The 129111-nt window shown below is 40.7% G+C and overlaps 2 protein-coding genes and 1 long non-coding RNA gene across 3 annotated transcripts; all 3 read right to left on the reverse strand.

Annotated features, from left to right (window-relative positions):
- Positions 1-29215: 29215 nt before the first annotated feature.
- Positions 29216-33561, reverse strand: LOC124267786. Its single transcript, XR_006896126.1, has 3 exons — positions 33450-33561; positions 31108-31110; positions 29216-29227 (listed from the first exon to the last, which is right to left on the reverse strand). It is a non-coding gene; the product is annotated as an uncharacterized LOC124267786 (long non-coding RNA).
- Positions 33562-44020: 10459 nt separating this feature from the next.
- On the reverse strand, positions 44021-57114 carry LOC124267787 (phospholipase A and acyltransferase 2-like). Its single transcript, XM_046702766.1, has 7 exons — positions 57075-57114; positions 55267-55435; positions 54441-54521; positions 46147-46206; positions 45630-45807; positions 44660-44789; positions 44021-44122 (listed from the first exon to the last, which is right to left on the reverse strand). Exons 2-7 carry the CDS (start codon positions 55376-55378, stop codon positions 44075-44077), a joined length of 609 nt encoding a protein of 202 aa, XP_046558722.1. The 5' UTR covers positions 55379-55435; positions 57075-57114; the 3' UTR covers positions 44021-44074.
- A 2506-nt stretch (positions 57115-59620) lies between these two features.
- Positions 59621-102889, reverse strand: LOC124267788 (phospholipase A and acyltransferase 1-like). The gene is made up of 4 exons (XM_046702767.1): positions 102621-102889; positions 101976-102118; positions 101549-101698; positions 59621-59925 (listed from the first exon to the last, which is right to left on the reverse strand). The coding sequence occupies exons 1-4, from the start codon at positions 102829-102831 to the stop codon at positions 59809-59811; spliced, it is 621 nt and encodes a 206-aa protein (XP_046558723.1). The 5' UTR covers positions 102832-102889; the 3' UTR covers positions 59621-59808.
- Positions 102890-129111: the final 26222 nt, after the last annotated feature.

The raw sequence follows: 129111 nt of genomic DNA on the forward strand, positions 1-129111 counted from the left end.
ACAGCTGGTGGACGTGGAGATGATGACATCTTCTCTGCACAGTAAGTTGACCAGGAATTTTGATTTTCCTGTGTATTTGTCCACTGTTGAATAGCAAAGAAACTTCTTCAAGCCATTGTTTCTGTTCCTAATCAATGTCACCCGTTGAAATTGAAAGTGTTGCTGCACGAGGTTTGGATGGTAACGGTTTGTTGTTCGGGAAGTTGGCTGGTGCTACATTAGTGTATGATTCAGGCAGTGGTGCATTCTTCCTTGATTTCATATCGACTTCTGGTAGATGATGAAACTCTCTATCTAATCCAGGGTTCTCGTGAGTGATATGATTTGTAAGAGACAAGGCACTGCCATGAAATGCTGACTTGGCAAAAGTTGATGATAGGTTGTGATCTATGTTGTAAAAATGGGCTTTAAGGTGTGATGGGCAAACAACTCCTTGCTGCTCATATCTTGCAATCATCTGGTTTGCAAGGTTCGTTGACACTTGTAGAACTCTGTCATATAATACACACAGTCCTCTTATCAAACGAATATCCACCAAGTCTCGTTTCCGACTTTTAGTGTGAATGAGAAGTCATAAGTATAATGGTAGTGCAGTTTCTCCGTCTGGATCATGACGACGTGTGCCATGCGACATCTTCTCCTTTCTCTCTCTTTGCAGGCAGTAGAATATCAGCATTTGGGAAATGAAAGATGCGGCTTCTGATATACCAGTTGTATTTTACTTTTCATTTGTGAAGCAAGTGCAACCAAGTATCATTTGTATGAGAGTCAGTAGTGTCAATGGGTCCTGATGAAACTGATTTGATTTTAATGGGTTTTCTGATTTATTTGACTCTAAATCCTTTGTGATAATGTCTCTTCTAATAATTTTAGCTGCCGGCAAGATAGTCACAGCATCGCTATCAGATAACAAGGTATCACCAATGTTAAAGGATAGGTGTATTTGCCTCATATCTGTGTTCTTCTACATATGAAATTAATTCTGCAAAATCTATTAAATATGGTCTGATTTCATTCTGTCGTTGGTTGTTTTTGGCTTTCTGGGATGATCTGTATTTTGTACATAGATCTGTGTAGCAATGTTTATGATACACAACATCAAGTGTAATTACATCACATTCAGATAACTTGCATATCAGTTTCTATCCTGAAGTTCAAGCGAATGTTACAATTGTTTGAGCCACAGGGTCATTTCTATCTGTTGGTAAGTCACAAATGAAAAACACAGATTCATCAGAACTGTGGATTGTGTCAGTGGATAATTCATTTTCATTTTCCGAATTATCTTAACTTATTCTCAGTTGTCAGTTAGAGCAGATGTCTGTACAGTACAGTACAGTACTGTACAAACATCTGCTCTAACTTGTATATATATGCTCCTTCATCCTTATTCTGTTCATCACTTGTTTGATAACGGTGTTAGAACCTACACTCTCAAGGCAATTAAAGAAGTTATTCATCCGTTTATCGTTATCCTTCCTTACTGCTCCAACTTCTAAATGCCTCTCAGAGAAGTTATTCTCAGTTTCATTTTTACAGGTGTTGTTGTTAGATGTTCATGTTCTACTAATTTATGTTCCCTTTTCATAGCTCGCTCAACTGTTCTATCCCCACACTTGTCAAACCAGTGCTTGTGCCATTTAGCTTGATTTTCTTCCAAAGTTTTCTGGATTCCATTCCCATCTAATCTTGGCAGTTCAATATTCTGTGGTAATGAATGCAACTCTAAAAGTTTTGTCAAATTAATTTCAAGTTTTCTGAAGCCAGCACCTTTCATGTTTTGTCTTGTAACATTGGATGGATCAACTACTTTGCAGTTATCTTCTATCAGACAAAATGCACAAATTAACCAATTTGTTTGTAACTTGCTAGTATCTGACGGACTAACGGTTGGTAAGCATGTACTACAGGCAATGGCTTCAGTATGTGATTAAGTTCAAATGTGTCACAAGATAATTAACCTTTCTCACTCAAAATTACACCCAAAAACATCAGAAACCTTCATTGACATTTCATGCAGAAAACACACAAGGGAGGCCACTCTTATTCTATTACTATTCAAGATTATGAAGGGAGGTAATTTTCATATAAGGGAGGTAAGTATGAAAAATGGTGATTTTATGATGCTTCGGTCACCCGCGGTTCAACTTTAGCAATTTCATTAGTCAATAAAATAAAAAAACTGAGTAAATATGGCCTGCCTCCTGATCATTTTATGTTTAGAATACTATAGGCCATCTATGTGCAAAATATGAGCGTTCCTGCCACCAAGTATCAATTTTGCCAATAATTGTTACCAAGCCGCTCCACAAATAGTGTCAGAATTTAAATACAAAATGAAATGTGTGAGAAACTGCCGATCAAAAGGTAGTATTCATATTTATAACTAAATTTTACATTCTACACGGAATTTCTTCAATTGTCAGAGATGTGTAATAACTTGAGCTAAAGGCCTACCAGTGGGTCGGCTGGTTGAAGGTGTATCTCCGATTCTTTTAACATTGAGGTCGGTGGTAGAATGAGAACTATTTGTTAAATTTGAATGCGGCAATAGTTCAAGAATTGCCGTCGGAAATAACATACGGGCTGATATATAAAGTGAGTTTTCATTATTTCATAGATGCTATGACACCCGAGACTTACACGGTCTCGTGCTCTGTCGTAGGCAAACGCCGTGACAACATACCGATTTTTCATGGCGTTTTCCGGCAGTTTTGAAGAACTGACCTTGTTGTTGTATTCAGATCCAATGTGACATTTAAAAAGGCTCTATCAAAAGTAATATAACTTATTTGATTAAGAGTCAATATATGCTTTCTATCAGTAACCTTATATGTAATGTTATATGAACAGTCTAACATTGAGGAAAAGGGATTCTCACAATAGAACAAGCCTTTTAATGGTCTGGGTACTGTAGTAGGGACCTTTTCTGTCACCAGCTTGAAAAGAAGATGGCAAACTGCTTTATTTTTCTATTTTTAAAAAAAAATTTTTTTAGCCCGCCCGCCCCTCATCAGCACCAGTTTGGAGATGAAAAACATAAAAATGTAGATGGCCTAACCTGAGCAGACGTGTCGTGTAGAAGACTAGAATTATGGCGGGGAAGAATGAAATTGAGACTTTCGACGACTGGCTTAAAGATAATGGCTTTACCGATAGTGCAATGTCTAAATCAGTATCAGAAGACTTCCGCGAACCATCCGAATTAGCAGCACTTGATAAAACAGACACTGACTGTTTGAGTTCGGGGCTCGCACAACGAAAGTTACTTGAGCATGTCATCATAACACTGAGAGACGAAAAGGTGAAGATGGACTGTAACCTTTGACAACGAGGGACCTAGCAGCAAACGTGCAACTCAGCCAACTACTCGACTGGATAGGTTCGTCAAGTTTGTTGAAGGGTGTTCTTCATCAAAATAGGGACTAACTTACACCAACGACTAGGGTACAAGGTGAGAAAGCACTCTTTAGAAGAGACTATGTAACAAGGACAAAATCAGCAATAGACGTCTTTCAAGAGCAATTTAGACTGTCTGAGAACTGCGAAATTCTATCTTTTAAGAAAAGCTCACAATCATGGTAAACCTAATCCGGAGGAGGTAACACCTGCACAATGGAATTCGGCCAACGCTAGAATGTCAAAACCGTTTAAAGACAATTACTTGAACTTGATCAGTTGAATTGAATTACACAGCATTCATCGGCGACTATCTGCATCAGCACACACAGCACAGTCAGTAATGCTGTTTGACCACATTCATAGATGTAACCAGAGTGACAACAACACCAGTTGGTCTCTGAGTTCCACTCTATATTCTATTATTTAGAAAAACGTGAAAGTATACGGATAACTAACTCAAAGAACGCCCAACAAGTGGTGGTGTAGAAATATGTATTACCTTTTAAAACTCTTCCAGAAAATTCGTAAATTGCAGATATTCCCATGTTCGTATGTGCTGCCAGGGACCAAATCCAGAAGACATCAACGGTCCAGCACCGAACTACTGTTCGAACCCACACGATCACGACAGGCAGTAGCAATTATAATTCAATCCACTTACATAGGCTACTGGCAAGTGGGAACAGGAAGTACAGGGCGATCATGACCGCGACTTCCTTCTGTCACGTATCCGCAACGGCTTCAGAGTAATCAACACAGGCGCAGAACTACAGGAGTCAAGTGGATATTATATCATTTCCAAAACTTAACCGACTGCCATAGGAAGTTTTGGTGTTGTACCTAAATCAGACTGTGGAGATGTGTGCATCATCCATGACTGCAGTCGTCCTGCTGGCAGGAGTGTAAATGACTACATCACTACTAAACATGCTGTAAATGACAGCCTAGACAAAGCAGTATCTCTCCTACCTGAGAACGGTTTCATCGCCAAGACAGACCTCTGTAATGCCTATAGGAGTGTACCAATACACCCAGATTGTTACACAGCTCTAGGGTTAGCATGGCAATTCGATGGAGACTCTAATATCACGTATCTCATGGACACTAACCTACCTTTTGGCGCTGCGAAGAGCCCCAAAATCTTTCAGAGACTCTCATCAGGTGTTACATGCATGATGCAAAGAAAAGGTTTTATATGTGTAATTGTCTACTTCTATGATTTTCTTATAATATCCCAGAACGAGTCACAGTGCCCAGCTGCTGTTGATTGCCTCAAGAACCTTCTAAAGAGTCATGGCTTTACTATAAACTATAAAATGTTTGTTCCGCCATCACAGAAAGTAATCCTTCTTGGAATCGAAATTGACAGCCTTAAACATAATCTCTCATTGCCAAAACGTAAACTCGATGAACTTAAAGCTTGTACATTATCTTTCATGACCTTGAAACCGCGTCAAAGCACCAGTTAGGGAAATTGAAACTCAACCTGGCCACCATGGCTATAACGGGTGGGCATACATTCCTTCGGCATCTCATCGACTTGTGCAATTCGGTTAAACACAAACATCACCACGATGCGTTAGTTGCGGTGGTGAAAGTGGACATAAAATGATGGCCTCAGTCCTGCAAGACTTTCAATGGTATTACCCTGTATAATCGAAAGTGAACCTGTTCGCTATGACACCTTCTCAACAGACGCATGCGAAATTGGCGGCAACAGACATTTCGAAAGAGACTGGTTTTATGTGTCGTGGCATCGTGATTAACCCGACATTGCATCAGAACACATAAATATAAAAGAGCTTGCAGCAGTGGGCGTGGCGGTGGAAAGGTGGACGTGGTGATAGCGAGGCAAACATATGGTAGTATTCACAGACAATACTTCGACAATGTACAGTATCAGTAAGGGCACTGGTAATAAAAATGTCATGGATCTTATCCATAGAATGTGTTCTGGCTATCCACTACCTTTAGCTTTTACGTTACAGCCAGACCCGTTCAGATTCAGTGATAATGTTTCACGTCTGCATCTCAGGTCTAATATGCAGTAGTTGTGTGAATATTGTAGTGGTTGCCCCTCTCATTATATGTCTGCAAATACTTTAGCCTTCTTACAGGCCCAGTGGACAAAGACCTCCAGCAGCTCGACCTGGAGGCCGCCGGATACAAGCAGTCACTACCAAACCTACTCGTCCCAGCAAGTAGACTCACTGTCTCCCGGTACTGTGCGTTTCTACCAAGGTCTTTAAGTTCTACCAGTATCCCAGGATACCTCAATATAGTCTGGTTTATCAATCTCAAAGCAGGCGTTAACAACCCCATGTTGGACTGGTCTATTAAACAGGTGATCCAGCGAGTAAAGAAACTACCCATAACTCCATCCATTCTCACAGCTAAGACAAGCTGGACCCTTAGCATCCCATTTAATGTTGCTTTCTGGAGTGCATGTACAAGCGCGTTCTTCCCTTCATTCCTTAAATCAACTCTATTGCCGAGCAGGGAGCTGCCAACAGATAGACAACTGCTCATCCGTGACGTCAGCTGGGAAGCAAAACTCTGTGCTACTCACAGTCTGACACACCAAGACAGTGCACCCTCACTATACCACTTTGTTCCGCGCCAAGTTCCCCACTCTGTCCGGAGTCGGCGCTATGTGCTCTCCAGAAGTTACAGACAGGTATACTGGCCGATCGCCACCTGTTCTCTTATAGAGTCAACGATCAAATTCAGTGCTTAACGAAGGATAGCTTCATAAAACTCTCAGGTGTGTGGTAGTCTCTTGTGGCTATAATGCAAATTCATACAGTGGTCACTCTTTTAGGCGGGGAGGATGTACATTTGCCTTCCACGTAGGAATGCCCCCATGTCAGAAGTGTCATTCAAAGAAAGTTCTCCCTATCGTTCTGGCAGCATCAGAAATATCCAAATAATACAGCGTTGGGGGGTTGGCAGATGCATGAAGTTTAATGTAATATGTCATGTTTTATCAATCAGTTAAAATTGACCTTACCCCCAACACTTGTCATTCAACCAGTGTTAAGTACCAAATAAATATATATATTTGGATTTAACTCGGTAACCACCGGTGGTGCCCGGAGCTGCTGAACGGCGCTCGAGAGATGCTTGCGCTGCACGATTTTTTTTTCTCGGTGTCACTCCCTCAATTGCAAGCTTAGCCTACTTACGGATCCAACCACCATCCCAGTGTTTTAAAAGAACTCTTATCTTAAATTATAAATTTTACTTCTTTTTTTTTAAATGCATACATTACCACCATTGTCTTTTTCATTCAGCCTGTGTTAAAAGAGCATAATAAGAAATTTAAAGTGATTGACGCATCTCACGTTGCATCTGCTCTTCGTTAGTGGTAATAGAAAATAGTCTTCTGTAACATTGATACAGCGAGTCAACTGATGACATACACAGGGACGATGTAATCATTCCATGTAAAGTTTCATGACAACGTTAACAGTTAACAGTTATCGATTTATTCTATTGTTGCACAATTTTATTGTTGCAGGTATATGACTGAACAGACACCTCGCTGAAACGCCCTGTATTGTGTAAACTTCACATTCAAACTTTCCATAAGTTTAGAACATTTCCTGTTATGTGTTCTGGAATGCGGTGGCAAAATATATTTCTAATAACATTCAGACAATCTTTGACATTTCTTATAATTCAAGGCATTGTGGGAGGTGTGTGTGTGTGTGTGTGTGTGTGTGTGTGTGTGTGTGTGTGTGTGTGTAATACTGCTGGAATATTGCTAAAAGCGGCGTAAAACTAAACTCACTCACTCCCTTCAGACATTGTAAGTCGTCGTACTTCCTGTGCGACGTAAAACTAAACTCACTCACGTCGTCATTCCTACGTGCGAATAGATGGCATTGAATTTACAATATACTTAATTCCTCACAAGCTGATTCAAGAGTACATGAACACAATCAACACATACAAGATGCATACACCTTTATTGCATCTACATAAGCTACATAAAGTTAATAGCGTTATATGTTGAAAAGAAGACACGCTTAAAACAAGATTTACTGAAGAAGTTAAAACACTGACTTGATGACATTTGTACATGTTTACCTCTTAGTCATATAATCTAAGAGTGGCATAGATGATCCCTACCCTAAAGCTAACTGCAGCTGTAGCTAACTGGTAAATTCGTACAAGAGTATAAATATATTTACGAAGACAATCAGTTGCTATGGAATACAGTTCAAAGTTTAGCTCCCTCTTTCTGGCAATTTCAGGCCAAATACATCAATGTCCCTTTTGAGAGAATTAAAGACCATTGTCAATCAATCTTTATTTCATACTGAAAGGCCACAGGCCTGTAGTACATTGTTTAATCATGTGCGGGTAGTAGAGCATTCTTTCGGAGAATAAAAGCTTTATGGATATATATGGACAATCTTTCTATATGTGTTTTACTGGAATTATTCATCAATGATATAAACTTATGCATTTCAGGATGTACATAATAATATTTCTTTATATATCTATTTCTTAACGCTAAGTATGCTGGGCAAACACATAAAAAGTGAAACTCATCTTCGACCTCGTGTAAGTTGCACATTTGGCAGATTCTACTTTCTTTCTCAATACCTTGGTATCTCCCAGTTTCAACATATAAATCATGCGCGGAGCAGCGGAATCTCGCCAATGAAGATTTATATTTCCTTATGGTCAAGACTGAAAGATAATGTTCTGCATATATGGAATCTTTTATCATTTTGTAGTAAAACATTTATTAGATAATGAGAGACTAGTTAACCAATTTTGAAGGAATATATCTTTAAGTCTTTGTTTAACTGTACAGACAAAGTGAGAATGAGATTCTACAAATTGTTCATGCCAGGCATTGCCGAAGCCGATAGATGATAATAACTGTTTTATGTCTGTTACCCAATTACGTTTCCCATGGCTATCATATAGTATCATCATTTCATAACATTTTCTTGGCAATCTGTGTGAGGGCTTTGTTAATAATTTCAACCAATATCTAATAATTTTTACATTTGATTCTATGTACAATGGATATCTTCCACATTCTCCGTAGACCATACAAGTTGACGTGGCTGTTTTTACGCCCAGAAATTTCTTGCATGCATACAAATTGACTTTTTCTATGACATCAAAAGTTTTAAAACCTCATACTTCTGCACCATATAACAAAATTGGGTATATTTTGGCGTCAAATATTTTGAAAAAAGACTTGTAAGACAAGTCGCCTAAAATATGTATATATTTTATTATACCTAATAATATTTTCTTTGCTTGTATAGCTGCCTGTGATGTGTGTACTGCCCATGAAAGATGATTGGTAAAATGAACGCCTAAGTATTTATCTGAAGTGGTTGTTTCAGTCTATTTCCTTGAAGAACCATTTTTCATTATTGGCTAGCTTACCTCCATTTTTAAAAACAACTATCTTTGTTTTAGCCTGGTTTACAGTTAGTTTCCATTTATCACAATAATTCTCTAGTTCAATAATTTCTCTTTGTAGGCCTTTAATTGTGCTTGAAAACATTATGATGTCATCGGCAAATAGTAACAGGAATATTTGCATTATATCTGGATGTAATTGGATACCGTTTGAACAGTTTTCTTGGATTTGGGTTGCTAGTTCATTTATGAAAAATGTAAATAGAAAATGGCTTAATATACAGCCTTGTCTGACTCCTAATTGGCTCGGGAATGTATCTGATAATTCATTATTACTCCTTACACAAATTTTCACATTTGCATATATGCTCCGCAGTAATTTTCCCATTTTGCGACTGACACCATGCTTGTCTAAGAGATTCCATAGTTTGTTCCTGTTTATTGAATCGAACGCCTTGGAAAAATCTGCAAATAAGGCATATAATTTTTGTCCCTTTTGATTAAGATATTTCTGAATAATAGAATGTAAAACAAATATGTTATCAATAGTAGTGTATCCCTTCCTAAAGTCAGCTTGTGATTCTGTTATCTTGTCTAGAGTATCTGCCCATTTAACTAACCTCTTATTAATGGTAGATATAAATATTTTGCTAAATATGCTTAATAAAGTTATGCCCCTATAATGTTCAGGATTGTTTACGTCTCCGTTCTTATGTATAGGAACTATTATGCCAGTGGACCAGGATTTTGGGAAGTATCCCTTTTCCAAGATGATATTAAATATCAGTTCTAAGAGTGGCAATAGTAAATCTGTAGAGTGTCTAAAAAATTCAGAGATGGTAGAGTCTATACCAGAAGATTTATTAGCTTTTAAGTTTGGGAAACTATGAAGTATTTCTTCCTTAGTAATTGGTGAGTCAAGAATATCTTCTACGAAGCTTGGACTAAAATCAGAACAATCAGAATTGTTCACTTCTGTGTCAGACTGGTCATGTAATGCACTGTCATTATCCGAGTGGGAGAACAGGTCACTGAAATAATTGTACCAATCTTCAATTTGTATATTATTTCGCGAATACGCTTGTCCGTTTATTTGTTTCAGCATAGGCCAGAATGTTTTTGAATCATTTATACAATTCTCTAATTTTTGTTGTTTTACCTTAAAATATTCATTTCGCTTTTGTCTACAAAGTGCATGGTATGCATTCCTACTGCTGTGATATTTTTCTAAAGTGTCTGCGTCTTTCGATTTCCTAAATTTGTTTAAATATTTACATCTTTCTTTTTAAGTTTCCTGCATTCAGTATCGTGCCATGGATTTTCATATTGTCTACTGGTGTGATATATTTTTTCATGTCGCTAGCAGCTATGCAAAGAGCTTCAGTTATCAAATCAACACTTCTATCGATATCAGTAAATGCTGAATCAGAGACTCACTAAGTAGTCCTTGTACATTGTCTGAAAGAATATTTTTGTCTAAAAAGTGGTCTAATTTATGCTGTTCCCAAATAAATCTAAAGGATTTCTTTTCATTGTATTGGGGTACCCATATGAGTGAAGCGCACGTAAACACAAAGTAAGAGGTAGATGGTCAGATTCTGTGCGGGACGGGATTGAAAAGTCACGAACACTGTCAAACAGTGATGACGACGCTATAGCATAGTCTACTAAACCCGTGCCATTAGCACCAATATAAGTAGAATCACCTACTTCAGCATCCGATCCACATCGACCATTCATTATGTGGATATTTAATACAGAGCACAAATTGAGAAGGCACTTCCCAAAATTATTTACAATTTTATCAGTAGAAAATCTCTTAATGTTAAAATAGTCTATAAGAAAATCCCACATTGAGCTTTCTCCACCTTCTGTGTATTCAATAATGTCATCTTCAACAAAGTCTAGGTCTGTACCTGTACGGGCGTTAAAATCCCCTCCGCACAAAAATATGTACATCTTGCATATTAGACAGTAAGTCCAGTAAATTATCTTGAAATAAAGTGATACCATTTTACAAAGTAGACCAGCTTTGTTGTAATACGTGGATCCCTGTGGATGTATATAGGCACAGGCATATAACACATCAATTTCCAGTTTAAAGAGAATCTTATCAAAGATGAGAAAAACACAATTTTCCGTAATTTTAGACCACAAAATGTACTTCGTCAAATGATGTTTTATCATCACCACTATCCCACCAGAGAGTCTGCCACCTATAGAGATCCTTTCTGCCCGGTTTGTTAATTATGTCATAGTCTGGAAACACATGTTCAATATTATCATCAGAGGTCCATGTTTCAGTTAGACCAACAATGTCAAACTGCCTTATAAATTTTACAAAATCAATATCTCCTAACTTGCTTGATATACCTGCGATGTTCCAGAAAATAAAGTTAACATCATTTTTAATGTCAGTTGCTTTATCAGTCTCATTGGGATTTTTGTGATGCGTCGTAAAATTACCCTGGCCTAACCCCTATCTCCTCTGCCCCCTGTCCGGAGGGTGCGGACTTGACCTCAGTCGCCGACGCTTGCGCTGTTCCCCGGGAGCTCTAACCCTGTCTGTGGGTGTTGACTGGTCATCACGATTAGAATTCTCCTTGGGCTCCCTGACAAGTTTATTCCCCCTATAATAGTATCTTGTGTCAGGGTTCTCCGCCCGTAGACGATGTAGCTCCTGTCGTTGGTATTTGGTCAAGTCGTTGGCTATGCCGTAGCCATCCTCTCGTAGCACCTCCCGCATCTTTAAAGAGTGCCATTTATCTTCCCAATGGCACATCCTGACGATTTTGGGTCTGACCTTATCCTGTTTTGGGGGAGATAGTCTGTGGGCTCTTTCAATATCTCTGGGGGTGAGGGGCTGTAATTTCCTAACTTCTCTTGCCTTGTTGAGAATCTCGAGAACTTTTTCCTTACTCTCTGTGTAGGTTTCCCGTGTCAAATCAAAGTCATAAAACATATGCTCAATCACACAACCAACACAAACAGGCAGATTAATGGTCATGAATAGATTTGTCACTATGTTTGTTGTGGCGCCCATACAACATTCAAGCACCTTAAACAAACTAATCATGGAGTAAGGATCATGGCACGTTTCGGCTTTATCAGTCCCAAAGGATTCTTAAGAAACAATGCACAAGACGGCAAAGGGACAAGTCGGAAACGACAAAAGCTCACTTTCTAGCAAGTACAGTTATAACACATATGACAGATCTATAACATTGTTGTGCCATCGATATGCCATGTATCGCACTGTGTGTGCTGACTTCTGGGAGAAACAAATTGCCAGAACGAGAGGTTCTCATTTTACGGGAATGTCAAATCTTCAAGCATAGCTGTATGGTATCAACAAAGTTACTGTGTATACAATAAAGTTGATAAATAAAGGTACATAGACGTACATCAAGATTCCCAATAATACGAGGGGGGTATCAAATAGTTCCAATTATCACCGCGAAGTTACTGAGCAATCAGGATAAGATTTTGACTGTAACATCAGTGATCCTTATCTAGTTAATGGACCAAGAACCATCTACTTCACTATATTCAGTCTTGTGCTAGTTGATCATACACACCAGTACCTCCAAGTATGAAGAAGACTGAGGCGCGCAGTGTAATTAAGTTCTTGCACTTGAAGGACTGCACTGCACTACAAATTCACGATGAGATGAAATCTGTTTATGGTGATGATAGCCCATCCTATGACACTGCTGTAACATTGAAAAGGAATTTCAAAATTGGTCACATTTCCCTCACAGATGAGCCAAGAAGTGGATACCCCCACTTACTGATGATTTGGACACCGTGAACAAAGTCGAGGCGCTGGTTCAGGAAGATCGACGTGTAACAATACCAATGGCTATACATGAGACCGACTGGAGTTATGGCAGTGCATGGAACATCATCCATAAGCAGCTGCACATGTTTAAAGTGTTAGCACGCTGGGATCCTCGCTTACTGACTCATCTTCAAAGACAGACTCGACGGGACATGTCACGACGGGCATTGGGGCTTCTGGAGCAGGGTGAAGAGGATTTCTGCAGATGTCTTGTAACAATGGACGAATGTTGGATCTATTTGTATGATCCTGAGACAAAAGAGATGAGTAGATAGTGGAAACATGCCACGTCACACCTCCGAAAAAAGCCAAGATGCATGAAATCAGGGGACTTGTATTCAGCCGGTCTGCGCAAGGTCAAGAAACGGTGGCAGAAATGTGTAGCTCGGGATGGTGACTATGTAGAGAAATCATAAGGACAAAAAAGCAAAATAAAATTTGTACCCTGAATAAGTCTTGGTGGTAATTAGAACTTTTTGATATCCCCTCGTACACAGTTGTGATGGAACTTCTATGTGTCGAATTCACAGTTGTCTCGAAATCACCTTAGCTTCTCCACATTACATACATTAACGTAACATGGAACCTGCTCGACTAAATTAATAAAATAGAATGTATAATGAAGAACAATATCATAGTTAGTGTTTGACTTAATAATATCGTCACATCGGCAATATGTCAGCCATATCATGACAAGATCCAATATGACATTCATGATGAATAAATGTATAATGTAAAACCTGTCGTCAAGGGACAGTAAAACAGCCAGAGTATCAGAGTTAAAACTAGTATTTCATATTAAAATGCACACTATAAAACGACAAAACACAATAAAATAATAGGCTATAGATCGCCAGCAACTGAAGGTAAATCACCGAAAATGTACAAAAGTGATACAATTTGATTCCATATTTCTTGATAAACTGAATACATCTCAATACTCCTACTTTTAAAATGTGGGTCAATGCGTGGTTGGCCGATCGCTTCCATCTGAGAATTTTAGTCCGAAATGCCAATACAAACACCGCAAAGACAACGACTGCCAAAAGCATAAATATCAGATTAACCTGAAAGGAAAGGAAAACGTGGGATTGCTTTCTACAATAATTCCATTTATAAAAACCTTGGAAACAAAATAAAACTTATTAAATCATGGGTTTTGCTAGATGAAACATTCATATTATTGAACATGCTAGCTGTTCTGAAAACTAATATGATACGAGGCCAAGCATCATGTTTGGCTCCTCGATTATGTCCTGAATTGGCTACCAGCATAAGAGACTGGCCTGTGTGATAATATAATTATAATGGTCTAATGTAATATAAACGTAATTAAATCATTGACCTGATTGTCAAACTACTGTGCTTAGTTGAAGGCAAATGACTTCGGCAAAGGAACTGTTGGACAAATACAAACCTGATCACTTTCTTCTGTGTCATACCGGCACCATGAAGCGAAGTGTTCACAGTTCTTATGGAGTAAGTTATATCCACCCTCTCCAACTTTGGATAATGCTCTGTTTACTATCTCAGATGGTTCCAGTGGGCTGTAAACAACAGAACAACATCGAGACCACCTGGAATGTAATTTCTTAGCAACAATGGATAAGATGAAAAAGACAACAAGTATGTTCCCGCAACAGTTTACTGTTACCGTACCCTTGTAAAACTTCACACGGAATGTCAAAACAAAAAGATGTTGGGATCTTTAAAATTATTTTAGAGACAAAACGCTACGAAACTTGTGTCCAGAGTTGGTCTAGAAATGAATGCTACTTTTTATCTACAACAAAACTTACAGTACTTGTTTGTCTTGTACATTTATGCTGACCACGTCCGTGACTCCAACAACGTCGAAAACAGTATCTTGGCGAACGATCCCTTTATTGAACAATGCTCCACTCAATGTGAATAAGTGATACAGGCCACTTTCCATTGAACCATTGACTCCAGACAAGTGCACAAGTTTACCTGCACCTACGTAAAACATTGACAATGTTTACCATTAGATAATAGAAGTCTTCTGTGTCAAATATACAACCTCCTTAATAACCAAGATCATATCAACTGGTAACTACGAGTAAATACATAATCTACATGTTTGAAGAAAACGTTATATATTTAAGTATTTTTGACCACATGATCCCCTTTAAATGCATTTTTTTAATTTCATAGGCTGAGATATACAAATTCTATCCCGGATCTTCACATGTAGAGCTTATGGGTATATTAATGCTAAATTCATAACTTTACTCTTAACCTGAACTACGATGATTTTCTTGGTCATAACGTCAGGCATAGTAATTTCCCTTTGAATAACTAAAATAACATGGGTCGATGCTAATGAATCACTGTATTTCCTACGTTATACGTGATGAATATAGATCGCTTATATCCCTCGTATACCTATAAGCACAGCATTAAACAAAAAAGCAAGCATACAACCGCAAGACTTTCTTCTAATAACTTGATACACTACACTTACCAACATATATGCCACAGTGATAGTACAATCCTCGACGAATATGCAACATGTCGCCTGGTTTTAGACTTTCAAGTACGGCCATGAAGCGGTGCCAATGTTCCAATGAGTGATTCAGGTCCCTTCCCATTGTAGCATTGTCTCCAGCCAACTGCCCGACTTCATGACAATTATTATCATTAGAAACATATGCAGTCTTTTTGAAAACAATGGAATGCCAAGAAGTCTTCTGTGTCCACTATACAACCTCCTTAATAACCCAGATCATATCAACTGGTAACCACGAGTAAATACATAATCTACAAGTTTGAAGAAAACGTTATATATTTAAGTATTTTTGACCACATGATCCCCTTTAAATGCATTTTTTGAATTTCATAGGTTGAGGAATACATATTCTATCCCGGATCTTCATATGTAGAGCTTATGGGTATAATAATGCTAAATTCATAACTTAATTCTTAACCTGAACTACGATGATTTTCTTGGTCATAACGTCAGGCATAGTAATTTCCCTTTGAATAACTAAAATTACATGGGTCGATGCTAATGAATCACTGTATTTCCTAAGTTATACGTGATGAATATAGATCGCTTATATCCCTCGTATACTTATAAGCACAGCATTAAACAAAAAAGCAAGCATACAACCGCAAGACTTTCTTACACTACACTTACCAACATATATGCCACAGAGATAGTACAATCCTAGACCAATATGCAACATGTCCCTTGGTTTTAGTCTTCCAAGTACGGCCATGAAGCGGTGCCAACGTTCCAATGAGTGATTCAGGTCCCTTCCAGCCAACTGCCCGACTTCATGACAATTATTATCATTAGAAACATATGCAGTCTTTTTGAAAACAATGGAATGCCAAATAGTCTACCTCTTTATCTACCGTGAAGCTGAGGTAATGGAAATTATTACTGCATCTTTCAGTATTTGTATCTACGGGTAAGTGTAGGATGTACAGGCTTGATGATAACGTTCAACGTTTAAGTGTTTCAGAATTGTTCAAACGTTGAGACATTGATAGTTTCTGACTCGTAAACATATATGACGTCAGGCATGAGCTACTAATTTTTACCTTGAATACCCAGCATGTCGCCTGATTCCCAAAAGGGGTATAGCGTCTTGTTGTGGTGCCAAATTTCTTTTGGAATTGAGTGATTCAGGTAACTTTCCATTGGATCATCGATTTCTTCGTTACCTAATAATACATAACAAAGATATTTTTATTGATTGTGACTAAATACATTTGCAGTCTTTCTAGAAACAACGGAATGCCTAATATGCCACACGATATTTACGGAGCGTAGTTTGGGAATTGCACGTGGACTTGGTGGTCACGATGTTACATGGTCAGTCTCAGCTTCAAAAGCCGCTACGTCCCCTCACCCTGACTTACTCGTGCAGGTTTTGCAAACTCACATTATCCGGAGCTGTTATGTTGTGGTGATGTTGAATCCAGTCCTGGACCAAAGGACAACGTTCCTCTCGAAAATTCTAAGTCGGAAATTATATCTGTTCTCACTCGAGAAATACAACCAGTCAAGGAAGAGGTACATCAAAGCGTGAGTCAGCTTAAGTGTGAAGTGAGCAATGTCCAGGAAAACCTGAAGTCAGTGTCTGCAGTCGTAAATGGACTAAAAGATGATGTTGTTAAACTAAATGAAGACCAACATGTTCTGCGCTGAGACTTAGACGCTTTAGACGAACAACTGCAGGATAAGCACTCTTTTAATTCGTCAAAGGTTGAGGAGCTTGACAAACGAATAGAGACATTAGAGATCTACAGCCGCAGGGATAATGTTATCCTCTTTGGAATTCCAGAGGATGGACGAGGGGATTCCTATAGCGAGAGTAAATCAAAGGTGGTTCAGTTGTTCAGGTCTGTGTGTGGAGATGGAGATAACTCTATACAAGCAGGCGACATAAAAAGATCTCGCAGATTAGGTGGTGACGACAGCTCCAAACCCAGACCTATCATAATTTCATTCTGGGACACGGAGACAAAGATATGGGCACTGAACAAAAGAGAGGATTTAAGATCAAGGAACATTGGCATTGCAAACGATCTCACTCCTAACCAGAGAGAAACTCTTCGTGACCTATCAGCGAACGATAAACGAGGCTATTACAAGAATGGAAAACTCGTAATCGTCCATGAACATTCCACACATGAAACTCAACAACGTGGAGAAAAGGATAACGGTAGACAAACCGTTCGTTTAATAGGACCGATCCCAGACCAAAGTGGCCATAGGGACGCGGGCGAGCTCGTCCAAACACACCCCCAATCTCTACGGACACTCGACAACACGTTTATATCTCCACGTGGAATATTTCTGGTATAAAAAATAAAGAAAACGATATATGTTTTCTTGACTTTGTTAAGATTTTTGATATTTTTCATCTGTCAGAAGGCACCCATGAAGGGCCACCTCCTCGTGGTGGGTGCTGGGTAACGCTAAGCGCCCTTCAACCCCCCGTTGTGGACCCGGGGGCATATTTGGTCCACCAACCCGTTTGCCTTGGGTTGCGCCCCTGTGTCGGTGGAGGAAGGGATTCTGGTGGTTGAGGGCACTGGTTCCAGGAACAGTGTTCCTCTGTCCAACACACCACTTCGGCCCTGACTTCACCTAGACGGGTGGTTGAATTGGCCCGGTTCAACCAATCGGCTGGTCACGCCAAGCCCTGTGCATGGAGTATGTATTTATATAATTGCACAAATTTGATTTGGAATTGTTTCAAGTTTGGTCTTGGCTCTCGTTGTTCATTTAACACTTTAAGATTTTGAAATTTGATCTTATGAGCTTTGCCTAGAGTCTTATGCCCAGAAGGCGGTGGCTCATGGGCCAATCCGGTGGTCTGATTAATTTTCAATTAGTCTTCTGCTGGAGTATACCATCTCAGTATCCTTGGTGCTGCCAGTCGGAGACCCACTGGTATATAGCATTGTCCTTGTGATAATCCGTGGGGGGTTGGGACCTGAGATGGTGAATCTTTCTACTATTAACCATGGCTCAACCCAAAAAACATAAACGAGCACTGGATGAGTGTTTGTCCTCTGATGAGGACAGTTTGATAAACCGATTACCGGATACATGGAGTAGATTTTTGGTTGTTTCTTCTACTGATGGTGAACCACTAAAACTAAATCCATTTGCCACATCAAAAGCAATTTATGGACTTGTTGGTGATGTCCAAACTGTTAAAAAGATAAGATCTGGGTTTCTCCTCATAGAGTGTAAAACGGCCAAACAATCAGCTACCCTCTTAGCCACAAAACAGCTTGTGAATACTGCAGTTTTGGTTTCACCCCACAAGTCTCTGAACAGCAGCAAAGGTAGAGACAGAGACCGCTGGCTTGCCGACATGAGTGAAACAGAAATCGTCACAGAATTACAAAATCAAGGAGTGACTCATGTTAAACGGTTCATGTTTAAAAAGAATGGAGAAACTTTAAATACAAGCACCTATTTAATTTCTTTTTCACAACCCCAACATCCTAAGTCTATAAGAGCTGGTTATTGTAACATCGCAGTGGAACAATACATTCCAAATCCACTTCGTTGTTACAAATGTCAAAAGTTTGGGCACGGTGCCCAATCCTGCAGGAATCGTGCGACATGTTACAGATGTGGTGAAGAAGCTCATGAAGGTTCTGACTGTTCGTCTTCTCCAAAATGTGTTAACTGTCATGGAGATCATATGTCTTCATCAAAGTTATGTCAAATCTGGAAACGTGAATATGAAATTGTCAAATTCAAAATTCAAAAGAATGTAACCTACCAGGAGGCAAAACGTTTAGTAAATGCAGCCTCCCCTCCATCGTCAGGTATGACATACTCTGCAGCTGTTGCTCGCCCCCCTGCTAAATCCGTTATGTCTGTTGCATGTCAGACAGATATCACCTGGGCTAAAGCTGACAAATACACAGTAATCACATCAGCTTCTACTGTTGACGAGAATCATGCAACATCTGCGTGTCAGACTGAACCACGAACAATGTCTCCTGTTGTGGAAAATCCTAGCCATAAAGTTGATCACAGGCAAAAATCTGACAGAGTACAAAAGGGCTCACGTGACCCTGTACAAATCTATAACAAGTTTCAAATTTTAGAAGACATGGACGTCTCCCCTCATCCACGTGCGCGAAATAGAAGCAGTTCGCCTCGGAAGGGGAAAAGTAGATCCCCAGTATTACCACCCGCTATAACATGAATTATAACCCCTTAATCCAATGGAATTGCAGAGGACTTAGGACCAATTTTAATGAAGTACAATTACTAGCACAAGACTTTACACCATCAGCATTTAGTTTTCAAGAAACATACTTAAAACAAACTGATAAGTTCGAATTGCGTCATTACCAGTCTTACCATTCTTTTTCACCTCCAGGCGACAAAGCCACTGGTGGATCTTCCATTTTGGTTAGAAATGGCATTATCCACAGCCTTGTACCTGTTAAAACCAATCTTCAGGCTGTTGCTGTTCGTCTTACTTTACATATAACCATTTCTCTCTGTTCTTTGTATATCTCTCCATCTTCAACTCTTCACCAGTCCGATCTTCAAGATTTATTTGACCAACTACCTAAACCCTGTATCATAATGGGTGACCTCAATGGACATAACCCACTGTGGGGAAGTACTGATACCAACAACAAAGGGAAAAGTCTTGAAGATTTTATCTCTCATAATAATTTATGCATATTCAACGACGGCTCTAACACATATTTACATCCTGCAACGGGTACATATTCTTCTTTAGATTTGTCACTCACTGATTCAAATGTTTATAATGAATTTCAATGGTCAGTCCATAATGATCTTTGTGGGAGTGACCATTTTGCAACAGTGCTTACAGCAATTAACCCTACCGATGATCCTCCTTTAACAAGATGGAACTTTTCCAAGGCCAATTGGCCCTTATTTCAGGCTACGTGCCTCGAAGAACTAATACCTGACCTTTTCATGGATGTTCCTGATCCAATTAAAATGTTTTCTGACAAACTAAAACATATAGCTGATGACATTATTCCTAAGTCCTCTGTAAACCCACACATACGTAAACCATGGTTTAATGACGAATGCAAACAAGCTAGGAAAAGTAGGAAGAAAGCAGAGAAATATTTTCGCTGCCATCCTACAGTACACAACTTAAATAATGTAAAAATCAGTTATGCTAAAGCTCGACGAACGTTGAAGCACATTAAGCGTCATACTTGGAAAAATTACGTTTCCAAAATAAATTCCCGTACTCCTATGTTAAGGGTATGGAATATGATCCAAAAAAACCAAAGGCAAGGGTTCCAAATCTAGTGGTATTCAACATCTCAAAGATGATAATGACATCCTAACTGCAAAATGTGATATTGCAAATAAGTTGGGGGAAACTTTGGCTAAACATTCGTCTTCCTCAAATTATAATACAAAATTTCAGGCTTATCAAACACAACAAGAAAAGAAAAAAAGTGAATTTTCAATCTGATAATGGTGAAGATTATAATGAGGTCTTTTCATTACATGAACTTCACACTGCTTTATCACAAGCTCATGATACTGCAACGGGACCTGATGCTATCCATTACCAACTTTTACAACACTTGCCTGAATCTTGCCTGGAAACTTTACTTAACATTTTTGACCATATTTGGATAACGGGATATTTCCCTCCTTCATGGCGAAACGCCATAGTTGTTCCTATCCCAAAGCCTGGCAGGGATCATACAGATCCTTCTAATTATCGACCTATTTCCTTAACTAGCTGTGTTTGTAAAACCATGGAGCGAATGGTCAATAATCGCTTAGTTTGGTTTTTAGAAACCAACAATCTGATCACTGATATCCAATGTGGTTTCCGTAGAAACCGTAGTACAGTTGACCACTTGGTTCGTTTGGAATCATTTGTTAAAAATTCTTTTATTAACAAACAACATGCTGTATCCATCTTTTTTGATCTTGAAAAAGCTTATGACACCACTTGGAAGCATGGTATTTTAAAAGATTTACAAGCCTTTGGGTTGAGAGGTCGCTTGCCTCAATTTATAACTAATTTTTTATCCGACAGACAGTTTCAAGTTCGTGTGGGATCAACCTTGTCAGATTTCTTTAATCAAGACCAAGGTGTTCCACAGGGCAGTATTTTGTCTGTGACTTTATTTAGCATTAAGATAAATAGCCTTTCAAAGGTTTTAAGTGATTCAGTTGATGGATCACTATTTGTGGATGATTTTAATGTTTCTTGTAGAGGTAGAAATATGCATACAATAGAGAGACAATTACAACTTTGTCTCAATAAAATCGACAAATGGTCACTTGAAAACGGGTTTAAATTTTCTATAGCAAAAACTAATTGTATACATTTCTGCAGAAAATATAAACCTCATAAAGATCCAGAATTATTTTTAAATGGCACCCCTATTAAAGTTGTAAAGGAGGCCAAGTTCTTGGGTCTTATTTTCGACTCACACTTAACTTTTCTGCCACACATTAAATCACTTAAAGCCAAATGCCTGAAGGCACTTGATCTGTTAAAAGTCGTTTCCAATTCTAAGTGGGGAGGGATCAAGCTACCCTCCTACATCTATATCGATCACTGGTACGTTCCAAACTTGATTATGGTTCCATCGTTTATGGTGGAGCCTGCAAAAGCAACCTAACACTATTAGATTCTGTCCACCACCAAGGTCTGAGACTTTGTCTTGGCTCTTTTAGAACTTCACCTGTTGACAGCCTCTACGTCGAGGCAGATGAGCCATCTCTTGCACAACGCCGTATCAAATTATCATTACAGTATATTACCAAACTGTTTTCTAACAAATCTAACCCTGCATATAACTGCGTCTTTAATCCCCTCTATGAGGATTTATACAACAAAAAACCTTCTCTTGTTCCGCCTCTTGGGCACAGAATTAAGCCATTCCTGTCCGCTGCCGGCATTGAGCTGGGAAATATAGCTCCTTCCCGTCTTCTTTCTTCTCCTCCTTGGCAACTGGTTAGGCCTGAAGTTGACCTTACTTTGACACAGTTTAAGAAATCTGAAACTAATGAATTACAATATAAACAAGAATATAATCAACTAAAAACTAAATATAATACACACAAATCCTTATTTACAGATGGGTCCAAGGACGGTGGTGCGGTGTCATGTGCCACGGTCATTGGATCAAGAACAATATCTTCTAGAATACCAGGTATCAGCTCCATTTTTACAGCAGAAGCAAACGCCATATTAACGGCTCTTAAATATATTAAATGACATCCCAAACATAAACAATATATCATCTTTTCTGACTCTCTTTCTTGCCTTCAGGCTATTAAAAATCTTTCTTGTAAGCATCCACTTTTATTAGAAATTATTGAATTGTATAATGAACTTGCTACTGGCCAATGCGACATCGTCTTTTGTTGGTTACCCAGCCACGTTGGCATTTCTGGGAACACAATGGCTGATCTTGCTGCTAAGGCAGCACTCAACAAATCTGTGACACCACTTCTTATTCCTTACTCTGATTACAAAGCTTGCATTAGAACTTACATCCGTGATCTGATGCAGAAGAAGTGGGACACTCAAGTAGGTATTAATAAACTACATGAAATAAAACCTTATATTGGTTACACTCACTTGGGTTGTCAGTCCAGATTTGAAGAGGTCATTATGCGACGATGTCGCATTGGCCATACAAGGTATACTCACAACTACTTGTTGAAAGGTGAAGATCCTCCGTTTTGTATCCCTTGTGATGAGAAAGTCACAGTCAAGCATCTCCTGCTTGACTGTGTCGAATTCTCCATCATAAGGGATAAATATTTTAATGTTAAAACTGTTAAGGATCTTTTTAACACTGTTCATGTTCATTTAATTCTTGGTTTTTTAAAAGAAATTGATTTGATCACTGATTTTTGATTAATATGCTCTGTAAGTAGATGTATTTTAATGATTGGTAGTTTAGATTGTTAACTTAGATTGTTAGTGGCTGTGCCCTCAAAGGGGGTTGACGTAGCGTAAAATTATTGTCCTCCTGAGAGGGTACGTAAGTCCCAAAACATTTCAAGTAAATTTCAGCCTACCAGGTTTTTAATCGTAGTATTTTTGTCATTTTAATGTATGGCTAAATCTCAGTATAAACGCCAATGGCTGAAGGGATGGTATAAATCCAGCTAGGGTCCATGCAGGTAGCAAAAGTAATGTAAGCCCCCATGGGCCTTAGTATGGTGATCTACCTTCAGTTGTTGGCGATCTATAGCCCATTTTACATTGTATTGTCTTCTTTTAATTGGAATATTTTAGCTAGTTTTATTTGCTAGTTTTATATTGATATCTGTGATTATCTAGTATTTTTACTGTCCTTCGATATGGCAAATATTTTATAATAACTATATATATTCTATTACAATGTAGTGAATGTTCTCGTCACGATATGGCTGAAATATTGCCGATGTGACGTTAAATAATAACTCACTCACTCACTCACCTATGTGGGGACTTTAATGGAAGAACCGGCATAATAGATGACTTCACTGATGATAACTTTAAGTATATTGCACCTGATTTTGAAGAAGTGAATGATTACGTATCTGATCATTTTAAGGAACGACGGTTCTCTTGTGACAACGGTGTAAATGTATTTGGCAAATACCTGATCGAGCTATGTAGACTCCATAACTTGCACATATTCAATCGCCGCTGTGGAAGCGATAAAGGTGTTGGTGATTTTACTTTTATTAGTAATAACGGTTGCAGCGTTATTGATTATGTCATTGGATCAGAACCAATTAATAGAGAAATACTATCTTTCGACATCCTTTCAAAACCTGATTCTGAACACCTGCCAATTATATTCTCATTACCGACCAATACAGGGTAGGGTTATATTGCCGAAACAGCACGGCTACTTCTGATTCATGCTTTACCAAGTACACGTGGAAGCACGATTTTGAAGATATTTATGTGTCAATGCTCGAAAGCTCATCTGACTCTTTGAATGATGCACCGTATATTTCTTTATTTGATATTGAACAAGGGGTTAACATGTTTAATGACGTATTATTGAGGTCAGCTACAGGCCCTTATCAGCAAAGACTATGCTTGTTTGATTGATTTTTCAAAAGCGTTCGATTCCGTTAACAGACAAAAGCTCTGGCCCCGATTTCTGGAAACAAACTTAAGTTTTTACTCAAATTTTAAACTGAGTTGGACAATTTGAAACAGATGAATTTTAAACTCAACTGCATTTTTGAAATGAAAAAGCCCAAACTACTTAAGTAATCTATCCACCAAACTCAAATTATCAACTATGTTTGAGTTTAATATCGATTTTAGTTCATTCTGGGAAATGCATTTTCTCAAATTTGAGTAAAAACTCTAACTTAAGTCGAAACTCAGACTTAAGTTTGTTTCGAAAAATCGGGGCCTGGTATCTATTTAAAAAGAATGGACTAGGTTAAAAAATGGATAAAGTGTTGCGATCTGTGTACCAAAACGTGAAAGCATGTGTGCGTACATCGAATAACGTAAACACAGAAGTATTTGAATGTCCTCTAGGGGAACGGCAAGGTTGTGTTCTTAGTCCATTTCTGTTCTCATTTTTCATTAAATAATTGGTCGATGAAATCACGTCCACTTGTACAAATGGCGTTCAAGTATTCTCTGACCTACTCGAGCTGTTTCTTCTTTTATTTGCTGATGACGTTGTTCTGTTTTCTGATACGGTAACAGGAGTCCCAAAACTTATTGATATTTTAGAGAATTACTGCGAAACATGGAGTCTCCAAGTAAATTTAAACAAGACAAGTATTTTTGTATTTAAACATGGGGGCAGACTTTCTAGAACAGAAAAGTGGACCTACAAACTTGCTCCAACTAAAGTTTCATCATCATACAGATACCTTGGCATGCTATTTACAAGAAATATCTGACTCTGAAAGCTAAGAAGGCTCTTATAACCGTTCAGTGTAGCTTGTTTAAGTTTGAATATCTCTCGTATGAACTATATTTTAATTTTTGACCGTAAATTCCTGCCAATTCTATTATATGGTTCTGAGGAATAGGGTATTCATAGATTTAAAGGCATTGAAAAAAAATCAATTGCAAGCTTGTAAACGTTTTCTGAGCATCCACAGATCAACACCCAGTGATATTGTATTAGGTGAATGCGGAAGGTACCCAGTCTATATCTTGGCACTGAAACGTTCTATCTTATATTGGTTGAAAGTCATCTCAATGCGCCCTCACCGCTACCCCTTAAAAGCCTATAAGATGCCACGGTATATTCGTTGAAAATGCTAGCGAGGCTAGAAATAAGCACAACTAGGCTACGCTAATCAAAAAGACATTGTTTCAACTTGGTCTTGGATATGCATGGGCCGGACAGGGAGTTGGGGATGCTACAGCTTTTTATCCATTGTTCAACAACGATGTAAGGATTGCTTCCTATGGAAGCGTAGTAGGGCCACGGGGAAATTTTTTTTTGGTCTTACTATCTCCTACGTAGTACTTAATATCTCCTACGTAGGACTTAGTATCTCCTACATAGGACTTACTATCTCCTACGTAGGACTTAGTATCTCCTACGTAGGACTTAATATCTGCTACGTAGGACTTAATATCTCCTACGTAGGACTTAGTATCTCCTACTTACGACTTACTATCTCCTACGTAGGACTTAATATTTCCTGTAGGAGATGATCGATATACGTTTATCTGAAACGGTCGACTTAAATCCCCAGACACGCACACAATCTCCTGTTTCACTGTTTCAGTCACTGTAAGAGTCTACAGTCATTCATTTCATTCACTATTAGAGTCTACAGTTATGTGTTTCATTTACTGTTAGAGTCTACTATCATGTGTTTCAATTTACTAGTAGAGCCTACTGTTTCCTTCACTCTTAGAGTCATGTGTTTAACTAATTGTTGCACATTAGTACTGTGTTGGACCGACTGTTATACTTTACTGCCTTGCGTTCAGTTTGCTCTACTATTATGCGTTCTAGTTAGTTCACCGTTATATGTTGCACTTTGTTACATTTTACTATTATGCATTGGATATTTCAGAGGTCGTTGCACATGAATCATATCTGCGTGTACAGACGTGTCTTAGACTATCGGTGGCAATCTATGTGTACGTATCCCCTTATATTTATACAAATAACTATAATGACAATTCTTTGCCTTTTTGAATTTCGTATTGTTTTACGACGCATATGCAACGGGTTAATTAGTTTTCAACAGGAGATTGGCGTGCTTCGTTTGGCGAGCTGTTTCTTCACTCATTCTCATTCTTGTTTGCACTGGATCACGTCGTTTTCTCGCATGCAGTCCTCGAACGAATCCGTGTCCTTGCAGTGAAACAGGGCGACCCATCGCGTCTGTTCCAGTAAATCTTTAAGCGCCGAGTTGAATTTTTTTGTGTCAAAACCCAAACTCTGTGTTTCGTGTGTCGGCTCGAGAAGGCCAGGTACGGCAGCGCATCTCGTTTTTTAAACATCTCCTTGTTGGCGCTGCAGTCATCCAGGTTGAACAGCGTCGATTCTCCTTTCAGTTTGCCATGGTAAGCGCGTAACCAGTCCTGCAGACGAATTCCAGGATCGATTTTGTACACGTCCAGGTCCGTCATCACCCACGGTCTCTCCATGTATGTCTTGTTCACCTGTAAAGTTTGGCATAGAATGACGATGTGGTCGAACATGTCACAATAGCAGCCTTCCAGCATCCCGTCTGATCGCACACGATGGCGCAGTAGGGGATCGCTAGGTAAATCAATAAATGGCTTGCACGAATCTTCCATTGTCTATATCGAGTTGCACGGCCATAATCACGTACAAATATAAGTTTAACTTGCCAGAAGGATTTTGAGCTTTTTAGCAATTTGGATGGTGATCCCCTCGCTGCCGTTGTCGATGTGACGACCGCTGCCGTGCAGCCTGTCGTCGTCCGTGGATCGCATGTCCAGCCACAGCACGTAATGCTTATTCAGGTATTTACCGAGCATCACGTAAGTGAAACCTAGGTCTTTGGTGACGTCGTTGGCTTCAGACGAGTGTCGCTTGATGGCTGGTGTTTTTTTTATCTCATCCCACTGCTGATGAGCTCGCATGATTTGGCTGAACAGCTGGTTGGGCAAACCTTCGATGGTCACTTCCACTTACATGATCTCGGGATTCCAAGTGAGATTGCTGTTTCTTTGAAATGGCTCGTACTCCGTCATGGGAATGATCAAGATGCCTTTCATCGATCGAGCCGGCACGTTCAGGTTGATGTTCCACAGCGTGTCGCTCTTGTCCTTGACGATCGTCCGATGACATAACACGTGGTCGTACAGGATGGACAGATTTCCCGAGCACTGTTGGCGAATCTGCTGGGATAGTTCCGGGCTCGTGACCATGTCGAACTCCAGCGAGATGTTGTCGACGACGTAGCTGGCCACCGTGAAGATGACTTTGCCGTAGTTGTTGAACATGAGTTCATATCCCAGCTGTTCGCCTAGCGCAGCCTGGTAAAACGGCATGTGCCCCTCGAGCAGCTCGAAGTCGAGCGGTATGCATAACCAATTCCCGTACGCCTCGGCGACGGCTTTTTCTCCAGCCGTTATATTGCCGAGCTGGTCTTGCGTGAAACCATACCCCACACGGATTTCACGGTCTTTATCCCGACAAAGTTCTTGATACGCCATGTCATCGCGTTCGTTCGAGGTTCTCCACAGGTCCATGTAACAGTAAAACACATCGCTATCACTGATGCTCAGCACCTCATTCCCCGCTGATTTTGATAGTGGTTTTCTTGACGATTTGTCGGTCGTGGACTCCAACTTGATGTGAAAAGCCAGTTGAGTCATACCGGGGACTATGACGTCGTTCATGCCCAAGTTGGAGAATCGAACCAGCAGCGTTTGGTTTTGATCGATCGTGCTCGGATTGTTGGTGATTGACACCGATTGACGCACGGCTTTGAGACCCAGGGGTTCTCTCGATCTTCGGAAAGGATCTAGCTTTCAGCCGTATTTCGACATTGTTTTACATTGAAACTATGTATGTTATAAGTTTAATATAAAAAAAATGGCAGATGATATTCAGATGGACGGTTTGGACGTCCAGCCTCTCTGCTGAACGATGACGATGCAGCACAGGACACCTCTTGTATGGGGGATACCGTTGGCAACGAACTTTGAAAGCAGGCCGTGGACGATTATTACGATGCTTTAATGCGCTATAAAAATTACGTCAAACCATAGGGTCGCGACTATCCGAAAGTCAAAATCGACACCAAAGGGACACTGCTATTGAAAACCAAACCAGAGGTCGATCTCATGAACAAACACACGAGAAAACCACTCGCCTTGTCAACGCTCGCCAGTCGCCGTGGTGGCAATCAATTGATTTGCAACGAATTTAACCTGCGAGATTATGGCGGCGGACAACCCCAAAACCTTCCACCGAAGGTCGTCCAAGATCTGCAAAACACACGGACCGAACTCGTTGGTGCTGGCGCCGATCCCATAGAAGTATTCGAGCGTGCCAAAGAAGTGTCGGGCGAAATCGAAAAAATATTGATCACGTACTCAAACGAACCCTTGCCCGGTTTCGAATTTCCTCTAGGGAACTATGGGGTCTAGACGAAACCTTGAAAAATGTGCGTGGAGAACTCGTGAACAACATGGGTAAACTAAACGAAATCGACAAGCACATCGCTCATGAGAAAATAAAACTCATGTTCGTGGACGACAATTACGACGAAGCCATGAAAACAAACATAAAGAAAAGATTGCGCAACGGACCTGATTGGAAGCCACTTCCTCCAACCGAGATGCTTCTGATCACAGATCAGCCGTGTTCGCAAAACCATTGATGCAGTCTTGAATGAGGATACCACATTGGCCGACAGGATCCGAATTCTGTTCCGGGAACAAGGGATCACCATCGCCAGCGTTCTCACGGTTTTGGGCTTCATCATATCGACCCTTGTCGTAGGATCAGAAAACATTTGAAATTGCTCGGCGAAGCCTAGCTAAACTGGCCGGCAAAGCAGCGTAAGCGCTGCCTGGCATCTTGGGCAGCATTGTTTCCTGGTTGTTAGGCTTCTTTTCGAAAACCGTCACGTGGCTCAGTCAAAACCTGTTGGCTTTCATTGTGGCCATGGCGGGTCTGGTGTACATCGCCGCTAAGGAATTTTGAACCAAATGAGGCACAGTCCAACCGCGATTTCCCCGACCACCAGCGCCATTTTGCAATCGATGTGTTGCTGATTTTCGACCATGGCGTGTACGGATTGGTGCGGTGTGGGTGGAATGCTGGGCTCCGGCGATGGTGGTGACGTCACGATCCCCGTTTCACCGGTACTTGAGGGGGGGTGCGACGTGACTCACGTTGATATCAGGGTTGACAACCAATTTTTGATCGCTGGTCGCGATTACGTTTTCGTTGATATAGCTCACAACTTTGTGGATCCTCAGTTGCATGTCCCTCGGAGCCATGTACAACTCTACGTCAAACACGTAGTCGACTTTCGACAGGGCGTTTTGCAACACGTTTTCATAGCATTTGATGGCACTCGACTGATCGACCAGTCTGGCAATGGCATCCTCGAAGTTGGCCACGAATTGTTTCTGCGCATCGTAAGCCATCACTTTACCCACGATGCTGAAACGCGTTTGCGCTAGCGCAGCCAGCAGTGCCCACACGTACGTTCGAATTGAATCGTTCAGTCTGACAACACCAGGATGAGACAACCCTTTCGACGTATCCAGCATATATACTTTCCAATCGTCTTCAGCATATTGAGGCTGCTCCACCTTTTGAACAGTGAAAGCAACACCGCCTTCAAAATTCATACGATCATCTCGCCATTCATTACTCGGCAGAGCAAAGTCCTGTCGGAGCCAACCACTTTTCAGTAAACAATCACTGACTTCATTCACGGATTTCGCTCCTCTGCACAGAATGCCCAACCTGTGGTTCGTACCCGGTCTACGCCAATCCGTGTTCGGATCGATTTTGAAATTACCGCAAATCCGTTTGTAAGCTCACCGATCGTACGTATTGTTTACCACATTCCACGCCTTGTCCTGCGGAATCGGGGCTCTGATTCCTTTCAAAATGCATCTAATCTAGTAGTACACGTGAAACAGGAACACAGACTGACTCAGCGGACCACGACAAGTGTTGTTCAACGTCACACCGCGGCCCCTCGTTGCACACCCCACGGCAAAATTGAATTGATTCTGCCAGAACTGCATGAGGTTGTGGAACCAAGCGTGTACAGTTTTCACATTCGTGACTGAAAGCTTATACTTGTTAAATACATCGATAAATCAAGCTCAAAAAGTGGGAACCATCTGCATCAACCACAATACTCGGTTGAGTGAGATCGGTAGCACTTATTATATTATCGCTTTTAGAATACGCCAATCCGTGTTTGGTTCGATTTTGAAATTACCGCAAATCCGTTTGTAAGCTTGCCGATCATACGTATTGTTTACGGCATTCCACGCCTTGTCCTGCGGAATCAGGGCTCTGATTTCTTTCAAAATGCGTCTAATCTGGTAGTACACATGAAAAAAGAACACAGACTGACCCAGCGGACCACGACGAGTGTCGTTCAATGTCACACCGAATCTCAACATCACGCTCCGCTCTCCCCACGTTTTCACGGTTAACAAAGATCACCATCTGACGAAAGTCGTGAACAACGGAACACTGCTCGTGGCTTACGTCCCGACGCATAGTACACACCACGCTCGTAATAGATGTCTATCTCACTGAAATTTGGTATGTTCCCCCCCACCAGTAGTATACACAATAGCACAACAGGATTAGGGACTTCCCAAGACCTTAATTTGTAAAACCACATTCAGTCAGCGTTCATGTATGAGCGCTGGTGTGACATACATAAACATGTCAGGCCAGCGCTCATGTAGGAACGCCAGCATGACAAACAAATCTGACCAGTCCAGCGCTCATACATGAACGCTTGTGTGACATACATACTATGTCAGTAGAACGCTCATACATGAATGCTGGGCTAACTATGTCAGTCCAGCGTTCATATACTCTGCAAAAAAAGAAACGCACAGGTGATAATGAAATTTAAAATTAACTTTATTTTATTTCTATGCAAACAAAACCCGGTTACTTTAACCAAACATAATGTATACTTGTTCATATCCATTAAGTATCGCTCAAACACACCATTTCATGAAATATTGTTGTTTGATGATGGTTTTTGAAAATATCATGAAATTTTCACGTGTAAATGACACTTCGAACGATATGCACGTGAAAGTTGCTTCACCTATGCACCAGTGTGTAGGGTATATGAGGAAGGCAGTTTAACGTGTTCAATTCACTTTCAACGCCAGTTTACTGACGAATTCAACATGCCACGACTGAGCGAAGCTGACCGGAACATCGCCATCGGACGTCTTGAGGCTGGCGAATCTCAGTCATCAGTTGCAAGACACTTCAACATGCATCACACAACAATTTCCCGTTTATGGAGGCGCTACAATCAACTGGGCTCGACCTGCGACCGACCTCGGAGTGGTAGACCACGGGTAACCAATGCTGCACAGGACCGCTACATCCGGGTGTTCCATTTACGTAACCCGGGCCGTCCCAGCAACACAAACAGCAGAGAACGTCCCAGGTCTTCGCCGCGTCTCCGCCCAGACCATCAGAAATCGCCTCAGACAGCACGGGATACGCCCTCGACGACCTCACGTAGGATGCACACTACGACCTCATCATCGCCTGGCACGTGTTCGATGGTGCAGGAACGTCCAGAGATGGAATTGGAGACATTGGCAGCGAATTTGGTTCAGCGACGAATCTCGTTTCCAACTTCAAAGACACGATGGTAGGACGAGGGTCTATAGACGGAGAAACGAACGTTACGCCCGTAATTGTGTAGTTGAAGCGGACAGATTTGGAGGGGGAAGTGTGATGGTATGGGGGGCCATTTCTTACAACGGGAGAAGTGACGTCCGTGGTAACCTGACTGCAATTCGTTACAGGGATGAAATTCTGCAACGTCATCTTTTACCTGTCATCAACCCTCAACGTCACGTTTTCCAACAGGACAACGCCAGACCGCACGTGGCTCGCATCACGATGGACTACCTGACGAATCAGAACATCACAGTTCTTCCCTGGCCTTCAAAATCCCCCCGATTTGAACCCAATAGAGCATTTGTGGGACCAGCTTGGGAAACGCGTTCGACGTCGTCAGCCTCAACCCCAAACGTTGCAACAACTGTCTCAAGCCTTGCAGGAGGAATGGAGGAGGATCCCCCAAGCACGGATTCAAAGACTGATCATGTCCATGGACAGGAGGTGCCAAGCTGTGTTGCAAGCTCGAGGTGGTCACAACAGGTACTGACCTCCACGCCATCTGTACGCCCGGTGCAATGGTTTCAGAGACAAATGATAGCTGCATGTTGTAAAGCTGACTCTTGACAACATCCATGTGAAATTTTACGTTCGTGCGATCATTAGTTAAAGTTTTATTTGGAAACAAAATAAAGTGTTTACATTCCTGAGTTTTCACCTGTGCGTTTCTTTTTTTTGCAGAGTATACATGAACCCTGGAGTAGTATACACAATAGCGGAACGGGACTTCCAAAGGCCATAATTTTCCCGAGCCTTTTTCCCGACCGACCCTCACTCAAAAGGCAATATTTCAGAAACTATTGCACTGATTTTCATCAAATTTTAGCATGCACCTCAGTAGTAGTATACACACTGGATGTACGATTATAGGGACTTCGCAAAGGCTCAATTTATAAATTGAGCCTTTGGGAGGACCTGTAATAGATAGATGCTCATGCTGTTGATCACTGGAATTTCCGGACGAGACTCGAGTATTTACAGACCGACGCAATAAAGCTGGAATATTTGGTGTATTCTCTTTTTGCCTGCACTTTAATTGGCTTTAAGCGGATTAGGATTAACAGTCCAGTGCCTGCACAATTATAGTCTGTTCAAGTAAGTGGAGTTCACTACCGGCACCTTGAAGAAAGAATTGACCTTGAGAAACATAGACTCTTGACTAGTCTCACCACTTGTTTATGTTGATACCGTTTCTCATCTTATAATATAAATGCACAGTGCACATAAATACTTTTTCCTGGTTTGACATATAACGCTTATTTTGTGTATTTGCTGATTTAAAATTTCATCATATTTGTCAGATAATTCATTTTCGCATATTTGTATACATGCAATATTAGTAAAATTAAAAATGTCACCATATTTTCAAATGACTCATATTCGTAAGTATGCGGGTGCTATATGCAGTGAACAAAATGTGATCAACTTTACTGTTTACCGGTATCCTCCCATATGTTACACATGCCAGCTGTTACACACCCCAATACACATAAGGTCACAGACCACTGCACACACCTATTACCTATTAGTGAAGAATGGGACAGTCCATACTCGTTTCAGACATAGAAAGAGAATTGATTATCATTACATATCATTTTATAGCATTTTATACGCATTTGTTTGCAAATCCATGTATATGAAGTTCATCATTCTTCGATGTCTTTTATCATTTATTTCTAAACCACTGATTGAACTCAGCACATAGATTTCACATAACAAGAGTCTCAACCAAGCTTAATCAAATGTCTGTCATGTTGTGGACTTGTTGTGGAGGAATCCTTCAAAAAGAACTTGTGATCTGCCTCACAGCGATGTGACATACTTTGTATACCAGCCATGGTTAATGTGCAAGTTGTTGTTATTTGTTTTATTTAACGTCGCAGGCACAACTAAAGTATTTCGGCGACAGGGTAGTACACTTATTTTAAGAAATGAGGGGGAACCAAAAATAGAAATTTTGAAAGAGCGGTGTTACTACCCAAAAAGACCAAACACACACACACACACACACACACACACACACACACACACACACACACACACACACACACACACACACACACACACACACACACCACCCCCGAAAAAAAAAAAATTAAAAAAATAAATAAATAAATAAAAAACAGCAACTGAGTATTACTGAAAATTTGAATGAGAGGTCGAATTGAAAAGGTAAAAAGTATAGGGATTTGGAATTTAATATAGATGGTGTGTAATAAATGGTTATTGTTATTGTTATTGTTTTTTGTTTTGCTTTGTGAACCAACCCATGTTTAAAAACATATTTATTAGGTGAATAATGGTAAACATACAAAAGAATAAAAAATGAAGTTGATAAAAAGAGAGAACTGATTTGAAAGTTAAAAGAACATACTTATAACACAATGTGCAAGGGTCATCCCATTTATAGTAAATGATGTATTTTCTCTGTATAATTGAGTTAACTCTACTACTTAGTTAATCCTGCCTTGAGGCGAAGAAATCATCTCCAGAAAAAAAACTGAATGTTAATATTAAAAGCTAACTATAAAAACATCTTTAATCAAACAAACATTCCTTGAGCAAAAAAACATCAAAACTGCTTGCTCTTAATCCCTTTGATCCACTTGACAGTTCAGCTGCTTTACTATACAGAGCAGTTTGGGCTGGTCCATTATTGTTGTAGGTATAGCAGTAATTAACCCCCAACCTGACTGTGTAACAACTGGCAATATCAGTGTGTGTAATAACTGGCATATGTAACAAATGGGAGACAACCTGTTTACCTGCAAGTGCTGGCATACTTACATTTCTACTACAGACTATAGCTTCAATCCCCATTGTTGCGAGGACTAGTACGGTCCAGTAATTTTAATCCTTAAACAATAAGTGCAGGCAAAAATACTAAACTGTTTTATTCAGATTCTCATACGTATTGTAAATAATGACGGTTTATTACATTACAAGGTCGTTCTTCTTATACCATTGGTTCAAGATGTATGGCTCCAAACCCTAGCTGATATGCCGCAAGGCGACTGATGTCATCAATGGCCGACTACGTCACCACCACCTGGATCGAAGGTAGTCTCCCGTAGGGGGTGTCGCGATACGCGAATGTATGGATGCATCGATACATTTTTACTGACGATACGATACGCGATACATGCTTGCTTGTATCGATTCCTATTTTAAAACTTTATCGATTCAAATTTTTATGCTATATACATCTCCTTCAAAGTCTTGATAGTAAAATTATACGAGACCGCTCCGATAAATAGATGTAGATGGCTATACTTAAAAAATAGGTTGGAAACTAACAGCTTTTGTGATTGGCTAGACTATTTTGATGGACCAATCAGCGAGCGCGTACGTTGCCGGTAAGGTAATGCTATGAAAAGGCGCGAAAATTATGTATCGTGATACGTATCGTATCGTGACCTTAAAATCGTGATACGTATCGTATCGTGAGATTGGTGTATCGTGACACTCCTAGTCTCCCGATGACATCATGGAACCATTACCTGACCCTCGGCCAAAAAAAACAACAACAATTTGGAGGGTTGGCATGGGCGAGTTAAGAAACTTGTCGGGAAAGCCCATCCTAATGTATTCGAGCTGATTCGCTTCTTGTTGGATGGTTCAGTACATGGCAGGGCAACGCCTCCAACCCAAAAAGAAACGGTACCAGGACCGGCAAAGAAAGCTGGATGACCTGAAAACCAGGCTGGACTCCCAAGACCTCGCCGTCTTCGACTACGCTGTCAGAGCATCTTATGCTCTTAAACTTGCTTACATATTGTGACTTGTACATTGTTAAATGAGTATATGGTTAGAATATGTGTCCATTTAGTATTTCCAATCTATAAAATTAATCTAGTCATCTGTATATATGTGTAATAAGTAAGAATATTTTGTCCAGTTTTTAATCAATGTAACATAACATGATATACATCAAATATATTTTAACATAAAAGTGGCGATCTGCGGGTGTGTGTGCTTATATATGTATGTTGCGTAAATATGTACAATATGTGAACAATTGAATATCAGTATCCTTGAATAAAATATCTTAACTTAATAGTAGTTTGGTTTTCAGCTTGTTCGAGATAATGCCTTCGTCCTCATCGAGGGAGCTTAAACAAACCCTCATTCCCCTATTGTTCGTGTTAATTGGGAAAGGACCACCATTCGCATGAAGGCGAAAACGAAATTCGCTCAATGTTTATACACGACGAAAAAATTCGCCTTCGTGCGAATGAACCAAAGAGAATACCCCGAATATTGCTGAGCGCGGCGTTCAACAACAAACCAACCAACCAAGCGTCACGCAATCCCGCCTATTTCCTGCTGTGTTTCATCACATGAAACAATAATTAATACGATGCCTTTCAAAGCAAGACGATATAATCCCGTCCACCAATTCCGTGGCAGACTCTTTTGTTTTGACATTGTCAAATTATTTGTGCATCCTACTCTCAACTTCTACGTCTCAGCTTGTAAAATGCCACTCAAACAAGTCATTCTACTCTAGTTGGCTTGTTTTAACATGCATATTCTTGTCGGGCTATCTCGAACAAACAGGGTGGTGTGCAAACAGAGTTGTAGCCGGTATCAGTGGTTGGTTGGATTGGCGTTTGTTTTATACGTTTTCAGGAAGTTGATAAACACTTTCCTCGTTCCTGTTACTTAAATATGCACAGTATAGTCCGTTCTATGACTTGCAGCATAGTGAAAAGCGTGAGATAATGTGCGACATTTGTCAATGCGAAACATATGTTATATTTGGGATTACACTTTCTTAGAAAAGTACATATTTTTATTACTTTGGTCGAGTTCTATCCAGGACCACCTAATCGCCAGACTCAACCCAACAAAAGTACTAGAATCTGTACTTTAATAAGAAAGTGTAATCCCAAATATAACATATGTCAATGCGTCTGTGTGTGCTAACAATTTCAGCAAGTATTTGTGAGGAACGAATAGACTTTAATATATTGAAATAAAGTATACGGACCCGAATTCCAAATAAGGAGAACAAGGTTAAAATTTGTATCAACTGTTATTTGATAGGTCACTCAGATGCACTATCTGCTTATGATAAAATGATAATCTGGTGCAATTCAATAATTGCATAAAAGACTTCACAGAATATTTGAACGTCCACAATGTTTCGTTGTTGTTGTTGTTGTTGTTGTTGTTGTTGTTGTTGCTGTTCAATATATACATTTCTTGTCCAACCGGACATATACTGTGCTCCCTTAACTAAGCTTGTACTTTAAGTAATGTATTCATCAGATGTGTTAGCAGGGATTTCTTCTACGATACATTAATTTCGAAGAAATTACGCTAGAGCAATATCGACCAGAGGCACTAATATCATGTTCTGTGTTTCTTTTCATGGTGATGCTGGGGCCAATGAGACTTGGATAAGAAAGCAAACGTCGGAATGGTCAATGTCGTTCTTGATGTAAAATCCTTGTACGCCCAAACGACCTTGCGCAAAATACGAAATAAGATATGATGGTATTTTTAGAAAGCAGTATCCTTGTTTCATAGAGAGCTGTTGACTTGGCCCTCTCATCGCCCATATGCATATCACATGTACGATGCCTATTGTTTGTCCTTTTGTCTATTCTTGGTGTTTTGATTGGCATTTTTATAATCAAAAGATAGTTTTACTGGTGAGGGAGATTCACTTTCAGGGCATTCATATAGAAATAGTTGTCACGAGTATATAATTGACAAAACTATACGAGTAATATAAGTGTATGAGTATGGTTTTACGCCACTGTTTACAATATTCCAGCAATGTCACGGCGGAGGACACTAGAAATCGGCTTCACATACGGCATCCGTGTGGGGAATCGAACCAGGGCCTTCGGTGTGACGAGAGGACGCACAAACCACTAGGCTGCTCCATCGCCCCCGAACCTATACGAAGGTGACGCTTACATGTTTCTCTCAAAAATTAAGCCATGTATGCAGGTATTAGTAAATTATTAGGGCTGGCTATAGATATAGATAAAAGAGATCGATAGTCGTTAGCTAAATATCAATAGATTATCAAAAACATATCTGAGATATTTAAATAACCATACTGCTAAACAAGAGTGAAAGAAAGTAAAATATTTCACATCACTTTTGAATGATGGCATGTTTTGCCTGGATTTTGACAAAAAGAAGACCATGCATACAAACTTGACCTTGTATGTTATGTGAGTAAATTAAAGCTTATTTCTATCACAAAGGTTAACGTACGATATTATCGACTACACAAATTTCATATCGATAATTATTATCCATTTCCTATCGACGATATTTTCGATTATCGATAGCTTTAGCCAGCCCTAACTTGAACAAACTCATTTGTTCGGTAATAGCGGCAAGTTCGGTAATGCCCCACACCCCTCAGTCCGTTATTTAACTTCCAATTACACCAGGAAGTAAATCAGTAATTTCGAACTACCGTTTCGCCAACATAAAGAGAGTACATAACACCTTTGTTTCAGTCTCTGACAGTCTTGCATCCGAAATCGCTTTTAGACGAGATAAACCAACACTTACCTTGAGATTTACTACAATCTCCTACCAACTACAGTTCTCCACTGTTGACCCACCCTTGTATACGGCGTTATGTCAACTGCGCATAAAATTTCCGGGAATTTGACAGCGTTGGCTCGACCTATCGCAATTCATGCATATTCAGTAGGTTGATAACAGGAAAACAGTTACTAGATGATAACATTGAATGCAATAGCGAGGTTTTCTGTGCAATACAGACCTACAATGACCAAGTCTAACCCGGAACAAGATAGCCCTTAAAAGAGACAGGTCATGTGAATATACGAACCATTTGTTGGTTGCAACAAATAAATTCAAATAGAAACAAATGAAACTTCTTGTTGAGTAATAGGATCATAAAGCCCTTCTGATCTCTGAGTAGACAAATAAACATCACTATCCTTATCTGAAAGACAAGACCCATCTTGATCTGCACCAAGTAAAGACATAAAATGACTAACCCACTGCTGATTCGTTATAAACTGAGTAATACCACTGGAAGAATTACACTTTTTCAGAATCCTCCATAATAACTCAGAATCCTTACTAGCAACTACCAACTTCTTGAAATAGGCTTCCTTCTTAACTCTGAAAACATGTTTAAAACAATTTCTAAGACACCTGAAAATATCCAGACTTTGATTAAAATCTTTAAGAGCTCTAAGGGCCTTGTACTCATCATGTTTTAACTCCTCTATTTCTTGATCCCACCATGGGGGCTGCTCCCTGTCATAATCAACTTTACACAAAGGAGGGTACTTTTAGTGTGGGCTGCAGCATGATGAAGCAACTTTACAAACATCAAGAGTCATCAGCACATGTATTCAATAGGTGTAACAAATCAGGAAGAGATTCAGCAAATAAATATGAATCATAAGTTTACAAATACCGACATACAAGCATAGATATTCTGAATCACATTATACTTTTCCTACTCTGTAATTATTGTGTGCCAAATCACGATATATACAAACATTTTCCTTCCTATCACTGGCGTCAACATAAAACCTCCTACCTGATACAGTTACTCACAGTAGGCCTTCCTCTTACTCTGAGTTATGTCATCCTGACATCGAATTTCCAATTAATCGTTGTCGCGAACTATCGCATTACAAAAATACCCGCTAGTAGGCTGGTAGCAGGACAATAGTAACTCCATGCCATAAACTTGCCTGTATGTCAACCTGACGCACATAGCGTGACTTCCATTGTTAGCTTGCATCCACAGCCTTGAAACGATCATCTGTCACGCTCAACAAAATAGTTCATCAAAGGGAGAATGACTGACTGAGTTTGGTTTTACACCGCTTTTAGCAAGATTCCAGAAACATCACGGCGGGGGACACCAGAAATGGGCTTCACACATTGCACCCATGTGGGGATTCGAACCCGGGTCTTCGGCGTGACGAGCCAACGCTTTAACCATTAGGCAACCCACCGCCCCCATCAAAGGGAGAAGTTACATGGGCATGTGTATGACCAACTTGTGACAGAGGAATAACTTGTGCTTAAACAAATAGATTCAAGCAATACAATATGAAAATATGCCCTCCGAACTACCTAAGGTGTTCACGAAACAGCACTTAGTAAATAAAAACGACAAAACCCTTTCCACATTCATAAGAAATATCTGCTTTAAGCAGATTGTGACTATATCCAGTCTAAGTAAACTTAGGCTTAGTATTATTCGTTACACTGCTATACTCAGTATTATTCATTACACTGCTATTACGAATAATATTGAGCCTAAGTTTACTTAGACTGAGACTATATCATGAGCAGATATTTGTTTCAGCACTATTACAGTGTAACACATGTACAAATTCAGAATGTGGAAATGGGCGACACGATTAATGTGACATTGTCAGTTGTTATTCACTGGTCGGGAGGATGACACAGGTAGATGTACCATCTATGTTTTGTTCTGAGCCCGAAGGATTTGATGATTGCGAACACAGTAAATTGTGTTTACATACATACATACATACATACATACATACATACATACATACATACATACATACATACATACATACATACATACATACATACATACATACATACATACATACATACATACATACATACATACATACATACATACATACATACATACATACATACATACATACAATTTGTATAGCGCCGATATCCAGCTCAGATCAGCTGCTCAAAGGCACTTTGTTTTTCTCTCGTTCACTGGATGTCAATCTCAACGGCACATCTTATTATCAATCTCAACTCCCTGGGGTCATACAACTCTTGCAGCCACTAGGCACACATGGTTTTTATGGCATTCCCATCCTTACGAGGTACCCATGCACAGCTGGGTGGACTGGGACACATAGTCACAGTACTTTGTCCAAGTTTACTGCACGTTGCTGTACCCGCAAGTGGGTGTTTGCGCGTGTTCATGTGGCCACTATCTGTGGTAGTGTCGCGTCCCGCTGTCGCCCCGGAGTTAGTTAAGTACAACACCAGATGTTATCAGTTAACATTGTAAGTTGTTGTTCACTGGTCACGGGATGGGTTGTTCTATGTTTGTTTATGTTCTCTGAGACTGAGAGTACATCACCGTACTGAGGGACTGTTTGAACTGGATGTACCAGGGTTAAGCAATTAGCCAATACCGACAATCGCTACATTTTCAGATGACATAGAATCTAGCAGACGACAAAAAATAGAGTTACCTCCCTTCCACCGATTTGCATTTCGCAAAGCATCATACGTGACTCAATTATTCGAGATAAAGAATAACTAACACGAAGTACCAAATGAATTATCATAGTTACCAGCGGGTAACATAGAAAACGTGTAAGTAAGTGTGGTACACTGAAAATAATAAAAGTGTGCTCAGCCAATCAGAAAACGACGTTTATATGTGAGGTAAGACAGGAGATATTGTGGAAGTTGTTCAGGAACCGGTGCTAATTAAAAGTGTTACTTATCAATGATGAGTTAATGATCATCAGAAACTTGTGTTTAATAGAATGTTCGGTAAATATATACATATAGACTGCTGTTGAATATTAATTGTTAGCCTACACGTAGATCGAGTCCTCAATTTTGATGTCACTTCTTTTGTTTGCTAGCATGGTTCGAAGCCAGTATATCCTCCAACTATGTGGCTTCTCCCGATGCATGACAAAACACCGAGGTCGAGATAAACAGGTCGAAACGAAACAAAGCTTCTACATTATTCGTGCTACGGGTTATTTCCAGGAGGGGCGTTCGGGTAGCCTTGTGGTTAAAGCGTCCGGTCGTCACGCTGAAGACCGGGTTCGATTCCCACATGGGTCCAAAGTGTGAAGCCCATTTTGGGTGTCCCCGCCGTGATATTGCTGGAATAGTGCTAAAGGGGCGTAAAACAATACTCACTCACACGCTCTCTATTCACAGGAACGTGGAAAAAGTCCGTCAGTGTTATTGTCATTTCAAGCATACACACGTGATGAGCGAAGGGGCGGCAAAGACCTCAGTCATGTTACCACTCGTCCAAAGGAAAATATGCATGTTTTGTTAACTTCTCATTTCAAAAAGTGTTCTGTTAATAAAACCCGTTAAATATGTTCTGAAGGTGGCAAAATATACTGCTCCTTAGATCCCACTAACATACCAGTCTTCTAGCCAATCCTTTACTTGGTGGCATTTGTTGGCACATACTCTGCTGCATCCACCATCTTTCCTCTTACGTAAATTTTATGATATCGAACTTTAAATATCAGTAGCATCCCTAAAGTTGGTTCCAGGATACTTGAACACAATCAACACAAAATAATTGTTTGCATATTTATTTCACACATACGATGTATACAAAATTGTTGAAAAGAAAGATTTTCTTACATTCAAATCACTGAAAAATGAAAAATATTTACTGAATCGCATCATATACTAAACAAAATTAATCTATCAAAGTTTGTACAAAATAGGCATAGTAATGGTCATGAATGTATTTTTCCAAAACAGTTGTTGTGGCGGCCACATAGATTTCTAACAAAATCATAATATATTACTGCAAGGAAGCATGTTTCAGCTTCACTGGTCCAGGGGATTAGGATGACTGAATGTACATGATTCACAACGAACAAACAGGAAATGACCTAACCTGACTTTGACTTTCCGGCAGGTACCGTTATAACGCCATTCATCTGTATTCAGTACTTTAAAGGCCACAGGCCTGTATTACATTACACAATATTTACAACTGAGCAGCAGAAAAGCATGTGCTAAATATTTACAGATTACAGATTTAAAACAGATTTTTCTAGGTTAAATTAAATAGATATACATTGACAGGTTCCGTAGTTCAGTAGCATTTTCATTTCTTAATAATATGGGTCACGATATGGCTGATATATTGCCGATGTGACTTTAAACCTTAACTCACTCACTCGCTCACCCTATCAACAACACGTTCGTAGCTCAAGACACTCATAAGCCTATGATGAACTATAGAGCCACGACAGGTCGCAAAGATACGAACGCTTTGTTGGTCGGGACTATGGTCATTTATATTTCATTTGGATGGTTATAATAAAAAGATGGTAAATATTCCTTTCTAATGACATGGCCACCACATTGTTATGTCATTGCCATCTACAGCATTACTGGAGTTCCATGGTGGAGAAAACGCTCTTGTCCTGTGTGTATAGGCTACTGTGGAACAAATTTACAGAAACGAGGCGAAAACAAAATATAGTTTACTTGGCGTTTACCCGATGTGCCGTAAAACTGTGTGGCAAATAGGTGGCGGTGGAGTGGTTAGTAGTTAAAACGTTAGCTTGTCCGGTCCGAAAGCCCGGTCTCGATTCCCAAAATGGGTGGAATGCGTGAATCCCATTTCTGGTGTCCACCGTCGTGACATTGCTTGAATATTGTGGCATAAAACCCAACTCGATCACTCATTCAAGAAGTTTAATATTGAAGAAATAAACATCAGTTGAAATCACATCATGACATGTGACGTCACAGGGAAAGTGCCTGTCCACAGTAATGCAATGGAATGTATACTGAAAAACAATAAGACTTTTCGTAAAAAACAATAAATAATACCCATATGTCCTGAAGGTCCGCAAAATTTAAGAATATATTATGTAATTTTCATATCGTCTTGATTGTTCTAAGCATTGTAATAATACAGTGATCAATGTTATCTACAGACAATGGCGCCACAGTACTTCAAGTAATAACTTTGGCATCAGTAACTACTACAACGGTCATATGATTGTGTGTGCAATAATCTAATAATCCAGCAAGCGCTATGGTTATATTTCCCACATTAGTGAACAAGGTGTATGTTTTCATTTCAATGAATTTTGTAAATAGCTTCTTTGGTTTAAAATGGTTCTGCCATGGAGTCATGAGACCTCGTCAAATCGTCGACCAGTCCACAGTTTCCTTGACCAACATATTCGGTTTCACTCGTAACCATTTTATGATAAGAACTTAAGTTTTGGGTATGTTTTTCTCTTTCCTCCTTTCCGCCACTTCCAAACAAGGCAGCCAATGCTACCCCTGCCCCTGTCACAGCGGCTCTCCTACCTCAGCCACTGCATCAAACAGACCCTGAACCTAAAGAAAAGGAAAACTATTGATACTTGATTTGTTTTCTACATTTGTAATGTGCTTCCGAAATCCCAGACACTTCTATTATAATCCTACATCAAATGTTTCTGAACGTGCTCGCTGTTCTGAAAGGTAATGGTACGACTCCGAGGGTAGTCGTGTGGCATCTCTTCTTTGAGAAGAGTGAGTGGATTGCGTTTTCAGCAGTTTTCCAGCAATATTACGCCTGAGAATACCAGAACTGGGGTACACAAGGTGTATCCAAACCAGGACCTAATGAAAAACTTGTTCATCTTGAAAAAGATATTTGCAGATACGTCATCATTGCAAAAAACGATACGCGAACAGAATACATTGTTACAATACCTTCTCGACCTGGGTATCAGAAGTGCAGACTGTTATTCGTTTATATGTAAATTTCATACCTCAACATCCCTTTACATCAATACTTTCCAAATCAAAATGTATTTTGTTTGGTTGAGCTGATCGCCATGTCCATTTAGTGGAAGAGAAATGAAATGAAACAGTTGGATAAATACAAACCTGATCACTTTCTTCTTTGCCATACCGGCACCATGTAGCAAAGTGTTCGCAGTTGTTAAAGAGGATGTTATACCCAACTTTTCCAATTTTGGATAATGCTCTTTGTACTATCTCAGATGGTTCAAAGTATCTGGAAACAACAAAACAACAATATGATCAATTTGAACAACTTTATATAAACCATTCTCCAGGATTTGAAAATCCGGTTTATCTGGTCAAGAATCAATTATACACATGTCACACCTTCTTACAGCGGGAAATGAAATGAGTTCTACATTGAAAAACAGTAGAGAATGAATGAAGAGTATCCGGCCGTCGAACCATCCGTGCCCTCACTGAACCAGTGAGCTCGTCACCGTGTATTGATCCGATCCATCGTAATATATTGGCCCTAGAACAATGAAATCGTAACATTCTTGTATGAAAAGGTCTCCTACTTGTCTGCAACAATTATCATGTCTCCTTCTTTCCTGAAAATTAATCGCTTAATTTCAAACATAAGTTTTATTTATACGAAATGTATAACCGTCACAGATATATACAGACAACAAAATAGTTACATATGTGAATAATATTCTGAAACTATGAAAATGACATATACAACTCCTACTCATTGCTTGCACGAAGTCAGCCTATGGTGTCAAGAGGCCACGCCCCCTTATACTTTCTGTTATTCAACATGCTGAATGTGTTTTATTTCTGTTCTATTTTATACTTTGTTACCGTACATATTCGATGCGTTGCAGACACGCAAGAGACCTTTTGATACATGAATGTTTCGCTTTCATTGTCCTATGAACAATATATTACGTTGGGCCGATAGTCGATGACGTAACAAACGGTGACGTCAAGAGGTCACGTCTTTGTGTGACGGTCACGTCCTCCTAACGTCACAGGTTCAATGAGGTTATGGATGGCTCGATGGTTGGATACTCCTAGTTATTCTCTGCTAACAACAAACAAAACTTACTTTAATTTCTCGTCCTTTGAGTTGTTTTGGCACACTTCGCTCAATCCAACAACGTCCCAAAACGCATCTTTGCGAATAATTCCATTGTCAAACTGTGCTCCACTTATACTGACTGAGCTAAACAGACCACTTTGCGTTGGACCATCGACTCCAGACAAGTGCACGACTTCCTTGTCACCTAAACAGGACATGACAAATATCTTAATAGTAATTATTACCAGACCAATATTGTCAGAAATAACGGAATTACCGATAAACAACCTCTTTATTAACTTCATGATATGATATACTGTTAAAGGTATCTACAGGTTAAAGTGATATCTACTTGTTTAAATATTTAAGCACTTCGGAGATTGAATGTTTACACCTTGACACATGAGTTTGAGACTCGCAAATCGTGGACATTGTTTCTCTGTTACTCGACGGCATATTTCCTACATTATGACGACTTTCGGTTAACAATCGAGTCTGGAAATCAGCATCCAGACAGTGATTGGCATTATGATGATGTACTAACCAAGACAGCACGGATTATAGCCCGATTCCGTTGGTCGCCTCTTAAGACAAGCATGGGTTGCTGATGATCAATGATAACTCGGATCTGCACAGGTAGGATACATGCATCGTGATATCCATTCAATGACGGAAAAGTAAATGTACTGTTGGAAATAGAAAAAAACTGTTTTTAGGCTGTTACTCTGTATCCCTAAAATTTACACAATTGCAAATACCATATGTCGAAATAACCCACTTCGGCCTAACTGGGCGTTCAGTGGGATGTGTAATACGATATCCAGAAAAGCACGTTTACTCGTAAAATCGGGCAAAACTTAGATAAAATACGAATAGCCGCTGTAAACAATAGATCAGACTATAGATGGCAATTAGGTCGCTCAGGTTGGTATGACGTCGGACATGCATAAGGGGTCATCTCAAAGATATCTTGTGCTTTTTCATGTGTGTTGACTGTGCCTCATCTATTGATAAACATCTTACGTTTCCTTCTTTCATGAAGTTTATGTTGAAATATGTAAAAGCGTATGATACCCGAAAACCATCTAAACGCATCGTAGTACATTGGTGGCATGTCCACCCGAAGATCGACATGGATGGATATTTTTTGTAAATTGTTATGACGTGCCATGTACCTCCCCAGTATAATTGCCCTAAAGGATTATCTTATCTTAACTGATATCTCTATCTCCCAGCCCGACTCCAGGTTTTGCTTTTGAGACCAGCCCTCCTATCTGTTTCTTTTTATAGTGACAGTGAGACTCCATGGTAGCTACATCCTTGATAGTTTCACAATAAAAGTTATTATTTCTTTACGTCAGCTATCGTTTATAATGAATCTACGCCTAATTTCAAATTGGCAATTTAAAAAGTGTCTTTTGTAATACAATATCGCCGCACACTAATTTGCATAAAGCCATGGTCTGTTCCAAATAAGTCTTTTTGAACTTTGAAACTTTGAACTTTGAAAAACTGCATTGCTCATTTCTGCACTAATTTCCCCTCAGTAAAGTCCTTTTCTCCGTTTCCTACATCTCTACCACAGAGACTGTAGTTAGGCCGAACTTAGTTCACAGATATTTCAAACTTTCACATATCAACTACATAAATTGTAGAGATAAATGAGAAAATACAGGGTTTTCTCTTTTCCGACAGTACTATAGATTCGCATTTTCAATTTGCAGATCTCAAAACGCCAGTCATGTTTTGTTGTGAATCCCTATACTTATTTTGAACACTAACAATTCCATGGATGAATGCTCATGATTTCAATCACTGGATTATCTGAGCCAGCCGTAGTTACTTACAGACCGCTGTCATATACCTCGAATATTGCTGACACAGCATTCAACATTCAACAAGAAATAAACACAAGATTTTGCATTAACATTTTGTTGCACTACACTTACCGACGTACACAGCCCAGTGACTGAACACTCCTCGCTTAAACTGCAACATGTCACCTGGTTCCAAGTTGTCAAGTACTGTCTGGTTGTGTTGTTGTAGTTGTTGTAGGGTCGTCATTTTTCTTTACTCTTTAACTATGCAGTTAGTGAACTGTGTCTCCAAACATATATTTTTCTGAAACCCCAAAGGAAAATGCAGAATAATATTCTTCTCACACTAGCATGCAAATTTAAAGAAACAATCGAGGAGTCCCACAACCAACGACAAGAAAATGAATTTGTCCATTAAGATCACTTTGGGAACATTACAGTGTCAAGTAACAAAAAAAGCGAAACTGCAACTGATTTGATTATATTGCTGAGTAAGACTGCGGCCATCAACGCATTTCCTATGTCGTACGATCTCGAACGGAAATGTCATTTCCAAATACCTGTGTTTAAGTGTAGGTGACTGAAAATACATTTCTATGTGTGTCAACTAGTCATCATCATTAGGCTCATAGAGACTGATAACACGTTTTCTTGGGAGGAAATTGGAACGTTGGAAAAATGTTTTACAGATATATTCTAGGGACATGAATATAAGCTTCAAAATCGTAAACATGCAGTGCATCACATTTCCCAAGGGACATATGCCCCTGAGGTATCACCTTACTGCAATTCACTGCAGAGCTAAATGTTGCATCGTGCTGTGATACTGTCGTAATGTAGCATCGTACTGTAATAGTGTTGCAATGTTGCATCGTGCTGTAATAGTGTTGTAATATTGCATCGTGCTGTAACAGTGTTGTAATGTTGCATCGTGCAATAATACTGTTGTAATGTTGCATCGTGCAATAATACTGTTGTAATATTTCATCGTACTGTAATAGTGATGTAATGTTGAATCGTGCGGTAACAGTGTTGTAATGTTGCATCGTGCTGTAATAGTGTTGTAATGTGGCATCGTTCTGTAATTGTGTTGTAATGTTGCATCGTGCTGTAAAAGAGTTGTAATGTCGCATCGTACTGTAATAGTAGTATATTTTTGTTTCCCGCTGTCATTCCCTTAGTTTGTTACGTACAACGAAACACCCGAGGGTGGGTTTGATATTTAGCATTCCAAGACGCGAATTTCCCAGGAATCCTAACCAGCTTTTCTTATTGTGACACAGGTTGCAACAAGTCCATATAAACCGAATGATGACCCGACCTATTTTAAGTATCTTGTTGAACGTCTGATTACAGCAACATCACTGCAATTTCACTACACACACCCTGAAGCGGACAATCCTGTGATTGTTCTTGAGCGCTTTGTTCTACGTCCGCGTTTAAGGCTGCACACAACCAAACAAACAGCCGAGACGTGAAGGCGCCTGAATCAAAAACATGTGTTGGACATACAACCAAAAATCTCAACCGTCTGTTAACAACACTATTATAAGTAATGTCAAGATGTTAACGGACATCCCAGACCATGCTGCTCGTGGTCGTTACAGGCAACAGTGGTGGTTACAGGCAACAGATTTAAAAATATATTCTGTAACATTTTAGAGCAAGTAAACTGATAGCAAATGCAAGACATGCACAGGGGCAATTGTTTGACCCTCTGTAAGATTTGAGAGCAATAAAGTGTCGTAGTGTTGTTAAGTCAGTCGCCATGACGTTGCAGGGTTGTTATGTCTGTCATCAAGATGTCATAGTGTTGTTGTGTCGGTCAGGATGACGTCATAGTGTTGTTATGTCGGGCGTCATGATGTCATAGTGTTGTTATGTTGATCATCATGACATCATAGTGTTGTTATGTCGGGCGTCATGATGTCATAGTGTTGTTATGTTGGTCACCATGATGTCATAGTGTTATTATGTCGGTCATCATAACGTCATGGTGTTGTTATGTCGTCATTATGATGTCATAGTGTTGTTATGTCGGTCGTCATGATGTCATAGTGTTGTTGTGCTGGTCATCATGACGTCATAGTGTTGTTATGTCGGTCGTCATGATGTCATAGTGTTGTTATGTTGGTTATCATGATGTCATAGTGTTATTATGTCGGTCATCATGACGTCATAGTGTTGTTATGTCGTCATTACGATGTCATAGTGTTGTTATGTGAGTCATCATGACGTCATAGTGTTGTTATGTCGTCATTACGATGTCATAGTGTTGTTATGTTGGTCATCATGACGCCATAGTGTGGTTATGTCGGTCGTCGTGACGTCATAGTGTTGTTATGTCGGTCATCAGGACGTTATGGTCTTGTTATGTTGGTCACCATGACGTCATGGTGTTGTAATGTCAGTCGTCATGACGTCATATTGAAGATATGTCAGTCGTCATGATGTCGTAGTGTTGTTTAGTCAGTCGTTATGATGGTGTTACTACGTGTTTTGTTGTCGGAAATACACACAGATATTTAAGCGATAGCAAATAGCACCTCGGCGCAAGGCTGATAACGATGGCGATCAGATTCATTTAACTGATTAACCGAGGGGCGAGTTGGTATTTGACTTATACGTCGAGGTTAAAGACTGCACACGTTTAATAAATAAACGTTTATTGCATCTACACCCAGTCTCTTAAAATGTTAGATTCAAACCTGATCATTTACAACAGTACGTAAATATATTCATATGGTGTGTTTATGTGAATTTCATTACAATGGAACTCATCTTTTCTATTTCAGATTGAGGAGTGTGGAGTGTGTAGACCAGTCGACCATTGCTAATACCACCAGTCCTTTAATATTTTTCTTATTTCACAGACTAGAGGACAGGCAGAACCAAATAATGATCACGATGAGCAGCACGGGCTGGACAAAGAAGTATTCAAGGGTGTCCTCCCATTTGTTAGACAGCCAGTGTTAGACAGCTTAAAACAACACACTTTTCAGCTGAATGCACAGCTAAGTAATTACCTGTTACCGAAGATAGATAATGGAATAATAAACTATGCAGAATGATAAAATATCATAAGATAATCATTTTAATGATTTAGCGATGATGTCAATGAGACTTTAAAACAATTATTATCTGTATAAAACTGATAAGTAAATCGTCATTGAAAACATATTTTAATCACATTAATGAAGTCATAAATAGCACATGAGTATTCTATAGTTCATCATCACTGGAAAAACATCGCAGCCCTTGATGGAATCAGGAAATTCTCTCTCGACGGCTCGGATGGCAGCTACCTCAAAGTCAGTCTCTCTTCTTGTTGGGGCCAGGGGGACGGTTCAAGTTCTCCAACACCTTTCCCTTGAGGAGATTAAACATTCTTGTGCACTTTGTAGCTTGTCGATCAGGCAACATAACATGAACAAGGGGATAAGACACAGAACCAACTCAGACACGGATGATGTAGACTTGATTCCACATCTCTGGCCAGGCAGGTAATGTCCCATCAATGTAGATAATCTCAGAACATTGCAGGGCTTGTAACTGTTCTAGGCTGAAGAAGGCGAGCAGCTTGTGAAGAAGAAAAGGGCGGCCATCTGTTGTCTCTGTCCATCTTCTTTTCAGTCCTACTTCAAAACGTGAGTGGGGAAGTACAGGTCGTGTCTTACGCCGATGTCTGTACAGGGAACTATAAATGCCTGAGACGGACGGAAACACAGGAATCTGATCTTTATTTTCTTCCTCTAACTCCTCGTCATAAATGATATGCATCTGCATGGTCTCGTCTCTTGCTCGTTTTCTCACTGTACTCGGAAACTTGACTTTGCCCGTGTTTACTGCAGGATGGCTGTGCTCAGTCTGATTCTTCAGATAGTGACTGAACTGACTGAATTTGGTTTTACGCCGCTTTTAGCAATATTCCAGCAACATCACGGGGAGGGACACCAGAAATGGGCTTCATACATTGTACCCATGTTGGGATTCGAACCCGGGTTTTCGGCGTGAGGATCTTCAGATAGTGGGGCGGTGGGGTAGCCTAATGGTTAAAGCGTTGGCTCGTCACGCCGAAGACCCGGGTTCGAATCCCCAAAAGCCCATTTCTGGTGTCCCCTGCCGTGATGTTGCTGGAATATTGCTAAAAGCGGCGTAAAACCAAACTCAGTCAGTCAGTCAGTCTTCAGGTAGTCTCCAGCAGTGGTACATCTGCCAGTGCAGATCTTGACAACACATTTCCAGTGAGTTTTGTCTGTCTAATTCTGTTTTTGCCTCATAGATAGCCATCCAGAAGTATTTGTTAAGTCCCTCTCTGCGATGTGACATATTCCACTTTGTGTAACCCAATTATGCTGATTTGTCATCAAGGTGTATGCTGAATTATTTAATACCTACCTTCTAGTTGTGACAATGTACTCTTTAATACTTCCAAGCCAAATCACGAAATATACCATCACTTACCTTTCTCGCCTTTGAGTTCCTATTACACCCACATATCAACTGCAGCTCGTGACTATTGAGTTATCTCTGTTCGTAGTGTTAGGTCATCACAATATAAAATTTCCGAGAAACCACTGTGATGGACCGAACTATTGAACGTTTTAAGTGTTGCGTCCTACGCCCCCGGTTAAAGATTACGCACAATCAACAAGCCACCATGACATATTTGCCTTTTAAGGTAAATATGTTTTGGGGCATATACCCAAGAATCCCCATGGTGTCATAACAAGAGTACAGTATGAAATTAAAAGAAACTGACGAATCCTATGCTAAGTTGCATCTAGTCTTTGTTAGTGGTAACATACAACAGTTCTCTGTAACACTGTCACAGAGAGATAACTGATAACGAGTGCATGACGTACACAGGGGCGATGTAATCATTCTGTGTGAGGTTGCAGGGCAACAGAGGTTAACAGTTACGGATTAATTCTGTTGTTGCACAATTCTACTGTTGTGGGCATAGGGGTTAACGGGTGCCTCACTGAAAAGTCCTATATGATGTAAACTTCACATTCGAAATTTCCATGTGATTGGGGTATTTCGCGAAATGTGTTCTGGAATACAAAATATATGTCCCCTAATATTCTACCAAAGCCATGAATCAGTCTTTTACATTAATTACATTTCCTGGCACTTTGAGTCGTTGTCACCTCGTTTACGTACACGCTCCTATGTCTTTCCAGCGTGTGAAAGAGAAGATATTCAGATTAGGATATACTTAATTCCTCTCAAGCTGGTGGGGCGGTGGGGTAGCTCTCGTCACGCCGAAGATTGGGTCCGAATCACATGGGCTGGTTCGAGAGTACATTGACACAATCAACACATACAAGATGTATACACATTTATTACATCTATACATGGCACACAAAATAATAACCGTGATATGTTGAAAGGAGAACACGTTTAAAACAAGATTTACTTAAATATTTAAAATACTGATTTTATGCGATTTGTACATGTTTACCTCCTACATTTATAATCTAAGAGAATGACATCGATGATCCCTAAACTAACTGCAGCTGTAGCTAAATGGTATGTATAAATATGTTTACGAAGACTTACACAGACAAACAGTTTCTGCCGAATATACTGTTCACTATGGAATCCGAGAAGGGACAATGTCGTGTTGTCGCATTGTCGCGTTATCGCGTCATACCCTCTCAAAAACAAGCGAAATGAGGCAAAATTTACCAAAGCGTGACAATGCGACAACGCGACAATGTCACTTCCAGCATCCCATAGTTCACAGATTTCCATAATCTATAAACCTGCACGATATATGATGTCATCACAATGAGAAACAATACATGCTGAACTCAAAGTTCGGCTCCTTCCTCTGACAATTGCAGGCCAAATGTATCAATGTCCATATTGAGATACCTAGAGAACATGGTCAAATACGGTCAAACGAGTAGTGGGTCCTTACGTATTTGTGGTAAATTATGGCGTAATCGAAGCTGTCTGACAACCCAGAGAAACCCATCTTACACCATGGCTATCAGATGTCTAGTAATCAGATGATGAGCCTAAAACTAAATGAAAACATGTGATTTGTTTTCTACAATACTTCCATTTAAAAGATTCTTGGAAACAAAACAAACTTATTAAATCATGTCTTTGGCAAAATGAAACATGCATATTATTGAAAATGCTAGCTGTTCTGAAAACTAGTGTACGTGATACGAGGCCAAGCATGATGTATGGCTCCTAGCCTTAATAAAGAACTTGTATGTCCTGCAAATGAGACAAATAATCGTAGTCTAATGTAATCTAAACGTAATAAAACTTTTGACCTGCTTGTCAAACTACTGTGCTTGGTGCAAGGGAAATGACTTCGGCAAAGGAACTGATTGATAACTGCAAACCTGATCACTTTCTTCTGTGCCATACCGGCACCTTCGCGGTTCTTAAAGAGTACCTTATACCTAACTTCTCCAACTGTGGATTATGCTCTTTTCACTATCCTATAATGTTCATATGGTCTGGAGGGGCGGTGGGGTAGTCTAGTGGTTAAAGCGTTGGCTCGTCACGCCGAAGACCCGGGTTCGAATCCCCACATAGGTACAATGAGTAAACCCCATTTCTGGTGTCTCCCGCCGTGAAATTGTTGGAATATTGCTACAAAGCAGCGTTAAACCAAACTCAGTCAGTCATATGGTCTGGAAACAACAGAACAACAAGATGATCATTTGGAATTCAATTGGTATCAATGGAGAAGATGAAAAGGCATCAACAACTGGATATGAACCATTGTCCAGGATTTCAAAATGAAGCGTTCTCTTAGGGTCGTTGTTGGGAGTAACTTTCACTTCCGACAGTAACAATAATTGGTTTCTCTGGTCAAGAATCAATTATCTAGGCGTGACACCGTCCTACAACTGGAACAAACAATGAGTGCTGAATTGAAAAACAAACAGACTTAACTTTACCTTTGTGTCCTTTGAGTTGTATTTGTAGTGCTATCTCCAGCGACTAACCAACAATTATCTTTGCGGACGATGCAATTATCAGACTTAACTCCCAGATATTGTGCATGGGTGCTTCAGGTCACTTCCACCTGCACCATCGGCTCCAGACAAGTGCACGACTTCCGAGTTACCTAAATAACACACGAGTAATATGTATATATTATTTATAACGGAATGCAATTTTGTCAGAAATATACGAATGCTCGATATACAGCATCTTTATTCATTTCTTGATATGATTTGTCGTTAAAGTACTGGTGTTCATGAATTCATCTTTTAGTAAAGGTATCTGCAAGTAAATATAGGATCTACATGTTTAAACGTTTATTGTGTCCCAGAGATTGGATATTTACACCTGGACACATATGGTTCTGAAACTCACAAATCGTGGAGCTATTGTTTCTCTGTTGTTCAACGGCATATTTCCTACTTTATGACGACATTCTGTAAACAATCGAGTCGGGACCAGACCATCCAGTGATTGGCATTATGAGGATGTATTAACCAAGTCAGCAGGCATGACCACCCGATCCCGTTAGTCGCCTCTTAAGGCAAGCATGGGTTGCTGAAGATCAGTTCTTACCCGGATCTTCACAGGTAGGACATATGTATTATGATATCCATTCAATGGCGAAATACTAGATTAGCATCTTCATTGTGCAGATCTCAAAACGTCAAGCATGGTGTAATGTAAATCTATATTCTTATTTTGAATACAAGCAAGTCCATGGATCGATGCTCGTGGATTGTCTGAGCAAGCCGTAGTTATTTACAGACCACTGAAATATAACTCGAATATTGCTGACACAGCATTCAACATGAAACAAGCAGAATAACAGAAGAGTTTACATCAATAGTCTGTCACACTACACTTACCAACATACACAGCCCAGTGACTGTACACTCCTCGCTTAAACTGCAACCGGTCACCTAGCTCCAAGTTGTCAAGTACTGTCTGGTTGTGCCTCTGTAGTTCAAGGGACGCCATTTGTATTACTCTTTATCTATACCTATTAGTGAACTGTGTCTCCAGTTATTTATTTTTCTGAAACGCCAAGAAAAAATGCAGAATATTATTATTCTCACACTAGCATGCAAACACAACGTCATAATCGAGGAGCCCCACAACCAATCACTAGAAGATGAATGTGCCCATTACGATAAATGGAGACATTACAAGGTCAAATCACAAAAAACAGGCGAAAACGCAACTGATTTCATTATAAATATTGCTAATATCACATAAATACCCAGCTTGACTTTGTCAGTTTCAACATATTTCCTTTGCCTTACACCCATACAGTCTGGTTCCATTTCCAAACACTGATGTTCAAGTGAAGGTAAATGAAAATACATTTCTATGTAGGAGAACCAGTCATCATCACGTTAGGCACACCATGCATCACATTTACTGAGTGAGTGAGTGAGTTTAGTTTTACGCCGCACTCAGTTATATTCCAGCTATATGGCGGAGGTCTGTAAATAATAGTCTGGACATATGTCAACCAAGTCAGCGAGCCTGACCACCCGATCCCGTTAGTCGCCCAGTAACAAGGATGGGTTACTGAAGTCACATTCTAACCCGGACCTTCACGGGTAACGTTTACTGAGGGACATATACTATAGGTATTACTTCACTACGATTCACTGAACAGCTTATTTCTATTAACAATAATGACCACAACGTATGCATGAATACATATAAAAGGATGTATTAGATACATGTGTGTCGGGACCATTTATCTGTATAAATACACCACGACTGAGAATAAAGTTATGAACCTTTTGATAAGAAGGGTCGAGTTTCTCACGGTGTCTTGACACTTGTAAGTAACAGTGATCGAAGCAGTGATTTCCTATTGTATGAATTCCCGGATATATTACTCAATGTACGTGAACCTGTGAACTAGCATGCTTGCATATTATTAAAAACCGGAATATTTATGACGTGAATCTATTTTGTACATGTTGTCATTCGAGCATGTCTTATCAAGTCTAAACTGAAAGTGAAAGACATTGTGTTTGCATTGGTCTATTGTCACAATAGTGTGTGTAGCCCGTATTGAAAACAGCTGAACTGTGTTCGAATATTCTGTTAAACAAACAATGTTTGAACTGTATCATACATTCTTCTGTATTTGTGATTAAGCGAGTGAGTTTAATTTTACGCCGCTTTGATATATTCCATCAATATCACGGCGGGATACCATTATCAAAACTTGTGGATTGATCCAATCAGCCTGAGACCCCTGTTTTTGAAGGCTTACATTTAGGGCTGCATCGATTCACCCAGCCCTCGATTCGATTTTCGATATTGGACCATCGATTCGATCATTTTCGATTCAATTCTCCATACAAGTAAAAACATTCGATTTCTTTTGACTCTCAGAGTTCGAGTGAGTCTGCTTGTTTAGCGTGAAATCCATCGTCAACTTGGCGATGTCTATTAACAATTCTAAAAAACAATTAACCCGGCGTCAACTGATCACGTTTCGCCTTATTACAGCGCTCGAATCTGTTTGAGTTAGAATAAAAAATACGTTCTGACTGTGTAAATAATAATTTTGATACGTATTCAAATATCGAATCAAATCGAAATAGTGATAATTGTTATCGAAAATAGAAACTAAAGTGTCAGATTCGATTTTCGATGAACCGAACCGAATCGTTGCAATCAAACTTACATTCCACATTAACACACATGTCATCGTTTCCCAATTGCGTAGATCGATGCTCATGCTGTTGATAACCGGATTGTCTGGTCCTGATAATTGACAGACCGTCGCCATATAGCTGGAATATTGCTGAGTGCGGTGCTAAATAACAAACACCTCTTATTACACAGTGAGAATTCTCAAATCAATATTAAAGTCACTCACAACCAATTTGCAGCAGTTGTGGTGTTAATAATGTTACCTGTCTCCCTGAGATGTGCCGATCTTTGTTATCTTTCCCGGGGGCGGTGGGGTAGCCTAATGGTTAAAGCGTTGGCTCGTCACGCCGAAGACCCGGGTTCGAATCCCCACATGGGCACAATGTGTGAAGCCCATTTCTGGTGTCCCCCGCCGTGATGTTGCTGGAATATTGCTAAAAGCGGCGTAAAACCAAACTCAGTCAGTCAGTGTTATCTTTCCCACGGCCCCAACACAACTGTTGTAAGCCAGTCAGCGTTAGCGGTGCGACAAGATGGGGAATCCCCGTGGTATTGCCCAACTAAGGCTAAAAATAGACACACCGTGTCCACACCTGAGAATTACGTGGTAGCCACAATATTCATTCGGCGTCATAAGCGATATCCTACACAAAATTATAATACTTTATTACACACGTGTTTTGAACATCGTTTTGAGATAATTTTCGTTATTTGAGGCAGGTGTTGTGTAACCAGTTCAAAGCTATCCAATAATGCCGAACCTTCTGTTGCCACCTCAATATTTTAACTTATAACTCCATGCGAACAGTTTTACCAAAACTATTAACCAAACGAAGCATTAGAGTTGTTCTGGGGATTTATAGTGTGTTTCTTTTTCAATTGAATATTTTTACTTGTTTATTTCCATCAAAAAGTAGTCGTGAGAGAGTTATCTCCCTTTCGCTTTGTTCACATCCATCGTCAGCTAGATTTGTCATAACGGATCACGCTGTTTTTCCGTCCTGAGTGTTATAAATGTAGCATATTGATCTAATAATGATCTAATATTGATCTAATAATTGGTCTACCTAATAATTGTCGCTAATATGCTACAATAAATAGATCACAAAACTCGTGGATGTTGAATATGAAAATATTCCAACGAGATATTATTAAAGGTTTTGATTTATTCACAAGCAAAAGCGACACGCTGTTAACAATATCTCATTGGAATATTTTCCATATTCAACATCCACTCGTTTTCTAATCTCTATTTACACCCACATTTTTGGTAGTAATTAGTTTATTGTGCCATACACACAACATTGACATGAAGACTGAGCATGATGAGTGAGTGAGTGAGTTTAATTTTACGCCGCTTTAAGCAATATCACAGCAAGGTACACCTGAAATGGGCTTCACACACTGAAACCCATGTGGGAAATCGAATCCGGGTCTTCGGCGCACAAGGCAACCCCACAGTCCTGTGACCGACGTGAAAAGTCGCCAGTGAAAGAGGCGACTAACGGGATAAGGTGGTCAGGTTTGTTGACTTGGTTGGCACATGTCATCGTGTCCCAATGACGAAGATCGATGCTCATATTGTTTATCTCTCGATTGTCTGGTCCAGACTCGATGATTTACATACAGCTGCATATAGCTGGAACATTGCTGAGTGGCCCGTTAAACAACATCAACCAAACAACCAACTGTTATTTAACATGAATAACGGTTAATAATATTATATAGTGATTTTTATTTGTTGTGGTAGTGTCTGTTTCTTTGCTGTTTAACACTGCATAATATAAACAGCTCGATTCAATCGGTCTGTCAAAAACATTGAGTCTGGATCAGACAACCCAGTGACCAATATCATGAAAAGACATGTACCATAACCAAACGATGATGTTTGTCGCCTCTTATGACAAACTTTGTTTTCTGAATACCAATTCTTGATCTTCACGAGTTGTTCTGGTAGTGACAGATACCAGATAATCCAGTGATCAACATCATGAGCATCAGTCTACGCAATTGGGATACGATGACATGTGTCCACATCACATCCTGAGTGCAGCGTTAAACAACAAACAAACAGTGACAAATGAAATAACAAAAACAGAGTATCCTTGTATTAATCCTTTAACATCAAACAGAACTTTTACATCTAAGTAAAATTGTTTCAACAACAGTATGATCTGTGTCTGAATCATCAATAGCACATTGTCACAGGTATACTTTTTTGGAACATGGTGATGACAGAACCCAGATAGCATTCAGACGTTGGCCTAGTCTGTCGTACAGACCCTGAAGCACATATATCCAAGAAAGCCCACACAAGTGTAGAAAATGTGGCAAGTATAGATTTCCTCAACTTCTGAAAATGAAGAAAGTCTCAGGGCTCCTTTTCATTATATATATATTTTTTTTTTACTATGAAATTTTTTCAGTAAAATATGATCATTTCAGAGACTAGTTGTTAGTCTAACGTTGGCCCAACGTTGGCAATAGTTTTGTCAGCATTGCCAGCGTTGGGCCAACGTCCGAATGCTATTTGGGTAGTTCCAAGTCACGGAATTGCTGATATGGAATCCTTCGAAAGGCTGAATGAACAGGAGCATGACTCAGGCATGAATATTAGGCTTGTCACGGAATGGTACGAGTTGGTGAGGAACGTTATGGAATCCAGAAAACCTCTCTGTTGTCAGATATGGTGCATTCGTCAGATCAATCCATGATCGATGTATTCTGTTTCACTCGCAACTGTGTTATGGTGGAAATTTATCACATCAATATTCTGACTGCTTTTCTCTTTCTTTCTTTCCATCCCTTCCAAACCAGACAGCCAATCCCGCCACCACCACAGCGGCCCCTCCAACCGCTAGTGCAGTGAACAGACCATCAGCCTAAACGAAACGAAAATAGTGATGTGTGATTTGCTTTCTACAGCAACAATGAGTAGCCAAAACTTCGGACCAAAATACTTTAATCCTACGGTTTTGCAAGAAGAAACAATATCAAATATTTCTAAACATGCTAGTAATGTGTTACGTTGTCTTACGAGTAATTGCTTAATTCATTCTTCAAATGATGAGTGAATGAATTTTACGCCGCTTTTAGCAATATTCCAGCAATATCACAGCAATGGACACCAGAAATGGGCCTCACACATTTTACCCATGTGAGGAATCAATCCCGGGGATACGGCCTGATAAGCGAATGTGGCGTCCACTAGGCTACCCCACATCCCTCTTAATGGAGAACTTGTACGTCCTGGGTAAGATGTGTAGGATCTACACCTCAACATTGACTTTAGAGTGAGTGAGTGAATTAAAATTTAAAGTCACATAGGCAATATTTCAGCCATATCGTGACTAAAACTAGGTCTAAATTAATAATACATACATATAATATATAAAACCCTGTCAACGAAGGACAGTAAAATTACCAGTTTATCACAAAATGAATTAAAACTAGCTAAAGCTTGTTCAGATTGACCTGATCAAGTGAATACAAACGAGTTGCGTGACCGTGTAACAACTGGTTGGGTCTATTATTGTGAAGGGGTGCACCTTTGTCAGATGACTGGTGTAAACGAGTGGGCTGATTGTTGGTCCATGTTGAAAATTTGGAAAGCGACTGCTGGGAAAGAACTATTGCAGTTGAACATGAAATAAAACAAGCAATGTCACTAAGGTGACATAATCCCCCGCCGCAAATTATCAAATCAAACTTATAAAGTAATGAAAGTTTAAGTTAAATGTCAACAAAAACATGACCAGTCAACCTCTCTTGATATCTTGCTCTTTAGGTGTTCAAACACATATTTTCAAGACTGACTTTGACCTTGACATGAATGTCATAGTGTATGAAATGTATGCAAAAATAGTACTAAAAAAATTGCTTATTGAAAACCATTTAAGGGAAGTCTTGAAAGTCTGAAGAAAATCCAGTGAATCGTTCTTGAAATATCTTGCTGACAATTCAGGTTAACATGCTGAAATCTTCAAAGTGTCGCTGTGACCTTGAACATTAAGTGAAGGTCACCAAAATCGACTGGACCCTGCGTCTTCCCTAGATAAATCGTGGTGTAAAATATGAACCAGTGAATGGTTCTTGAGGTATCTTGCTGACAAGCATAACCTGCAGATTAATATGCTGAAATCTAAATTGACCAGTGAATGGTTCTTGAGGTATCTTGCTGACAAGCATAACCTGCAGATTAATATGCTGAAATCTAAATTGACCAAAATTGACTGGGTCCTGCATCTTCCCTAGATACAACTTGGTTTCAAATATGAAGACAATCCAGTGAAAGGTTCTTGAGATAGCTTAACATGCAGGTAAAATGTGAAAGTCCCCTTGTGACCTTGAAATGAAGGTCAAGGTTACCAAAGCTGGCTTGGATCATTCTTATACTGCGATGAACCTAGGTACCAAATATGAAAAGAATCTAGAGAACGGTAATTAAGATATTCCAAATCGTACGTACGGACGGACGGACGGACGGACGGAACCTAATACTATATCCCCCGCTTCGCTCTAAACGCGCGGCGGGGGATAAAAAGTGATAATTGAACTGGGTGTAGAGAGTGATAGCGAGAGTATATCGGATTGTGAAAGTAACTGACGTCTGTAAGTTGTAAAGTTAGCAAACCAAACTAGATAGCATATGACTGTTTAAACAATTCAATTAAAACTTGACATGATTGGGTTTTTTCAGAAGTGTTGTTTTCCGGGACAAGTTCTGTAACGAATCTATGTTTGCATGCTTCCCACGAACGCAACATTAATAACATTTTCTGCATCCCTATTTAATGAAGATAACCCGATCTGCCGTTTGTGCCATTTGACCTCCCGGGTAATGTATATGTAGAGTAGCTCAGGTCAAGCTGAACAAGCTGTAGTATATATCTTTAAAAGTAGAAAACGTAATGTAAAAATGGGCTATAGATCACCATACTAGGGACCATGGGGACACACTGACTTTAGATGTCCCTTCGCAACATACATTTCAGGATTGGCTACTAGTAAATACATCGTTTGTATATTTGACCAGTGGCAAGATAAATAGTTGTCTGAGCAGATCTAAACGCAATTCAACGTAATTCAACGTAATATGACAAATAAACCTGGCAAAGGAACGGTTGGACAAAACTAACACAAACCTGATCACTTTCTTCTTTACCATACCGGCACCACGAAGCGAAGTGTTCACAGTTCTTCAAGAACAGGTTATATCCAACTTCTCCAAGTCTGGATAATGCTCTTTGTACTATCTTAGATGGTGCCAAGTGTCTGGAAACGACAGAACAACACTATGACCATTTGGAATTCAATTCCTTGGTATTTTTGGAGACTGACTGACTGACTGAGTTTGGTTTCACGCCGCTTTTAGCAATATTCCAGCAACATCACGGCGGGGGACACCAGAAATGGGCTTCACTCATTGTACCCATGTGGGGATTCGAACCCGGGTCTTCGGCGTGACGAGCCAACGCTTTAACCACTAGACTACCCACCGCCCCGTATTTTTGGAGACGATGGAGTGACATCCACAACTGGATATAAACCATTTTCCAGGATTTCAAAAGGAACCGTTCTTCTAGGGTCGTTACTGGGAGTATCGTTCATTTCCGACAATATCAATCACTGGTTTGTCTGATCCAGAACTAAATATATACATGTCACACCATCTTACAAGTGGAAATGAAATTAGTTCCGCATTGAACAAACAAACTTACTTTAATTTCGTGTCCTTTGAGTTGTTTTTGTACACTTTGCTGTCTCCAACAACGTCCCAAAACGCATCTTTGCGAATAATTCCTTTATCAAACTCTACTCCACTTATTGTGAATGAGTGATTCAGGTCACTTCCCATTGGACCATCGACTCCAGACAAGTGCACGACTTCCTTGTTACCTAAAAGAGACATGACAAATATGTTAATAATAATCATTACGAGATACCTATGCAATTCTGTCAGAAATAACGGAATGACCGATACACAACCTCTTTATTAACTTTATGATATGATGTTAAAGTACTGGTGTTGAAGAATTCATCTTTCAGAAAAGATATCTTCAGGTTAATATAGAATCTACGTGTTTAAACGTTTACGCGCCTCCGTAATTGAATATTTCCAACTTGACACATATGGTTGTGAAACGCACAAATCGTGGACAAATAGTTTTATTGTTTCTCTGTTGTTTAACGGCATATTGCTACTTTATGAAGACTTTCTGTAAGCAGTCTAGTCTGGACCACACCATCCAGTGATTGGCATTATGAGAATGTACTAAGTAAGTCAGCAGGCATGACCACCCCATCCCGTTAGTCGCCTCATAGGGCAAGCATGGGTTGATGAACACCAATTCTAACCCGGATCTTCACGGGTAGTTGGTGATACAACATTTAACAAGAGTGAGTGAGTGAGTTTAGTTTAACACGGCACTCAGAAATATTCCAGCTATATGGCGGCGATCTGTAAATAATCGACTCTGGACCAGACAATCCAATGATCAACCGCATGAGCATCGATCTGGGCAATTAGGAACCGATGACATGTGTCAACCAAGTCAGCAACCTGACCACGACGAACATTCAACAAGAAATAAGCAGGCAAACACAACATCTGCACAGGTAGGACATACGCATTGTGGTATCAATGACGGAATACTAGATTCGCATCTTATTGTGCAGATCTCAAAACGTCAAGCATGTTTTACTGCGAATATGTATATATATTTAGAATACCAACAATTCCATGGATCGATGCTCATGATTTCAATCACTGGATTCGCTGAGCCAGCCGTGGTTATTTACAGACCACTGTCATATTCCTCGAATATTATTGACACAGTATTCAACATTCAACAAGAGATAAACACAAGATTTTGCATTAATTGTTTGTCACACTACACTTACCGACGTACACAGCCCAGTGATCGTACACTCCTCGCTTAAACTGCAACCTATCACCTGGTTCCAAGTTGTCAAGTACTGTCTGGTTGTGCCTCTGTAGTTCCAGGGACGCCATTTTTATCACTCTTTATTGATCCAGTTAGTCTCCAATTATATAATTTTCTGAAACACCAAGAGAAAATGCAGAATATTATTATTCTCACACTAGCATGCAAACACACAGTCATAATCGAGGATCCCCACAATCTATCACCAGAAGTTGAACTTGCCCATTTAGATAAATGGGAGCATTGAAAGTCCAAACACAAAACAAGCCAAAACGCTACTGATTCCATTATAAATATTGCTAATATCACATTAATACCCAGTTTGACATTATCACATTCACGACATTTCCTCTGCCGTACCACCATACAGCCTGGTTCCATTTCCAAACGCTGATATTTAAGTGAAAGAAAATGAAAATACATTTCTACATGTGACATCTACTCATCATCACGTTAGGCTCATACAGATTGATAACACGTTTTCTTTGGATAAAACTAGAACCTAGGAAAAAATGTTTTATCACTATATACTGCCACGCTGAAGACACGGGTTCGATTCCACACATGGGTACAATGTGTGAAGCTCATTTCTGCTGTCCCTGTCGTGATATTGTTGGAATATTCCTAAACGTGGTGTAAAACTAAACTCACTCACTATAAATACATACTACGGACATGAATATAAGCTTGAAAACCATAAGCATACCATGCATCACATTTACAGAGGGACATATACTACAGGTATTACCTTACTACAGTTCACTGAACAGCTTGATTCTATTATCAATAATGCCCACAACGTATGCATGAATACATATAAAAGGATTAATTGGATTTGAAAATACACCTGTGTCGAGACCATTTATCTGTGTAAATGTACTACGACTGAGAATAAAGTTATGAACCTTTAAATAAGAAGGGTCGAGTTTACTCACGGTGTCTCACAGGTAATCACTGCTTGATTGACACATACAAGCTAGCTGATTATAAAACAGAATACCCAGACAAGCGCACAGCACTTGAAATACTAGTACCAGTACACAGTACTGAAAGGCCCCTATCAGACACAACTATGGTGAACAGATACTGGGTAAAAATGCAAGTAAAGTTTATCTATAACTTACTTATGCAAAGGTAAAGGTGTAAACTTAAAGGAACGGGAAGTAAAGTGTTCAGTACACCAGGGGACTACATGAAGTAGAGTATCCTGACCCACCCAAATGTCTTCCGCGTTCCAGTAGAGAGCAGCCAGTCACCCGAGACCGGTACTGAGCCAAAAAGCTAACGAGCCTGGGCCTAGATTTTCGAAGCTCTCTTAGCGCTAAGATAGTCGTAAGTGCCATACATTAACATTAACTTACGACTATCTTAGCGCTAAGAGAGCTTCGAAAATCTAGGCCAAGGTAAATATGTTGCTTATATAGCTAAGGTGCCCATAACCCCCACAGCTTATAACAACAAAGTTCATGGTCCAGTTCACTGCTAATCTTCTGTCTGTTACCTATTTCATACAATGGACCAGGCCAAACACTTAAAAAAATTAAGAGAATGATTTTAATGAGCGATAACCAAGCTAAGAGTTTTAGAGAATGGTTTTAATGAATGATAACAAAACTATTTTTTCAAAATTTCAATAATATTGAACCTGAGGTGGAGTGCAGTAGTGCAGTGGTAAGGCGTCTGCCTATAACGCCGAAGGCCCGGGTTCGATCCCCGGTGGAGGCACCTAGGTTCGGGTCCCGAGGTGGGCACATTTGTGTAGTATCCTTGGACAAGATACTTAATTAGATCCACATTGTCTCAGTTCAACCAGCTGAAAAATGGGTACCCGTGAGGATGTGCTGGCAATGTGAGTGTTTAGTTCATGGCGCCTAACAGGCAGCATGGCTGTATGATCCCTAGGGAGTTGAAAAAGTATCGGAAAGTACGATAGTGTCCTGTGACCGGGGATAGTAACGTAAGTAGCGCCGTGAGCAGGCAATGTGCCTGGATATGAGCGCCATATAAGCGGACTGTTACTGTTACTAATTAACTTCAGTAATTATCATAGTGTCATGCCAAAGTTTGTGTGTCTTTAAAAGCTTTAGACCGCTCTAATACCATTACAAATACACTTATGGTTAAAGGGTAAATATGTACAGAATGGACGTAACTTACGCTACACGATCATGTAAGTATGAATGATGAAACATAAATAACACATGGTAACAAGAGGCAAAATACGGCGAGAATAAGATGTTTTGTAACAGAATAACATTAATATCTCGCAAACCAAGATTAACATGTCGAAATACACTCTATGTACAGAAAGAGCAAAGTTTGTTCTACAAAACTGTACAATTAGCGGGGAAATGGGATAATTACATGAGCAACGGAAGGGTGGTAAAAAAAGAGAGCACGCGAAATGCGTGACACTCCGGGCAAATCCGACCTTTGGGCGACAGTACTAATCTCATGTCCAAAAGAAACGATACCAAATATTCTTTTCAATATTTTTAAATTAATGATACTTTTTGGAGAAAAAACATATTTCTGTGTATCCCACGTTCCTAACCAAACGTATTCGATCGAAAAAAACGGTAACATTTATTCTCTTAAGAAGCAATCGCACGAATACTCAAAATGACGTTAAGTCGTGTAGCACGAAATGCACGTGCAGATGAACTGTATAAAACCGCTGGTCCGACACGTTGTGCCGACAGCAGTAAAAAGCACACAAAAGAAATGGCACGTTTGACAGCGATCGAGAGAGAAAGAGCCGTTGGAATGGTCCGACAGGGAGCATCACACGCCTGCTATAGCAAGAACGTTTGGATGCGCGCGCATAACCGTTACCAGGTTGATACGACGGTTGCGTCAAACAGGCCGAACAACAGACAGGCCGAGAAGCGGGAGACCCCGGGTGACCACGCCTATTCAAGACAACCACATCCGGTTACTTCACCTACGTAACCGCTTCGTTCCTGCGACGTTAACGGCGGCGACGGGACTTGGGACACCGGATCAGTTGACAAACCGTCTACAGGAGACTGCAGGCACATGGTATCCGTGCACGTCACCCCTACCGCGGAGTCTACCTGACACGTCAAAACAGAGTCAACCGATTGATATGGGCCAGGCGTGTTCGGCGGTGACAACGTGGAAACTGGGCACGTGTCTTGTTTTCGGACGAAAGCCAGTTTTGCCTTTACAAGAACGATGTTCGGCAGCGAGTATACCGAAGAATTCGTGAACGTTTGGCGCCGAACTGCATCCATCAAGTCCATGCATTTGGAGGCGAAGGTGTAATGGTGTGTGTGTGTGTGGGGGTATCTGCGGTGATGTGAAAACGAGGTTCGTCATTATTCGGGGGAACCTGAATGCACAGCGTTACCAGGGTGAGGTTTTACGACCAGTCGTTCAGTCATTCGCCCAACAGCATCCAGGAGGAATCGTGTTCCAGCACGATAACGCTAGGCCTCATACTGCAAGATTGACCCAGAACTTCCTTGCCAACATACAGGTTTTGCCATGGCCAGCGTGTTCACCGGATTTGCATCCCATTGAGCACATATGGAATCACCTCAATCGGAAAATCAGAAAACGCCCTGCGCCCCCAGCGCCACCTCCAACATTTGGAACATTGTCTCCAGGATGAGTGGCAGCGAATCACCCCTAACGTCATTCGACGTTTGACGTCATCAGCTCGGAGGCGTGTCATGGCATGTATCGCAGCTGCTGGTGGACATATCCGGTACTAAAGTGGCCTTAAGACTGTTTTCAGAGACTACCCTCACTTGCCTCCCCCACTGTGCTAAAATGAAATTTCAATGTTTGTGCACCACACTTCGTTTAAAGCCCTGTGTTAACGATTGTAAATCTTTGATTTTGATGACTTTTTGTACACATGCCGTAAATTCATTTATCTAATGAAAGATATCAATTTGAAATGTCTATGTTGTTTTGCTTTTAATTTAGTGATCTTTGAAACACGTGGTATCGTTTCTTTTGGACACTAGTTTATAAACTGCGACCTTTGGGCGACATTGCCATATATTACAAACGTACATTGATTTTTTATTCTTCTTCGGTTATAACCATTTGAATTTGATAATTAAACATGAAAAGGTCGCCCAAAGGTAAAGTGTACGGCGTACATGTATATATGCGACCTTTAGGCGACTGTCGCCCAAAGGTCGCATATATATGTTGCCCAATGGTCGCTTATGTAATATACATATATATATGTCGCCCAATGGTTGCTGTATAATACTATAATACGTGTATACATTTCCATGGCTGCTTTTTTGATATATGTCGCCCTTTGGTTTGTTTATGTGTTTCAATGTCTTGCGCGCCGAGGAAAATATATATACTCCAACACTGAAAACCTCTATAGGAAATCAACACCCTGATGAAGACAGGCAGATATGTAATCTTTCTTCCAGGGGTTAAGAAAACGACATCGTACCGCTTCCCGTGAATGAACAAGAGAAGACGATTTTGTCAGTAAAGACGTCAAATTTTCAATTAAAAGTCATAAGACAATTGTATTTATCTTTTACAGTTCTAATTTGTTTTCGCTAGGCATTGTATTATATGCAGGGATTAGGATTAGCGTGTGCATTTGCCTCGTCTACACCGTCGGAAATGGCAATCAGCTGTGCACACTTTTCCCCGCGATCTACCGGTGATTTAGTTAATCGGAGAGATCGGAAAAATATAGTATCTGAAATTATTATGTTACCATGAGCAATACATTGTTTCATTTTAATTGCAGCTTTTGCTCTATTACTGTAAAATATCTATAATTATAACTAAGGTTATGCGACAGCACTTTGGTGTATTGCTGGATAGTATTTATGCAAAGAACAATTTGACCTGTCACCGATGAGGTTTCGCGCGATCTCGCTATTTCCACCGCGAAAAAACTTCGTTGACATGTGATCGTCCAGCTACAAGAAATATTGCTTTTAGTGAAATGAAATATGTTTACGTATTCATTTTCTGCCAAATAATGTAAACGTATTATATATCGTGCAGGATTTATTTTCGCGCTTCATTTCGAGGCGTGTGTAGATGCAATATGTCAGTGATTTTTGTGACTAATGCGGACCGAACTTATAATATCGGGGAGACACAGGATTTGACCTCAGTTGATATAAACATTCTCTTTTGACCTTTTGAGTAAAATTAATCAACTGGATTGCAAAGTCCAGATATGAAAAACATGTTTCATTACGAGATAAAGTAACAACATTATTAACTTGCGTAATTAAATATGGATTTGTTGACACTATTACTAATGACTGATCACGACGAAAAGATGAGCGAAGGTTGATGGAGTCTCGAGTCTCAATACCATCTAAACACAGCCCATTTTGAGCCAGTCGAGATTATTCCCACTGGTTATCATACAGTGGGGCATACCAGCCGACTCCTGAATAAACTGGGCCTCCGACATAGATATTTGCCTGATGCCTGGTCTGAATACCATCGAAACACAGCCCATTTTGAGCCAGTCGGAATTATTCCCGTTCTCTTATCATACACTGAGGCATACCAGCAGACTCCTGAATGAACTTGGGCTCCGACATAGATAATTTTCCTGATGTATGGTCTGAATACCATCGAAACACAGCCCATTTTGAGCCAGTCGGGACTATTCCCGATATCCTTTCATACATTGAGGCATGCCAGACGACTCCTGAATAAACTGGGGCTCGGACATTGATATTTGCCTGATGTCTGGTTGAATACCATCTAAACACAGCCCATTTTGAGCCAGTCGGGATTAACCCCGTTCTCCTATCATACACTGAGGCATGCCAGACGACTCCTGAATAAACTGGGGCTCCAACATTGATATTTGCCTGATGTCTGGTTGAATACCATCTAAACACAGCCCATTTTGAGCCAGTCGGGATTAACCCCGTTCTCCTATCATACACTGAGGCATGCCAGACGACTCCTGAATAAACTGGGGCTCCGACACTGATATTTGCCTGATGTCTGGTCAGAATACAAAATAAACACAGTCCATTTTGAGCCAGTCGGGACTATTCCCGTTCTCCTATCATACACTGAGGCATTCCAGACGACTCCTGAATAAACTGGGGCTCCGACACTGATATTTGCCTGATGTCTGGTCAGAATACAAAATAAACACAGTCCATTTTGAGCCAGTCGGGACTATTCCCGTTCTCCTATCATACACTGAGGCATACCAGACGACTCCTGAATAAACTGGAGTAGTATAGACAATGATGGTACGGGACCAGACCCCTCCCAAGGGCTCCATTTAAAAAAATTGAGCCCTTGGGAAGGCCCTAATCCCGTACCATCATTGTCTATACTACTACTCAGGTGCATGCAAAATTTGACGAAAATCGGTTGAATAGTTTCTGAAATATTGACTTTCAAGTGAGCATGGGGGAAAATCAAGGCCTTTGATTCACACACACACAATGATGACAATTATCATACAGTGGGCGATCGAAAAGGAACTGTCGTGAGGTACGATCATCAACTCCTCTCTGACGAAAGCTCTCAGCGGCCCGTTTTTCAAGTTCAAGTTCAAGTTCGGTTCGTCGTCTGTGATGTCGACCAGGTCTACGTTGTACATTTTCCTGGACCATATCGGATCCGGGGCGCGTTTTCTGCTGTCTCCCTCGTATTCTCCCGGCTGGTACAAGTGTCTAACGCTGACCCGGTCCGGTAATGTTTTCTCCGTTTTATTGCGACGTGCCGCTGACGACGATGATTCGACAGATTTAATTTTGATGGCTTCGACGGGTTTCTTGCCCACGAGTCTGGTGACCTCGTTGTTGATGGCATCCACCACTTGAGGTAAGCGTACGACCCATTCTGTGTTTCTGTTTTTGGGATCCATTAAATCCAGCGAGTACTGGTGTGAGAACAGGCATTCCGCTAAGGTGCGATTGAATCTCTCGACTATAGCTTGGCTAGGGTGAGCTCCCACTATACCTCGTCTCACTAGATCCACACCCCGAAACAGATAATCACAGTGCATTGTATGTTCACTCAGTGGGTGAGTGAACATATAATGCGCTGTGATTAGCTGTTTCGGGGTGTGGATCTAGTTTGTCTCGCAGTCCCTGAAACACAGTATTTTCCCTACTGCCGATACCTTTCTGCAAATGCTAAAGCCCTAAATAAAGAAAGTCTATATTTCCTCAGGTTCTGGTTTCCCCGGGTCTCCTTTTCAATTTATAATGGGTTTGTTTGTTACTATCAAAATTTTAGATATTCAGAGACTAAGCGATAGTCTAGGTGTGGATCAAGCGGCAACATGATACGAGACCTCACAATGGTGATCAAGTTACCAGCAAACAGTTTCTTCCAGTTGCAAAATCTTGAAATAAATTCTACCATCAGACCAGCATCGCCTTTAAAATATAATTGTACACGCAGCTGTTTTCAACAAAATACCCCAATTACGATACAAACCATGCATTTCCCATAGCTTTGTCCTGCCAAGTCACCTCGTGTAGTGAGCGAAAACTGTAGCAAACGGGATCCGAATTGACACAAAACGTGAGCGGGCCTGTCTTTACAGATTATTACAGTGTTATTTTGATTAAAGTATCGAATGTTTTAAGTATTTAAACGTGTTCTTGGTGGCATATTATTATTGTCTGTCAGCTCCCACAATATCTACAGACATTGTTAAATTATTAGCCAAGTGCTCATTTCGACGTTGCCGCTTTATAACTTTCACCTTTTTGGCGCACAGAGCGTGCCGGCATATCGCCGAAAGTTAATGCGAGAGCGAAGCAGTAAAGTTATGGTTAACACTTATTGATATGTATATTTGAAAAAAAAAAGTACAAAACCTAATAGTATATATCTAGACAATAATTTCTCCATTGTTTATTTCTGAACATATATCCAGGTGTTAGAGAATTTTATAGAAAACCACGTGTCGCCGAAAGGTCGCAGACGTTTTATTCATGATATTTTAGTTTTTTTCAATAACAGCACTGAAGTTTTATAAAAATACAAAAGAAGCACACCCGAAGGTCCTGAGACAACCCTCTATCCAACCATCCACTTTGGGATAGCTATTAAGGAAAATGAACATAGTTGTGACATGTAGATATTTAGGCGACAGACATATATCCTTAGGGCGACAGCTGTCGCCTAAAGGTCGCACAAATGTTGCCCAAAGGTCGACATTGTCTCTATATATATATTCATAAACGAGTGATTTCTGCAGGTGTATAAGCAATAGATATATAAAATATGAGTCCAAATATTTATTCTTGCCAAATCTCCTGTATATATGCAGATATATAGAAATATATCTATTGTATGTATATATATATTTTATATATTTGCCAGCAACCATTGCGCCAGCAACTGATGAAGACCCAAACTTACCTGTTTGAACATGTTATGTCGGTCATCATGATGACGTAGTGTTGTTATGTCGCTCGTCATGATGTCGTAGTGTTGATATGCCGGTCATCATGATGTCATAGTGTTGTTATGCCGGTCATCATGATAACGTAGTGTTGTTATGCCGGTCATCATGATGACGTAGTGTTGCTATGTCGCTCGTCATGATGTCGTAGTGTTGTTATGTCGGTCATCATGATGACATAGTGTTGTTATGTCGGTCATCATGATGTCATAGTGTTGCTATGCCGGTCATCATGATGTCATAGTATTGTCATGCCGGTCATCATGATGACGTAGTGTTGTCATGCCAGTCATCATGATGACGTAGTGTTGTTATGTCGGTCATCATGATGACGTAGTGTTGTTATGCCGGTCATCATGATGTCATAGTGTTGTCATGCCGGTCATCATGATGACGTAGTGTTGTTATACCTGTCATCATGATGACATAGTGTTGTTATGCCGGTCATCATGATGACGTAGTGTTGTTATGCCGGTCATCATGATGTCATAGTGTTGTTATGCCGGTCATCATGATGTCAGTAGTGTTGTCATGCCGGTCATCATGATGACGTAGTGTTGTTATGCCAGTCATCATGATGACGTAGTGTTGTTATGCCGGTCATCATCATGTCATAGTGTTGTTATGCCGGTCATCATGATGTCATAGTGTTGTCATGCCGGTCATCATGTTGATGTAGTGTTGTTATGCCGGTCATCATGTCATAGTGTTGTTATGCCGGTAATCATGATGTCATAGTGTTGTTATGTCATGCTCATCATGATGTCGTGCGTATGATGATATGGCGGTCATCATGATGTCATGGTGTTCGTTATGCCGGTCATCATGATAACGTAGTGTTGTTATGCCGGTCATCATGATGACGTAGTGTTTATCATGCCGGTCATCATGATGATGACGTAGTGTTATCATGCCAGTCATCATGATGACGTAGTGTTGTTATGCCTGTCATCATGATGACGTAGTGTTTGATTATGCCGGTCATCATGATGATGATGGTGTTCGTTATGCCGGTCATCGTGATGACGTGAGTGTTGTTATGTCGGTCATCATGATGACGTGGTAGTTGTTATGTCGGTCGTCATGATGTCATAGTGTTGTTATGCCGGTCATCATGATGACGTAGTGTTGTTATGCCTGTCATCATGATGACGTATGTTGTTATATGCCATCATCATGATGACGTAGTGATTGTTATGCCGGTCATCGATGATGATAGTGTTGTTATGTCGGTCATCATGATGACGTAGTGTTGTTATACCGGTCATCATGATGACGTAGTGTTGTTATGCCGGTCATCGTGATGACGTAGTGTTGTTATGTCGGTCATCATGATGACGTAGTGTTGTTATGTCGGTCGTCATGATGTCATAGTGTTGTTATGCCGGTCATCATGATGACGTAGTGTTGTCATGCCGGTCATCATGATGTCATAGTGTTGTCATGCCGGTGATCATGATGACGTAGTGTTGTTATGCCGGTCATCATGATGCAAATCAGTGTTGTTATGCCGGTCATGATAATAACGTATGTTGTTATGCCGGTCATTAATGATGATAGTGTTGTTATCGGTCATCATGATGACGTAGTGTTGTTATGCCGGTCGTCATGATAACGTAGTGTTGTTATGCCGGTCATCGTGATGTCGTAGTGTTGTTATGTCGGTCATCATGATGACGTAGTGTTGTTATGTCGGTCATCATGATGTCATAGTGTTGTTATGTCGGTCGTCATGATGTTGTGTTCTTATGTCGGTCGTCATGATGACGTAGTGTTGTTATGTCGGTCATCATGATGTCATAGTGTTGTTATGTCGGTCGTCATGATGTTGTGTTCTTATGTCGGTCATCGTGATGTCGTAGTGTTGTTATGTCGGTCATCATGATGACGTAGTGTTGTTATGTCGGTCATCATGATGTCATAGTGTTGTTATGTCGGTCGTCATGATGTTGTGTTCTTATGTCGGTCGTCATGATGTCGTAGTGTTGTTATGTCGGTCATCATGATGACGTAGTGTTGTTATGTCGGTCGTCATGATGTCATAGTGTTGTTATGCCGGTCATCATGATGACGTAGTGTTGTCATGCCGGTCATCATGATGTCATAGTGTTGTCATGCCGGTGATCATGATGACGTAGTGTTGTTATGCCGGTCATCATGATGCCGTAGTGTTGTTATGCCGGTCGTCATGATAACGTAGTGTTGTTATGCCGGTCATTGTGATGACGTAGTGTTGTTATGTCGGTCATCATGATGACGTAGTGTTGTTATGCCGGTCGTCATGATAACGTAGTGTTGTTATGCCGGTCATCGTGATGTCGTAGTGTTGTTATGTCGGTCATCATGATGACGTAGTGTTGTTATGTCGGTCATCATGATGTCATAGTGTTGTTATGTCGGTCGTCATGATGTTGTGTTCTTATGTCGGTCGTCATGATGACGTAGTGTTGTTATGTCGGTCATCATGATGTCATAGTGTTGTTATGTCGGTCGTCATGATGTTGTGTTCTTATGTCGGTCATCGTGATGTCGTAGTGTTGTTATGTCGGTCATCATGATGACGTAGTGTTGTTATGTCGGTCATCATGATGTCATAGTGTTGTTATGTCGGTCGTCATGATGTTGTGTTCTTATGTCGGTCGTCATGATGTCGTAGTGTTGTTATGCCGGTCATCATGATGTCATAGTGTTGTCATGCCGGTCATCATGATGACGTAGTGTTGTTATACCTGTCATCATGATGACATAGTGTTGTTATGCCGGTCATCATGATGACGTAGTGTTGTTATGCCGGTCATCATGATGTCATAGTGTTGTTATGCCGGTCATCATGATGTCATAGTGTTGTCATGCCGGTCATCATGATGACGTAGTGTTGTTATGCCAGTCATCATGATGACGTAGTGTTGTTATGCCGGTCATCATCATGTCATAGTGTTGTTATGCCGGTCATCATGATGTCATAGTGTTGTCATGCCGGTCATCATGTTGATGTAGTGTTGTTATGCCGGTCATCATGATGTCATAGTGTTGTTATGCCGGTAATCATGATGTCATAGTGTTGTTATGTCGCTCATCATGATGTCGTAGTATTGATATGGCGGTCATCATGATGTCATAGTGTTGTTATGCCGGTCATCATGATAACGTAGTGTTGTTATGCCGGTCATCATGATGACGTAGTGTTGTCATGCCGGTCATCATGATGACGTAGTGTTGTCATGCCAGTCATCATGATGACGTAGTGTTATATGCCGGTCATCATGATGATTGATGAGTGTTGATATGCGGTCATCATGATAACGTAGTGTTGTTATGGTCATCGATGCTGATAGTGTTGTTATGTTGGTCATCATGATGACGTAGTGATTTATTATGTCGGTCGTCATGATAACGTAGTAAAGTTATGTCAGTCGTCATGATGTCGTAGTATTACAGATTATGTTGGTCGATCATGATGTCAGAAGTGTTCTTATCGGTCCTCATGATGTCATAGTGTTCCTATGTCGGTCGTCATGATGTCGTAGTGTTGTTATGCCGGTCATCATGATGCGTAGTGTTGTTATCTCGGTCATCATGATGACGTAGTGTTCTTATGTCGGTCGTCATGATGTCGTAGTGTTGTTATGCCGGTCATCATGATGACGTAGTATTTATTATCTCTGTCATCATGATGACGTAGTGTTCTTATGTCGGTCGTCATGATGTCGTAGTGTTGTTATGCCGGTCACCATGATGACGTAGTGTTGTTATGCCGGTCATCATGATGTCATAGTGTTGTTATGCCGGTCATCATGATGTCGTAGTGTTGTCATGCCGGTCATCATGATATCATAGTGTTGTCATGCCGGTCATCATGATGACGTAGTGTTGTTATGCCTGTCATCATGATGACGTAGTGTTGTTATGCCGGTCATCATGATGACGTAGTGTTGTTATGCCGGTCATCGTGATGACGTAGTGTTGTTATGTCGGTCATCATGATGACGTAGTGTTGTTATGTCGGTCGTCATGATGTCATAGTGTTGTTATGCCGGTCATCATGATGACGTAGTGTTGTCATGCCGGTCATCATGATGTGATAGTGTTGTCATGCCGGTGATCATGATGACGTAGTGTTGTTATGCCGGTCATCATGATGCCGTAGTGTTGTTATGGTCGTCATGATAACGTAGTGTTGTTATGCCGGTCATTGTGATGACGTAGTGTTGTTATGTCGGTCATCATGATGACGTAGTGTTGTTATGCCGGTCGTCATGATAACGTAGTGTTGTTATGCCGGTCATCGTGATGTCGTAGTGTTGTTATGTCGGTCATCATGATGACGTAGTGTTGTTATGTCGGTCATCATGATGTCATAGTGTTGTTATGTCGGTCGTCATGATGTTGTGTTCTTATGTCGGTCGTCATGATGACGTAGTATTTATTATAATCGGTCATCATGATGACGTAATTATTTATTATGCCGGTCATCATGATGTCATAGATGTTGTCATGCCGGTCATCATGATGACGTAGTGTTTGTTATACCTGTCATCATGATGACATAGTGTTCGATATGCCGGTCATCGTGATGACATAGTAATTTATTATGTCGGTCATCATGATGACGTAGTATTGATATGTCGGTCGTCATGATGTCATAGATGTTGTTATGCCGGTCATCATGATGATGTAGTATTCAATCATACCGGTCATCATGATGTCATAGATGTTGTTCATGCGGTGATCATGATGACGTAGTGTTCGATATGCGGTCATCATGATGCGTGAATGTTATTATGCCGGTCGTCATGATAACGTGAGTGTTGATTATGCGGTCATTGTGATGATAGTGTTGTTATGTCGGTCATCATGATGGCGATAGTGTTGTTATGCCGGTCGTCATGATAGCGTGGTATTGTTATGCCGGTCATCGTGATGTCATAGTGTTGTTATGTCGGTCATCATGATGACGTAGTGTTGTTATGTCGGTCATCATGATGTCATAGTGTTGTTATGTCGGTCGTCATGATGTTGTGTTCTTATGTCGGTCGTCATGATGACGTAGTGTTGTTATGTCGGTCATCATGATGTCATAGTGTTGTTATGTCGGTCGTCATGATGTTGTGTTCTTATGTCGGTCATCGTGATGTCGTAGTGTTGTTATGTCGGTCATCATGATGACGTAGTGTTGTTATGTCGGTCATCATGATGTCATAGTGTTGTTATGTCGGTCGTCATGATGTTGTGTTCTTATGTCGGTCGTCATGATGTCGTAGTGTTGTTATGCCGGTCATCATGATGTCATAGTGTTGTCATGCCGGTCATCATGATGACGTAGTGTTGTTATACCTGTCATCATGGTGACATAGTGTTGTTATGCCGGTCATCATGATGACGTAGTGTTGCTATGCCGGTCATCATGATGTCATGTCTGTTGTTGTTATGCGGTCATCATGATGTCATAGTGTTGTCATGCCGGTCATCATGATGACGTGAATGTTGTTAATACCAGTCATCATGATGATAATGTTAATATGCCGGTCATCATCATGTCATGGTGTTGTTATGCCGGTCATCATGATGTCATAGTGTTGTCATGCCGGTCATCATGTTGATGTAGTGTTGTTATGCCGGTCATCATGATGTCATAGTGTTGTTATGCCGGTAATCATGATGTCATAGTGTTGTTATGTCGCTCATCATGATGTCGTAGTATTGATATGGCGGTCATCATGATGTCATAGTGTTGTTATGCCGGTCATCATGATAACGTAGTGTTGTTATGCCGGTCATCATGATGACGTAGTGTTGTCATGCCGGTCATCATGATGACGTAGTGTTGTCATGCCAGTCATCATGATGACGTAGTGTTGTTATGCCGGTCATCATGATGACGTAGTGTTGTTATGCCGGTCATCATGATAACGTAGTGTTGTTATGCTGGTCATCGTGCTGACGTAGTGTTGTTATGTTGGTCATCATGATGACGTAGTGTTGTTATGTCGGTCGTCATGATAACGTAGTAAAGTTATGTCAGTCGTCATGATGTCGTAGTACAGTTATGTTGGTCGTCATGATGTCAGAGTGTTCTTATGTCGGTCCTCATGATGTCATAGTGTTCCTATGTCGGTCGTCATGATGTCGTAGTGTGTTGTTATGCCGGTCATCATGATGACGTAGTGTTGTTATCTCGGTCATCATGATGACGTAGTGTTCTTATGTCGGTCGTCATGATGTCGTAGTGTTGTTATGCCGGTCATCATGATGACGTAGTGTTGTTATCTCTGTCATCATGATGACGTAGTGTTCTTATGTCGGTCGTCATGATGTCGTAGTGTTGTTATGCCGGTCACCATGATGACGTAGTGTTGTTATGCCGGTCATCATGATGTCATAGTGTTGTCATGCCGGTGATCATGATGACGTCGTTGTTATGCCGGTCATCATGATGCCGTAGTGTTGTTATGCCGGTCGTCATGATAACGTAGTGTTGTTATGCCGGTCATTGTGATGACGTAGTGTTGTTATGTCGGTCATCATGATGACGTAGTGTTGTTATGCCGGTCGTCATGATAACGTAGTGTTGTTATGCCGGTCATCGTGATGTCGTAGTGTTGTTATGTCGGTCATCATGATGACGTAGTGTTGTTATGTCGGTCATCATGATGTCATAGTGTTGTTATGTCGGTCGTCATGATGTTGTGTTCTTATGTCGGTCGTCATGATGACGTAGTGTTGTTATGTCGGTCATCATGATGACGTAGTGTTGTTATGTCGGTCATCATGATGTCATAGTGTTGTTATGTCGGTCGTCATGATGTTGTGTTCTTATGTCGGTCGTCATGATGTCGTAGTGTTGTTATGTCGGTCGTCATGATGTCAAAGTCATGATGTCAGATATTCAAGCGATAACAAATAGGCGCAAGGTCGGCGCAAGGTCAGCGCAAGGTTGATAACGATAGCGATCAGATTCATTTAACTGATTAACCGAGGGGTGAGTTGGTATTTGACTTATACGCCGAGGTTAAAGACTGCACACGTTTAAAAAATAAACGTTTATTGCATCCACACACAGTCTCTTAAAATGTTCGATTCAAATCTGATCATTTACAACAGTACGTAAATATATTCATAAGGTGTGTTTGTGTGAATTTCATTAGAATGGAACTCATCGTTCCTACTTCACTGACTGACAGAGTGAGTTTGGTTTTACGCCGCTTTTAGCAATATTCCAGCAACATCACGGCGGGGGACACCAGAAATGGGCTTCACACATTTTACCTATGTGGGGATTTGAACCCGGGCCTTCAGCGTGACGAGCCAACGCTTTAACCATTAGGCTACCCCACCGCCCGTTTTCCTATTTCAGATTGAGGAGTGTGGAGTGTGTAGACCAGTCGACCATTGCTAATACCACCAGTCCTCTAATATTTTCTTATTTCACAAACTAAAGGACAGGCAGAACCAATTAATGATGACAACGAAGAAAACGGACTGGACAAAGAAGTATTCAAGGGTGTCCTCCCATTTGTTAGACAGCCAGCTGTAACACAACTTAAAGCAACAAACTTTTCTGCTAAATGCACAGCTAAGTAATTACCTGTTACCTTAGATAGATAATGGAATAATCCATGCTGAATGATAAAATAATCATTTTAATTATTCATTGATGATGTCAATGAGACAATTATAGTCTGTATAAAATTGATAAGTAACTCATCACTCACAAAATATTTTAATTACTTCAATAAAATCATAATTAGCACATGAGTATTTTAAAGTTCATCATCACAGGAATAACATAGCAACCCTTGACGATGGCATGAGGAATTTCTCTCTCAGTGGCTCGGATGGCAGCTACCTCGAAGCTACTCTGCATTCCTGTTGGGGCCAGGGGACGGTTCAAGTTCTCCAAAGCATTTGCCTTGAGGAGATGAAATAGTGTTGTGGACTTTGTAGCTTGTCGATCAGGCAACAGAACATGAACAAGGGGATAGGATACAGAACCAGCTGGGGCACAGATGATGTAGACTTGATTCCACATCTCTGGGCAAATTTTCCATCAATGTAGAGAATCTCAACAGCTTGCACGGCTTGTAACTGTTCGAGTGTGGAGAAGGCGAGCAGCTTGTCCTCGTCACTATCTGAAAGAAGAAGAAAAGGGCGGCCATCTGCTGTCTCTGTCCATCTTCCTTCCAGTCCTAACTTCTAAGTTACTCTGCATTCCTGTTGGGGCCAGGGGACGGTATAAGTTCTCCAAAGCATTTGCCTTGCTGAGATGAAATAGTGTTGTGGGCTTTGTAGCTTGTCGATCAGGCAACAAAACATGAAGAAGGGGATAGGATACAGAACCAGCTCGGGCACGGATAATGTAGACTTGATTCCACATCTCTAGGCAAATTTTCCATCAATGTAGAGAATCTCAGCAGCTTGCACGGCTTCTTACTGTTCGAGGGTGGAGAAGGCGAGCAGCTTGTCTTCGTCACCATCTGAGTGAAGAAGAAAAGGGCGGCCATCTGCTGTCTCTGTCCATCTGCCTTCCAGTCCTACTTCAGAACGTGAGTGGGGTGGTGCAGGTCGTGTCTTACGGCGATGTTTGTACAGGGAACTACTAATACTTGAGAAGGACGGAAACAAAGGTATCTGGTCTTCATTTTCTTCCTCCAGCTGCTCCTTATAAATGGTATGCATCTGTGCGGTCTCGCCTCTTGCCCGTGTCTACTGCAGGATGGTTGTGCTCGGCCTGTTTTATGAGCCAGGAAAATGCATTTCAAAGAATAAATTGAAATGGATAGAAAGCTCAAACTTAGTTGAAAATTTGAGTTAGGTAGAAAGTTTACATGAGTTGTATTGTATTTTAGAACTGAGTTAGAAACTCAGCTATTTCAGATTGTCAAACCCAGTTTGAAATTTGAGTTAAACCTTAAGTTTATTTCGAGAAATCGGGGGCCAGAAGAGGTACATCTGCCAGTGCAGATCTTGACAACACATCTCCAGTGAGTGCTTGTCTGATTACTCTGTTTCTGCCGCATAGATAGCCATCCAGAAGAATGTGTTGAGTTGCCCTCTGCGATATGACATATTCGACTTTCCATAACCCAGTCATGCTGATTTGCCATTGAAGTGTATGTAAAAAATATTTTATACCTACCTTCTAGTTGTGACAATGTACTCTATAATACTTGCAAGCCAGATCACGAAATATGCCACCACTTACCTTCTCGCCTTTGAGATCCCTATTACACCCACAAATCAACTGCAGCTCGTGACTATTGCGTTATCTCTGTTCGTAGCATTAGGTCATCTCCATATCAAGTTTCCGAGAAACCACTGTGTTGGACCGAACTATCTCATAAAGAAATCCCTTGTTAATAGGTTGACTACAGGCCAATAGTTATTCTCGGCCGACCTGACTTAAAATAGCATGCTTCCCTTTTTTCAACTCGTTTACAAGGGGTGGGTCACAAAATAACTATTGAACGTTTCAACCGTTGCTTCCTGCGCCCCCGGACAAAGATTACACACAATCAAACTATCCACCATGACATATTCGCCTTTTAAGGTAAATATGTTTTGGGGAATATATCCCAGAATTTCCATGGTGTCATAACAAAAGTATGATAGGAAATTGAACGTAACTGACGAATTCCACGCCACGTTGCATCTGGTCTTTGTTAGTGGCAACAAACAGCAGTCTTCTGTAACAGTGTCACAATGAGTCAACTGAGCACGAGTGCATGTCAGAGGCGATGTAATCATTCTCTGTAACGTTTAATGGCAACAGACGTTAATGTTTACAGATTAATTCTGTTGTTACACAATTCTATTGTTGCGGATATATGACTGAACAGGAGTCTCACTGAAAAGCCTTATATTATGTAAACTTCACATTCAAACTGCCCATATGAAATTTGGCGAAATGTGGCAAAATATATTTCTCCTAACATTCTAGTGACTGAGTTGATATTTAACGTCAGATCGACAATATTTCAACCATATCGTGACGAGAACAATTTATATTTTAATGCTAAAATAAAAAAATAGAACTTAAAAACCTGATATCAATGAACAGTGAAACTACTGTATCACAGCTCTTAAGTTGATGATATTGAAATTAGGATAAATTAAAGTCCCCTCCAGCTGGTTCGAGAGTACATGAACACAGTCAACACATATAAGATGTATACACATTTATTACATCTGTATAAGGTACAGATAGGTCAACAGCGTTATATGTTGAAAAGAAAACACTCTGAAAACAAGATTTACTTAAATATTTAAAACACTAATTTGATGCGACGTGTACATGTTTACCACTTAGCTAACATCGACGATCCCTAAAGTTAACTGCAGCTGTAGGTAAGTCGTAAGTATAAATATGTTTACGAAGACAGACATAGAAATATGGTTGCTGTCCAATATGATGTTCTTATATTTCAAAAATTCTATAAACCTGCACGATCTATGATGTCATCATAATAAGAAACAAAACATGCTAAGCTCAATGTTCAGCTTCTATGACAATTTCAGGCCAAATGTATCGATGTCACATTTGAGAGAACTAAAGGGCATGGTCAAATCAAATTCATAAAATAGATGGTGAATCTTCCAAATGAACAAACGCAGAATTCCTTCTACTACCGTTTGCACAAACACATAGAAATTGTCATGAATAGATTTGTCAAACTGTTTACTGTAGTGGTCATAAAACATTCGAATGCTTAAACAAACTGATCATGGAATAATTTCAGGGAAGAAGCAAGTAAAGGTTTAGCTTAATTAGTCCAAAGGATTCTTGGCATACAACGTATAGGCAGGAGGTTAGCTCCCTCCCTCTGGCAATTTCAGGCCAAATGTATCAATATCCCTTTCGAGAGAAATAGAGAGCATGGTCAAATCAAAGTCATGAAATAAATGATGAATCACACAACCAACACAAACAGGCCGTGTAGTGGCTATGAATAGATTTGTCCCTATGTTTGCTGTGGCGCACATTCAAGCACCTTAAACAGACTGATCATGGAGTAAGGATGATGTCACGTTTCTGCTTCTTTACTCGAAAGGATTCTTAAAATACAATGTACAGGACTGTACAAGGGCCAAGCAGGAAACGGCAAAAGATCACTTTCTAGCAGATACAATTATAACACATATCACACATCTATAACATTGTTGTGCCATTGATATCCCATGCATCGTTTTGTTTTTAAGTGTTATCAATTGCCTAACGGGAGTTCCATGGTGCAAAAAACGTTATGGTGTCCTGTATGCTGGCTACTAGTGAAAACAAAATGCCGGAAACGAGAGGATCACCTGGAGCGACATATAACAGGAATGCCAAACCTACAAGCTGCATGGTATCACTAAAAATATGGTGAGTACAAAAAAGGTATATAAATAAAGGCAAATATAGGTACATGAAGATGCACAAGCAAACACAGTTGTGTTGGAACTTCCATGTGTCGACCTTACTGTTGTCGCGAAGTAGAAACATTCCGTGTTTTGTTGTAATTAATAAAGCATTTAAGAAGATCCTTTCAACTTCGGCACAAAAGAATAAGCTATACTTAGAGAATACCGGATACCTACAAGCCATATTGTTTAGTGTCATGTCACCCTTACTCTAACTTTAACCCTAAACCTAACCCTGTCCCTAAACCTAACCCTGACCCTAACCCTAATTACCCTATCCCTAGCAAGAGTTAACTCACGTGCTTTCAAATTAAAGATGGCGGAAGGTATACGGTATTCTGTAATCTTACAGATTACATCCGGTATTCCGTAATCCGTATATAGTCATTATTGTCATCTCAAGTTCTATTGGCCAACTTTGAATATGTTGCAAGTGCATACTTTCAAATAGAGGGATTCCCACTAAAGAAATCACTGTGTGATGAAATCACATGGTCAGAATATATGACGTAACGTGGAATCTTTTCGACTACATCAATAAAACAGAATGTATACTGTCACAAAATAATAATAATAATAATAATGGATAGCATTTATATAGCGCTAAATTCCGAAACGACTCTTTGCGCATTTCTTTCACAAAAATGGGACGGAAAGGACACACTGAAGGAAAGTTTGTTTAAATAAGAATGTTTTTACGCGGTCGTGAACTTAGAGAAGGGGAATTGCGGAGTTCGTTTGGGAGAGCATTCCAAACTGAGGGCGCACTGTATTTGAAAGGGCGTTGTCCTGCTGACTTTATGTTGTACTTTGGGATTTTCAACAGTGAGGGCGCACAGTTTCTCACTGGAAGAGCGGAGAGAGTTCGTGAAGCCATGTAAGTAGAGAGCTCTCTGGACAGGTGTTGCGGTAGTGAACCATCAACATGGCGAAACACAAGTATTGCAGTCTTGTATTTGCACCTGAGCGTGATAGGCAACCAATGTAGATGCTGCAGCATGGGAGTCACATGATTGTACTTCCGTCTCTTCGTCACAAGACGAGCTGCACCGTGCTGTACTCGCTTCAGACGAGTGCTCTCGTCAAGAGGGAGACCACAGAACACTGAATTGCAGTAGTCCAGCCTTGAAGCATCTCCTAACGTTCATGTGACAAGGTTATTTGGACAGTGCGTTGTCAATATCAACCAGTAAAATAGAATGACTAACGCTTGCTTTAGTCGATATTAATTTAGGGAAAACCAAGTTCAAAACCGTTGACGGCGTAAATACCAACACTGTTACCAAGCACTTGCTTGATAACGGTGTTAGTATCTACACCAAGACGTCATATTCATTGCACTGAAGAAGTTAGCTTTCCATTGAACTTTCCTACATCTTTACAACGTCTAAATGCCTCTCAAAGAAGTGTCAGAACTAAAAGTGCCAGAAAATCCACTTAAAATCTCAAGAGCAAGCCCACCGCAGCGTCAGAGAATACAATCAATTGGAAACATGAGGACCGTGTGTATTGGAATCTCTAACCGTTAAAATCATAAATAACACGTCAAGTACGAAAGGAAGAAAATTCTTTGGACGTCTACTTCTATATTATGAGGAACACAACGTACATACACGAACCGTCATTCACCTGATAAAGGAGTAAGTAAATACTTCGAAACGTTGTCTTCTTCATAATAAAGATGTTGACATCAATAAAATTCTCTTCCTTCTGTTTATTATGTCATTCAAAGTCATTTTAATCAAAATATAGTTACAGAACTTAGTATTATTGATATCAAAGTACCTCAATCCTTTTGCACATTCTGATTCATTTGTCGTATTATGTAATAACATAACATAACATTCATTGGTATAACATAACATTCATTGGTAGGTAAATGAGTCTTCTTGGTGGTTATGGAAATGGGAAAGTGGTATCGAATGACAGTTCTTACACCAAAATAGACGGGTGCATGTCTTCATTGACTTCTCCCAGAATTGTAACTAGTTGATTATGAATGTAGTAAAACGTGTAGGCCTTTACATCTTTGTGGGCAAGTATGGCGCTTTTGTCACACTGATGAACAGTTCTGCCATTCAGTTTTGTTCCCGTCTTTGTTGTTCTTCTTCTTTCTCCTTTTCTCGTTTGCTGTGCCACCAATGCAATCCTACCCCTGCCGCTGCCCCAACAGCCACTCCCGTAACTAGTGCAAGGCCAGTAGTCAGTGTCTCAGCTTGAAAGAAGATGTTAGGAAACATGTGGTTTGTGTGTGTGTTTTCTTTCCAAGAATCTTGGAAAGTAGGAAAATAATTAAAACATGGGTTTTTCCAGTTACTGATAATGCGTGTTCCGGTCCACTCCTCATTGGACCATCGACTCCACTCCGATGCACGACTTCTCCATTACCTGAATATGTGACAAAAAGCACCATTAGATACATATATACATAACTATAAGTAATCGAATGATCAATAGTCTACCGCCATGGCAAACTCGTGATGTGAAACGATGCTGAGGTACTTGGCCCGGTTTCACAAAGTGTTTGCAGCGCTAAGGTGATTGTAACTCCCATACTTTAACATAGACCTACGACATTCGTAGGGCTACGATCGTTTTCTGAAAAGGGGCCATGTACTGATATTTATGGGTAAGGCTATAATCTACATGTATGAAGATAACGTTCAAGTTGTAAGTGTTTCGTGTTTATTTCTTCATTCAGAGATTGAATATATCCTCTTTGATACATATGATTCTGAGACTCACACATCGTGGACTTGTGGTATGTGTGTTTCATTGTCGTGTAATGCCGCACTTAGCAGCTATTTTCCAGCTATATGATAGCTGTTTATTAACAATCGAGTCTGGGCCACACAATCCGCTGTTTGACACCAAGAGGATCGATCTATGCAGTTTCGATACAATGACATGCACAGAAACAGCAAGTTTGAATACCCGATCCCGCTTGTCGTCTCTTACCAGCATAGGTGGCTGAAGGTCAATAATGTATTCTAACCGGAGCTTCACCAACAGGTCACAAGGGTATTTTATACAGCACATATACATTAACGGAATACTGGATTCCATACTACATTTATCAATCTCAATCAAGATGATAGGCATTACGTCAGGAATGGGTTACAGTGGACGTATATACTTACCTCGAGTGCCAACAATTGAATTGATCGATGCTCGTGATTTCAATCATTAGATTGCCTTGGCGATCCGTGATTGTTTACAGATGTCAGTCAGGTACTTCGAATATTGCTTGTACGACACTACACAACAAAGAGGGAAAACAAATTACGCAAGACTTTCTAAAAAGTATTTGTTAACAACACTTACCAATGTCCATAGCCCAGTGACTGTACACTCCTCGCTCAAACTCCACAGGTCACCTGCTTCCAAACTGTCAAATACTGTCTGATTGTGTCGCTGTACTTCAAGGGACGACATTTGTCTTTATTCTTTAACCGTACTGTAGCTGCACTGTGTCTCTGTAGAGCCTCCACTTGTATGTTTCTGAAACGTTAAAGAGAAAACGTAGAATTCAAACTAATACTAAATAATCATTTAAGAGACCCACATGGTACAATCAACCACCAGATGAAACAGTCCCTTAAGATCAATGAACCAATGATAACTGGAATAGTAGGACAAAGTCAAACGACCAAAACACAAACGCTAGTGATGTCATCCCATGTGTTACCGATCACGATCAGTGGCCATGACACTCCTTTGCCGTAACTTATCACCTATGCAGTCGGTAAGAAATTCCATTTCTACATGCTCATGTTTAAGAGGTAAATGAAAGTATATTTCAATATGTGACAACTTGTCATTTTCGCATTTGGTTCATATTAATTCATAACACTTGGAGAAAATTTGAACTTTAGAAAAAAAGTTAACACAATGGCCAAGTATAGGTTATTTCCGTGTCTCGTGGACAGCTTAAAGGAGAAAGTAAAAATTGGGACAGGGCAGCGGTGTGACAAGACTGGGAATCTCCATGGTATTGAGCAACTATGGCTATAAATAGACATACCTCACCAGCTCACCTTGTCCTGTGGTTACAAGGGGATTACGTGGCAAAGATTATACTCATCACGTGAATCATACAGTATTGATCCAGTGACGTAAAAGTATACACATATGAAAGGTTGACGTAGACTACACAAGAGTTCAAAGAACACTGAAGAGAGTCTACTTGTTTGCTAAAGTCTATGATACAACTGTTGCTTTAAACAATATGACCTTGACTTCTCGGTGGCTTCTGGGTGAATGTTGGTCATATCAGCCATGGCTCTGAATGGAGAGATTGGTAGACAGAATCGACTTGATATTTTGATGGAGGGTTTCAGGTATAGCAAGAAGAAGCACACTAAGAATGGCACTGTAGCGTGGCGGTGTTGTCAGACAGGTTGTCAGGCAATCACCACTACTGATGTTGATGGTTGTCTTCATAGGAGAGGCAAGGGCAACACCCATCAGTCAGTTACAGCTTGGACTTGAATACATGATGTGCGAGAGGGACATGGCTTCCTATTTGTTAGCTTGTGGATCATTGCTCAACTGAATATGTGTATTGACATGTGACTTTTGATATGACTTGATATGTATATGTAAAGCCATGAACATCAATACTGTAAATGTATCGTAAAACACTCTTTGGTTTGTTCTGTTTCTTTTTTATCATGGTATTCAGAGCTCTTGCTGTTGGTAATTAAGCTGATTGGATTAAGAGAGGCCAGTGTTGGAACACTGAGGTAGATATATTCTTATTGTTCAGGGCCCACTCTAGGAAGGGTCGTTAACAAGGCGTGAAAAATCATGGGCCACTGTGGAGGGCCACTCTGGGCATAAATCGACTTCCCGAAACTGGGGTAGATATATTCGTTTTAATGGCATATCCAGTTAAACAATTAATGAGCTTAATTATCAGTTCAGTAACATGGAGTATGTGTTAGTAAGATGAAATTTGCATTAAAGTGATTTGTGCAGTCTGCATATAATATGTTACATCTCAAATATCAGTTAGATTAATTATTAGTTCAATCAAGTAACTCTGCCTACACTGAAACAAGCCATCGAGACATAAAACCACTTCTTTGATAAATACGCGTTTGGAAATATAACCCAGAAGCTCCATCCGTTTTCAACAGCAGTATAACAGTCAATGGCAAGATATTGACAAGCAGTATTGTTTACAAATCAGTTGAAATAAATTTACGCAGACCCATAGTCACACAGTTTTTGTTACTTATTCTGGAATTCTGGAATGGCAAAACACGAAGTAGAACCCGTAAGTAGGTTACTGCACTTCGCGAGACCTTACTTTGTTTAGTACTTCCGGTGACAAACAATGTTTCAAACAATGGTCTTGTGGTTGTCAGTTGACAGTAAAGAACCGATAATCTTTGCAGAAATAACACATTTCCGATCTAACAACCCCTTAATTAACCAACTATATATTACGACTGTCAACATTTGTGACAGCCAAGCATGGTTGTACACTAAGCTTGGTCCGGTCTAGTAAAGTCATATTTGGCGGTCGCGCAATTTGAATATACGCGTGTTACAGGAAGTCTGGTCCCGGAAAGGTATTGAAAATCGAAATGAAATTCTAGTTATGGTAAGGTAGATATGGTTTCGTCTTGAAAGAGGTGGGGGGGCTAAGCATGCTGTTCTGGACACATGTTCTTTAACTTAAGTTGTGGTATGCTGTTCTGGATACAGTTGTGGTATGTTGTTCTGGACTCGTGTTCTTTAACTTCAGTTGTGGTATGCTGTTCAAATTGCACTTAAAAGTAAATCGGAAATTCTGATTTACAAATTTATAAGCATTTAACGTACAAATGCAGAGTCACAAACATACGAATAAGTAGTCACAGGCCTACACTGCTGAATTACAAACTTGCCGATACTGAATCACAAACTTACACATACCTTATGACAATTTTACAATGACAACACATAGTCACAAACATTGACTGACTGACAGACTGAGTTCGGTTTTAGACCGCTTTTAGCAATATTCCAGCAACATCACGGAGGGGAACATCAGAAATGGGCTTCACACATTGTACCAATGTGGGGATTCGAACCCGGGTCTTCGGCGTGACAAACCAACGCTTTTACCATTAGGCTACCCCACCGCCCCCACAAACATTGAAATGTTTGTTCCCACAATATAGTATATGCACAATAACATATTATTAATCTGTGTCAGATCACTTTGGACAGACGAGATATACAAACACTGTACTCACCTCCCGACAGGGGTGTTGGCGTTTAGGTGACTATTTAATTCCAGCTATTCGCGTTATGGCGACTGGCGGTAATCGTTGATGATTGGTGTTGTTTTTGCAATGCCTGTTTAAGGGATTAATAAAAGGATTCTCGACTAACCTAGTCGAAAGTTGTGAACACATTTCAAATCATCAATATTTTTGTACTGTTGCAAGTCATATCATTGAGTGAACATTTTTCACATTTAGTTTTATAAGTATGTGATATCGTGAGATGATATCAATCAAATGAATTGTGCAGCATTATTGCAACTGGCACGGTCCATTACTTTATCATGTCACGACAAAAGGAACATGTTACTGGTCACTACGATGACCTCCATTCACTGAAAGTGAAAATGTGTATCAACCGCCATGTTGCTTGACTTTGTCTACGTTCGATATCAAGCTCGGTCACAATGATTAAAATTGGACTCAAAATATAACAAACTTAGTATATCTGTTCATTATACATTTCTCTATCGGTCACTTTAGTTGTACATTAGATAGCCACTCAGAGGCAGTAAAGGGCAATCACTGGGACTTAGAGGGGACATTGCACTAAATCAAAATATTTTAAGAAAATAAATGACATGAATTGATAGCGAAATGGAGACGGTGTGTTTTTTCCGATTTTGAGGAACATATTACCGATCATCAACAAATACGTCAACATGGCGTGCAATTCCTTTCTCTGTTACATGTAGGTTATCTCTTTGAACCGTTTGGACTAATAACAAACTATTGTTTGTCACAAATAGCACCAAAGTGTCATCTTACCTTAACATTATAACAGTAAACACATTTAGGAAAGAATATCAAGGTATTGTTAAAATATTGTTTTACCGCTTCATATGTTATTGTTTTCGGATGTGTTACTACGGCTTCAAACTCTACAATTAATGTCGTAATCAACAAATGAAGGATTAAAAGTACCATTCAGAATGTTCTTGTGGTCTCCTATAATTTATTATAATGAATGATTTCTGAAATATTTCTCGATGTATTGCCGGGAGACATATTTCAGAAATCCTGATGTTGTACTTATGCAGGCTGTACGCAAACTGACGCCAGTCTACCGATTGCATGGGACAACAGATTTCAACACGCCTTCAGTAACATTGTTACAGCGAATAAACTTGATAACGAATGCAAGACATACACAGGGGCGATGTAATGATTCTCTGTAATGTTTCATGACAATAAGTTAATAGTTATGGTATAACTATAATTATATTGGACACTTTTCTGGTCAGGTCATACAAGATATTGCAGCAGTATTGATTAAAAAAGCCAATCAGTTGAAACAAACATACAGATATTAAATCACACTGCTTTTATTTCCTTCCGTGTAGTTCTTCGATGCAAAATCACGAAATATACCAACAGTTACCTTGTAAGCAATTGAGATTTTTTAATCCACCTATCAGCTGCAGCTCGTGACAATCTAGGTATGTCTGTTCACAGCATTAAGCCATGTCGAATTTCCGAGGAATCATGGCGTCGGAAAATTCCCCTATGATTACCTGACCTAAAATAGCCAGGTTCCTATCTTAACTCGTTTAACAACAGCTGCTCATAAATACACACCTGACACGTTATTCACGATAAGTAAACTGATAGCGAATGCCTGGCCTACATAGGGTTGATATAATCATTATCTGTAAGGCTTCAACAGTCAAAATAATAAGAAAAATACTAGAAATGATCTATTATGGATTAATTTCATCGTTGCATTGTTTCATCTGTATGACGGCGGCGAGTCTGGTCCAGACCTTCCAGTTATGGACACGAGGATCATCAAAATATGCATGTAAGACACGTCAGCTGGCCTCGCAACACCATGGGTTACGACAAGCAGTTTACATAGGTCTTTATTCTAACCTGGATCTTAGATGATGGCTGGTAGATGAAGAATTATGATGTAATATAAAGTACCCATTGGTTGTATTTCGTATACTGAGTGATGGTGACTGTCACTTGTCAGTTCAAAATATAGCGAGTCCTTGAATTTGATTGTGCATTTCTTGTTTTCGTTTACTAGGATGGGTATATTCTTGAGCAGATATGCAATCAAGTTGTGGAGAATCCCCGGGTTTCCTAGGAATGTAGAAATACCCTTTTGGTGTTTGCGTTATTACACGAATACAGCCTCGTGGAAAATCGTCTGAGTCTGAGTCGTGCAAAATGTGTGAACGTTGACGTGTTTCGTTCATACACTTATGAACCTCCGTTTTTCGGGTATAGGACCGAACTCGCGTCCCTCTGAAAGGCCATATATCATGTAACCTTCACATTCTATATGATAGACACATTTCGCAAAAAGTTCTTACATTCTACTAAATAGCCAGCGATTACCTATAATATTCTACACATATACTCGTGTGTTATTCCTCTGTTCAAAAGGCACGACACTGTAATTAAGATACAACTGTACATGCGTACATGAATACAGTCAACACATACACATAGTGTTAAATTAATAGAGTGATAATTAGAGAAAAGAAAACAGGCTTATAACAAGACAGTGAGTACACTGATAGCAAATACACTACATACACCTTGGAGATATAATGAGTCTCTGGAACGTTTCATGACAACAGAATATAATAATAGGTTCTTCGTCAGTTCATACAACAGCATTGTTCCATGATGCATCAGTTGAAAACAACATACAGATACTTCAGAACACTGCTACTCTATAATATGTGTATGTCAAATCACGAAATATACCACCACTTGCCTTCCTCGCCTTGCAATTGAGATGTCTAATATCCCCTCCTATCAAGTACAGACGATTGATTTATCTCTCTTCATACCGTTAGGTCATCTCCAGATCAAATTCCCCTGAAACCACTACGTTGGACCGAACTATTTAGTACTAATTTCCCTGCATTGTTTCCGGTTGGAGATAGGGCAGATGGTACTCTATTATAACCTGACCTTAAATGGAATGCTTCCCTTTTTACCTCGTTTACCTGTGGCGAGTCATAAAATATTATATTGACCATTTTACGCGGTGCTTCTTGTACTCACGGTGAAAGATTACACACATTCAAACAAGCCACCATGACATATTCGCCTTTTATGGTGAATATGTTTTTGGGCATGTATCCCAGAATTTCCATGTGTCATAACAAGAGTATATATGTACTAAGAAATTATCAGTGACTGACGAATCCCATGTCACGTGTGCATCTGGTCTTAGTTAGTGGCAAGAGACAGCAGTCTTCTATAAAATTGTAACAGCGAGTCAAATGATAAAGAGTGCATGTGTACATAGGGGTGATGTAATCATCTGTAAGGTTTCATGACAACAGAAGTTAATGGTTACGGATTAATTCTGTTGTTGCACAATCCTTTGTTGCGGGGATATGACTTAACGGGCGTCTCACTGGAAAGCCCTATAATATGTACACTTTACTGTCCATATGAAATTTGGCGAAATGTGGCAAAATATATTTCTCCTAACATTCTAGTGACTGAGTTGATATTTACCGTCACATCGACAATATTTCAGCCATATCGTGACGAGAACAATTTATATTTTAATGCTAAAATAAAGATGTAGAGCGTAAAAAACCTGATATCACAGGACAGTGAAACTACTGTATCACAGCTCTTAACTTAAAACTAGTATGCTATCATAAAATGATATCACAACAGTAAAACATAAACAGGCTATGGGTCACCAGTACCGGAAAGCTGATCACCACACTAGGGACCATGTCCTAACATTCCAAAAATAACCAGACAATCAGTCGTTTATATTACATATAATTCCAGGTATTGTGAGTCTTTGTCGTCTCTTCTAGATACACGCTGCTATGCACTGTCTTTGCAAAGTGTGAAAGAGATGATATTGAAATTAGGAAACTAATTCGAGAGTACATGAACACAATCACTGACTGACTGACTGAGTTTGGTTTTACGCCGCTTTTAGCAATATTCCAGCAACATCACGGCGGGGGACACCAGAAATGGGCTTCACACATTGTGCCCATGTGGGGATTCGAACCCCGGGTCTTCGGCGTGACGAGCCAACGCTTTAACCATTAGGCTACCCCACCGCCCCTGAACACAATCAACACATACAAGATGTATACACAGGTATTACATCTATACATGGTACACAAAATTAAAACGCGATATGTTGAACGAAAACACGTTTAATACAGGATTTACTGAAATATTTAACACACTGATTTGATGCGATTTGTTTACAATCTTAGAGAATGACATCGATGTAGCTGAATTGTCTGTATTAATATCTTTACTAAGACAGACTTAGACAAACAGTTGCTGTCGGTTATGATGTTCATATATTTCAAAAATCTATAAATCTGCACGATATATGATGTTATCATAATCAGAAACAATACATGCTGAGCTCAAAGTTCGGCTCCTCCCCTCTGACAAATCCAGGCCAAATTATCAATGTCACTTTTGGGAGAACTAGAGAGCATGGTCAAATATGGCCAAATGCGTAGTAGGTCCTTACGCATTTGTGGTAAATTATGACGCAATCGAAACTGTCTGACAACCCAGAGAAACATTTCTAACACCACTCTACAGTCCGTTTGAGTCAGAAACGGACCGATGAATTGCAAATTTTATCACTGTAAAAAATTGCCACATCAATATAAATAGTACACATGTTTATCATTTACTAATACCTTACAGCTTTCTTATATTTGAAATTTTTCCGGACTCCACCAAAAAAGTTGTTTAAGAAACATCATCATTGAAAAACAAAGCTTGTCGTTCCGATTTCCCGACCGACCCTAAATATTCCCGCCGAGCCTAACAATTTTTCTCACCACATAATAAATTAAATTCATTTTCTGACACATGAGTAATGTAAAAATATTTTGACCCCCCCCCCAAAAAAAAAAAAACTACCTACCTACCTACCCTAGTTCTGAAATGTAGGAAATCGGAACCACAACATTTTTGGGGGCCTTATTGAGTGTGTAGCCCACATTGAAAACAGTTGTGACTATGTTCGAATATTATGTATAACAATGTTTGAATATGTATCAAACATTTGCTTTGTATTTGTATTTGAGATTGAGTGAGAGAGTTTACTTTTACGCCGCTTTCAGATTTCCCATCAATGTCACGACAGGAGTTCATAACAATTCTTGTGGATGATCAAACTAGCCTGCGACTCATGTTTGTTTGGGCTTACATTTCACATTAAACACACATATCATCATATGCCAACTGCTTTGATCGATGCTCTTGCTGTTGATTACAGGATTGCCTGGTCCAGACTTGATCATTTACAGACCACCGCCATATAGCTCGAATATTGCTGAGTGCGGCGTTAAACAAAAACACCCCATATTACACAGTAAGAATGCTCAAATCAATATTAATGTCACCCACAACCCATTTGCAGCAGTTGGGATCTTAATATCCTCACTTACCTGTCCCCCTGAGATGGAAAGCCATATTTGAAAAAAAACAATTGCCGCTAAAGCTACATTTCAAGTACAAACCTCGGTGCCGCAAAGCCACAATGAGTAAGGGAATGTATACCGTTTTTTCAAATAAGCATGCATTCGGAATGCAGTAATAAGTTTTAGAACTGAATTTCCTGGAATTTTATTATTCTGACAGCATTGCGGCTCATTCCGCCTCAAGTGTGAAGGGGTATTAAGAATTGTTTTTGTATGTTTTGTGTCTTCATGTAAACTACTTAAGTTTGTATGATTGGTATATTGCATCAGCAAAGAAGTTGGGACAAGAATGTTCCATAAAATTTATTGTGACATTTCGGACCAACATTTCAAATTAAATCAAAATCACCTCAAGAGCCTCAGAAATATTGATTTGGGAAAAAAATTGCTAAAAAACAGCTATGAAATGGAAGGAATTGTTAGGCGTCACATGTGGCTGTTAATAAGTATATATTAGTGCAATAAACGGTCATCCTTCTAAATTGTTGGGTCTATTTTAGTTTTTAGCATTGAATTACTTTGACCCTCCCATAAGTTAAACCCCCACCCAAACCCCCAAAACAAATAAAATAAAATAATAAAATAAATAAAATCAAAAAAAAAATCTGTTGTATAATCATAAATAATTCGTAAAGGTTTTTAGGTACCTACGTGAGGCAACTGTAGGTGACGAAAGCGATCGAGGGCTTTGTATTTTTGTCATGTTTCCGAAATCGTGTTCATGTTTAATAACTACTCGAGACATGGTTACTTCTTATCACATACATGTATACTGTAGTGTTACAAGTTCAAATTAATGTATTTTCGTAAGAGTTAACAGTTATAGATTCTACTTCGCTCCAGAGATACACCGCGATCTCCAGGCGATTACGTCATCAAAACATGTGTTGTTGATTCCGAGATTGTATTTTACATTAAATCTACTAAAATTCAAATCAAACGCAGGCATGTTCCTGGAGGTGGTATTTGGTAGACCATATCAGTTTAATATAATGTCACTTCTTATTTGGATGTTATATTGCATTCTTATCGCTCTAACGTTCGGCGCCTTCTGCTACATGTATTACCGGAAGTAGGATGACGTCACAAGCATTTGGAGACATAGTGAGTTTAGTTTTATGCCGCACTCAGCAATATTCCTATTATATTGCAGCGGTCTGTAATTATTCGAGTCTGGACCAGACAATCCAGTGATCAACAGCATGAGCATCGATCTGCTCAATTGGGAACCGATGACATACACAGATGCGTGCAAAAAGTTTTCTTGACGTCATGTCCATATAGACTAACATGTTATTTCAGTGTAGAATAAATTATTTTCATGAAGTGAGTTTATGATGGATCTTTGTAAAATATGACAGGCAAGTTTGAAATCATCCCTGCTCTGCGCACATAATTTCAGTTCAATTTTCCGACCACTATTTAATTAATGGCATCACATTTATCGACTAACGTATGGTTCCACGATGCACAATCCCATAGGCCGCCATGTTAAGGAGTTCATGGAATATATTGATTAAATTTTGCCATTCGATAAATAAGCTACAGAAAATTAAACAGAAATTATGTGATTGTAGGTAAGATGATTCCTCACAAATGTGCAAAAATTGACTTGGATCTTACGAAAATTAAATTCATGAACAAAATGTATGCTACACTAAATTAACAAGTAAGTCTATGGAAATTACGTCAAGAGTCGAATACTTTTTGCACGACTCTGTATGTCAACCAAGTCAGCGAGCCTGACCACCCAATCCCGTTAGTCGCCCTTACGACAAGCATGGGTTACTGAAGATCAATATTCTAACCCTGACCTTCACGGGTTCGGAGACATGAAGACTGACCATGATCTTGTGAGCGACGTGAGTGAGTGCGTTTTACGCCGCTTTTAGCAATACTCCAGCAATATCACGGCGTGGGACACCAAAAATGGGCTTCACACATTGTACTCATAAGGGAATTGAACCCGGGTCTTCGACGCAACGAGGGGACGCTTTAACAGCTAGGCTACCCCACCACCCTGTGACCGACGTGAGAAGTCGCCAGTGCTAGAGGCGTCTAACAGGATCGGGTGGTCAGGCTCTCTGACTTGGTTGACTCATGTCATCGTATCCCATTTACGGAGATCGATGCTCATACTGTTGATCACTCGATTGTATGGTCCCGACTCGATGAGTTACATACAGCTGAATGTAGGTGGAACATTGTTGAGTGCCCCTTTCAACAACATCAACCAAACAACCAACTGTTATTTAATATGAATAACAGCTAATAACGTCATATAGTGATCTTTGTTTGTTCTGGTAGTGTCTGTTTCTTTACTGTTTAACACTGCATAATATAACCAGCTCGATTCAATCAGTCTGTTAAAAAATTGAGTCTGGATCAGACAATCCAGTGACCGATATCATGACAATCGATCTGTGCAAATCAAATACAACGAGGTGCACAAAGACAGCAGAGCTCCAGATAAGCTGCGTATTTGCGTATAATGCGCTGTAGAAAAGTTGAAATACGCAAGAAAAATAAATGCCAGCGTATGAAAAAACACTAAATATTTACGTTTGCGCTATGTCAAAATAACAATGCGTATTTACCCAATGGATCAAAATTATGTTGGTATCGTATCAATTCAAAGCAATGGAAGTAGACTTAAAGTTTTCCATCTAAAAATTTTCTCGATTAAAAGAATCTTGAATAATTGAAAACGCATTTAAGATGCGCAACACAGATATAATACCAGTCATGGTTTGTTAACCCCTCACTGATTGGCCCATCTATAGATAGCGACCAATCAAATAGCTGTTGTAATGTAAACAATCGATAATTTCGTGCAAGCGTGGTCGAAAGCTTAAACACACTCAAAATAATATATCTAGTTTTTTTACACTACAAACAGAAAACTATTTCATTAGGGGACTGCTAGATGAATTAATAGGCAAGTGCTGTGTTTCACAATCAGATTCAATTGACGGTGATATCTTAAATGAACTTGTAACATTAGCTATTCGCGGCACCAAAAGAGATGTAGACTAAGGCACATAATATTTCTTATTTGTTATTCATCTTTAACCTGGAGGATCTTGTATTATCTCTATTATCGAATGAAAAAAATGTTGCACCTCTTAAAATTGATATTTGAAATATATACCCGGATTTTAGAAATATGGTGGTATCAAAAAGTATAGATACCCACTTGAAATTGGAAATACCCACTTAGTTTAAAAAGCATGGGTATCATACCCACATGCTCAAAATTTTATCTGGAGCTCTGAAGACATGTAGCATAACCAAACGATGATGTTTGTCGCCTCTTATGACAAATTTATGTTTCTGAATGCCAATTCTTGATCTTCACGAGTTGTTCTGGTAATGTCTGAAACCTGACAGTCCAATGATCAACATCATGAGCATCAATCTATGCACTTGGGATATGATGCCATGTGCCCCAATCACGTCCTGACTGAGTGCAGGGTTAAACAGCAAACAAACTAACAAACAAACAAACAGTGAAGATGAAATAATACAAAACAGTATCCTTGTATTAATCCTTTAATATCAAACTTCACTTTTGTATATAAGTAAAAATGAGTCAACAACGTTATGATCTGTGTCAGAATCATCAATAGCACATTGTCACAGGTATATAAAAGATCTCAATATATAGATTTATATATGCCAACAACCATTGCGACGGCAACCGATGAAGTCCAAAAATTACTTATTTGAACGTTAACATGGTGATGATAGTAAACTGACGAGCAGAAGAAAGTACACTGGTGTAATTGTTGCTGCAATCCCAAATTTGCGTTCTAGCTAGTAAAATTATTGACGAACACTGATTGTATAGAACGCAACCATCATGTTCCATTTGCCAAAATGCAACCAAAAGCATTTGTAAGTGTTTTGCACGAATTTTCGCAAAGTTGTGATTATTGTCCCATGCACGAGCCCTTTTCGTACAGAGGGTATATAACCTGTTTGTCGTGGAGACTGAACAATCACTTCACAAAAATCTCACGAGAAAATGTCAAGACTGACGTCGGCGCAAGGAGAACGGGCCATAGGAATGTCACAAATGGGTGCTTCCAACAGCCATATTGCAAAGACATTGGGTTGCACAAGTCAAACCATAACTCGGCTGTTTAACCGTTTCAATATGACAGGCCAGACATGTGATCGACCCAGAAGTGGACGTCCCAGAGTCACAACACCCCAAGACGATCGCTACCTGCGGGTTATTCACCTACGCAACCGGATGTTGACGGTGACCTAATCAGCAGCCACATCATTGGGTCATCTCGTGAGCCGATTCACAGTGACATGACGACTTCGTGCTGCTGGCATATGGACCTACCGCGACCGCTGCGTGGAATGGCCGTGATCTTCCAGCATCCTAGGAATCGTCTGCAGTGGTCATCACCACATCGCTGTTTATTGTTACAATGTCATTTTGCTGCTAAAACACGAATGGCAGTGAGATTAAACGTACATTTTCCTTTTCATCAAAAGGTTTTGTTATTCGTATCTTATTGGAAGAAACACAACCTGTGTACTTTCTTTTGCTCGTCAGTTTAGTTCCAAGTCACGGATATGTGAACATGGAATCCTTCGAAAGGCTGAATAAACAGGAGCATGACTGAGGCATGAATATTAGGCTTGTCCCGGAATGATACGAGTTGGTGAGGAACGTTGTAGAATCCAGTAAACTTCTTTGTTGTCAAATATGGTGCATTCGTCAGATCAGTCCATGATCGATGTATTCTGTTTCACTCGATCACAACTGTGTTATGGCGGAAATTGATCACATCATTATTCTGACTGCTTTTCGTTTTCTTTCTTTCCATCACTTCCAACGTAGGCAGCCAATGCCACCAGCGCAGCGGCCCCTCCAACGGCTACTGCAGTAACTAGACCATCAGCCTAAAGGAAACATAAAAGAGTGATGTGTGATTTGCTTTCTACAGCCAAAAAAAATGTAACCAAAACTTCAGAGAAAACTACTTTAATCCTACGGTTTTGTAAGAAGAAACAACATCAAATATTTATAAACGTGCTAGTAATATTGCTTATCTCCTTCCAAAGAAGAGTGAATGAGTTTTACGCTGCTTTTAGCAATATCCCAGCAATATCACGGCAGTGGACACCAGACATGGGCATCACCCATTGTACCCATATGAGGAATCAATCCCGGGGATTCGGCGTGATCAGCAAATGTGTCAACCGCTAGGCTATCCCACCATCACTCTTAATGAAGAACGTGTACTGACTGACTGACTGACTGAGTTTGGTTTTACGCCGCTTTTAGCAATATTCCAGCAACATCACGGCGGGGGACACCAGAAATGGGCTTCACACATTGTACCAATGTGGGGATACGAACCCGGGTTTTCAGTGTGACGAACCAACGCTTAAACCACTAGGATACCCCACCATCCCTCTTAATGAAGAACGTGTACATTTTGAATGAGATGTATAGGCTTTACACCTCAACATTGAATGTAGATGTCCCCTTCGCAAAACTACCTTCCATGATTGGCTACCAGTAAATAGATCTTTTGTATATGTGACCAGTGGCAAGATGGTGAACATAATAGGTGAACATAATGCTTCCTTTAAAAGCAAACATCGTCGCATGGCAGGAGTACAGTAACATCTTTCTTTTGAGGCGAATTCTTCAGTGATCCGTTCATATAATTTCTACTACTATTTTACCATTGAACAAAAGAATCTGTTTTGCAAAATAGACGAGACTGACCCTCTCTCATCTTGACGTTTAATATCACGGTGCGCCAAGACCAGTTGGTCCAAAACCTTCCAGACCTGGCCACCAGAAGATGGGACGGTTATTCTCAGATGTGTAAACTTTATACCTCAAGATCGAATTTAGATGTCCCTTCACAACAATACCTTTCAGATAAATAGTTGTCTGAGCAGATCTAAACCTATTTCAACGTAATTAAGACAAATGAACCTGGCAAAGGAATAGTTGGACAAATACAAACCTGATCACTTTCTTCTTTATCGTACCGGCACCATGAAGCGAAGTGTTCACAGTTCTTCAAGAGCAGGTTATATCCAACTTCTCCAGGTTTGGATAATGCTCTTTTTACTATCTTAGATGGTTCCAAGTGTCTGGAAACAACAGAACAACACTATGACCATTTGGAATTCAGTTCCGTGGTATTATTGGAGACGATGGAGTGACAACAACTGGATATAAACCATTTTCCAGGATTTCAAAATGAACAGTTCTTCTAGGATCGTTACTGGGTGTAACATTCACTTCCGACACTATCAATCACTGGTTTGTCTGGTCCAGAACCAAATATATACATGTCACACCATCTTACAAGTGGAAATTAAATTAGCTCCGCATTGAACAAACAAAACTTACTCTGATTTCGTGTCCTTTGTGTTGTTCTTGTCCACTTTGCTGTCTCCAACAACGTCCCAAAACCTATCTTTGCGAATGATTCCTTTATCAGACTCTACTCCACTTATTGAGCATGAGTGACCCAGGTTACTTCCCATTTGACCATCGTCTCCAGACAAGTGAACCACTTCCATGTTACCTAGAAAAGACATGACAAATTCCTTTTACGCGCCTCAATTTCCATGTTGACACATTTGGTTTTGAAATGCTCAAATCGTGGACATATGGGTTTGTTTTCTCTGTTGTTTAACGGCGTATTTTCTACTTTATGACCATTTTTGTAAATAATCGATTCTGTCAGTAAGTGAGCAGGCATGAACACCCCACCCCGATAGTCGCCTCTTACGGCCAGCATGGGTTGCTGAAGACCAATTGTAACCCGAATCTTCACGGGTGATGATACAGCATTCAACAAGAAACAAGCAGACAAACACAAGATCTGCACAGGTAGGACATATGCATTGTGATATCAATGACGGAATACTAGATTCGCATCTTAATTGTACAGATCTCAAAACGTCAAGCATCTTAAAATTACTGTAAATCTGTATGTACATATTGTGAATGCTAACTATTCCATGGATCGATGCTCATGATTTCAATCACAGGATTGGCTGAGCCAGCCGGGGTTATTTACAGACCACTGTCATATTCCTCGAATATTATTAACACAGTATTCAACATGCAACAAGAGATAAACACAAGCGTTTGCATCAATATTTTTGTTATACTACACTTACCAACGTACACAGCCCAGTGACTGTACAGTCCTCGATCAAACTCCAACAAGTCACCTTCTTCCAAGGTGTCAAGTACTGTCTGGTTGTGTCTCTGTAGTTCCTGGGACGTCATTTTTATTACTCTTTTAGTAAACTGTGACTCCAATTATTTATGTTTCTGAAACGCCAAGAGAAAATGCAGAGTATTATTCTTCTCACATTAGCATGCTAACACAAAGTCATAGTCGAGGAGCCCCACAGTCAATCACTAGAAGATGAACTTACACATTAAGATAGATGGAAACATTACAAAGTCAAATCACAAAACAAGCGAAAACGCAACTGATTTCATTAATATTGCTAATATCACATAAATACCCAGTTTGACTTTGTCAGTTTCAACATATTTCCTTTGCCTTACCCCCATACAGTCTGGTTCCATTCCCAAACACTGATGTTTAAGTGAAGGTAAATGAAAATACTATTTATCCCGGACAACTAGTCATCATCACATTAGGCTCATACACATTGATAACACTTTTTTCTGCTGTCCCCGTTGTGATATTGTTGGAATATTAAAAAAAGGTGTTAAACTAAACTCACTCACTATAAATATACACTAGGGACATGACTATAAGCTTGAAAGAAATAAGCATCCTATGCATCACATTTACTGAGGGACATAAGTAGTATATATAACAGGGGTACGAGATCACTTCTGACAAAAAGCCATTGCAAAGCTTTATTTATCAAATAAAGCTTTTGCCAGACCCTTATCTCTTCCCGCTAGTGTGCATACCACATTTTGCTCGGCCCAAAACTTTCTTGTCACTATGGCCGCGAATCGGCACTTTCCTGGTCATGCGGCCTATGACTCAATCCAAGTACTTCCTGGTCACGTGCGCTATTGTGATCACTCGACAGGGAGGTAAGTGTTGTTTGTCCTAGCAATGAATTTTCGCATCAATAAACTATATAATGTTGATCTCGGCGAAACAATTTCATGTGAATCTCCTATGATTTCTTTGGTTTTCGAAATGAGGGCGTGTTGTATCCCTTGTTCTATGTATTTTTTTTTCTCGTCTTCGCTGATGGCATTGCTTTTATGAGACTTGGTTCGAATCTCTTGTTTCATTCTGTGATATTTTGCGAGTTCAGAGAGGACCAAACGAAACTCTTCCTCTGAGATTTTATTGTCAGTGAGTGCGGTGGAAATATGGTCGTGTATTGTGTTTAATTTTACTTTACTTAAATTTGACTTCACGGCTGAAACTAACATGTTGCCCGGAATGAAAGACGCGAGAGAGACGCCGTTGTTCCTAATTTCGGAGACATACCTATTTTTTTTTTAAAGAAATGTAAGGTGCGGTGAGGGTTATGTTGATCAACCATTCGGGTTCTTTAAAGTCTGCCAGAGACACCCGCTCGTACACGTTGTCTTTCAAATGTAGGACGTACAAGGCGTTTTCTTCGCCGGCCTGATCGAATCCCTCCGTGTCCCCTTGATCACCAAGTGTGACGTTGGGATGACGACTGTTTATTGTCTATATACAATGTTATAAAATAGTTTCCAATTGATTTTCTGATAATTTCTCAGGTGTACCCCATGAGATGTATGTTGTCAGGTAGGAAAATTTTGGTGAGTAATATGTTTTCCATGGTCAAGGTGACCCCCTGCAGACTGGCGTGGGACTCGACGTTCACCCGCACGTAAACAGAGCAAATGTTGTATTGTTGTTTGGTCCACCGGAGTTTGATTCCTCTCATGATTTCGACTGGTGATGATGGTTCACCGAGGTAGACTTGGATGACCAGCGTGGAATTATCCGGTAGATTTTCCAGGATGTTGACAACGCCCTCGAATTCAGACACTATTTGCAACCACACGTTTTGCTCCCTGGATTTACTCGATAGCATGTGGGATGTCGTACTCGAGACTGCGCTGATGATCACACTGCGCCTCTCTGTCGGGACATTAGCCACGAGCAGGGTTCCGTTGTTCACGACTTTGTTTAGGTAGTGGTCTTTGTTTTCTGTGAACACGTAGGGAGAGCCGAGCGTGATGTTGAGAAACCAGTCTTATATTTAACTTATATATTTTATGTGTATAATAATGTCACAATGCGGAAGAAAGCTAGATCCTTTTAGACGATTAAGAGAGCCTCTAGGCATCAGAGCCGCTTACCAGCAGTGGGATGAGATAACAAAGATACCGACCCAGCACCCACCTGAAGCCGACAATGTAGCCAAGGACCTGGATCTATCCTCCCTACAGATCGGGGATAACCTGACCACCAAGTACGCGCTGTGGTTGGACATGCAATCCACGGATGACAACAGGCTACATGGCAGCGAGGGGATAACCATCCAAATCACAAAAAATCGCAAAAAGAAGGCAAATTAAAATTATATTTGAAGGTCATTATTGGCGCGCAACTAAATATAGACAATGGAAGATTCGCATAAGCAATTTATTGATCTGCCCTGTGATCCGCACTGAGCTATCGTTTGCGGTCAGACGGGTTGTGGGAAGACCGTTTTTGTGCTGGATATGCTGGAAGGTTTCTACCGGGATACCTTCGATAACATCATTATCATGTGCCCTACTTTACACATCAACAAAACGTACACGGGGAGATCTTGAGTGATGACTAACACGGACGTACACAAAGTCGACCCGGGAACATGTCTGCAGGATTGGTTGAAAGCTTATCAAAACAAATTTAAAGGGGAGCAGACGATGTTAATCCTGGACGACTGCAGCGCTAATAAAGAGATAACAAAAAGAGAGACATGCTATCGTATTTAGCGTTCTCGGGCCGGCATGCAAAACACAGCGTTTGGGTGATAACGCAGAAATTCAACTCCGTGTTGAAAAACCTCAGGGAACAGACGCGATGGGTCGCCCTGTTTCACTGCAAGGACAAGGATTCATTCGAGAAATGCTTGAGAGAAAACGACGTGATTCCTAGCAAACTAGTGAATGAGTGAAGAAACAGCTCGCCGAAAAGAAACACACCAAACTCGTGTTGAAAACCTACCAACCCGTTGCTTATCGGGTGTTTTAGTTTAGCAAACCTTAGCAAATGTTTAGCAAATCTTAGCAAATCTAAGCAAATCTTAGCAAATGCTTTATTTTTTGAGTGGTGGCAACATTGTGTCGTGAGGTATGACCAATAATTCCTCTCTAACGAACCCTCTCGGCGGCCCATCCTTCAAATAGTACAAGTTCGGTTCGTCGTCTTTGATGTCCACTTTATCTATGTTGTGCACAGTGGGCCATGCCAGGGGACTGCGCTTGTATATGCGTCGGCTACTTGGGTCGAATCTTTCACGGTTAAGGGTTTAGCTTCTTTGTAGTGCCTGGCCACGTCAACGACGGTTAGGGTGTACTTGTACCTCCTGTCGTGGGGTAGAAACAGGAGGTCGGCTTGGTGAACGCCATTGGGCGTTGACACACTGAACTCTCTTCTAGGCACGTAGCGTGGTGCCGGTAGGTAGATTTGCCACAGGGCTTGTTTTTCCACCCATGCTTTGGCTTCGTTCTGTGATACTCTTGCTATTTCTGCAAGCTTGTCTATGGCACTGGCTCCTTTCCAGTACCAACGCGGGCTGTAATAAATGTTTTCAATTTTTTGTTGTTGAATTGACATTGTATATATACGGTTATTCTTTTAGTTCAATTTTTCAATGTGTTGATCCCGTCAATGGCGATCCAAAGTTTCGTGTCCATCGACGACAGGGACGTTTTGTTTATTGTCAGTCCGTATATCCTGTGTCCGTCACTTCTCAGCATATTCATTTGATGTTTGAAGGTCTAGTTAATTGCCTTCGATTAACACGGTCGCTGCTAGGCCCAGTGCAATGAAGGCCAGTTCTCAATTTTTTTGTTCCGGGGAAGTTGTGTAATACAGAGAGCGTGGGTTCATCGCCGAGGGGTTCGAGCTGTTTACTGGTTAGCAGGTAGTATTCTTTCACGGCATCATTGACGTCCTTGAACGTTCGAACGGCATGGTTTTCACGCACCAGCTGGCCGTTAATGAAATCGAGTGTCTGCATATGTTTCTTCGCGTACTCGGCTTGCGTGGCTTGTAATTTCTCCACGGCTATGTCGTGCCATTTTCGTTACGCTTCTACCTCGGCCACGTTCGACTCTCGTAATTTCGAGAACAGGTAATTGCTCCTGGAAAATGCCAGGGTGTTTACTAAAGCCCTGCCGACCATCATAGCGATCGTAGCCATCCTATATATAGTTATGTTTACTTCAAAATATATTGTGGTATGATCCCTTGTTTTACGAGGTAGTCCTTGGTGGCCATCACCATACCCAGGTTCATGATGAGCATACCCATATCCTGCAGGTTGAAATCGATATTGATTGTCGGTTGTTTAAGCACCATTTTGGCTAAAGAGCATATCCTACGGCTAGACTGGAGACCACGTTGGCGTGGTATGCATCGTTAACGAACGTTTTCCCCTCCGACATTATGTATATTATATAAAATATATATTTTTAATTATAACATAATATGGGGGTTGACCTCTGTTTGTTTTTGTGGGGGTGGGGTTGGTTTTGGATGTTTATTATATAACATGAATAATGAGAGAGCAACAGCAGTAGCGGTGCCTGCAGTGACCCGCAGAGTATAATTGCTCTTGTGGTGCTTGGCTAAACCACCTTTTCTACTGGCGGAGACTCTCTTAGGGGTCTTCTTCCTGGTGACTTGAATCGTCATTTCTTCCTGGGCAGCATCCATCTTGTATACTATTATCATTATTTTTCCCCTCTTTAAATTGACAATGTTTTGTCGTGATGAATGCTGCGGTTACCGGGTTAAAAACATGCCATATTTTTTGGTACAACACGCAGCTGACAGCAATCAAAGCGTGTTCGATGAACGGATCTTTCTCGAGATCTTCACACAGATAAAGCCGATGTTCCGGGGGAATAGGAAGGAAGTACGACGCTATGCCGGTGTAGATCTGCTTCATAGTCGATCCTATAATTTTCGTCATCTCGGCCCCGAGCCGGGACTTGTAGAGCTTTTCGATTTCATTGGTGGACATTTTCTGAATTTTATCTAGAGTGAGATTGTCCCCAAAGTATTGTTTGGCTTTGCCGCCGACTGTCAACACCACCAGTCTATCTCCTTGTCGTCGCTCTTATCATCCGGCGACACCAACATTTGCTCGAGCAGTTCGTTGCACTCCATCTTATAATGTAACAAGCGTTTTTTTAATTCTAAGAATATAAAACCTGATGCACACAAAACATAGCGAGATAAAAGTTAAGTTACACACAATGAGGATTTCAAAAGTCAACATTTTATATAGAACCATATCAATATTATATAACTGACATGAAAACAACATAGCCGAGTGACCAGGAAAGTGCCGATTCGCGGCGCACTATCGGATAGAGATAAAGGTCTTGCAAAAGCTTTTTTTGATGAATAAAGTTTACAATGGCTTTTGTCAGAAGTGATCTCGTACCCCCTGTTATATATACTACTACATATACTAAAGGTATTACCTTACTACAGTTCACCGAACAGCTTAATTCTATTAACAATGATAACCACAAAGTGTGCCTGAATACATATAAAAGGATGTATTAGATACATTTGTGTCGAGACCATTTATCTGTATAAATACACCAAGACTGAGAATAAAGTTATGAACCTGTAAATAGAAAGGGTCGAGTTTCTCAGGGTGTCTTGACACGTGTAAGTAACAGTCATCAAAGCAGTGATTTCCTAGCATTTGATTTCAAATATTACTCAATGTACGTGAACCTATGAACTAGCATACTTGCATATTCAAAAAACGGAATATTTATGACGTGAATATAGGTTGACACACGAGCATGTCTTATTAAGTCTAAACTGAAAGTGAAAGACATTGTGCTTGCTTTGGTTTATTGTGTGTGTGCGCGCGTGTGTGTGTGTGTGTGTGTGTGTGTGTGTGTGTGTGTGTGTGTGTGTGTGTGTGTGTCTGTGTGTGTGTCTGTGTGGCCCGTATTGAAAACAGTTGTAACTGTGTTCGAATATTATGTATAACAAACAATGTTTGAATATGTACCGTACATATGCTTCTGTATTTGTGAGTGGGTTTATTTTTACGCCGATTTGATATTTTCCATCAATATCAAGGCGTGGGACCATTATCAATATTTGTGGACTGATCAAACTAGCCTGCGACCCGTTTTTGTGAGGGCTTACATTCCACATTAACGCGTACACATGTCATCGTTATCCCAACTGCGTAGATCGATGCTCATGCTGTTGATTACCGGAGTGTCTGGTCCAGACTTGATTATTTACGGACCTATATATATAGCTCGAATATTGCTGAGTGCAGCGTTAAGTAAAAACACCCCATATTACACAGTAACAATGCTCAAATCAATATTAATGCCACCAACAACCCATATGCAGCACTTGTGCTGTGTATATCGTACACAACCTTTCTACCTGTATACCGATCTTTGTTATCCTTCCCACAGCCCCAACACAACTGTTGTAAGCCTGTCAGCTTAAGCGGTGAGACAAGACAGGGAATCCCCGAGGTATTGCTAAACTAAGGCTATAAATAGACACACAGTAGTAGTAGAGAGGGGGTTTACCGCACATGCGGCTTAGAGGCTTATTTTCTATAAGATGGTCTATCGAGAGTCATCCTTCGATGTGCTGCAAGCCTAGACCCAAAGTTCGGATTATTGACTGATGGTAGAGCGTAGGACTCCTTCAGCGACGATCGTTCGAGACGGGGTATCGGGGTATCGGCGGAAACTTTTGCAAGTGAAACAAGCACCGTCGTTGCTAAGTTAAATAAGATGGTCCTAGTAACGCCGGGTCTGCCTTACCAGTCGTTGCTAAGCCCAACCAAGATGGCGGCCGAGCAACGCCATCTAGAGCTGACGTCAGAGTATTTCTCTGGCTGTGGCCTGTCACGCGGGTATTGAATACAAAGCAAGGCACACAGCCCTATTAAGGATGCTGGCTGGTTGTAGTGAAAAGGATGTTTGAAACCAGACGCTGAAAACATTTTTAGAAGCCACAATCAATTATTTTAAAATCTGGTTACATAAGCTTGGAAAGCGTATGAGTTTTATATAGTAATGTTAAAATCTACAAAAAACAGTTTGCTTGATGTGCATTGATCTAAACAGTAGCTGTAGCCTAGCTGCTCTCGCCCGACTGCCTACGGTCGTGTTGACCTAATGTGGGCTTCTTGAAAAGTAGTAGTACGATGAGGGTTTATTATTTTTATTAGGTTATGTTTACATCAACAAAACAGTTTAAGGTGAATCTTTGATGAGATCTTTGTTCTTGGTAAGGAAGGTTTGAATGATTTGTTGTCGACCCTGTTCTACGAGCTTTTTTTCTCATCTTCGCCGATGTCAGTGGTTTTTTTAGTCTTGGTTCGAATCTCTTCTTTCATTCGGTGGTATTTCACAATTTCAGACATCACCAAACGAAACTCTTCCTCTCAGATTTTGCTATCTGTGATCGCGGTGGAAATATTATCGTTGATCGTGTTTAACTTCGGCCAAACCCTTATCTCATCATGCTTCAGCGCTTTCCATTGCAGACGACATGAAGTGAATTTAAGAGCTACTCCCGTCAGCCCCGATACCCCGGTGGTTATTTCTAAACTGAGGACGATGGGTACAGGCGACGATGGTGGATAATAAGCGGCTCGATGGTATTTTTTGTCCAATCCGAGTCGCCCGTCGCGTTCTCGTTCCAATTGTTGTTTAATTTCGCTGATCTGTCACAAACGAAATCCATCCACGGTCTCGAGCGTTTTAGCCACGTCGTCCATGGCCAGATACAATCCCATCTCAAGTATATTATAAGTTAGGAAATAAGCTTCAATTGGTCCTCTGTCAATCTTTGATTAAAATATTTATAGCTAATGAGGTTGAGATTGTCATATAAATAAACCCTTCATACTATAACCGATTTCGTGGTATCTGGAATACGAACAAAAACTCCCACCAGGTTGGTCATGGGAACTGTTCGAGGTTGTATATCAATACGGCAACGTTGATGTTTATGTTCGCTACCCCAGCATATGTTTAACCCATCCAAAAGGATCACCTCGTTTTCGGGGGCATTTCTAAGATAGCATTCTATAATCAGTGTTGAATGCAATTTCATACTGAAATCTGGATCTATAAAATCAAATTGATATGGGGGAATACCAAATATCAGTGCGGCTTGTTTATGGGTGGGGGCTAACATAGACCGTAAACTTTAAGCTGATGAGATGGATTTTTGGAGGTAAAAAAAATCTTCGTGAGCGCGATTTTATTATCCATGGTAATCGTGACATCTTTGAGACTAGCGTAAGTGTTGCCGCCTTTCTGTATATAAATGGAGCACACGTGATTTTGATGTTTTCGAGGCCAACGGAGGTATACTCCGGTATAATATCAATATTTCACCCAGAGAAAGACTTCGATATAGAGCATTGAATTGGTTGGAATCTCTTGTAGGACATCGGACACCTCTTCAAAGTCAAGCACCAACTGTAAACTCGTATTTCGACTATCCGGTCGACTTGCCAGCAAATTACCTGCTTTTCTAGGGATGAGGCTCACGAGCACACTCCTTCGTTGCGAGGGGACGTAAGACGCGATGAGAATCTCCATATTTAGGACCTTCATTAAATAATGATCCCTCGACTCCGCAAGCATGTAGGGAGAAACGAGGGTGATATCGAGTAGCCAGTCGATTTGGGAGGAGATCAACATCCATTGGTTATCAACAGTGAGGACGAACTGGTACAACATGTTTTTTTAAAAGACCTCGGGTCTCAACATTGTCTATATCGCCTAGATTGCCATCGACTGCTGGGACCATCATCCATTTGTTATTGTCAATGAAGACGAGATTGTACTTGGTGTTTTTCCTGAGCCCTCTGGTGACAACATTGTCTAAATCACATAGGTTACCACCACCACCACCGCGGACTTCTGCTCGCCTGTGGGTCATTTTCTCACTCGCATGACCGTTCCGGGGCCCAACGCTTGAGTCATTGTTGCATGATGTTCAGTGTGGCGCTTAGATAGCCGATATGTATATGTTATATCTAACATGGATGGATTGAGTTCCGTGATGTTGCCCCGCGTTAAGTTTTTTACTGTAAGGTCGAAAACGATTCCCTTCTGCCGTCGTTGCACTTTCCGTTTTTACCTGCATGGATCTCAGCAGCGTAGACGGGCGTTCGCCTTGTACGTTGTCCGTCGTGATTACCCGGTCGAGATGAACGAACACCTCGTGATAGACCACGACAAGAGCGACAGTCACTGCTACCAATCTCACGCACATGGAAATCATGGTGGATCGAAGGAGGGTTCCCACTTTCGAGCTAGATTTATCGATGTATTTGAAAAGTATAGGCTTTCGGTCAAGAACGTCAAGGCAGTGCACGCATGGTTTAACAACCCGATGCAGTTCTGGCAGAATCAATTCAATTTCGCCGTGTGGTGTGCGACGACTGGGTGCGGCGTGACCCTGAACGACACTCGTCATGATGCGATGAGTCGGTCCATGGTCTATTTCCACGTGTGCTATCAAATCAGACGCATCCTGAAAGAAATCGGTGCACCAATGCCACAGGACAGGGCGTGGGATGCATTGAACAATCCATACAATCGGCGAGCTTACGAACGGATTTGTGGTGATTTCGAAATCGATTCGAACATGGATTGGCGTATTACGGGTATGAACCACAGGTTGGGTCTTCCCTATAGCGATGGACTTCCAGTGAAAGAAGCCAGCGCTGCTTTGTTAAAACAAGATATCCTACTAACACCGGCCTATGTTCTGGAAAGTAATGAATGGAGAGATGATCTCATGAACTTTACAGGTCAAGGTAGAATTCCTTTCACCATCCAAAAAGTTGAGCAGCCCCAATACGTTGAAGACGATTGGAAAATATATATGCTGGACACGTCGAAAGGGTTAACTCACACGGGCACCGTACGGTTGAACGATTCGATTCGAACGTACGTGTGGGCACTCCTTGGCGCACAGTCGCAAATGCTTTCTGGCATCGTGGGTCAAGGGACGGCCTACAATACGCAGAACCAGTTTGTGTCAAACGTCGAGGACGCCATCACCAGACCGGTGGATTTACCGAGTGCCATCAGGCGTTACCAGGACACGTTGGAATACGCCCGGTCGGAGATCGACTACGTGTTTGGTGTGGGACATCGCTCCTAGGGACATGCGACTCAGGATCCACAAAGTGGTGGGCTAAAACAAAGAAATCGTCATCGCGATTGCTGATCAAAACTTGGGCATCAATCCCTATGTCAACGTGAGTCGAGTCCCACCACCCACGCATACCGGTGAAATGGGGATCGTGACGCTGCCACCAGCACAAAAGCCCAGCATTCGACCCGCACCACCAGGCTTATCACCACGTGAGGAGTGTGAACATCAGCAAAACTTTTCTCGTGGTCGCGACGTGCATAAGACCGGCAAGGTGACGACGACTGCCCACAGGTTCTGACCGAGCCACGTGACCGTTTTCGACAAGAAGCCCAGCAACCAGGAGACGATGCTGCCCAGGATACCCGGCAGGGCTTCTGAGGCTTTGCCAGCCAGTCTCGCCAAGGCTTGGCTGAGCTTTCTCAACTGTTTTTTTATCCAGTCTCTGACGTCGCCTCCCTTTCTGGGTGGAGGTGGTGGTGTCGGTGTCGTACCGCCCGTCAGCGTTAAGACGAGGGTCGAGATGATGAAGCCCAAAGCTGTCAGAAGGCTGGCGATCGTGATCCCTTGCTCCCGGAACAACGTTCAGATCCTGTCGGCCAACGTGGTTTCCTCATCAACACTCAGTCGATGGTTTCTCGCATGCGTCTGCTCTGCCATTGGAGCGCTTCCCGGTTCGAGGAAGCGGCTTCTAACTTGGTCCGTCTCTCGTGTTCCAGATTGCGCAATCTTTCCTCGATGATGTTTTTCATGGCTTTGTTGTCCACGATCCTGAGTTTTCAATGTGCTCATCGATTTCGTTCAGTTTACTCATGTTGTTGACGAGTGCTTCGCGTACGTGGTTCAAGGGTTCATCTAGGCTGTACAGTTCCCTGAGGGGAAATTGGAAACCGGGCAAGGGTTCATCCACGTACGTGCGCAATGTGCTCGTTGATTTCGTTCAGATTACCCATGTTGTTGACGAGTTCTCCGTGTATGTGTTTCAAGGGTTCATCTAGGCAGTACAGTTCCCTGAGGGGAAATTGGAAACCGGGCAAGGGTTCATCCGCGTACGTGCACAATATGTTTTCGATGTCCTTCCGACGTTTCTTTGACACGTTGGGGAACGGCTCTCAGATCGTCTCTGGCGGTGATATTGTCGAATCCAGTCCTTACATTTTCCAGATCTTGGACGACCTTGGGGGGAAGTTGTTGGGGTCGTGCACTGCCGCAGGTTTAATTCGTCGCAAACGAATTGGACGCCGTGTTTTAAAGCCAGAGTCGACAGAGCTAGCGTTTTTCTCGTGCGGGTGTTCATCAGATCGATCTTCGCATCCACTCTCAATCGCAGCTTGCCCTTCCTATCAATCAAAAACTTGGAATAGAATCGATGCGACGTAATTTTTATCTCGTCTCAAAGCATCGTAATAATCGGTGATGGCCTGTTTTAAGAGTTGGTCGCTCAAGAGGTCGCTCGTTAATGACGTGTCTGCCTAATCATCATCATCATCATCGAGCAACGGGGTTCTATTGTCCCCCAAATCGCCCATGGGAATATCGTCACCACCTTCAGCAATGGTTCTATTGAAGATATGAAAACATACTTTCAATATTAACGAAAAATTTAGAGAACCACTGGCGGTCAAAGCCGTACGTCAATTGGTGACGATCACTAACAATCCGAGCACGATCGACGAGAACCAAACGCTGTTGGTACGCTTTCCCAACCTGGGCGCGGTCGAGGTCATTGTTCCGGGGACGGCTCGCTTGTCCTTCCAGATCAGTTTGGAATCTGATGATGATAAGCGAGTTGTATCGGGAAACCTGGGTCACGCCATCGTGAAGGAAATGACCATCCAAACCAGCAGAAACGAAAATTTTGAGCATCAACGACAGTGACGTGTTCTTCAGCTACACGGACATCTGGAGAACCGCGAGCGAACGGGAAAACATGAAGCAGCATGGGATTTGTCCGGTCGAGTGTCCATTGACTCGGTTGCGCCGAACTCGATGCAATGGCGAATAAACACAAGGCCATGGCAGAGGCGTTCGGGAACCCATTTTGCATCCCGCTCGACTTCAAGTTGCTGGAGGGTCACATGCCGTTTTACCAAGCCATGCTGGGCGACTGGCTGGAGTACGAACTCGCCTTTAACAATTACAGACACATGATCATGACGGAGAGTGGCGAGGAGGGTTGCTAAACCATCAACAATATTTCGCTGGAGTTCGACAAGGTAACGAATCCGGAATTGGCTCGACACATTCACAACCAGTTAGCCATCCTGTAAGATCACTTGCGGCGTCATCGGAAGATCGTCGCAAACAAGAGCCACACGCTGTGGGGATTTTGATCCTGCCGGCGGGAGAATTTTTGCTGTTTTGAAGGGTCAACAAAAAGTATTGGATCCCCGAGATCACGAAAGTCGAGGTGACCGTCGAGGGCGTGCCCAACTAGCCGTTCAGCCAAGGCATGCGCGCTTACCATCAGTGGGATGAGATCCAAAAGTTACCGGCGATCAAGCACCAGCCGGAAATCAACGTGATCGTCAAGGACCTCGGTCTCGCCTACGTGTCGGTAGGAGAGTACCTGATGACCAAGTACGCGCTGTGGCTGGACATCCTATCCATGGAGGATGATCGGTTGCATGGCAGCAGGCGTCGCATCGAGAACGACAGAGAGGGGATCACCATCCAAATCTCCAAGAAGGCTCAGACCGCGGGTAAATTAAACGTTTATTTGTACATGATCATGGATGCGCAGCTTAATATAGACAATGGAAGATTCATGCAAGCCATCTATTGATTTGCCTCGCGATCCGCATTGCGCGATTGTGTGCGGTAAGACGGGATGCGAGAAGACCGTGTTTGTCTTGGATATGCTGGAGGGACTCTTTCCCCTACGATACGCGTCAATCAAACGTACACGGAGAGAGCGTGGGTGATGAACGACTTGGAAGTGGACACACTCGACCCGAGAGTACATTTACAGGACTGGTTGTGAGCCTTTCATGAGAAGTTCGATGGAGAATAAAGAGGTACGCGAAAGCCCACAACAAATACGTGGAAAGCTACAACTCGAGCAAGCCCACCAACCACCTCCTGTATCCCGACGCCAACAACCTGTACGGCTGGGCCATGAGCCAGTCTCTACCTACGGGCGGATTCGAATGGTTGGACGATAAGATCGATATCATGAGCATCGCGCCGGATTCGAACAACGGATACATCCTCGAAGTGGATTTTTGAGTATCCCGCGGCATTGCACACTGCTCACAACAACTATCCGCTGGCTCCCGAACGGTTGACAGTGAACCAAGACTGGATGTTGGACTATCAGCTAGCGTTGCTCAGGAAAATTAACCTGGCCAACGTGGAAAAACTCGTTCCGAACTTGATGCACAAGACCAAGTACGTGGTGCACTATCGGAATCTGCAACTGTACTTGTTGCTGGGAATGAATCTGATCAAACTACGTCGGGTGCTGCAATTCGATCAAAGTCCCTGGATGGAACCTTACATTCGGCTGAACACCGAGCTGAGAAAACAGGCCATCAGCGACTTCGAGAAAAACCTCTACAAACTGATGAACAGCTCGGTGTTTGGTAAAACCATGGAAAACTTGAGAAAATGGGTGATGATCAAACTCGTGCGAAACTCAGGAAACTCATCACCAGCTGTTTTCGATAACGACTTGGCAGTGCAACACATGAACAAAAAACAAATCAAGCTCAACCGGCCCGTCTACGTAGGGATGAGCATCCTCGACCTCTCCAAACATCTCATGTACGACTTTTATTACAACCGACTCAAACCACGATGTGAAGTGCTGTACACGGACACGGATTCACTGCTCATGAAAATTCGTACCGAGGACATGTACAAGGACATTGGGAAACACAGCCACTTGTACGACACCAGCGATTACCCCCCGACCATGCCCTACACAGCACAACCAATAAAAAGATCCTCGGCAAGATGAAGGACGAATGTGCCGGTACACCTTAGATGAGACCTAAGTTGTATTCTATTAAGAAAGCCAATGACGACGAAATACAAAATGCCAAAGGGGTGAAGAAATACGTGGTGAAACACACCCTCTTCAAACAGGCTCTCTTCGATAAACGCACGTTAAAAAAAACCATGAACGCGTTGAGAAGCGACAAACCCAACATCTACGGCATCACTCTAAACAAGACCTCGCTGTCACCCTGGATACCAAACGATGGATTGCGAACGATGGCATCCACACTTGTTATAGCTATGGGTACCAACAGTTGACCTCGACGCATTGAGAGTTTCTGAGACCCCCAATAAAGGAAACTCCACTCGATGCGTCGAGACAATTGAATGAACGATAGCGTGTGTACATCATGGAGAAGGTTAACTACAGCCCTTGGGGTTACTGGAAAGGTGTGAGCACCATCCCGAAGCTAGCCAGAGCCGCTCACGTCTCCGAGGATACCGCCAAAGCTTGGCTTAAAAACCAACCATCTGGCAAGTGTACCTGCCGGCTCCCCGATACATCCTGAGAAGAAAGTTTGACATTTCCATACCCAATCGTACCCATCAAGCCGACCTCCTATTTCTCCCGCACGACAGGGTGAGAAACAAAACGCACAAGTACGCCCTGACCGTCGTGGACGTTGCTAGTCGCTACTAGGAAGCGGAGCCGTTGACGACCAAAGATTCGAGTCAAGGGGCCAAAGCCTTATAACGCATCTACAAACGCAGTCGCTTGACATGGCCGACCGAATTACAAGTCGATCCCGGACGCGAATTCATGGGAGCCGTATCACAGCTGTTATCGAAGCATAAAGTCCAGGTGAGACGAGGCGTGGCCGGAGCTCAACCAAGCCAAGCCATCGTTGAAAGATTCAACATGACTTTAGCCGAGCGTTTGTTCGGACATCAGTATGCCCAAGAGATGGTCAACCCAGAAAAACGATCGACGGAATGGGTGGTATCCTTACCGCGAGTGGTGTTGGCAATCAACAACATAATCACTCAACTCCTTGATAAAAGACCCGTCGAAGCCATTCGAATGAAATCCGTGACGACCGAATCGGCTGTGCCATCGTGTCACGGCCAAGAGAAAAAAGTACCAGATCGGGTCATCGTAAGCTATCTGTACCAGCCCGGTGAACTCGAAGGAGGGGATAAACGTCACGCCACAGACCCCGTATGGTCCATGAAAACGTGCCGTGTAGACCGAGTGGACATCAAAGGCGACGAACCGAATTTGTTTTACTTGCAAGACGGACCGGTAGGGGATTCGTCTGTGAGGAATTGATGATCGTCCCTCACGACACGGTATTGCCCCCTTCTTATTAAAGATTCGTCTTATGTATCTCATTATCAACATGTGGTGATTGATCGAGAAACGGTTGTTCAGACGCGTCGGGGTGGACGTCAGTGGATGATAGTTTAGGTCCCGTGGGCACCGAATAGTTACAACGTCTCATGGATACGTTAATCGATTATAGCCTGAGAACCAGGGAACGCACCGCCCCGTACTCCACCTACTCCGTAGCTTACTTGGATGAGTTCATGGCAGACCCACTCCATAAAGTTGTCGCCGAATATTACGGCTATATTTAAATCCAGTCCAAACCACGTTTGCTTTCCAAGCTTATGTAACCCGATTTTAAAATAATTGATTGTGGCTTCTAAACATTGTTTTCAGCTGTAGACTGGTTCCCTTGAAACGTTAAACAGTGACTGGTTTTTAAAACTGGTTTCAAACATCCTTTTCGCTACAACCAGCCCGCAACCCTAATACGTCTGTGTGCCTTGCTTTGTATTCAATACCCACGCGTCAGGCCACAGCCAGAGAAATACTCTGACGTCAGCTCTAGACGGCGTTGCTAAGCTCGGCCGCCATCCTGGTTGGACTTAGCAAGGACGAGTAAGGCAGACCCAGCATTACTAGGCTGGACCACCATCTTGGTTTGGTTTAGCAATGACGGGTAAGGCAGGCCCGGCGTCACTAGGCTGGACGGCCATCTTTGTTTGGCTTAGCAATGACGGTTAAGGCAGGCCCCACGTTACTAGGGTGGACGACCATCTTGTTTAACTTAGCAACGACGGTACTTGTTTCACTTGCAAAAGGTTTCTGCCGATATCCCGTCTCGCTGGATTACGAGTCCTACGCTCTACCGTCACACCACCAGGACTCCCAATCAGCCAATAATCGGAACTTTGGGTCTAGGCTGGCGGCACATCGAAGGATGCCTCTCGATAGACCATCGCCGTTTTTAAGGGGGGCTGGGGAACTGACTTCATAAAAATAAACCTCTAAGCTGCATGTGGGGCAAATTCCCCCCTCTACTACTACTCACACCGTGTCCACACCGTGTCCACACCGTGTCTACGTGGTAACGGAAATCTTCAATCGACATCATAAGAGATGTACTATGCAAGCTTACACCTACATTTTTGGTAGTGATCAGTTTCTTCTGCCATACACACAACAATGAGCGAGTTCACAGTTTGATGGCGTCGGTCTTTCGAGGATGAAAGCTCGGAAACGGTGCAACACTAAGCATTCAAATTTGGCACAGAGATACTCGATAATTACTCTGTATGTTGGTGTATTTTGTTTTTCGTATTTACAGCAACGATACCTTAAAGTTTGATATGTTTATGCATCTTTACGGAAACGTAGCCAAAGCTAGACATTGTTTTGCAGGTTCATGGACGGAATGAAAAGATGTTTGGTATGATTACGCACATATGTCTTTTATTTTACTGCATGAATTTTGGGACCAATGTGGCCTATACAAACATTTATACTGACAATTTTCCTACACCTAAATAATAAAACCTGGTCACCTCTCGCGTGATAAATAGTTCACTTACTGCTATGAAATATTTCCTGCCGTTCACCGGTCCTACGGTGTGTGTACTCGACGATGACCTGACCCAAACGTGTATCCTACAATTAGGGAAGCCTCCCAGATTGTATCACCTATTTAAGCACGGCTCCCCTTGGAGCCTTACACGCGCATGCTGCGTGTCCCCGGATAGCTGGATCCTGGAGCTACACGGAGAATGTTTCCATTTGTATTTATGCAAATTTATAGCCGAGTAATTAAGGTTTCTGTGATTTTAAGCTGTGTGTTTTTCTTCCACGTAGGTCCCGGTGGAAGAGATTTGTTCCACCCAGCCTCCGGTGGAAGTCGCCCGCGCCTTTGCATTTTGGAAGCCTTCTGCTTTGTCATATCTATGCATGTTATACATTGTTGGAAACCTGAGGAAACGCTCTTTCCAAATATGCAAACGTGAATATTATGCTGCCCCCTGGTAACCAGTCCAGATTGAAACTCCGACGTGATGTTTTGTGTAATTTTACTGATATAGCATTTTTTCGCTAACATCATGCAGTCATGATATAACGGCTACTACTCTTACACATCACCTCAGATAATACATTTCTATGGTGCGTTTGAAGGCCGTTTTAGACAATGTACAATACGCACATGTTACACATTCAGTGGTGGAGCTATATAAGTATTAATGTGCGAACTGCAAAATACATGGGACGTGATATAGATTGGCGGAATTTAGATGAATATGTACACCGCCCTTTAAAATGCGCTTCTAACAACGTATAACACGTACATGTGCAATATTTTGCAAAGTGCTACACACATCTGAAGTTGCCACCGCTTCTGGTGTCGTGTCACCTCCGACATGAGCGCATGTAGTGCTCGGCTATAATTTCTATATCCGTGGTTCGATCCTACATTGCTTAATGCATTTGAAAGCCCTTTACAATGCGCTTCTATCGACGTATAACACGGACATGTGCGACGTTGTGCTGAGACGTTACACACGTCAATTTATACCGCCGCTTCTTGTGTCGGCAGCCTTTCAAATGGGCCTTTGTTCAGGCTTTGCCTTATTGAGTCTTTGTTTGCTTCCGTTATACCTGTCTGCAACATACATGTCTTGGTATCATTAGAAAGCTCTTTTGACGTCGGTGACGGTGGTGGACGCAGATGTGATCTATCCTAAACATCAAAATATATATTGCAAAATTTGTTAGATAAAATCGTCATTTTTTGCTATACTTCTGCAGAAAATCCTATATAACTCTTGTTTCCAAAGCTACAAGTCAAATTGGCTTATATTGCCAGAAAGCCCGTTCAATGGCATGCATGCAACACGGCGTTTTTCTAACTTTCAAATAAAGTATTTATTAAGTTTTTAAAATGCATAGTATTCTGAGCTGTCCCTTGTGAAAGCACAAGACAGTTTATTTCCGTTTGTAGGCCATCGGCCCATGCACAAAAGTATATATAATTCATATATACATATGTATGGCAGTTGACAGGTATATGTGTACTACGATTCCACTAGTGCACATTTACATTTCAGAGCTTCCTTAATAAACTTTGCACATTTAATCAGAATACTCACATCATGTGAGGTCAATAATTTATGGAATTTACAAATATTTGGTAAAGAATCCAAATTTGGTATATACGTCTCTCTTAAAGAAACATATGCATCACATTCAAATATGAAGTGACACTCATTTTCAAAATGTCATATTTACAAAAACTATGATGAAATCTATCAATAACATGTCTTGCCTGTAATCTTGCCCACACTTCTGCACCATACAACAAAATTGGTTTAAATTGAGTCAACAACCTAAATAATATATTAGCAGGATTTTTTGTTTATTTATGCTAAAGCTGCTAAATAACAAGTAAAGCCTTACTGGCTTTTGATACAAAAGTATTTGTACACACTGTCCATGACAGCCTAGTGGAAAACATAACACCTAGATAGTTATCATATGTTGCTGTTTTTAGTGGCTTTTCATCAAAACACCATTTCTCATAATTTCGTAAATAGCCACCATTTCGAAATACTAATATTTCTGTCTTATCCATATTTACTTGTAAGCCCCATGATTTGCAAAATTTACATAAAATGTCAATCTTTTCTGTAAACCAATGACAGTGTCATCGAAAAAGAATAAATCATTTGCATACAATAACAGAAGTAGCTCTAAATAGGGAGAATATACCTCTTAAATATACCTCTTAATACCTCTATAAATATACCTCTTAAGTCTGCACCCTCAATCATAGAACTCAACAATGAACATTGAAAATAGAAATCGACTAATTACACACCCTTGCCTAACTCTACTTAAGCTATCAAAGTATTCTGTTATGGTAGTGTTCGTTAATCTAACAGATGCCTTTCTTTTAGAATACATATTTCTCAATACTGTAAATAATTTACCATGGACACCTTTTTTCATTATTGAATACCAAAGTAATTGTCTGTTAACAGAATCAAAAGCCTTCTTAAAATCTACATATATACAATAGAAACGTCCACCACTTTTAGAGAGATATTTTTGTACAAGACATTCTAATGTAAAAATATTATCAGCTGTACAATAACCTTTTCTAAATCCCGTCTGGGCTTCGGGAATACTGTGAAAAAAAGCAGCAAAACGTTTAAGACGTTCATTTATGACAGAGCAAAATATTTTCCCGAAGGTATCCATCAAAGACATACCCCTATAGTTATCAACACAATCGAAGCTTCCTGTTTTGTGCAGTGGAACAATAATATCTTTAGTCCATTTAGATGGGAAGATACCCGTTTACAAAATATTATTATATATAGCTAACAGATATGGAGCTAAAACAATACTACAACACTGAATCATTTCATTTCATCAGGTCCTGGTGCTTTACCCTGCTTAAGATCTTTTATGGCTGCTTCAATCCCTTCCTTTGTAATATCAGAATTCAGAATATTATTTACATTATCATCTGTACAAACATCACACAGCTGATCATCATGGTTATCAATGGTATAGTCTACATGCTGTATGAGATCGCTATCTACAGGGAAATCAGTCAGGTTTAAGACTCTCTTGAAATATTCCATCCAATCATCTGAATTAATGTTGGAAACACGACTGGAAGCAACACTATTTGTTAATCTACTAATTTTCTTCAAAATACATTTGTTATCACTAGTACTATCAACAAGTTCACGAATACAAGTGTCTTCATACTCAAGTCTCTTTTTTCTTCACAGTGATCTATAACTATTTTTTAACGTACAATATATAGGGAGAATGTCCTTATCACCAGTGACTCTAAATTCATCTAATAACTTAAACTTACTAATCTTCAAATTCAAACACTCTTTATCATACCATTTCCCCCCTAGATGTACGTTTAGAATGCTTTAAAGCACTTTTCCTAAATCTTAGTTTACAAACTTTCATCCTTTCACAATAAATAACGAATCTATAGGCCACACAACAATCAATTATTACTTTCACTTTTCAAAATAAGGTAACTTGTTTTAAGACAGAAAAACACCTGTTTGAAACATATAGGCAATTATCCTAATTAAAGTACATGGTAATTTCAATGATGTTTTCGGTTTTGAAATGTTAAATGCTTGCTCTATCAAATTATCAAGGTTATTTTTTGGGAAAGAGTTTAGAATTCTATTTCAGGCAAAATTAATTGGTAAACATACAGATGTATATATTTTTCAAAAATAGTTGCTGTGAAAGGCCATATAGAATGTTAGCAAAATCATAAGGTACGCCTACAGAATACCGGATACCTACCAGCCATATTGTTTAGTGTCACATCACCCTAACCCTAACCCTAACGCTAATGCTGACCCTAACGCTAACCCTAAACCTTACCATAACCCCAAACCTAACCCTAACCCTAAACCTTACCCTAACCAAAAGTAAACTCGCGTGCTTTCAAAGATGGCGGATGATATCAGGTATTCTGTAATCATACCAATTATAATATAAAATTCTGACACATTAAACAGATATCAGTAGCACAATTGCTGCGGAGGAGCTTGTGAAGTTTCAGTTCCACTGGCCCAGACGATTCGGAGGATTGAATGTACATGATGCACAACGGACAAACAGGAAATGACCTAACCTCACCTTCCGGGCAGGTACAGTTATAACACTAATCAAGCAATCTGTTTTCGATACTTAAAAGACCACAGGCCTATAGTACATTTATATACACAATGTTTACAACTGAGCTGCAGAAAAGCATATGTCAAATATGAAGATTACAAATTCAAAACAGATGTTCTAGCATAAATGCAAAATAGATTTACATTGACAGGTTTTGTGATATTATGAGTCCTTTTTAGGTAGGTTTCTTGGAGACAAAACGCGGATGGTTTGAAGTCTTGGATCAATAACTGTAATTCATTATAATTATTCTTTAGTCTTCTGCAATTCCATTGGATCATGTTTTGCGGATTCATGGTGCTTCCACTGGTGACATGTCACGTGAACGTGAGAAAGCGTTTGATGAACTCCTATTGGTGTCTGGTGGAGATGGAGTTACCTCCATATCCAGAGGGCCAAAGGAGTTATGGACCTCAATGGGGACCTCTGAGAGAGAGGTGGCCTTTGGTTTTGTGTTTGGCGGTTGTTCGAGTTGCTTTAGTCTCTCTAGCCTCTTTTTTTCCCATTTTCTGCGCGCAGTTTCTGTCTCTGGTTTTGGCATTTGCTCTGGTGTTTGTGATTCAGAGGTTTTGACTTTTGGCGTTGGAGGTGGAGTTGCTGAGATGGGCTCAGTTGTGTTGAGTTCAGTTGGCTCAGAAAACATGATCCATGTCAGGTCGGTCTGACAAGAGATGGTTGCAGTAGTGACAGTAGGACGGGAGACAGCAGAAGAGTAGGTGGTGGTTGAAGGGGCAGCAGTTATACTTGCAACCCTCTTCTTTGCTTCGTGAAAGGAGATATTTTCTTTGTGCTTGATCTTTAGTATCTCGGATTCGCGTTTCCACACTGGACAGAACTTGGAAGAGGCCATATGGTTACCACCGCAGTTTGTGCACTTCACTTCCTTAGTACAGTCGTTGCCCTCATGCTTGTCAACACAGCGGTAACAAACAGCAGAGGCACGACAGGACTTGGATCCATGTCCAAACTGTTGGCAGTTGTAGCACCGGAGTGGATTGGGGACATACACCTCCACACCAATGCTACAATAACCAGCTTTAATCGAGTAAGGGATGTTTGTTCGCGCGAATGTGAAGAGATAGGTGTTCGTTGGTTGAACAACACCGTCCTTTTTGAAGGTGAATCGTTTTACGGCTGTGATGGATTGCTGAGAGAGTTCCTTGACAATTTGTTCTTCAGTCATGTTAGACAGGCATCGAGCTCTGTCCCGTACAATGCCTCTACACGAGTTAAGGGTTTTGTGTGCTGAGACAGCGACCTTGATATTGACAAATTCTTTTACTTTCAGGAGATTCAAGGATTGGTGTTTCCGGGTACATTCTATCAGGAGAGAGCCAGATCGGAGCTTTGTAACATTGGCAACCTCTCCGCAGATACCAGCGATACCTTTGGAGATTGCAAAAGGATTCAATTGCAAAGGTTGCTTGTCTCAATAAGTCTCAATAATCAGGAAGCGTGGCCAGTAGTCAGGTCGGAGGGGCGTACTCTCGTTAGACGAGGAGTTGTCAGTATCCATGTGTCTTCGTTTTGAACCGGGGTATTGGGAAGCCATGTCGTAATTAATGTGGTTCGGCATCCCCTCTCCCCACCCACCGTGGAGTGTCAACAAGGACGATCTTATATTGCAGCGGATCTCCAAGCTGCAAAGACCAGGGATAAGGGGGTGTTATACTCCAGCGAATTTGACATGAAATGCTGTAGCTGCCTACCAGATTAAAGGTCAGGATGGTTCTGTCTATGACAATCAATTGGAGACGTGCAGAAATCGGAGGTCAGCATCACTAGATTGGCCCATGAGCCACCGCCTTCTGTGCATGGGTCTGCGAGGCTAATTAGTTTTCGTAGAATATTAATTAACATTTTGAACATGGCCAAAAGTGTTACGTAATACCACGTTTTGTATAGACATTCCATGCACAGGGCAAGGCGTGACCAGCCGATTGGTAGAATCGGGCCTATTCTACCACCCGTCTAGGCAAAGTTAGGGGTCGAAGTGGTGTGCTGGATTATTGAACACTATTGCCGGTTCCGTCTTCCTCAACCACCAGACTCCCTTCATCTGCCGGCACAGGGATGCAACCCACGGCAAACGGGTTGCCCAATTTGGTCGCCTCTTACGACCAGCAATGTGGTGCTGTGGACCTATTCGACCCCGGGTCCACACGGGGGCGAAGAGCCATTGGCGTTACCCAGCACCCACCACGAGGAGGTTGCTCTTCAAGGGGTGCCGACAAACTTTAGACCACATTTTACATTTGAAGCAAGATATAAAGGTAGCGCAGGCAAAACAACAGTACACGCTGGCCATTTCCATTGACTTTAGCAAAGCTTTCGATATGGTTTGGCACAATGGCCTCATCCAAAAACTCCAGAAAAATGCCATAAACGGACGTATTCTAAATTTCATTCATGCTTTCCTTAATAACAGACAAATAATCGTCAATTCTCACAACACCGTCTCGGACCTTTATCCCCTAGAAAATGGAACCCCCAAGGGGAGCATATTATCCCAAACTTTATTCAACTTTATGAAAAATGACATATTTCCAGACAAGTGGCCAGATATTTCTACTACTAAATTTGCCCACGATATTTCATTTTGGATATCCTCAACTTCAGTAAACCAAGCCGCAATCAAATTCCAAAGAATGCAAAATTATATCCAAAACTGGGCCCAAGAATTGGGGCTCCATATTAATGTAAAAAAAACAACCGTGGGCATCCTATTCAAAAATCAAAGAATGCAAAATTATGCGCCCAAACTACACCTTAACAACCAAGAAATCAAGTTCGAAAAAGAAGCTAACTTTTGACCAACACATGACATGGACACCCCATATTAATAACTTGGTCAACTCCTGTCAAAAAGATCAAACCTCATGAGAGCTTTCAGTGGCACTAACTGGGGTGAGGAGTGAGTGAGTGAGTGTCTTTAGCTCCTCCAAACTTGGAGATTTATAATTGAACAGTAGAGAAGAGTTAGTTAAATGTTACGACAAATGAGTCCACTGGAGAGGAAGAATAGTCCCACAGGGGGTAGCAGTTTAAGATCCTCAATATCGAAGGAGCGTCCCCCAAGCAGAGTTCTTGTTTGTTCATCCAGTTTCATGGAGTCCAACATGACACACGTCTACGCTAAACGTGTCCAAAATGGAGAGCCACAGAGTCTCTCGGTTGTCGCAAACACGCTGGTCGGGGCATTCATGCAACAGATGATGAGGCACTTATAGTGTGCCGAGCATAGCTGGCAGTTACCTGGTCTAACTGGTGTAGCAATCATATTCACAACACCTTTGAGTCCACGCTGTAGATGAAGGATCTGTCGTCCCAGAGTCTAGAGCTTGGAAGGTTTGTAAGATTGATGCAGATAATGGAACAGGGAAAGTTCCACAATGCTTGAGATCCTCTGCTCAAACAGTGTTGTTTCAAGCTCAGTAACTTTGCTTTTCACAATTGTTTTCCAATTCTGGTTGACGGGAAATGTTGTTAAGCTGACGTTATTGATATATTCAATGCAATCATAAAACACCAGAAGCTTGAAGACTTCAGGAATGTAACCAAGGAAAGGTTTATGGCTATAGAGGAAGAATCTGTGTAGTCTGAAGAGGAGGACGGTGCCGACAAACAAACACTTATTAACATAATGATTGGTATTCTGATCAAAGTATTTCTGCACAAAAAGTAACAAACTCATAATAAGTGTTAAAATATACCACTAACCACTAATGTGAAAACATCTCGTTAGTCTATGGGATAGGTCTATTATGTCAGTGGGTAAGACTAGGTTATAATCACAGTCACGCCTGATTGATTCAAAGTTGTCTGATAATTGGCGTGTCTGACAAATGGGATGTCTAAGTTATGGGAGCAAAAGCATACATGGAATAAATTTGCAAGTGTTTAAAGCAGCGAACAGGCGACTGGAGGGTGTCGGCCCGGGAAAGTTATATTTCAATATTCCCGATTTTGGTCAGCTGTCCACTATATTCGGATTTACGATATGACGTCGGGAAAATGTATTAAATATTAACCCTTTTTCTCTCTTGCCACCTTCTGACAGGCCGCTTTCAATGTCAAATGTTCTCGTCACGATATGGCTGACATATTGCCGATGTGACGTTAAATAATACCTCACTCACTCACTCACTCTGACAGGCCGCATATATGCTAGGTAATGTTAAATTAATAAAACCCTTAGCTGCATTAGTTACTAAAATGTTTAATAGACGTAAACGCACGTTGTAGTCATGTAATTAAATATACCACACTTCCCTGTTGCTTATAGAATTGTGGTATTCTATTCACTACTATCTGTCTTAGGTAGAATGAAGCGGCTTGTGTCTCATAGGCCATGTGACCAGATGTTATATTCTATACTAAGTGTCTTAAGGTATCTATGCTTGTGTCATATATAACATGTGACACACAAATAATAACACACTTTTTCTTCTCCGTAACCGAACGCAAACGAAGTTTGTAGTCATGTAATTAAATAAATATACCACACTCTATTCTTGCTTACAAAGCTGTGATATTTTATTTACTACTATCTGTTTTAGATCTAATATAGTGCCTTGTGTCTCATAGGCCATATGGCCGGATGTTATATTTTATTGAATGTTTTAAAGTCTATGTATGTTTTATATACATGTATAACATGTGACACACAAATACAAATATTTTCCTTTTCTTCTTTCTATTTCCGGTAAAGCTAAAACCAAAGTTGTGCTGGAAGTGCCGCGTAAGCGAATTGCTATGAAAACATCGGATTACCGTGCTTCAGATTAGCGCGCGACCCCAATGCCTCCTTCTGTGAGCCTCTTAACTGAGATGAAGTTTCCCATTACCTTATAAATACAATAAATGATTGTACTTATGCAGTGTTGTGCCCATGGTGGTAAAACGACGCCTTTTCAGTGCTGCTGTTTTCTCAAAATCACCTACTATACAATATCACGTCATACTGTAGTTAGGTAACTAAGCCAAATAAGCCAAAATGAGTTGAATTTTGTGTCATGATGCTTATCAACATACACTCATTCATTTACAACCTTCAAAAACATTGAAAACCATGTATTTTAAGGTAAAGTAAATATTCTCGCCCATGGACGAGATTTTTAATATCGCTCTAAATTACCAAATTAAGTCAAAATAAGTTGAATTTGTGTCATGATGTTTATAAAGATACACTCATTCATTAGCAATG

Source organism: Haliotis rubra, unplaced genomic scaffold, assembly GCF_003918875.1.
Source record: "Haliotis rubra isolate DU_JTF1 unplaced genomic scaffold, ASM391887v1 Scf1339, whole genome shotgun sequence".
Lineage (NCBI taxonomy): Eukaryota > Metazoa > Mollusca > Gastropoda > Lepetellida > Haliotidae > Haliotis > Haliotis rubra.

Coding starts and splice junctions, on each gene's coding strand:
- LOC124267787 (XM_046702766.1), bottom strand. CDS start 55,378: ATGGCGTCCCTTGAACTACAGAGGCACAACCAGACAGTACTTGACAAC. Junction 54,522..55,266: donor TCACTGGGCTGTGTATGTTG/GTAAGTGTAGTG, acceptor TGTGTTATTTAG/GTAACTCGGAAGTCGTGCAC. Junction 45,808..46,146: donor CTATAATCCGTGCTGTCTTG/GTTAGTACATCA, acceptor TGTCCTGTTTAG/GTGACAAGGAAGTCGTGCAC.
- LOC124267788 (XM_046702767.1), bottom strand. CDS start 102,831: ATGACGTCCCAGGAACTACAGAGACACAACCAGACAGTACTTGACACC. Junction 102,119..102,620: donor ATTCGAGGAATATGACAGTG/GTCTGTAAATAA, acceptor TGTCTTTTCTAG/GTAACATGGAAGTGGTTCAC. Junction 101,699..101,975: donor ACGTTGTTGGAGACAGCAAA/GTGGACAAGAAC, acceptor AAATGGTCATAG/TGTTGTTCTGTTGTTTCCAG.